This window comes from Carcharodon carcharias, chromosome 13 (assembly GCF_017639515.1).
Source record: "Carcharodon carcharias isolate sCarCar2 chromosome 13, sCarCar2.pri, whole genome shotgun sequence".
NCBI classification, from domain to species: Eukaryota; Metazoa; Chordata; class Chondrichthyes; order Lamniformes; family Lamnidae; genus Carcharodon; species Carcharodon carcharias.
Window position 1 is genome coordinate 15,107,513 of NC_054479.1, and position 135,331 is coordinate 15,242,843.

The following is a 135,331-nucleotide window of genomic DNA, read 5'->3' on the forward strand; positions in this document are numbered from 1 at the left end:
GAGATGAGAGTCACTTCATAAGCCACCTGGCTTGTTGGCGAGAAAACACTACCAGGAGCGATTTTTGGGCTCCGAGGAATTAACATTTCGTTAAACTATGTGAAAGATAGCCCTCCGTCATCCGATTCTTTTACAAATTTAGACTTCCAGCTATATTCCTCTTGCCACCGTTGCAGAGAGAGAGAAAAAAAAAGCTTAACCGTTCATTTGAAGCTTTGCAAAGGACCTTTTCATTCAACATTGACACTGGAAATGGCACAGAAATTATTACCGCAACGTTAAAGACTAAAGCGTGAATGGGATCTTTCTTAAACAAAAACAGAATTACCTGGAAAAACTCAGCAGGTCTGGCAGCATCGGCGGAGAAGAAAAGAGTTGACGTTTCGAGTCCTCATGACCCTTCAACAGTTCTGTTGAGCTGCTGAGTTTTTCCAGGTAATTCTGTTTTTGTTTTGGATTTCCAGCATCCGCAGTTTTTTTGTTTTTATTTTTGGAATCTTTCTTAACCTTATCACTCAGGTCATTTTTGTTTTTGCGGTGTAAATGACTGGAAGTGCGAATTGAGGTCAACAGGACGTCAAGAATCTCCTGAACATCCAGTCCAATTACCTCCCTAACCAAAGACACGTAAGGATTGAGATTAAAGGGCAAATGAATAGGCAAATTGCGAGAAGTGCAAAAACAATGGGACAGCAATCCGAAGGGATTTCAACTGCCCTTATATTAACAGGGATAACATCAGAGTAAAAGGATTTGAGGGTGCGGAATTCTTAAAATGCATTTAGGAGAACTTTATCTTTGCAAGCCTAAGAGAAGGGGCAGTTCTGGGGTTAGTTTTAGGAAATAAAGCTGGGCAGGTGGGATGAGTATCAGTGAGAGACCATTTTGGTGGTCCTCATAAGTTGGTTAGGTTTAGCATAGTTATAGAAAAAAAGACAAAGATAAAACAAAAGTTTTAAGTGAAAACAGAAAATGCTCAGTCAGTCAGGCAACATCTGTGAGGAGAGAATCAGAGTTAAGGTTTCAGAATTCTGATGAAAGGTTACAGACCTGAAACATTACCTCTTTGTCTCTTTCCACAGAAGCTGGGTACTTCCAGCATTTTCAGGCTTTCAGCATCTTCAGTATTTTACTTTAGTAAAAATTTTAAATTGGGAAAAGGCCAATTTTACTAGGCTAATTCTCAACTACAAATGCTGATGGCACTTAGCTCCATCTCAGCACCACCTCTCTTGATCGCCATTGCCTGTCCGACACCCAGTACTGGATGAGCAAGAATTTCCTTCAGTGAAATATTGGAAAGGCTGAAGCCATTGCCTTTGGACCCCTACCACAAACTCCACTCTGATCACCATTTCCATCCCTACCCCTGGCATTAGTTAAGCCAGACTTTTTACAGCCTTGGTGTTGTGTTTGACTTGGAAATGAACTTCTGACCACATATTTGCCCCATCACCAAGACTGCCTACTTTCACTTCCGTAACATCACTCCCTCCAACCCTGGCTCCTCATCAACACATTTTTCACCTTCAGACTTGACTATGAAATGCTCTCCAGGACGGCCTCCCACCTTCCACCTTCCATAAACTTGTGCTCATCCAAAGCTCTGCCGCCCACATCTTAAATCGTTCCAAGGCTTTCACTGATCATCATTGTGCTCTCTGCTCCCTGTTCAACAATATCTCAAATTTAAAATCCTCATCCTTGTTTGGAATACATTCCATAACTTTGCACCTTCCTATCTCTGTAATCTTCTCCAGCCCTACAACCCTCTGAGAGCTCTGCACTCCTCCAACTCTGCCATTTTGCACATCCTTGATTTTGATCATTCCCCACTAGCAGCTGTGCTTTCAGTTGCCTTGTCCATAAGCTCAGGGCTTGTCTCCCTAAACCGTTCCACCACACTACTCTCTCTCCGCCTTTAAGATGCTCTTTAAAACCTACTTCTTTTAATAAGCTGTCATCTATCCTGATATGTCCTCCTGTGGCTTGATGTCAGAGTTTTTTATTAATAGCACCCTTGCTAATACCTTGAGGTGTATTGCTATTTTAAAGGTGCTATCTAAATGCATGTTTCTTCATTGCCCGCTTTCTGGGCCGTCAAGTTTGAGTGAAATGTCAGGACCATAAATTGCGTCATTAACAGGATTGTTTGCAACATGAATTGCTAACCTTAAATAGCTGCAACAGAACTAATTGGCAATTACAGCACACATCGACCATTTTTTTGACACTCCCTGAATGTCATGAATGATGCTGAACATCCAGTTTTGTGAGGCTAATGGTGCAACTTGTGGTGACTCGCAATTCAGTGTATTTCCTCCATGCCACAAATTGCCAGGTTTTCCACATATTTACAATGGTGGGTCTCATGAACTTGCCATTATTTTTCCAACAAGTTCTGAGCCACTGTATGTTCTGAATTGAACAGCCACAGTAAATTTATTTTAATGACCAATCACTTGTTGAAAAGTCAGATGCAGAATTGCACACCACAAACTATTTATCAGGATAAGCTGGTTAGACAGCAAAACATCAGCAAGGCACAAACCTGTGAACAAACAGGTTTAAAATGTAATTTATTGTAATGTGTCCATATCCTGCAAGACCTGGAAAATATCCAGGCTTGGGCTGATAAGTGGCAACTAGTATTTGCACCACACATGTGCCAGGCAATGACCATCCCCAACAAGAGAGAATTCAACCATCTTCCCTTGACATTGAGTAACATTTCCATCACTGAATCCCCCATGATCAACATACTTGGCACTACCATTGACCAGAAACTGAACTGGACCAGCCATATAAATACTATGGCTACAAGAGCAGGTCAGAGGCTGGGAATTGTGTGACAAGTAACTCACCTCCTGACTCCCCGAAGCCTGCCCACAAAGCACAAGTCAAGAGCATGATAGAATACTTTCCAATTGCCTGGATGAATGCTGCTTCAACAACACTCAAGAAACTTGACACCATCCTGGAAAAAGCAGTCCGGTTGATTGGCACCCCATCCAACATTCAACATTCACTCCCTCCACCACCAATGCACAGTGGCAGCAGTGTGTACCATCTACAAGATATACTGCAGTAACTCACCAAGGATCCTTCAACAGCACCTTCCAAACCCGCCACCTCCACCAACTAGAAGGAGAAGGGCAGTGCATGTGTGGGAGCATCACTAACTTCAAGTTCCCCCACACACCAGCCTGACTTCAAAACATATTGCTGTTCCTTCACTATTGTTGAATCAAATTCCTGGGGCTCCCTTCCTAACAGCACTGTGTGTGTTCCATGGACTGTAGTGGTTCAAAAAGACAACTCACCACCACCTTCTCAATGACACTGGAAACAACAATGGGACAGGAAATGAAGTAGCAAACTCCAGCCCTGTCAACCCTGTAAAGTCATCCTTACTGACATCTGGGGGCTTATGCCAAAATTGGGAGAGCTGTCTCACATACTACTCACGGAATCATACCTCGCAGATAATGTCCCAGACAGAACCATCGCCACCCATCAACAGTGCTGTCAAGTGGCACTTGCTTAGCAATAACCTGCTCACTGACACTCAGCTTGGGTTCCGCCAAGGCCACTGAGCTCCTGACCTCATTACAGCCTTGGTTCAAACATGGACAAAAGAGCTGAACTCCAGAGTGACATTAGAGTGACTGCCCTTGACATCAAGGCTGCATTTGACTGAGTGTGGCATCAAGGAACCCAAGCAAAACTGGAGCCAATGGGAATCATGGGGAAAACTCTCTACTGGCTGGAGTTATACCTAGCACAAAGGAAGATGGTTGTAGTTGTTGGAGGTCCATCATCTCAGTTCCAGGACATCACTGCAGGAGGTCCTCAGGATAGTGTCCTAGACCCAACCATCTTCAGGTGCATTAGCAACAGCCTTCATTCCATTATCAGGTCAGAAGTGAGGATGTCCGCTGATGATTGCGCAATGTTCAGCACCATTTGCGACTCCTCAGATACTGAAGCAGTCCATGTCCAAATGCAGCAAGACCTGGACAATATCCAGGCTTGGGCTGACAAGTGACAAATAACATTCACATCACACAAGTCCCAGGCAATGACCATCTCCAACAAGAGAGAACTTCACTATCGCCCCATGACATTCAATGGCATTACCATCATTGATTCCCCAACTATCAACATCCTGGGGGGGGTGGGGGTTACCATTGATCAGAAACTGAACTGGACTAGCCAAATAGATACTGTGGCTACAAGAGCAGGTCAGAGGCTAGGAATACTGCGGTGAGTAACTCATCTCCTGACTCCCCAAAGCATGTCCACCATCTACAAGGCACAAGTCAGGAGTGTGATGGAATTATCTCCACTTGACTGGATGAGTGCAGCTCCAACAACTCTCAAAAAACTCAACACCATCCAGGACAAAGCAGCCCACTTGATGGGCATCCCTTCCACAAACATTCACTCCCTCCACCACCGATGCACAGTGGCAGCAGTGTGTACCATCTACAAGATGCACTGCAGGAATTCACCAAGCCTCCTTAGACAGCATCTTCTAAACCCATGACCACTATCATCTGGAAGGATAAGGGCAGCAGATGCCTGGGAACACCACCACTTGGAAGTTCTCCTCCAAGCCACTCACCATCCCGACTTGGAAATATATCACTGTTCCTTCACCGTTGCTGGGTTAAAATCCTGGAACTCCCTTCCTAACAGCAAGGTGGGTGTACCTACACCACATGGACCGCAGCAGCTCAAGAAGGCAGCTCACCACCACCTTCTCAAGGCAATTAGGGATGGGCAATAGATGCTGGCCTAACCAGCGATAGCCATACCTCACAAATGAAAAAAACAAAATAGGGGTGGGCAATAAATGCTGATCTAGCCAGCGACACCTGTGTCCCATGACGAACAAATAAAAATTTTTTAAATCCTGAATTTTAAAAAGAACGTCTAGGGCTCCAGAAACCATCAAAGCGAAAGCGTCATGTGTGCTTCATAGATATGGGGATTTTGAAAAGGCCTTTGACAAGCTCTGGCACGGAAGTTTCGTGATTGAGGTCAGAGCAGTTGGAATCAGAGGAGTAGCTGCAGAATTGATTAAAAAAAAAATTGGCTACCAAACAGAAAAGACAGAAGAGGGAAAGAAATACAAAGGTCAGGTGAAGCAAGATGGCCGTAGACTTGTGTGGAGCAAAAAACACCAGCACTGACCCATTGAACTAAATGCCCTGGTTCTGTGCTGTAAATGCGATGTAAATTCACAGCATCTGCCCACCCCTTTCAAATACACTTAATTTTCATGAGCATATAACACTTTCTTCATGAAGTTGTATATTTTGATTCCTTGGAAGTTATGGGGGCAGTGTGTTAACATGTTAATTAAGGTTTTAAGATTTCCTGACAATATCTGGGATACACCCAATGAATTACACTCAAGAACAATCATTTTTAAGTTATTCCTTCTTGGAAATTGACTTAAGTTTCTTGAGGTTAAGGACAAGTTGACAAATTCTTGTGAGTGGAAGTCGTCACTTGGAAGGTAAGGCGAATTTGGTAGTGTATCAGTATTAGTGGCATGATCACTGGGACCTTGCTCAATTGCCTGTAGCATGCTGTTAAAAAATACATTCTGAGAAATTGCTTAAATCAGCTGAGGATTTTTTTTAAAGCTTTTAGATTGTATGAATGTGGAGGTGGAGGGGCCAAGTTTGGTGTTCAGTGTGGAAAAAGGATGTGTGTGACTGGCAGAGAGATAGTTTTGATGGCACACTCATTGGACTAGCTGATCTTTTCTTTATGTATAAAGCATCAGAAAATATATTTTCCTTCTTCTGTGTGGGATAATCCCCCACTATATTCTCTCTGACCTGTGGCTCACTGGTAGCACTCCTTCCTGAGGTCAAAGTTGAGCTGAAGCCCCACTCCAGCTTGAGTGGAAAATACAGGCCAACACTTCAGTGTTAAAACTAGGGGAATGCTGCACTGTCAGAGGTGTCATCTTTCAGGTGAGACGTTGAACCATGGCATATCTCGGATGGATGTTTAAGATCCCGTGACAATAAACACAGATGAGCAGAAGATATCTCTTATGTATGATGGCCAACATTTAACTCTTAACCATGTAGTACTGAAAACACTGGTGTTTTTGCCTCACAAAAGCCTCCTGTTCTGTTGACCTTTTTAAACATATCCTTGCATTTCCTCCTTTCTCATGTACTTTCCATTTTCTGTTTGGTAGCCAGTTTGCTTTCAATTCTGCAGCTAGCCCTCTGATTCCAACTGCCTTCCCCCTAGTCACAAATCTTCCATGCAGTGCCTTGTCAAAGGTCTTTTCAAAATCCCCATATCCATGAAGTACACATAACTCTTACCTGAGGCCACTAAGCTCGTTGCTGTTTGTGGAACTTTGTGAGCAAATTCAAAGTCATTGGCTTGAAATGTTTCTGTTCCTCTCTCCACAGGTGTTGCCAGATTTGCTGACCATTTTCTGTTTTTACTTCAGAAGTACTTAATCGGCTGAGGTTGTGAAAGGAACAATATAAATGCAAGTACTTCTTCTAAGCCAGCCACTTTCTAGAAATGCACCAATTAAAATACTAAACTGGTGTGTTAGCCTTTAACTTTAAATAAAGGCACTTCAAAGTAAGTGCACTTCAATATGGTGAAGCTCAAAACGTGTCAAGGTGCTAAGTCCCTTAGTTAAGTCAGTCAGTGTCAACCACAGGTCAGATGTCCCTCTATTCTACTCTCACATAGCTCCACTCTTGGCTAACTCAAAATGGTGTTGCAAAGACATAGGCTGGGATTTTCTGTACCTGTCGGCATTGGGCATGTTTGGTGGCATGAACGGACAATATGGCTTGACTGGTTTCACGACAGCATGAAGGCTATGGATAAGGTGGATTCAAAATTGGCTTAGTTGTAGGAGGCAGATGGCGATGACAGAAGGATGATTTAGTGACTGGAAGCCAGTGTCCAGTGGCGTCCCACACGGATCTGTGCTGGGTCCCTTATTGTTTGTCATTTATATTAACGACATAGATGACTCTGTGGGGGGTAGGATTAGTAAGTTTGCAGATGACACAAAGATTGGCTGGGTGGTCAACAGTGAGGTTGAGTGTCTTGGGCTACAGGAAGATATAGACGGGATGGTCAAATGGGCAGATAAGTGGCAGATGGAATTTAACCCTGAAAAGTGTGAGGTGATACACTTTGGAAGGAGTAATTTGACAAGGAAGTATTCAATGAATGGCATGGCACTAGGAAGTTCTGAGGAACAAAGAGATCTTGGTGTGTGTGTCCATAGACCTCTGAAGGTGGAGGGGCATGTTAGTGGGGTGGTGAGAAAGGCATATGGGACATTTGCCTTTATCAATCGAGGCATACATTACAAAGTAGGGAGGTCATGTTGGAGTTGTATAGAACCTTAATGAGGCCACAGCTGGAGTACTGTGTGCAGTTCTGGTCGCCACATTATAGGAAGGATGTGATTGTACTGGAGGGGGTGCAGAGGAGATTCACCAGGATGTTGCCTGGGATGAAACATTTAAGTTATGAAGAGAGGTTGGATAGACTTGGGTTGTTTTCATTGGAGCAGAGAAGGGTGACCTGATTGAGGTATACACGATTATAAGGGGCATGGACAGGGTGGGTAAGGAGCAGCTGTTCCCCTTAGTTGAAGGGTCATTCATAAGCGGGCATAAGTTCAAGGTGAGGGGCAGGAGGTTTAGGGGGCATGTGAGGGAAAAACATTTTTATCCAGAGGGTGGTGACGGTCTGGAATGCACTGCCTGGGAGGGTCTGTCCACAAGAATGACCCAAACCTCCCTGTCACTTGCCATTTTAACACTCCACCCTGCTCTCTTGCCCACATGTCTGTCCTTGGCTTGCTGCATTGTTCCAGTGAAGCCCAACGCAAACTGGAGGAACAACACCTCATCTTCCGACTAGGCACTTTACAGCCTTCCGGACTGAATATTGAATTCAACAACTTTAGGTCTTGAGCTCCCTCCTCCATCCCCAACCCCTTTCTGTTTCTTCCCCCTTCCTTTTGTTTTTTTCCAATAAATTATATAATTTTTCTTTTCCCACTTATTTCCATTATTTAAAAATATTTTTAAATCTTTTATGCTCCCCCCACCCCTACTAGAGCTATACCTTGAGTGCCCTACCATCCATTCTTAATTAGCACATTCGTTCAGATAATATCACCAACTTTAACACCTATGTGTTCTTTTGTTCTGTTGTCTGTGACATCTTTTGATGATCTGCTTCTATCACTGCTTGTTTGTCCCTACAACCACACCACCCCCCTCCACTTCTCTCCCCCCACCCAAACCTCCCCCCCACCCCACACACCTTAAACCAGCTTATATTTCACCACTTTCTTGGATTCACTCAGTTCTGTCGAAGGGTCATGAGGACTCGAAACGTCAACTCTTTTCTTCTCCGCCGATGTTGCCAGACCTACTGAGTTTTTCCAGGTAATTCTGTTTTCATTTAAAAAGTACCTGGATGAGCACTTGGCACGTCATAACATTCAAGGCTACAGGCCAAGTGCTGTTAAATGGGATTAGGTAGGTAGGTCAGGTGTTTCTCACGTGTCGGTGCAGAATCGATGGGCCGAAGGGCCTCTTCTGCACTGTGATTCTGATTCTATGAACTGATCAGTCACATTTGCCACCTACTGCAGGACTTGGCATCAAGAGGACATGGAGGAAATCCACTGCCAGTGAAAGTGACCAAGTCGCTCAATTTCTACACCAGTGGCTCCTTTCAGGGCTCCACAAGTGACCTCTGTGGCATCTCATGTCTCCACCCACAAATGCATCCATGAGGTCACGGATATCAGCCTTGCAAGGGCACACACTTTGTGCATTTCGCCCAGGACCAAGACAGCCAGGATGCAAGAGCCTTTGGATTCACCCAGATCCATGCTTCCCACAGGTGCAGGATGCCATTGACTGCACTCACATGGCACTCAGATCTCCTTCACAACACGCAGTGAACTACTTCAACTGCAAGGGGTTCCACTCGCTGAATGTGCAAGCAGGTGTGCAACCACCAGAAACGCATCCTGAACATGTGCGCACGGTTTCCAGGGAGTGTGCACAACTCCTAAATCCTCAATTGGTCACAGATCCCTGGAGTCTTCTAGGGTCCACAGAAGCTGCAGCGTTGGCTCCTCAGGGACAAGGGCTACCAGCAGAGGCTGATGACGTCCGTACTGTGACCTCAGACTACAGCAGAGCAACGGTATAATGAGGCTCATGCAGCAACCCGCAACTTGGTGGAGCAAACTATCAGGATGTTGAAGATGAGATTCCAGTGCCTGGACCAGTTTGGTGAAGCCCTGCAATTCAGCCCACAGAAGGTGTAAAGCATTTTCGTCGTCTGCTATGCCCTTTACAACCTGGCGCCGCAACGGGGAGAGGAGCTGGCTGAGGAGGATCTGGAGGTCTCCTCCGATGAGGACATCCTTGAAGGTGGCGATGAGGAGGATGAGGCCCTCGCACTGGCTAGATGAGACAGGCAACTCTCGAAGGCCTTCAAAGCTGCTAGATTTGCGCAGGATGATAATGATGACGATGTGCAGTGAGGTGACACTATAGATCCTCACATCGCATCTGTGAATGTTTGACTCCAGTCTGGCTTATGGCAGCGCAAACACCATCTGAGAGAACGCTCCTATCGTGGATTCACAGTGGGGGCCTTAATAGTATCTCGATTGCAGGAGAATGATGACAATATGCAGTGACAACATTCCACATATCTTTACATAGCCTCTGAGAATGTCTGACCCCTGTCTGGCCAAGGGCAGCTTGCTTACGTGCGATGATCAAGGTCATATCATAGAGATGCAGCCATGAAAATTTAGAAGCACCTGATCCTTTGCCTGCCTTTAGCACCTGAGCCCTTCAGGAGCACAGCGTCGCTGGTCACAGATGCTGAAGAGATGGGGGCCAGCCCCACCTTAAAGGTATTGAGAGGACACAGAGAGAATGAGAACACTCTGTGGCACCTGCCCACTACATTCTGGCAGCAATGACAAGTACTGTCGAGGTGCAGGCATCAGTAACCTATCAAGGGAATTTGAGACCAGGCCATCACTTTAGTCTGAAGGCTGCATGAAGCACAGGGAAGAGGCCCTGGACTGAGACACCTGCCTTTATCTTGTGCAGAAAGGTTTCACATCTAAGTGACAAGAACACTGCTCATCAGAACAAGGAGCCTTAGGCAGGGAGATATGCTTGTGAGTTTATTGACAATAGTGAATAGTGTGTATATGTTATTGACACCTGTCTGCAGGCTGTGCAGCTAATTCTTCTTAACTTTCCTAACCCTGCCACTACGTCTTGGTGCTCCCCTGACATCCATAGAGGAGGTGGAGGCAGCCTGCTGAGTGCAACACCCTGTCAGTAATGACCTTGGTGGGCGTACTCTGGAGTGCCAAGACTTGTAGGGCCCCGGTTTGCTTGGGGCTGTAGTCTTTTTGCCTTTTGTGGACATCTTCCCTGCAGCAGTCGTGGGCTGGAAGCACAGATGTGTGTGTACGTGGCTGGACTCGGTGTGATGAAGTGGCGAGGTGATTTTTTTCTTTGAGTTTTCACATTTTATTTTGCAACTACTGTCCCATGAAGGCACAGTACTTCAACAGACCAATGTACCAGGTCTTCTGAACAAGATCTGAAGTACCTCTAAATTGCTGGTCTTAGAAAAAGATGCACAAACAGAAGCATCAGAGTCCATTTGCCATGTAAGATCCAACAAAGCCTGATCAGTACTGCATCTTCAGCAGTTGTTCACCTGGACCTCTGCCTCATCTTTCGTCTTTTACGCTTCAGCCTGCATATACACTTCTTCCGCCACTTAGCTCTCATGGCGACAAGGATTTCAAAATGGGCAAATGAGAGCCCGCCCACCATAGAAACGGCCTTTTCCCCAGGAACGCATAAATAACGTGGTGGGTTTGGGACAATACGGCATGAAAATCTACCGTCCCGGCTGGCGGCTTAAACATAGTTTCAGTTTTACTTGCCCCCTACCACACTTAGTGCAAATCTGGGAGGATTCCGCCCATGATAACTAATCAGTCATCTTGAATGTAACAGGTTACACCAGCAGGAATTAGAATGGAAAAAACAGAAGATTAATACATGCATGAAATTAAAATGTCTACCAAAAACAGTAGTAAATAGTAAAGTAGCAATTGGCTACTTTTGCCAATAGAAATTCCCGCCAATCAGCACCAGTGGTTGGAATTCTGTCCCTTGTCATTTTTCTTCTTCAGCAGTCCCTCAGGACAAAGGATGATTTTCTTCCACTCCGGAGTTGTGGGTCCTGAGGTGACTTAAAAAGTACAATGCCGGATCCATACACTCTGCCGCAAGTGGGGCAGGTATGTGCGATGAGGTGGGTGGGTGGGATGCTCGGATTTTGGTATGCTCCTTCCGCTGTTTGTAAAGACACTCAAATGGTTGGCACTTTTGCGGATGCTTCTTCTCCAAATTTGGGCAGTGTCGAGCAAGAGATTCCCACAGATCAGTGGGGGTGTTGCATCCTTTCAGGTGGGCTTTCAGGGTGTCTCTGAAACATTTCCTTTGCCCTCCTGCTAACCTTGTACGGTCAAGTTCAAATCCAGAATCAATGAGGATCTAATTTATCGGACCTTTTTGGCCTTTTCCCATGGCAGAGAGGCACAAGTTCTTTGGGGAACTACAAGGGTAGGTCTGATGACACCTGATCCTGGTTATCTGATGATAATACATTTAAAAATAATCCTGCAAATTAAGCATCACCCAGCAATACATGACTGTTAAAACATGAATGGCAATTCCTGAAAGCTGAGCAGATACAGATCTCCTTCTCCATCCCGAGAAATGTATGTGGATATTACAGTTCAAATATCACAGGAAGAATATCTGTGACTTGAATAGTCTTGGTTCTCAAAATAAGGCACAGTAAATTACCGCTTTAAAACCTCACATGTACCAAGTCATTTTACTCAAATACTACACAAATTTGGGGGCTTTGACTTACATTTATGGCTATTTTTCAAAAAACCATCCAAAATCAGGAAAAGCAAATTGGACACAATCATTTCCAAACATCACACAATTTGACTTAACTGCTTTGCTGCACATTCTAAATACCCAGTCATAAAAAGTACACTTACTGAACAAAGGATTAAAAACAGCCAAGTACAAGTGGAGTGTGATTTTAAATAGAATTAAAAAAATAGAAGTTTTATTCAATGATGTGAAAAACAAAAGTGGAATGTTCAACTATTGAAAATTAATTACCAGAATCATATACAGACCTAAAGCAAAGCAAATTAAAAATACACAACAATGGCATGCCAAGGTGATTTCTGAATTTAAATTGTGACGGTTAAGGAGCGTGGTAGCTCACTGAGTGGTCTTGGCGAAATAATCACAAGTCTGGCTTGCCTGCTCATGATTTTACCTCATCTCCCCTCTACATTACAAGTCATTTCCTAGATTAATAATTAACAGATAGTCATTTTACGTTAGTATTGTGACACTTTTACCCCATGTTCCAGGGATATCACAAAAGTTACTTCTAACAAAATGCTAGATTCCCATTCACAAAGACCACAGAGAGTGTAACATTAAGTTATACATTTTTAACAATGATTACACAATTTCTCAGTGAACCTACAACAATAACAAAAATAATCTGCTGGAAATGGTAATTACAACTTTCCCTTGTCAGTATATCATTCTCTTGCACTTGCTTTCCTAACCTTCAGCACAAAGATTCCCTGGTTATACAAATTGATGTGGTTTTATACATTCATTTACATGATTCCTTCTTAGTCAATATGCATAAAACAGAAAAAGAGACTGCACAAAGGATGTACTTCAGTGAGTACGATTCTCGATATCAATGTCACAGTTCTACCAATCACATTCAAAGATAAGCAATGTAACATTTCAATAAGTCCTGAAAATGTACTGTGTAAGTTGAACTTCTCCCTTTTTAAAAATCCATTTAAATCGAAAGGGCCGCAAATCAAATATCCGATCTAATTTGCAGCATTCGAACCAAACTGTAGAACAGGAACAACTGCGATCTGTTTTATGATCCATTTTTCACATTGTATGTAATGTACAATGACTTGACATCTAACACAATCCAAGTTGAAGGATACAGGAATCTCACTGTTTAACCAATCACAATATGTATATCATTTCCTGTACAAATAGCACTTGACAAGTCAGGATGGTGGAAACTAAAGGTTTGTAGTTTTGTTATTTCTAATCCAGTGGCTTCTGGAAATTTCCTAAATGAGCCTAAATGTCCTTCCACACATTCTTTGAATTAGACCCAATGACATTGCTACATCAGCAACTCCCTGATTCAGATATTTTTTGCTGCATTTTTAAGATCAGTTCCAGCAAATTCATCTGTAAAGTCAGCTCCTGTAAGATAAAGGAAATGAAACCATTTAAAACTTGGACCACTGGAAGTGAACACCCATCAAGGGCACAATTTCCTGTCAATGATAAAGCACCGCACTCAGCAGAAATTTGCCATGTTCATTAATTTGATCTTGGGGTGTGGTAAAGTTTGTGGGCAGAGCCAGCTTCAAACACAGCGTAAAAGATTGCAGAAGCTTAACTTGGACTGAATGTTAATTTCATTTGAAACCCCTCAATCTTTTGCACTGGTTTGGCTGATTTCAGGTGACTTGTGCTCAAAACAAAGCAACCTACCCCACTGCTATCTAATTTGGGATTTCTTGATGCTGCTGTGGACTGGGAAATGTTCTTCCTATCATTAGGAAGTAAAGTATCCAAAAGTAGTTGGTGAACCAGATCAAACTCAACATAAGTGTGATGTGATACAATCTGGGGTGAAGAATAAAGAGGCCACATGCTCTTTGAAAAGTAAGTAGCTAAATGGGGTAGAGAAACAGAGGGATCCGGGAGCTACAGACACAAAGCACTAAAAATAGTGACACAGGTTAATAAGGTTAATAAGAAAAGCAAACAAAGCACTGTGGTTAATTTATACAGGGGTTGGATTGAAAAGCAGAGAAGTTAAATTTGTATAGAACCTTGTTAGACCATGGGGTACTCTAAACATTTCTGGTCTCTATAAAAAAGGATGTAGTGGCCATTGGAGAAGATGCAAAAAAGATTTACTAGAAAGATACCAGTGCTGTGAAGTTACACCCATCAGAAAACATTGAACAGACTGTGGCTCTTTTTTAGAAGAGTGAGGAGGGATGATCTGATAGAGATTCTAAAGATCATAAAAGGGTTTGATACGGTAGGCGTAGAAAAGATGCTTCCACTTGTCGTCAAGACCAGAACTTTGGGCCATAAATACAAAACAGTCACTAATAAATTCAATAGGGAATTCTGGAGACCCTACTTCAAAAAGGTTACAGTGCAGATCTTGCTACAATAGGACAAGTCAAGGAGAATAGCATAGATGCATTAATGAGGAAACTGGAAAAACAAATGAGGGAGAAAGGAACAGAAAGAAAATTAGATGGGATTAAATGAAAGGGGTGGGAGGGGGCAGCTCATGTGACGCATCAACACCAACACAAATCTATTGGACTGAATGGCCTGTTTCTTTGCTGTGAATACTATGTAACAATTAGTATATTCAAGCATAAAATAATACAATAGTATAGCATAGAATAAGCTCATTCAGCCCATGCAGTTTGTGCTCATTATTTCGAAGAGCAATCCAGTTATTTCCACTCCGACTCTTTCCCCATATCCTGTAATTTTTCTCCATCAAATATTTATCCAATTCCTTTTTGAAAGGTAGTGTGAATAAAGGCCTGACTTGACCAAACTTAACTATATTGTATACTTAAAAAAACCTCTTCCTCTAACCAGTTTAAATTTAGGGTACAAGTTTATATCTTACAGGTATCCCAAATAAACCACATCACTTGTGCTAACTCCTGATACCCAATACTGAAAGCAGCCATTCACCTACTGGCCTGACTGCAGCAGGTAGTTCAACTGTAACATTAGCCTGAATGTTGGCAGGCTAACTGACCAAAGGGAAGCATCCTAAACCTAGATTCTCTCCGCATAAATATGCACTTCCAACAAAGGCTGCTCAATAGCAAGAGTGAGCGCAAACCAAGGCATATTTTCTCCCTCCCTAACTGAGGGCCAGTGGGACCAACTGCAACATTGCTATTGCCATCAACTAATTCAGCAGAACAGTACTGAACTTGGAACCTTTCAGCTCCATACAGCTCAATTTCACAGCATAGGATAAACTCACTGCCAATAGGAATGCAGAAGTAACACTGATAATTCTGCTTTAAAATACCAGACATAGCACACATATACACCGGTGGATTTCTTGAGGTATTGCTTAAAGTGAGCCAATGGATATGCAGCTTTGTAACAGAGGTCCATCAAGTCCTCTCAGCAGAATTGCTCATTCTGCCATTTGAGCGCCCTCTTCCCACCTTCAACTATTACCTGAATACACAAGCATTACTGATGCATAAGTTTGGAGCTAAGGCTTAATCAGGTTTTGGAAGTGTAATAGTGAATGTATCTGCTCCTTTTGGTTCAATGCTTGCCAATTACATTTTACACCAATTAGAAAGACTCAGTGACAAAAAGGATTATATATATTATATCTTTATGAATGGATTCACCTGTGGATTTGTAGTAATGTAAAATCCTGGAACACCAGCCTTCTCCAGTGTGTTCTGTTGGTCAATAACTTTCTGATCCAGCTCCAAGACTATCTTCTCATCCATCATCCTTTGCTCATCCTTAACTCTCTGCTCCAAAGCCTAGAAAAATGTGAGAGATTCAGACTGGTAAAGTTAAGGACAGGAGAAAAGAAAATTACTGGCTCTACCCCAAATTTATGTTGATGGTAAGGGAAGATGTCAAGCTTTTGTTTGTACAACCTAAGCAATCTTGGGTAGGGAAAAATTATATTTGCCTATTTCCCTGGTGTTTTACTGGCCAGACTCCCGGTCAGAGCTGATATAGGTTTTAAGTCCTTTGAAAACCTGGAGACAGCTCTCTGTTCACAGCCACTTGAAATCCAAGTGTCTGGTTATAAGTGGCCAAATTTGAACATTTGGAATATATTCAATACAGTGTATAATTTAGGAATAAGCATTTAAACTGTATTAAAAATGAAAACAGAAATACAAAGTGACATTTTCCAGTGTCATGACACATTTCAGGGAGTATCAATAAACTGTGATTTATACCATCATCTGAACAAATATTGGAACTACATTGGAACCCTTATTCCATAACCCTGGGTGTTTTATGTATGTTATCTTAAAATTACCACTTCACATATACAGACCATTCCACAAAGTCATGTACAGAAACTGAATATGACTCATGAATTAGAAAAGCAAAACCCCGGAAACTACATCATACTGTGCTAAAACAGTAGACAAATCAGAAAAGATTGGTGAAAGGATTAAAGCTATTTTGAAAGCAGTTTATCTTAACTCTCTTACCTCAAGTTCCCTTTGCTGTGCAGCTCTGAGCACTGCGAGGTTGTGGCTCTTGCAGTTCTGTAGTGCCTCCTTGTGTTTTCTCAGCAGCTCCTGTTTAAGGGCTTAACAGCAAAAACAGTATTGATGAAATATTTTCTTTCCAAAAAATTAATTTAAGAAATAAGTTATTGTAAAGAACTCTTTTTTTTTAGGGAAGAGTGGTTGTTCCCAGATCCACTTGTCCGAGAAGCCTTTCTTACAAATTAATTACACCCTATAGTGCACCATAACCACTGCAACAACATAAACAACGCATCCGTAGATCAGCTATTTTAATGTCAGGTTTTGATGAATAATGCTTCTGTGAGTTGCAATGGGAGATTTTACAACATAAAAGCGCAATATAAATGCAAATAGTTGTTGTTTTAAATTTTCATGAAGTAGCAGAAAATTATTTATCTGTTGAGCATCCTCTTCAGTCTCACCCTGTTATAGGGTTTCCAAGTGAGTTGGCCCCATGTCTCTGCTGTTACTGTGCTCACACTGCCATCAAGAGGGATATGACAATGGTCTAGTGAAGACTGATATGATGGAACAGACCTGAGGCACAGCAGGCTGGTAATCTGAAACACTGCTGATATTTCGTTTCCACTAAACAACTTTTAAATAATTTTTAAAATAGTAACATTAGTGGTCCCGGCACCACTAGTTGTTCTTGCCAACACGAACATACGAAATAAGAGAAGTAGGCCATTCGGTCTATCGAGCCTGCTCCGCCATTCAACAAGATCATGGATGATTGTTTTGTGTTTCGAGTTCCACATTCCCATCTACCCTCAATAACCTTAGATTCTTGTGAAGCAAGGGAATCAATCCACCTCTGCCTTAAAAGTGTTTGTGACCCTGCTTCCACTGCCTTCTGAGGCAGCGTTCCAAAGTCACACAACCCTCAGAAAAAATTTCTCCTCATCTCTGTCCTAAAAGGGCGACCCTTAATTTTAAAAACAGTGGCTCCTAGTTCTCGACTCACCAGAGGAAACATCCTTTCCACGCCCACTTTATCAAGGCCATTCAGGATCTTATATACTTCAATCAAGTCACCCCTCACTCTTATAAATTTCAGTGGAAACAAGCCCTTACCTCATAAGACAAACTGCTCAATCTAAGTATCAATCTAGAAAACCTCTTCTGAACTGCCTCCAATGCATTTACATCTTTCCTTAAATAAGGAGACCAAAACTGCACACAGTATTTGAGATGCTGTCTCACCAATGCCCTGTATAACTGAAGCATAACATACTTAATGTTCAATTCCCCTTGTAACAAAGGATAGCATTGCATTAGCTTTCTTGATTACTTGCTGTACATGCATACTAACTTTTTGTGACTCATGCACGAGAACACCTAGATCCCTCTGCACCTCAGAATTCTGTAGTCATTCTCTGTTTAAGTAATACTCTGTTTTTTATTCATCCTGCCAAAGTGAACAACTTCACATTTTCCGCCATCTGCCAGATTTTTTGCCCACTCACTCAATTTATCTATATCCATCTGCAAATTCGAGTCTTCTTCACAACACTTTCTACCTATCTTTGCGTCATCTGCAAATTTGCTACCATGTCTTCATTCCCCTCATCTAAATCATTGATGTAAATTGTAAAAAGTTGACGTCCCAGCACAGAACCTTGCAGGACTCCACTAGTCACATCCAGCCAATCAGACAAAGACCTATTTATGCAAACTCTGTTTTCTGCCAGCGAGCCAATCCTCTATCCAGGATAAGATGTTACCCCCTACACCATGAGCTTTTATTTTCCGCAATAATGCCTTCAAATGCCTTCTGGAAATCCGAGTACAGTACATTTATGGGCTCCCCTTTATCCACAGCACATGTTACTCCTTCAAGGAACTCTAATAAATTGCTTAAACGTGATTTCCATTTCACAAAACCATGCTGACTCTTCCTGGTTTACCTTGTGTTTTTCCTAAGTGCTCAACTACGACCTCTTTAAAGATCAACTTTAACACCTTCTCCACGACAGACAAGCTAACTGGCCCACAGTTTCCTGTTTTCAGCCTCCCTCCCTTCTTGAATAAGGGTTATATTTGCTACTTTCCAGTCTGATGGAATCTTTCCAGAATCTAGGGAATTTTGGAATTTTAACACCGATGCCTCTATTACTTCATTAGCTACCTCTTTTAAGACCCTAGGATGAAGTCCATCAAGACCCAGAGACTTGTCAGCCCGCAGCTCCATCAGTTTGCTCAGTACCACTTCCCTAGTGAATGTAATTTCACCAAGTTCTCTTCTCCCTTCCATCTCCTGATTTACAGCTATTACTGGAATGATTTTTAGATCCTCTATAGCGAAGACAGAGTAATCCTTATTTTATGTTTAAGTGGAAACACATTTTAGAACAAGGTTATATCCCTCCTCCCTTTTCATCTGTTAAAGTCTGTTTTTTCAGTCTGGGACAGACACAGCAGTCCTACCTCTGTGCTCACTGTGCAATTTCAGACGCTGGTTGTAGAGGTTTTTCTCTGTCAGGTGCTGAATCTCAAGCAAACCCTGAACAATCTCAAAGACAGTGCCATCGATCAAAGCCAAGGCCAGGTTACTTAGTATATCATAGGACAAACGCTGTTGGCATGAGCTAAAATTGGAAGAAAGAAAAAAGCCATTACAAGAAAGCTAACCTCTGATCAGTCAGGGTCTGTGGAAAGAACAGACACGTTAGCATCTCAGGAGTAGTTGGCAAAAAGTACAGATAAAAAAGGATTAGAAAGGGAAGGTCAAAAGCATGAGATCGGAGTGAGAGAGTAGAGGAATGACCTTTAAAATGCTCCATGTGAAAAAGGTTAAATGGCTGAACTGGCAGTAACACAAGACAATGGGAATTAAATAAAATACATTTAAGAAAATCAGAATATGTGTATTTTACATTCCTTACCATTGTTGTACCATTGTCTATTCTTTTTTCAATACCACTCATCGGTAATTCTTTTCCAATTCTGATGGAAGTTGCTGCCCTGGAAAGTTAACTTGCTTGTTTTCTCCTCCTTTAATTAAACAAGGAGACACTGGTTGTCCAGTGTCATCAAATGAAAAAAACTAACAAAAAGTGCCCTTTTTAAGAAAAAAGGGTGCAACTAATTTAAAAAACTCAAACAAAAACAAAGTAAATTTAGAACTTGAATATCATATTCCCTTTCCACCAAGCCACCTCCAGTGCCCATGAATCATGGAAGGTCTCAAGGGTGCCAACAGACACCGTGTACTCCATCTTCAGGGCCAACCAGGCAAGAGCAAAACCACAGAAAATGGGCAGGCAGCCAAAGTGACCACCCAACAGGCCGCATCCAAGTTGTGGATGGCTACTTTGGTCAGGACCTGGAGCAGCTCAACAGGAGGTTCCACAACTTGCTGAACCCCACACTAAGTGGCTGAAGATGAGGAGCTTGGGACTTGAATGCAGCCAGACGTTGAGGAACATCTTCAGTTAATGAAATAAGGCTGAAACCTTTCAAGTTCTATGTCCATGTGGAACACGGACTCATTCAGGCTTCAAAAGGTTACAGGCATGCCGTAACTTCAAATGTATTCAAAAGTAACTTCAAATCTATTTGATGGAATTGCACCATGCATCACTCTAACCAAAGGTGCAGGGGACGACTTCTGCAATTAATTATCACCCACATCTGAGTATTCGAATCAACATCCTAGAGTGGAGAATATAATTCAATTCAAGGACACCAGTTGAGGATGGGCCTGTTAAATACCTCAATCATTCAAATTATTTCCACCCAGGAAAGCTACTGGATTCCTGAGGATGCAGCATGATGAGAATGAAAACAAAAATTAGCTTCATCCACTGACTAAACTATTCTGTGTTTTGGATGGGGGGGGGGGGGGGTCGGGCTTTGTATATAGGGATGCTTTTAAGGTTTATTTACTCAACTGATCTTTTTATGCAGATTCTAAAAGGGATTCATGACATGCACTTTGAAATCAATAATCAATTATGTCTCAACTTTAAATTGAATTGTACAATGAGACCACATTTAGGAATAATTCAGTAAAGTGTATCAATCAAGATGCAAAAACGCAGAGCTGGAAAGCGCCAAATAGGTTTTTAGGTACTTTTTGAAAAAAACTTGCACTTATATAGCCCCTTCCCCAACCAGAGCATGTCCCAAAGTGCTTTACTGTCAATGAAGGGCAGACACTGTTGTGTAGGAAACATGGCAGCCAATTTGTACACAGCAAGCTCCCAGAAACAATGACCAGATAATCTGCAGTAATGCTAATTGAGGGATGAATATTGGCCAGGACACTTCTGTTCTTCTTCCAAATGGTGCCATAAAATCTTTTATGTCCACCTGAGAGGACAGACAGGGTCTTAGTTTAACATTTCAGCTGACTGATAGCACGTCCAACAATGCAGTGCTTCCTCAGTACTGCACATGGGTGTCAGCCTTGATTGTGTGCAAGTCTTGAAGCACAAAAGTACTTAAATTTATTTAAAGAAAGAAATGACCGAGTTCATGCTTCGTTGGTCGATTTTTGAAGTAAAGCAGCTGAAATTTATAAATCATTAAAAATGAGTAGCATAAGGCATTTAAGTACAGATGAAAAGGGGGATGGGTTTATCATAAAATGTGGCACATTGTTCAGAGATTTTTAGCAAGATAGCAGGAATAGCCTAAAACTGAATCTTGGAATGTCTGAATTCAACATTCTGCTACCTTGATAAGTCTTTGACCAGACTCTGCAGCTGAGAGAGAAGATGATAATGCTGTTCCTGCTGCTTAGCGATATCCGCTGGCTCTTCATACACCCCTATGTTTTTATTCATCTTCGAATGGAAGCTTTATGATAAAATCACCCCAGTAGCAAGGTAGTTGTTCCTTTCAACTAGGAGTCTCCTCTCCTAAAAGAAATTTAATAATCAGTTCTAAGATTACTAAAATGCAGAAAATGAAATATATTTTTTGCACAAACTTTTAGATAGGTATTTATCTTTTTCATTTGATGAGTGAATTTGACATTTGATATAATTACATATTTGCACTCTGTTACCATGATAGAAAGAAGGGAATTTCTTTATTCGTCCTCCCATTGGCCAGAAATTATGTAATGCACAGAGAACAAAGGAGAGGAACTTAACTTTTGATTTCAAAGCACCCAGCTTTCTACTTTTACTAACTGCAACTTAAACAGCTATTAAATTAATTATAGAATCAATAATTGCACCATCATTTAAGCCACATGCAAACTTTGCAAAGGGAATTATAGTTGTTCCCCTTTGCTTCTATCTTTTGAAAATGCACACTAAAGCACAGGATAAAAGTGAGGATTACCATACTTCACATTAAGGCAGCATTCAATCAAGTATATCACTAAGGAACTTTAGCAAAATTGTAACAACAGAGACCAAAGAGAGAAAATCTACATGTAGGGTTGCCAACTCTGGCTGGACATATACCTGGAGATTTCACTACCTGATCTCTTGTCTCTAACTGCCCCGCCCAGTAAACAGTCTTTTCCCTCTACAGATAACTTTTATAACTAGGGAGTCAAAAATGTCAAAAGAAATTGAAAAAAAAAAGCAGAAATTTGTTTTTAGGGCTCCAATGATTTTTCTCCCAAAGCTGCTTGCAGCAGTGTCCAGCAGATTAATCTTCCATTCCTGGAGACTCCAGCACAAACCTGGAGGGCTGGCAACCCCACCTGCATGAGACTGGAATCGCACCTAACCACAAAGGCAAATGATTGGGTCTGTCAGAAACCTGCCTTCGCAGTAACAGTTTGTCAGGGAATCGTTCTTGACCCAACCATTTCAGCTACTTCCCCTTGATAGAGGTGCTTTATTTGCCTTAACAATAGGTTTGGTTTCAGAGTGTGAACTCAAACCTTTAAAAGTTGGTCAGCCAGCGAGTCTCGTGTTAAATTGGTGGCCTGCGTGCGTTCTGGCCAAATTTAAAAAATTGCACATTTGAAATTTAATCAGGGCGTCAAAACTGCAAAGCCCCTGCAATGTAAAGTTTTGCTTTTATGTAAAGTTTATCTGCTCATTAGCTCAGTTGGCGGGCCCTTGCAAATTGCGTGCACAAATTGGCTGCTCAGTTTCTTACAATGGGGACGCTTCACTCATCACCTGGATCCAGGGACAGGGGTTTTGCGAATTGTTTTCATCTATAGGTGGGGAAATCCATACTCTGGTTTCATAGGGTTGCCAACTCCGGCTGCACGCAGTCCTGGACATTTGATTGCGTGACTTCCCATCTCACCCACCCGGTTGAATTCCCACCAATAGAACTTAAAGGCTATTAGCTGTAGAAAAGCGTTGAAAGAATTTCAAGGATTTCTTTTCTCTCTGCGGCGTCTGTTTATGGCAACGCCCAGTGGATTAATACTTCATTCCTAGAGAGGCTCCAGGGCAATCCGGGAGGGCTGGCAACCCTGACTCCAGCTTGAAGTTGATGCTGAGACGATGAATCTGCCCAGCGGCCTGCACATAAGATACAAAACCTCTAAATAAACTCCTAAAATATGCCTTAAAACCTTCGGATTCGCTCCTCAAATAATACAAAAGAGAGGTTTATACCGTAGAGAGAAAGCGAACGCTCCTTGCACACAAAGGGGAAATGCTAAATAGAAGCTACATCAACTGCTTTAAAGTATTAAACAAAATTACCAACAAAAAAAAAAACCCCCCCCCACAGCTAACTCAAATATACCAGGTCCATTTCAAAGCAAACCCTGCACCAGGCCGCACTCCAAACAGTTTTAACCGTCCCTCCCTCACTGCCCCCAGCCGCCGCCGCCGCCGCCGCCATCTTGAGTGTGGCGCCGCCGACGGCTTTGGGGCCGCGTCGCCCAGCCGCCGCCATCCTGAGTGAGGCGCCGACCTCGGCGCTGGGACCGCGCTCACGTGACCTGGGTGACCTCACTGCGTATCCGACGTCGCCTGACCTCCGCCCGGAAGCCTCTGCAGCTGTCTTTCCCAGTAGGAAGTTCGATGTGAATGAAGTGGGTGGGTGGCTTAAGATGGGATATGTGGTGGGGTGGGGTGGGGTGGGGTGGGGGGGATTAAACTTAAATGAGGGCAATTGATTTTCCCTATGGTGTTAGAGATGTTTGAGAGGGAGATGAGGATTGGAATGGGTTGTGTTATTTCTGCTCTGCTAATGGTGGGAAGTAATTCATTTTGGGGGAAAAACAATATAAAATAAAGGGTATATTTGTAAGTGGGTGCAGGTGTAGAAAGACCTGGGCTATATGTGCTTAAATAACTGGAGGTTGCAGGACAGGTTGAGAGACTGGCTAATAAAGCAAATGGGACACAAACAAAAATACCTGGAAAAAAAATACTCAGCAGGTCTGACAGCATCTGCGGAGAGGGATACAGTTGACATTTCGAGCATTTGGTATCCTAGGGTTTATGAACAGGGGCATTGAGTACAAAAGTGAGGATTTTACGGTAAACCTGTACACAATGCTGGTCAGTCAGGCCTCATTGGGTGCAGTTCTGAGTACCACGCCATCAAGAGAAGGAGGTGAAGGCGTTGGCGAGACTGCAGAAAAGGTTCACGAGAGCAGTCCTCTGAGGAGAGATTTCGGAGACTGGGCCTGTATTCTCTAAAGTTTAGAAGAATGAGAGGTGACTGCATTGAAGTGTACAGAATTCTTTCAGGGTATAGGCAGGAAGGATGTTCCCCTGGACTGGGGAGGTGGGGGAGATCTAGAGCCAGGGGATACAGTCTTAGAATAAGAGGTAGGCCATTTAGGACTGAAATGAGGAGGAATATCTTCAGCCAGAGGGTGGTGAACCTTTGCAATTCTCTACCTCAGAGGGCTGTGGAGATTTGGTCATTAAGGATGTTCATAGCAGAGGTTGATAGATTTCTAGATACCAGTGACATTAGGGGATAATGCGGGAAGATGGCATTGAGGTAGAAGATCAACCATGATCTAGTTGAATGCTGGAGCAGGCTTGAGAGGCCAAATGACCTATTCCTGCTCCAATGGTCCCTGGGATGAAGAAGTTCAGTTATTTAGATAGATTGGAGAAGTTGGCACTGTTTCCTTTGGAGAACGTTGAGAGGAGATTTGATAGAGGTATTCAAAAGTATGTGGCCCTGGACAGGGTAGATGGTGGGTGGGGGGGGTGGGGGGGGGGGGTATGCGGAATAGTTTCCATTGGTGGTAGGATCAAGAACAGGAGGGCACAAATTTTAGGTAATTGGCAAAAGGGGCAATGGTGACATGAGGAAAAGCCTTTTCATGCAGTGAGTGGTTAGGCCCTGGAATGTACTGCCTGCAAGTGTGGTGGCGGCAGGATCAATGGAGAGGGAAATAGATTATTATCTGAACAAGAAAAATGTGCATGGTTGTGGGAAGGGGGTGGTGGAATGGCACTATATGAATTGCTCCTTTGGAGAGCCAGCGCAGAGGTGATGGGCAGAATGGCTTCCTGTGCTGTAACCATTCTGTGATGCTGCTGGAGTAGTTGGGGGCTAGTATATAGTTTGGGGCTGAGTGGCCTGCTCATGTTGAAGGGTAGCAATGGGTGAGGGTGCTGGGTGATGCAAACTGTTCCATTGCACTTGATTTAACAATTTTTTAAGATTAATTTATTTTCTTAGGTGTCAGCTGTGGCTCAGCCCTCCTGCCTCCCAAGGTTGTGGATTCAACTCCCACTCCAGAGACATGATCATTGAATCAAGACTGGCATTCCCAGTGCGGTAATTGAGGGAGTTCTGCACTGTCGGAAGTGGTGTCTTTCAGATGAGATGTTAAACAGAGGTCCCTATCTGACTTTGTGGGTGGTTGGAAAAGATCACATGGCATTGTTTCAAAGGGCAGTGAAGTTTTCCCTAGTCAAATATTATCCCTCAACCAACATAATTGAAGTAGATTCTGTGGTTGTTATCTCTGATGTTTGTGGGAGCTTACAGTGTTCAAATTTGCTTCAGAATTTCCCTTTATTGACTGTAAAGTGCTTTGGGGTGTCCTGAGGCCATTGAAGTGCTATATAAATACAAATATGTTTAAAATTTTATTTTAGGATTTCCCCAATTCCCTTCTATCCTCTCAGTGATATTCTCACATTGTTGGGTGCTTATTCACACTTCCAGTGGCACTGTTACAAAGATTGCAAGTCTTGCATTGGTTCTTCATTTACAGTACATTCCATTTATAATCTTTGCCTTTTGTCTCCCACAGCCTAGCTTCATTCTATTGTTATAAACTCTTCATGTCCTTTGTCCCTCCCAAGTGCACTTTGATTCTTACTTTCTATTCACTATCAACCGTTTGCACCACCTTTTGTGGCAGAGCCTTTAGCTGTCTCTGTGATACTTTCCACCTCTATAATCTCTGCAAAGGCGCAATGGGGAAAGGCCGCTGTGTAAGACCTTTTTGTCATTGTGTACCGAGGGGCTGGGAATTGTATAGACCTCTTGGGCTGTACGGCTCACAATAAAGGTATGCATTGAATACTAATTGTATTATAATTGCATTGAAGTACCTCAGAGTGCAGAATGACGTGTGTTGATAACTCCAATACCGTTGCACTATCTGATTGTAATGACCATATTGGAACGATTGTAATATTCATTGATTGTATTGAAGTTCCTCGTGATCCATGTGTAAAAGTTGAATCTGATTGCACTTTTTGTGATGGCCATTTAGAAATGTTTTGTAATGTTCTTCCAGATATTTTATGAATAAAGTATATTTTTCAAAAAAAATCTCCACAAAATCCACCTCCTCCAGCCAAGCTTTCCTAGTTAATTCTCACACCATCACTTGCTGCCCATTTCCTGTGTTTATCTGTGTAACACCTTGTGGCATTCCTTTTACACAAAGCTCTGGAATGCCCTCCCTAAATCTCCAGCTCTCTCTCTCTCTCAAGGACACTACTTAAAACCTCAGTTATGATTGATAACTTGGAGTGCTTTACTATGTCAAAGGCGTCATATGAATGCAACTGAATTGAAGTCATTACCTGTTAGTTTCAGGTTGCAGCTTAGGAGAGCTTGGCATTTTAAGATCGTTCTGGTATATAGCATCATGTCATGTGGTCCTAGCTGAGGTGCTGTTTTAAAAATAGTAATAGGTGTTGAATTATATGTATGATTTTCAAGGTGAAGGAACAGGAACCAAGTAGTGGAGACTGATAGAAATATTAAATTTGAAATAAGGGAAAAGAGTGAAGGAGTGAAATAGAGCTGAAAGATCTGGGGCACAAAAAAGTGCTGCTTAACTCCAAGTGTTTGACAGCAGCAACAATAAGTTAAAAAGTGGATCCTAAGCTTAGATATGCCCAGAAAATAGATGCAAGAGAGAGATGCCTGAGAAAGCAAGGAGAGAAGCTTTAAACTTTTGGCGAGACCACATCGAGAGTACTGTGTACAGTTTTGGTTTCCTTATTTAAGAAAAGATATAAATGTGTTAGAAGCAGTTCAGAGAAGGTTCACTCGACTGATACCTAGGATTTGGAGTGGGTGGTTATATGAGGAAAGGTTGGACAGGCTAGCTCTGTATCCATTGGAGTTTAGAAGATTGAGAGGTGGTCTTATTGAAACATGAGATCCTGAGGGGACTTGACAGGGTGTGTGCTAAAAGGATGTTTCCCCTTGTGGGAGAGACTAGAACTAGGGGACCAAGTTTAAAAATAAGGGGTCTCCCAAATAAGAAGGAAATGAGAAACTTTTTCTCTCACAGGGTCATGAGTCTTTGGAACTCTCTTCCCCAGGAAGCGGTGGTGGAGGGGTCAATTAATATTTTCAAGGCAGATGTAGATAGAAGCTTGACTGACAAGGGAGTCAAAGGATTTAGGGGGAGAATTTTCTCCCCATTGGGCAGGCCGGTCAGGAGTGGGCATTGACAGGCGTGGGGCCGATCGCCGTCTGCGAGCTACCGTTTTACGTGGGCGGGCCTTATTGGCCTGCCCAGCGTGAGGCGCACCTGGAAGCGCTCGGCGTTACTTGTGCAGGAGGGGGAAGGAGGGAGAGTCGGGGTCTGCGCTCTTTCGCATGTGTACAGAAGATTCTGCCTAGGAGTAGGCAGGAATGTGGAGTTGAGGCCACAATCAGATCAGATCAGCCAGTTCTGAAGAAGTCATAAGAGATAAAAACAGAGAGAAGTCATATTGGGTTCAAAATGGGAACTCTGTTTCTCTCCACAGATGCTGCCACACCCGCTGAGTTTTTCCAGCATTTTCTGTTTTGGTATCAGATCAGCCATGATCTTATTGAATGGCAGAGCAGGCTGGAGGGGCCGAATGGCCTACTCCTGCTCCTAATTTGGATGTTCGTATGTAATTAAATCAACGTGGCAACAGCAATGAATAGCAAATTCCCTGGTTCGACTTTACTTCCAGTTTGTCGTTTTCTTTACATGCCCAGAAAATGGTGGGTAAGAAGTGTGTCTGCTTTGGAGAAGCATAGAATGATTACACAGCGCACAGTGAGTAGACGAGTCGAGGACAGCATCCTTGGAAACACCTCATTCAGTTCGCTGGTTGGGAAATCCGCCTTCCCTTTCTTCCCTCATCTTCCGACTAGGCACTATACAGCCTTCCGGACTGAATATTGAATTCAACAACTTTAGGTCTTGAGCTCCCTCCTCCATCCCCACCCCCTTCCTTTTGTTTTTTTTCCCCAATAATTTATATAGATTTTTCTTTTCCCACCTATTTCCACTATTTTTAAATCTTTTATGCTCCCCCACCCCCACCAGAGCTATACCTTGAGTGCCCTACCATCCATTCTTAATTAGCACATTCGTTTAGATAACATCACCAACTTCAATACCTCTGTGTTCTTTTGTTCTTTTGTCTGTGACATCTTTTGATGACCTGCTCTTATCACTGCTTGCTTGTCCCTACAACCACAACCCCCCTCCACTTCTCTCCCCCCCCCCACCCCCCACCCCCCACCCAACCTTAAACCAGGTTATATTTCCCTCAGAGATAAAAACAAAAAAACTGCGGATGCTGGAAATCCAAAACAAAAACAGAATTACCTGGAAAAACTCAGCAGGTCTGGCAGCATCGGCGGAGAAGAAAAGAGTTGACGTTTCGAGTCCTCATGACCCTTCGACAGAACTTGAGTTCGAATCCAGGACTCGAACTCAAGTTTTGTCGAAGGGTCATGAGGACTCGAAACGTCAACTCTTTTCTTCTCCGCCGATGCTGCCAGACCTGCTGAGTTTTTCCAGGTAATTCTGTTTTTGTTTTGGATTTCCAGCATCCGCAGTTTTTTGTTTTTATTTTTTTCCCTTTTCATCCCCACCCCCCGGCTACCAGTAGAGTTGAGTAAACCAATTCATGCTTGCTACAGAACTGCCAACCAGCAAGAGAGCCAACAATTTGGGAGGAGTGGCTAGGCATGAAGGGTGGGGAGCAGGACGACTGAACCGGTATGACTTAAGTTTAACATCGCAACGCAAAACGACAAGCGACCGGGAAGAGGAAGAGGGTTTTGACAGGGTTGAGAGGAGCGTCCGCTGTAATGCGCCTTCGGATCGATGCGAAGCCCTGGCTGTAGCTTCTTATAATGCATCCTGTAGGGAGGTGACTGCGCCGTACACTGTTTGTTGTTCTGAAATCCGATGGGGCTGCATCTCGGGTGCCAGAGCTTTTTAATACTTGGAGGAAGCCCTCGCTATTTAGTAAATGGCCACCGCGACTGACACAGAACAGAAAGCCGCAGCATGGTGAGTGACCATGCATTAGATCGAAAGTGTTTGAATTTGCAAATGTTAAGGTTATTGAGCGTGCTGTCTGCGAAGGAATCCACAGCACTCTGTTAGTTCTCCTTGTAAATGTTTGCTTCTAGCGCAATCATAAGCCCAGACCTGACTGCCTAGTTATGGTCCATGTATTATGGATTAAATTGCATTAAGCTGTTAAGGGCAAGACTTGCTTTTATTTTTGGAAATGTCAAAAACAACTTGTGTTTATGTAGTGCCTTTAACATACTAAACTGTCCAGCTGCTTCACTGGAGGGTTTTAGCAAAGAAAATTAAACGCTGAGCTACATAAGGAGATATTTTGACAAGTGACCAAAGCCTTGGTCAAAGAGGCTGGTTTTAAGGGGCATCTTAAAGGAGGAAAGAGGTAGAGGAGTGGGAAGAGCTTTAAGGAGGGAATTCTAGAGCTTAAGACCTAGCTATCTGAAGGCATAACCGCCAATGGTGGAGGAATTAAAACCGGGGTGTACAAAAGGCCAGAATGGGAGGCGTGCAAAGATCTTGGAGGCCAGAGGAGGGTACAGAGGTATGTCGTTACGACCGATCGCTGGGTGAGGTCCCCCAATTTGTTAAGATCCCGGACAAGGTACCCCAAATTGTTATGCTCCTGGGTCGGATGGATGAACTGGCTCCCCTTCTTTATCCAACCCCCTTGGTTGGTCACAACAAAGTTAATTTAAACAGGATCCTTCCCTTGTGGATACTTTTTCCCAGTCCAAGTGTATTTATGTTTTAAAAGGAACCTATTTAGCCAGGCTTTCTTGAGTCAAAGAAAGAGTGAGTTTATTAGTTACTAAACATGAGAAAAAATAATAAAAATGCAACACGCATACACACAGATTAGAAATGCAAAATTGAGTCCAAAGATAAGGTTAAAAGATATACAAATCGGACCTTCGGCTTGTCCATGAGGAGTAGGTGGCAATAGTGCATTGTTAAGTTGGGTGATTCTGGTAGAGCTGACTTTGGCAGTTGAACAGTGGGTTTGGAGATTCTTGGTTCTGCAGGTTATCTGAAAGGAATTGCCCTGTTTCCTTTTCGACTGTGGCTTTGCTGACTTGTGACTTGCTTCCAGCAATTAGAAAGAGAGAGGACTTGTTTTACCTGCAAGTGCGGGGATGCCTTTTTGATGTTCTTCAGCTGTAACCTTCACAGCACATCCTTGCACACTGGGCCTGGAACACCAAAACGAGCACACAGAACTAGGGTTGCAGTTGACTTTTTAACCCCTTTTCTTGCGTATTCCTGAAGGGAAAAGAAACAAGCGTGCCTTTCACCCAGATCAGCTTTCTTTTCAACTTGCATCATGTCCTCAGTCTAGGATATAACTCACAGGAGATGGTTTCTGCTGCGATGATAATTAGCCTTCATTATCTCTGCAACCATAGGAGATTACAGTTCAGTTTTCCTTTGAAGTGCCTCTGTCTGAAGTAGGCCTTGTCACAACTATTTAGGTGCAACATTCCATTTTCTCTGGACTAGCTAGTCAAGTAATCCACATCGGAATTTTGCAGCAAGCGGTTACTTTACAGTCTCAGTCAGCTTTTGCTTGTATGTCCTTTTTTAAAAAAAACACAGGCCTTACTTAAAAGTTCAATAAGTCTGTAAGTGATTCAGGGATATGATCCACTGTTCATGACAATGTAGAGGTGAGGCAGTGGAGTAATTTGAAAACAAAGATGGGAATTTTAAAAGGGAGGGCTTGCTGGACCAGGAACCAATTCTCTGCACAGTACTGTATTGGAAAGAATCACCACTGTTTTGTGATCCTATCAGCACTCCTTGCGAGAGATGAAAGAGCAGATATGAGGCAATTAAATATTCTACCTACTGGGTGAAAAAGAAGAGGCTGCACTACAATTGCTCTAGTTGGTTAGTTGATCAAGGAGTAACCATGGGAACAGAATTCGAAACCAGTCAGCTGCTTGCTTGCTTTCCTTTTCTGAAAAAATTATTCATTCGTGAAATGCCAACATTGCTGGCAAGGCCACCATTTATTGCCCATCCCTAAATGCCCTTGAGAAGGCAGTGGTGAGCTGCCTTCTTTAACCGCTATGGTCTCTCTGGTGAAGATACTCACACAGTCCCGTTAGAAAGGAGTTCCAGAATTTTGTACAGCAACAACAAAGGAATGGTGATGGATTTCCAAGTTCCCATTTTCTCTCTCTCTCTCTCTCTCTCTCTCTCTCTGGCTCTAAAGTATTCAAGTTCGGATCAGTCCTGTGACGGACAGAGAGAATCTGTCACTGAATCACCAAGGCACAGGAAATAATTTACCCAAGGGATTCTTTCATGAGCATTGAGGAGACTCCATTAATGCTGAGCACTGTTTTTGGTAATTGAGGAAAGTACTTCCAACCAACCTATCATGACCTTTACTGGTCAATGTTTATAGAGGCCTAATTGTGTCAATACTGATGTGCTCACTGTAAAAGTTGGGGACTGTATGTCAACAAAATTCTTGTTTAAATGGAAATGAAGAGAGAAAAGGCAATCTTGCTTTCTTTCTTTTCCCCTATCTGTATACTCTCTGTACATTGGTTTGTTTTGGCTCTTGACATTTTGCAATCCATGCCATTTACACTTCCAGATGGTATTCAGCAGCCTTTTGAGTGTCATCTGGGATGAAACTCTTGATGACACTGACATAGTTCCAAACCACAGACTGAGTTATGTATTGGACAAATATGAGCCTGTACATGCAGAGTTGATTTAAAGTTGTGATCAGGATTTTCATTTTCTGCCCATTGCAGGGTGGGAGTTCAAAGTCTGTCAGGTAGGCCCCAGTTTGCCTACTCATGGCCCTAAGAAAATGGATCCTTTCAGTATCAAGTGCTGTCAATAGTCCTGTGCCTACAGTAGCAACTTGCATTTGTATAGTGCTAATGATATTGTGAAGTATCCCAAGGCACTTCGCAGGAGCATTATCAGACAAAATTTGCCACTAAGGCCTCATAAGGAGATGTTAGGAAAGGTGACCAAAAGCCTGTAAAGTTCAAAAAGATAATTTTTAAGAAGTGCTGTAGAGGCAGAGAGGATTCCAGAGCCTTGGGCCTAGGCAGCTTGGCACAAACTAGGGATCAGGCCTGGGATACTCTTGGCTGAACAAGGCATTCCAGTTACCATCTGAACAGTCTGGGTCTTGTGAACCTATCAGCACCCCTTGCAAGAGATGAAAAGTGGATATGAGGCAATTAAATATCCCATCTATTGTGATAAATGAGATGAGTAATATACTTGTTATGGTAGGTTGTTAAATCATGGGATTTGTTGCATGTTGACGCACTATGGTCAATCTCTAGCCTTAAGCTATAATGGTCCCAAAAAAGACTTAAAAGTACAATTTGTTGAGTTCGTACAGAAGGGTGCTTACACCCAATGAACTGTAGTCATTGACGAGTCTGCAGAGGTAAATAGAAGAACATTTTGGAGCTGAGGGGTAAGGGCATATTTTAGTGCAAGTTGTAGGCCAAATGTGTGCAGAATGCTGGAGATGCAAATTCTCCTTGGGAAGCCTGATTTTTTTTCTTGCTATGACATATGCCCTTTCCAGCACTGCCCATGAGTCTGTCAGGAGTCAAAAACTTGCCTTTTTTAAAAATATCCTCCTGATTGTCCCCAGGAGCTTTCTCCCTGGTGCCCTGGCCAATATTTATCCCTCAATGAACTTCACAAAAATAAATTACCTGGTCATTATCATATGGTTGATTGTGGGAGCTTGCTGTGCACAAATTGGCTGGCAAGTTTCCTACATTACAACAATGACTAGCACTTCAGAAGCACTTGATTGGCTGTAAAGCACTTTGGGGCATGTTGAGGTAGTGAAAGGCGTGATATAAATGCATGCCTTCCTATAGCTTGTCTAGTAGGACCTCAATGTTCAGCCTGTTTGGTATGTGAAACAAATGTTTTATGATCACTCCTTCCTCACAAACATTCACTTCCTCCACCACTGACTATCAGTGGCAGCAGTGCGTAACATCTACAAGATGCAATACAGGAACTCAGCAAGGCTCCTTAGGCAGCAGAAGGCGTGGCTGCCAATGGTGGAGTGATTAAAACTGGAAATGCTCAAGAGACTAGAAGTTATCTTGATTGCAGGGTTAGAGAAGGTGGGGAGGAGAGAAGCCATAAAGGGATTTGAAAACAAGAATGAGAATTTAGAAATCAAGACAGCAAAGGAAAACGTGGTATTCTCTGCTGCTGTGGACATTTGACACTGCCTTGTTTACAATACAACAGTCATGTCAAAGCCAGGATTGCTACTGGAGGGAGCCTTACAATGTGAATGTAACATGTTACACTCTTCACACCCTTTTTCACTCCGTGCCCTTAAAATGTAATTGTCACAAGGCTTTGTGTTGTTCCTGAACTCCCCTTCTTTCACGTAAAACAATATAAAAATTCAGGTTTCCAATTGATTCTGGCTGCTTACCGGAATGTCCCAATCTTTGACCTGGAATTTCTCCTCCCCTCTTTTTCTCAACATAATTGCAAAATTTCAACAATGTATGTGAGACTAAGTTTCGTGTTTTTGCATGATTATTCTGAAATGCTGCCACTATCTTCCTGGCTAAATGTTTTCAACATTGGTGTGGAGGGTACTTTAGATGGTTCTACTGAAGAGAATTAAGTCTTAGTTTGCATATGCTATATTGGAGCACAATGATCTCACTACATTAGTCTGAAGGACTCTGTATAGACTCCAAACTGGAGCATTCAAATCACTAACCATAAGAAGAGAGGTTTTTCCATTAAATCCTAAGGATTTTCTCTCTCTCTCTCTCACACAAAGATAATAAATTATGGTTGAGCAAGGTTGCATTGGCTGCCTTTGGTAAACAGCAATTGGTAGAAAGCTATTTGAGCTTGATCCTATCTCCACGCATCAATACACATAAGAACTTGCTCAGTAGGACCACCGAGTCATGATCAAGAACTGGGACTCCCAACTAATTTTTGTTGGATCATTAGATCAGTAATGTTGAGGCCAGTTAGAGTAACCCTCCCACTATCATTGCTGAGAGTAGCTAATGGTGCTTTTTATAAAGCACTTATGACAGTACCAGGGTCTCCAGTTTTTAACATGCGGCTCTTTAACATTTAGCAACAATTCCAAAGTAAACTTTAAGGGTCAGACAAGTACATGGAATTACATAAAACGTACAGCACACAGAAACAGGCCACGTGGGCTAGTTGGTCAATTCTCATGTTTATGCGCCACATGAGCCTTCTCCCATCCCATCAACAAATCTTTTAATTTCTTTCTCCCTCATGTATTTATCTAGTTGCCTCTTAAACGCATTTGTGCTATTTTCTTTCATCTGCTCCAGTAAAAATAAATTGACTTTTCCCAGTGTCTGACCTTGGATTACTCAGTAGACTCCACATATGAGCTAGTAGTTCTAAACTGGAGCCCTCAAATCACCAACCATAAGAAGAGAGGTTTTTCCTTTAAATTCTAAGGATTTTTTTTTCTCTCTCTTTTTCTCTCGCACACACAAAGATAAATTAGGATTGAGGAAGGTTTTGTAATGTAAAAGCAATTTAACTTGGCATAAACTAGGGATCAGGTCTGGGATACTCTTGGATGAACAAGGCACTCCAGTTACCAACTGAACAGTTTGGGTCTTGTGAAGGTGTGAGTGGCGGGTTTGGGTGGTGCAGGGGGGTTTGGGGGGGTGGTGGGGGGTTGTTGGTGGCGATGGTTGCTTCCAGAGGTGCTGTTTCCCAACCTGTATTAAATATTCATGATGAATACAGCTTTATCCCTAAATAGTCAGAAAGTTGCTTTAGGATTGCCGTCCACTAGGGAGAGCCACAGTACATAAAAAAAAATTCAGAGACTTACTCATTATAGTCTTGCACGTTTCTGAATAGAGTTAAAATGCCCTTTATTTAAAAAAAATAAGACTACACAGGGAGAATTCACTGAGCCATTCACCGCAAGGGCTTTAAATGCACATTATGTAGTGCTTGGAAGAAAATGGGATATTCTCATGCAGACTGTGTTGAAACAAACACCCATTGTTTTCTCAAAAATCTTCACATTATTTGTGATCACAAGATTGGAATGCACAGGAAAGGTCATTTTGCTCTTAGCTTATCTTTCCAGAAATACCTTGCAGTCTTCCCATTGTGCCAACCAGTTATTTCTTAAACCAGAAGATTTGTTTACCAGTGTAATCAGTGCAATTGTTTATACTTCCAATAACAACTTACATTTATGTAGTGCCTTTAATGTAGTAAAAGATCCCAAGGTGTTTCAGAGGAGTGTTAGTCCGTTGCCTTATTTGGAGGCTATTCATTATGTTGACCAGTTTTTGTGTGAAAAAGTGTTCCCTGATATGACCCTTAGACTTTTTATTTGTAGTTTCAGTCAATGTCACCTACTCTCATTTTTTTTAAAAGAAATGTTTGTAAAAAGGACAAAGTACCTGTGTGCAATCATTAAAGAAAATGTCAACCATAAAAGGTTTTTTGTTTTGTGAACCTATCAGTACTCCTTGCAAGAGATGAAAGAGTGGTTATGAGGCAATTAAATGTTCCCTCTACTGTGATAAATGAGATGAGTAATATCATACTTGTTATGGTAGGTTGTTAAATCATGGGATTTGTTGCATGGTGACGCACTATGGTCAATCTCTAGCCTTAAGCTAATAATGGTCCCAAAATAGACTTAAAGTATCATTTGTTGAATTCGTACAGAAGGGTGCGTACACCCAATGAACTGTAGTCATTGACGAGTCTGCAGAGGTAAATAGAAGAACATTTTGGAGCTGAGGGGTAAGGGCATATTTTAGTGCAAGTTGTAGGCCAAATGTGTGCAGAATGCTGGAGATGCAACTTCTCCTTGGGAAGCCTTTTTTTTTTACCTTGGTATAACATAGGCCCTTTCCAGCATATTGTGTCTGTCAGGAGTTGAAAACCTGCCTGTTTTTTTTCTTAAATCCTCCTGATTGTCCCAAGGAGATTTCTCCCTAGTGCCCTGGCCAATATTTATCCCTCAATGAACTTCACAAAAATAAATTATCTGGTTATTATCATATGGTTGATTGTGGGAGCTTGCTGTGCACAAATTGGCTGGCAATTTTCCTACATTACAACAATACTTGATTGGCTGTAAAGCACTTTGGGGCATGTTGAGGTAGTGAAAGGAGTGATATAAATGCATGTCTTCCTATAACTTGTCTAGTAGGATCTCAATGTTCAGCCTGTTTGGTATGTGAAACAAATGTTTTATGATCACCCCTTCCACGCAAACATTCACTTTCTCCACTACCGACTAACAGTGCGTAACATCTACAAGATGCAATACAGGAACTCAGCAAGGCTCCTTAGGCAGCACCTTCCAAACTCACGACCTCTACCACCTAGAAGGACAAAGGTAGCAGACACATGGGAACACGACCACCTGGAAGCTCCCCTCCAAGCCACTCCCATCCTGACTTGGAAATATATCGCCATTCCTTTACTGTCACTGGGTCAAAATCCTGGAACTCTCTCCCAAACAGCACTGTGGGAGTACCAACATCACGGGGACTGCAGCGGTTCAAGAAGGCAGCTCACCACCACCTTCTCAAGGGCAATTAGGGATGGGCAATAAATGCTGGCCTAGCCAGCCACGCCCACATCCCGTTAATGAATTTTGAAAAACCCTTTCCCCAATATGATAAGAACCTATTTTTTGGAAAGGGCACAATGATTAAACCGTCGAGCACTTTTCTTGCCTTATTTCGTTATTTTGCATTCTTGTTTGTTTATTGTGTTAAAGGCGCTATATAAATACAAGTTATTGTTTCCTTTCATACTGAGGCACAAAAGGTGGATGATTTGTTTGTTGGGAAATAGAGATAGTTTAAGTAAGTTATGTTTGTATTTGTGGGTGTTAGGAATGAGTTTTAGCTTTAAAGTTTAAGTTTGATTTGTATTTCTGTATCTGTGTTAAGAAAGGTCAATTGGAGTTTTAGTTTCATTTTAAAAGGCTGCTTGCATTTCTAATGAGAAGGTTACGACCCCTATAGGTTAAAAGTAGAAAGAATAGTGCTGTTGCCTAGCAACAGGGGGACCAGATAGGCAGGTTCCTCCCACAGACATACACACGGAACTAAAGAAATAGCAGTTTTAAGTTCAGTTGAAGCTAGGACCCCAGAAACAATGGACATTGGGAGATGGGACTGCAGATTTCCCAAAAGAACAAAAAGATCCCAAGCGAAGGAAATCCCAAAAATCCAGGAGGATGGAAGAGGGGAAAGCCCAAAGGAGGCCTTGTAGTCAAGGGAAGGACAGGAACTGGGAAAAAGTCCTGTTAAGTGAGGTTAAGAGTGAAGGGCAGAGAGAAAGGCACCAAGCTTCAGGTTTAAAGTGAGAACAGCTTGCAGGGAGCAAAAAGGTTCAAAGAGTTAACTGAAGGTCTGTAATTCTTTGCTATGGGCATGTGAAGCAGTGGCTTACTGTTAAGGCTGAGTTGGTGAGAGAGAGTGCATGGAAGACAGCTTGAATGAATGTGGTAACCAGGGAAGAGGAACATCTGAAGGAGGGTTTGAAACCCTGGAGGTGAGCCCTTATGGAAGGTGTCTGAGAGAAAGCGTCACTTTGGGAGAAGATTCCAAGGTGAAGTCTTGGAGTGTGGAGATTGGAAACCCTCGTGTGAAGGACAGAATTCAGTGAGATTGGTTGGCTCAACGTGTGACAAGCATCTGGGGAGAAATCCACAGCATCTGGTTGAGGTAGCATCTGTTACTTGGTTTTAGCATGTGGTGTGTCTGACCACAGGGTGACATAGGTGTACATGGGCTGGGTACTTATTGTGTACATTAAAATATAAGATAGCTTTTGTAACTTGTGTCATCCTTACAAACCTGTATATATCTGTAAAGTTATAGTTGTGGGTGAAGAGATATTGTAATATAGTTCATCTTTTCCTGTTGAGTAAATGTTTTATTATTTTGTTTAAAGTTCATCAGCTGATTCCTGTACCTCTGTTCGGTAGCTGCTCTCCAATTATGTACACAAACAATTAAAATTTAGGATCTATCAAGCTGGGTTCCACTCTCTGATCAGGCTTGTCCAGGGGTAACCTCAGCTGGGGATCATAACGTGTTCAAGTGCCAGTTTAATTTAACCCAAACAAATATTTTCTGATTGCCAGATTAAATAAAATCTCCAGAAAGAGTGAAGAATTAATGGAATAAATATGGAAAGAGGAAGCACAAAAGAAGGAAAAGGCCAATGAAATGAAAGGAAATGGAATACAATTCCTTGGGCTCAAACCCAGCAATGAGTAACTGCTTTCAGGAGAGGAGGGTCAAATTTTTTTTTAAACCAAAATAGAACTGTCAGACAAAATACCCTGTCAATTCTGTTACTCATTATAGCATTTCTCTCTTAGTAATAGAGGACAGAATTACAGTTTGCTCTACATTTCCCAATTTTCCTCCCTAATAATGCCCGTAGAGGTACTTTGTTTCAAAACTGGCAGCCTCGGGACCAAGCCCACACCAGATTGTGGATCTTGCTGGATTTTGGAGAAAAATAAACGCAACCGTCATTAATAAGAGACACGTGAAATCAAGTGAATAATTTTTTTTATATTAAAGTTCGAAAAAAATACATAACAGCAAAGAAATAATATTTGAAAAAAAGTAAGGTAAGTAAGACCTTAGAAATCAAGGGGTCGTTCAGAGCACGGGAAATGACCAATGGGCAAGGCCAGTAACCAGCCTGGTGTGCCAGTGTGCCAATGCAGCATCTAGCTGAATTGACCTGCTAAGTTATTTAACTCATTTAGTAACAGTTAAAGTTGATGTGTGGAAGCTTATAGAAACATCTGGTTTTCAGACAGCTGGATTTGAGACTCTATCTCTATTGAAAAAATAAGGAACTTGTGCAGCCAACATCAAAGCCTGAAATCAATTCTAGGAACAAATCCACAGTAGAGGAAGTTTTATCATAGCGGGTCTTAAAGGCATGACCTGGGTTCAGCCGCCAGCAAAGCGCTCATCGCCACCAGCTCACCACCGCTGCCCAGGAGACATGGCCATCAAAGGCGAAAAGACTGCAGCCCCCCCCCCCCCACCCCGCTTTAATGATAGGTCCCTCGAGCGACTGCTGGATGCCATGGAGGCCTGACAGGATTTGCTGTACCCCTGCTCTGACCGCAGGATGCGTAGCAATATCACCAACCCAGCTTGGGAGGCGGTGGCAGCAGTGGTCACCGCGAATGCCCTGCAGAGGACGACAACCACCCAGTGCCGCAAGAGGATGAATGATCTCCTCTGTTCCACCGGGGTAAGTCACTCTTTTCATCACTTCCATCTCACACACTCACAAACCCATCACACACCCACAGGGCCCTCACTCACTGCCAGTTCAGGGGACGTCACCATTCACTGTCTCACACACACTGTCATTGTCCTCACCCCGTCCATGGGACCACTCACCACCCACACAGGCCAGGCATCCTTATCATCTGGGCTGGCAGGCGTCCTGATACATTCTCCCCATCTCTATCCATGTAGAACAAACTGGCTCACAACAGGAGGGAAAGGTCACAGACAGGTGGAGGGATGCCGGAAATCAAAGTCCTGACAGAAGTTGAAAACAGAGCCATCCAGCTGGCCGGCGATGACCAGGACCGGTCCTGTGCTAACGGTGAGGTCGATGCTGCTCTACCAAGTGAGGACCCAGCAGTGCAACATCCATCAGATAACCATGCTGTGAGTGATGTGTCCTCTTTCACAGGCCACTGCCATGCACTAATTATCTCCCCTTGCTTTCGCAGGCACATCTGGGAAACAGCTGACAGAGTCCACGATCCAGGGCTTCCAATCAAACCCTGAAGAAACCTCTGAAGAGGAATTGAAGGCCCCCTCCCTGAAGTCCCGTCACAGCGCTCACCCACACCCTCCATCAGCGCAGAGACACACAGCTTGGTGGGACCAAGCTTTAGAGTAGCCTCGGGATCACAATCTGGCGAGCACATCGCATTTTCTGACCCACAGAAGGCGGAGGCAGGGACTTCCCAGGTCCCCTGCACGCGGAGGATTGCTGGAGGCCTGAATGTTGCTGAGTCAAAGTCAGATGACGAGCCTCTGAACTCAGTCATGTCACAGTTGCTGGAGCTGCAAAGGAAAGCTCGGGAACATCAGGAAGGAAAGTCCGCTGCACTCCTCAGATTGTAAGGCACGATGGAGGAGTCTGTCCGTCTTCAGGCTGAGGTGATAGCGCCGGCATTGGAATGCACCAAGATCAACACTGGCAGGATGTTGGCCGCCATGGAGACCTTGGTCCTGGATGTCACTGCTGCATTGCTGCGCGGGCTGAACTCCATTGCTGATGCCATAGTTGTACATGAGAGGGGTGCTGGGCAGCTCAATCTCACTCCTGCTACCCTTCCGTTTATGGAGTCAGCCAGGGGCTCTCGGGCACCCATAAGGAGGAGGATCAGCAGGTGCATGGCCTAGGGCCATCCACTCAGGTGACTCTGGGAGTGACGAGCCCATCCGAATCCCCTCTTCCTGTGACCCCCGTAGATCCAGCTTCACAGGACGAGGAAGATGTTACTGCCACACAGCAGGACCCCAAAAGCAAGCCAGGGCCCTCCAATTCTCGGCCCTCCAGAGGACACCCGTCAAAGTCATTGCAGACATGGCATTGCAGTCAGCAGGCTGCCTCCACCTCTGCTGTGGATGTCCATCAAGCACCAAGACATAGCAGCAGAGTTAGGAAAGTTAGATAAAAGTAGTTGCACAGCCTGACCATGGGTGTTGATCACTCGTACATACTGTTCACTATTGTCTATAAATTCCTAAGAATGTCACCCTGCCTGTGGCTCCTTGTTCTGATGAGCAGTGTTCTTGTCACTCTGATGTGAAACCTTCCTGCACAAGATAAAGGCAGGTGTCTCTTCCCTGTGCTCAGTGCAGCCTTCAGACCACAGTGATGATCCAGCCTCACACTCCCTGGACACATTACTGATGCCTGCACCTCGGCAGTGCTGGTCATTGATGCCGGAATGTAGTGGGCAGGCGCCCAGAGTTCTCTCATTCTCTCTGTGTGCTCTCAGCACCTTTAAGGTGGGGCTGGGCCCCATCACGCTAGCATCTGTGATCAGTGATGCTGTACACCAGCTCCTGAAGGGCTGAGGTGCTGAAAGTGGACACAGCATCAGATGCGTCTAAACTTTCATGGGTGTATCTCTAAGATGGCCCTGATCATGGGACGCAAGTGAGCTGCCCTCAGCCAGACAGGAGTCAGACATTCTCAGAGGCTATGTGAAGATCTATGGAGTGTCCTCACTGCAGGTTGTCATCATCTTCCTGCAATCGAGCGACTATTCGGGCCTCCACTGCATCTTCATGAAAGGAGCATTCTCACAGAGGGTATTGGCGCTGCCATAAGCCAGACTGGAGTCAAAGGTTCACAACTGTGATGTGAGGATCTATGGGGACACCTCACTGCATGTCGTCATCAACCTCCACAAATCTGGTAGCTATGAGGGCCTCCCGAGTGCACCTGCCTCGTCTAGCCAGTGCAAGAGCCTCATCCCCATTGTTGTCAACACCGAAGACCCTCTCACCCTCATCCCCGTTGGCATCCTCCTCATCGGAGGAGATGTGCAGTTCCTCCATCTCCTGCTCAGCCAGCACCTCTCCCAGTTGCAGCACCAGGTTGTAAAGGGCACAGCAGACGACGACAATGCACGACGTTGATGGGGCCCTGCAATACAGTCCGCAGAGGGTATCAAACCGGTCCAGGCACCAGAACCGCATCTCCAGCTATCCGATGGTCTGCTCCACCAAGTTGTGAGCTGCTGCATGAGCCTCATTATAGTGTCGCTCTGCTGCAGTCTGAGGCTGCTGCACGGGTGTTATCAGGTCTTGTCCCCAAGGAGCCAACCCTGCAGCCTCTGCGGACCTGAAAGACTCCAGGGATCTGCGATCGACTCAGGATGTAGGCATCATGCACACTCCCTGGAAACCGTACACACACCTGCAGGATGTGTTTCTGGTGGTTGCAGACCAGCTGCACGTTCAGTGAGTGGAAGCCCTTGCAGTTAATGTAGTCCACCGAGTACAGCGATGGAGACCTGAGCGCCACATGAGTGCAGCCAATCACACCCTGCACCTTTGGGAATCCCGAGTTCTGGGAGAATCCAATGGCCCTTGCATCCTGGCTGTCCAGGTCCTGGGTGAAATGCACAAGGTTCTGTGCCATGGAGAAGATGCATCCATAAGGTCACGGATGCTTTTGTGGGTGTTGGATTGTGAAATCCCACAGAGATTACCGGTGGATCCCTGAAAGGAGCCACTAGCATAGAAATTGAGCACCATGGTCACTTTCACAGCCACTGGCAGTGGATGCCCTCTATGTCCCCTTGGCGCCAAGCCCTGCAGTAAGTGGCAGATGTGAGTTACCAGGTCCCTACTCATTGGTGACACAGGTTCTCAGTCATCTGCAGGAATGGCAGGCGGTGTCTATAGGCCCTGGGTGTTGCTAGGCACCGACCAGCCACAGCTCACTGTCTCTCCTGGGCAGCGTGTGCCGGAGACCCTGCTACCCCTTCTTCATGAGGTTGCTGCTCCTGCCTTTGCGCGGCCAGGAACCTCAGTCACTCTCTCCACCGTCTTCTACAGTCTCTGTAGGCCATCAGGCATACAGCTAGGTCACCAGGATCCATGATCCTGACGTGGTCCTCCTGCAGCATGAAAGAGAGAGGGAGACGTGGTTATCATGGGTGTACTTAGCACCTTTCCTGGTCCTGTGTGACCGCCCCTCAATGCTTCCCGGAGAGTGCCGGTCACCCCTCGGATGGCCAGAGATGAGTGTGCTGCATGGCTGCCCTGTCAACCTGTGACATGGGGGGTGACAGGTCCCAAACCAGGATGCTGAGATTGCAAGGGGCTGTGAGCACCCCCAGCAGTGACTGTTACATGGCCAGCGTTGGTGAGGAGATTGTGCAACGTGTTCTGTCCAACTGCTCCGCGGTCCAATAAAATGGTGGCAGACTTGAAGTCTGTGCTGGGGGGAGGGGGGTAAGGTATGGAGCGCTTGGTGGCACTTTGGTGCCTCCGTGTTGCTTGCTGGGGTGGGCAGACTAGGAGCCTGACCCCAATCACTTCACTGTGGCTGCGCCTGATCTGTCTTAGTTGCAGAGGAATGGTCAGTTTATACAGGTGTCCCTAATGTGTGGCCACTTCCCTTCACCTACCCTGCCTCCCATCTCGATTGCTTGTGTGCAGGATGCAGCACCAGGGCAGCACAACCACCCCATCCACACCCCCAGCAGTCACCTTCGAGGCTGGTCAGCACTCGCCCTTGGACACCCACTATCTCAGCAGTCACCTTTGAGGCTGGCCAGCACTTGACCCATGGACAACACCCCCCCCCCCCCCCCACCATCAACCCCCTCCCCCTCCTCCCTCCCCTCTTCAGCAGTTGCCTCTGGGGGCAGGCATCAGTTGTCCCCGCTCCCCAGCATCCCTGAGGCCTGTAAACAACAGGTTGGCTGCGGTGAACGCTGCAGCTCACTCACCTCAGCTCCCCCGAAGTGAAGGCCACCAAGCCTGTGTGCTGTTGTGAAAGACGTCGGCGTGCTTTCCCGCCGATGTGGACGGAGGATACGGCGGGGGTTCCAAGAGCCTGACAGGATGGCCTTTTAATTATATGCTAATGTATTACAATTAGCTCCCCGTTGACCAATGGCGGGAAACGCGGCCTGCGTGCTGAGTGGATGATTGTGACGTGCCTTCACGCTGTCGTGAAGCAGGTCATGCCATATTTTCCGCGTGTGCCTCCTATCACGCCTACTGCCAGCGGGCTCAGAAAATTCCGCCCTGAGAGTACGCGAGTCTCCTTTGTTGTTGGTTGTAAGCGTCCGACGTGAAGAGCATTGGTCAGTTTCAATCCAGTTCTCAGTGCGCTTAAACCCACACACTGACAGCACCCCAATTTATTGCAGTCTTCCAAGTGGTGGATGAAATGGCTTCTGCTCTCACGCCTTTATACACCAAGGATGATATCAGAGGTCATATGACTAGGGCCAGCCTATGGCCACATTGCACATAGGCACTTCTTCAAACATGCAATAAACTGGCAATCTCATTCTGACAGGTTGAAAGATGGGTGATGGATGTTTCTCTGAGTTGGAAGCTGAGGCACATTTTCAGACAGAGTAGATGCAGCTCTCTCTATCTATTAGCTATTATATATCTCACCTGGGAGTGCTTGGTGTTGACACTGTATGCTTGAAATTGGAAGTTTTTCATTCCCTCAAGCAGCAAATTAACACAACATCTGAATCAAGGGAAGAAACCAAAACTCCATGTGTGCTTTCCAAATTGAATGCCATTCTGTTGTAATATTTTGATTTTTGTTTCACAGCATGTGGGTATCACTGGCAAGGCCAACATTTGTTGCCCATCCCCAATTGCCCTTGGAAAGGTGAGATGAGTCACACCTTGAACCACTGCAGTCTACCTGATACCTCCAGTAGAGAAGAGTCATATGTGGGCCAGACCTTCCCTAATGGGCACATGTTAGTGGTTAGGTTTTTTTAATGATAACTAGCTTTCCATTCCAGATTTATTAATTAATTAATTCAATTTAAATTCCACCTGTTGCTATGGTGGGATTTGAACCCATATCCCAGAGCACTAGTCTAGTCTTCTGGCTTACTGGTCCAGTGACATTACCAGTACACCACTGTTCTTCACCACACACCACCTATCTCCCTCTGCCGACCAATGAACACAGAGGTACTATTTAACTGATATCAGTATGTACGTTTTTGTGTATCTAATCTTTCGCCTTTATTCTTCCTTTGCTTCAGGTGCAATTATTTCTTTCTTTATGATTCTTCAAAAGTTAAAGAAGAGGGTGATCCAACAAGAGCTGGAATCTATTATTTTTTCCCTTCGCAGGTGAGACCAGAATTAAAGCTGTGGTTTATTTTTCTGTTGTTTCTTGGGTTGGGGGGGCGGGGGATGGGGAGAAGAACCATCATTCTTGTGTAAAGTTAGTTGCATTAACTTAACTTCTAAGTGAGGTGCTGATTGCTTTAACACCTTCATGTTTTTGTGTCTTTCATTCTGACCAGGATGGGAGGAGTGCGCGAATTATCAAGCCCCACTACTCCGTAGGCCGCACCGTTAATTTAAATGTTTAATTTTCTCACCAAAATAGCTAATTGTGTACCTGTACCTCGAGTACCCAGAAGAAAAGAGACTCTGACCAGGCTTCTTTCAAAAACTTAGAATGATTACTTTATTTTAAAACAAAACTTTTAACAATTTGCAAGTACTGGTAAACACACCATTGTAATCAGGGAGTAAAGCTGTCTATCTCTTCCTAAAGAATTCCCCCAGCACACACACAAACAGATAGAGTCTCTCTACAGACATGGGCTTTGGAGGATGGGCATTATAAAGTAAAGGATAAAATCCGCAGAGTCTCGATAACCCGGAGTTATCTCGTGTGGTCCCGGTGGATGCCTGGATGTGCTCACCACTGGCCTCAGCTGTGCAGGTCCAAATGCAGACTGGTTACAATCAGATGAGTGTTCTCTGGCTACAGGTTGATAGCCACACACATTTTTAGGCAGGGTAGCGAGAGGGAGCCAGTCAAAGTAGCCTTCCTTTCTCAGCTTGTTCTCCAAAAAGACTACCTTTAAATCAAGCAGGTTCACAACTTAAGTTTTATTTCTCTCTCCCATGTGATTACCTTTTTGTCTCCCAGCTTTTCAACAATCAAAGTGCTTTTCAGTTGAACACAAACAACTCCTTCTAACCAACTTAGTCAGGTGGTTTCTGGGAAGATACCTTCTTGTTCACAGTTCCAAGATGAACTTATGACCTTCTTTAAAAAATAATCCCCGGTTAGCCTCCACATATACAGATCATGCCAGGTCCTTCCATTTTGTAAAATAAAACTTCAGTCCTGAGAGCTATGATCCTAACATGCCTCCACCCTTAAGAGATGAAACACCATTTCCAGATGTGTTTCATTGCAAAATATACGGAAAAAGGATATGTACAATATATAAACAGAATTCAAACATGCACCCACTCAGCCATTCGCTCCTTATACAGGATCTGTTCAGTTTTCTGACTTTCTTGCTTTCCAGACAATTACAAAAAATTTGCATTCTTGATAATACATCAGCAATTATATTATCCTTCCCAGCAATATGAACAATCTTCAAGTTATAAGGTTGCAGTAGAAAGCTGCATCGGAACAGTCTATCATTCTGAGTCTTAAATTTTTCCACAACTGCCAAAGAGTTATGGTCAGTATTTACTAATATTTCTTTACAGCCATAACGGATATATACCTCAAAATGTTTAACAGCCAGTAATAATCCTAGGGTTTCCTTTTCTACTGTAGAGTATCTCTTTTGATGCCAATTTAATTTTTTTTTAGATAAGTACCCCACTAGCCTCTTTATGCCCGATTCATCTTCTTGCATTAAGACTGCGCCCACCCCCAGGTCACTAGCAACGATTGGCAGCTAGAAGGTTTTAGCGAAATTAGGGGCAGCTAATACTGGTTCATTAGTTAGAATCACCTTCAGCTTCTCAAAGACTGTCTGGCACTCCCTTAGCCATACCTTTGCTTTCTTTTGCAATAAATCTGTTAGTGGAGCTACTATTGTGCTGAAGTTTGGCACAAATTTACGATACAATCCACATATCCCTAAAAATCTCTTGATTTCTCATTTAGTTTTAGGGGCAGGGAATTCCATTAAAGCCTGTACCTTCGTCGTTCTTAGCAAGACTTATCCCTGCCCTACGATATACCCTAAATAAGCAACTTGCACTTTCGCAAACTCACTTTTTGCAAGGTTAATTACTAGATCTGCTGACTGTAATTGTTTACATAATACTGCCAGTTGTTTTAAATGGTCTTTCCATGTGTTGCTATAAACCAATACATCATCCAAGTAAACCACGGAGTTAGGGACATTAGTGATCACCTGATTCATTAGTCTTTGGATAGTGGCTAAGACCATAAGATGTAGGAGCAAAAGTAGGCCATTCGCCATTCAATGAGACGATGGCTGATCTGATAATCCTCAATTCCACTTTCCTGCCTTTTCCTCATAACCTTTGATTCCCTTACTGATTAAAAATCTGCCCATCTCAGCCTTGAATATACTTAACGACCCAGCCTCTCCAGCCCTCTGCAGTAAAGATTTCTACAGATTCACTACCCTCTGAGAGAATAAATTCTTCCGCACCTCTGTATCTTAAATGGGCGACCCCTTACTCTGATCCTAGACTCTCCCACAAGGGGAAAAACCTCTCAGCATCTACGCACTAAGGATCCTATATGTTTCAATATGGTCGCCCCTCATTCTTCTAAACTCCAATGAGTACAGGCCCAACCTACTCATCCTCTCCTCATAAGAAAATCCCTCGATACCTGGGATCAACCTAGTGAACCTTCTCTGGACTGCCTCCAGTATATCTTTCCTTAGTTATGGGGACCAAAACTGTTCACAGTATCCTAGGTGTGGTTTAACTAGTACCTTGTATAGTTTCAGCAAGACTTCTCTATTTTTATACTCCATTCCCTTTGAAATAAAGGCCAACATTCCATTTGCCTTCCCTATTACCTGCTGAATTTGTTTGTTAGCTTTTTGTGATTCATGCACGGGGACCCCCAAACCCCTCTGTGCTGCAGCTTTCTGCAGTCTTTCTCCATTTAAATAATATTCAGCTCCTCTATTCTTCCTGCCAAAGTGCATCACCTCACATTTTCCCACATTATATTCCATCTGCCAAGTCTTTACCCATTCACTTAACCTGTCTATATCCCTCTGTAGCCTCTTTGTGTCATCCTCACCACTTGCCTTCCCACCTATTTTTGTGTCATCCACAAACTTGGTGATAGTACATTCATTTCCCTCATCCAAGTCATTAATATATATTGTAAATAATTGTGGCCCCAGCACTGATCCCTGTGGCATTCCACTAGTTACAGGTTGCCATCTTGAAAATGCTCCCCTTATCCCAACTCTCTGTCTTCTATTAGTTAGCCAATCCCCTATCTGTGCTAATATACTACCCCCAACACCATGGCTCTTATCTTATTAAGTAGCGTTATGTGTGGTACCTTACCGAACGCCTTTTGGAAATCCAAATATATGACATCTACTGGTTCTCTTTAATTTATCTTGTTTGTTACCTCCTCAAAGTATTCTAATAAATTTGTTAGGCAAAATTGCCCCTTCATGAAGCCATGCTGACTCTGCTTGATTATATTATGTATTTCTAAATGTTCTGTTGTTACATCTTTTATAATAGACTCTAACATTTTCCCAATGACAGATGTTAAGCTAGCTGGCCTATAGTTACCTATTTTTTTCTCTCCCTCCTTTTTTAAATAAAGATGTTACATTGGCAGTTTTCCAATCTTCTGGGACTTTTCCAGAATCTAAGGATTCTGGGAAGATTACTTCCAAAATTACCAGTACATCCACTATGTCTGCAGCTATTTCCTTTAATATTCTAGAATGCAACCCATCAGGTCCAGGGGGCTTATCAGCCCATTAGTTTCCCCAATACTGTTTCTCTATTTATTTTCTCCCCTGCCTTTTGCCCCTTGAATTCGTATTTTTGGAATGCTGTTAGTGTCTTCTACTGTAAAGACTGATGCAAAGTATTTATTCAACTCTTCTGCCATTTCCTGGTTCCCCATTATTATTTCCCAACCTCATTCTCTAAGGGGCCTATGTTCACTTTGGCTTTTCTCTTCCTTTTTATATATTTAAAGAAGCTCTTTCTGTCCATTTTTATATTACTTGCTAGTTTACCCTCAAAGTTTATTTTCTCCCTCATTATTTTTTTGGTCATCTTTTGTTGCTTCTTAAATATTTCCCAATCTCCTGGCTTACCACTAATCTTTGCCACATTGTATGTTTTTTCTTTCAATTTGATACTATCCTTAGATTCCTTGGTTAACCATAGTTGGTTTACCCTCTACCTAGAATCCTTCTTCCTCACTGGGATATATCTTTGTTGTGAGTCATGAACTATTTTCTTAAACGTCTGCCATTGTTCATCAACCATTCTTTCTGCTAAACTCTTTTCCCAGTCCACTCCAGCCAACTCTGCCCTCATACCTTTGTAATTACCCTTATTTAAGCTTAGCACAGATGTTTCTGTATTCCACTTTCACATCTCTCGGAGCCACCTTACCATGTCCAGTGGTATGGCCTAGATATGTAACTTACGCTTTTGCAAATTAACTTTTAGCCAAGTTCATTACCAAATTAACTCCTTGTAATCGATAAAACAATTCTTCCAGATGCTGTAAATGCTTCTCCCACATTTGACTGAGAACTGTCAAGTCGTCAATGTAAACAGCTCAATTGCTCAGTCCTGCATTCATTTTGTTTGTCAGTCTTTGAAATGTTGCACATGCATTTTTCATACCAAATGGCACAACTTTAAACTGATATAGTCCATCTGGCATCACAAAAGCGGATATCTCCTTTGCTCTTTCCAATAATGGTATTTGCCAATATCCTCTTAGCAAGTCAACCTTTGTGATAAATTTTGATAGTCCCACTTTCTGAATACAATCTTCCAACTGTGGTATAGGATATGAATCCGCTTTTGTCACTGCCTTCACCTTTAGATAGTCTACACACAGTCTTTGTATTCCATCTGGTTTTGGTACCAGCACAATAAGCAAACCCCAGTTACTGCAACTAGACTCAATGTTGCATGAATTCAAAGCCAAACTCCCCAACTAATTCGCACAAGTAGCTTTGTGTGACTGCAATAGCTTCTCCAAATCATTTTGACACTTGTCTGGGAAGTAACTCAATGTTAAATTTAAATTTTTAAGTACCCCCTCATTATCCAATTTGATTACAGGAGAATCCATTTCAAAATACTGCATTTCTACCTCTTTCTCTTTATCTACCATCACTAATACCATTTTTTGGTTCTCTTCCCTGTCAAAGTACTTTTTAAGTATATTTACATGACACACCCTCTGCTTCTTTCTTTTACCTGAAGTATTTATTAAATAATTTACTTCCCTCAGCTTCTTTTCAATCCTGAAAGGCCCACTAAACCTTGCCTTCAACGAGTCACCCAGTACTGGTAACAGAATTAGCACTTTTTCCCTTTTCTCTTTCCTTTTCTTTTTCTGCTGCCTCTAGTTCCAATTTTTTCATTTGCAGCCAAATTTGAGCCCATTCCAACAGCCTACCCTTTGGAGAACTCAGTCTCTCGGGTATTTCTTCCAATTTCAAATGTTGTGCTATACCTTCAATTATGCCCGATTTCCTTACCCCTGCAGGTAATTCTAATTGTAACTTATCTGCCAATTCCATTAACTTAGCTTTGTTTACCTTTTGTAAACCAACCAAAGTTATAACTTCAACTCCCAGAGAAGTTTTAGCAACTGCCAGAGCCATATTTGCAGTCTCACCGCTTCTTAAAAACACACCAACTCCTGAATTCAAAGTGCTTCTCATACTCATAACTTTAACATTCACCAACTCCAAACCAGCAAGGAATTTCAAATATATCCCGCAAAGAGTCCCCAACTTTGTTATAGCGCAGCAGATGGTAAATGCTGAGCTGCTCAAACCCCAGAGGGAAACTTGAAACAACTGCCACAACCATTTTGCAATTTGTCATTTATTTCGTGCCTTGAATTCAGTAGCAATGAGCCCACCAAGACTTAGGAGTTTTTTACAAAATTAAATTAAACATTTATTAATAAAAGAAAAGATTTTAAGCACATACATACGTCAACAAATTACTGCTATAATAACTCCCAAAACTCCTAATTAACCTTGCTCCCAGTTATACCTCCACTAAGGCAACAGTAAAACAAAATAGATTTCAACAGGCCCAGGCAAAGCACACAATACCCTGGACTGTGATATTCAAAATGAATTTTCTCAGCTTCGATTCCTGTAGACAGCAACTTGAGCATAGAGGCTGGAGGCTTTTCACACTTGTGTTAGATCTTAGAATGCCTTCTTCCTTACACATAACCTCATCTCCTTTATACATGTTTCTCCCTTTTTCATGTAAATTCTATTGTTCCAATATGACTTCGCAACTTTACTTTTTCCATAATATAATTTTTTCATAGTACTCATATTATCAGTAACCTTTGGGAAAAGTAAACACACTTTTTGACTTAGCTTCATATGGCTAGGTGTAACATCACATCATCTCTTTGAAATTCAAGCTACTCTGGTTTATCTAAAAATGGAAATGTTCCTCACACCTCACATTCAAAACTTCAACCATGTTTACGTATTTAGCATTTCAAACCTAGCTTCCCTTTTGATAACTCAAAACTCCAGACTAGTCTCTAATTCAATTAAATCCCGCTGCCCCCCCCCCCACCCCCCACACACACACACACACATCCATATAGAGAAACTAATCCAAACCTCACTACTAACCTACCTTTACAATAAATCACAATAATTATTATATTTTCATGACAGGGCCTATAGAGTACTCCCACCAGTGTTGTCTTACCCTGATTATTTCTTATCTCCACCCATACGGATTCTACATCTTCTGATCCAAGATCATTTCATGCTATTGTACTTATTCCATTCCGTATTAACAAAGCTACCCCACCATCCTTTCTTTCTTGCCTGTCCTTTTGAAAGTCACATACCCCGGAATATTTAGTTCCCAACTTTGATCTCCTTGTAACCATGTCTCCATAATGGCTATAAGATCATACCTCCTATTAAACTCTATTTGTACAATAATTCATTTATTTTGTTCTGAATACTACATGCATTTAAGTAAAGAAACATTGATTTTGCCTTTTTACCATTTTTCCCCCTTTGACTCTATTTGATGCTTTTTTTATGTTTGTACACTCTGTCCCTTCCTGTCACACTCTGGGTATCATTACCCAAATAGCTGCCCTGCAGCTTTGTAAGCCTATGTATCCCCTCTCCAGAACTCTCCCCCCCTCCCACCTACCCACTCTATTTAGTTTAAAGCCCTCTCTGCAGCCCTAGTCATTCGATTCACCAGGACACTGGTCCCTGCATGGTTCAGATGAAGCCCATCCCACTGGAACAGCTCCTTTCTACCCCAGTACTGGTGCCAGTGCCCCATGAACTGAAACCCATTCCTCCCACACCAATCTTTGAGCCACGCATTTAACTCCTTGAATTTATTTGCCCTATGCCAGTTTGCCGGTGGCTCAAGTAGCAATCCCTTGGATTATTACTTTGGAGGTTCTGCTTTTTAATTTAGCTCCTAACTGTTCAAATTCATTCAGCAGCACCTCCTTTCCAGTCCTATCAATGTCGTTGGTACCAGCTTGGGCGACGACAACTGGATTCCTCCCCTCCCTCTCCAAGTTCCTCTCTGGCCCTGAGGGGATGTCCTTGGCCCTGGCACCAGGCAGGCAGCACAGGCTTTGGGGCTCACACTCACGGCTACAGAGAACAGTATCTATTCCCCTAATTATACTGTCCCCTACCACTACAACATTCCTATTTCCTCCCCCCACTTGAATGACTACCTGTACCACAGTGCCGTGGTCAGTTCATTCATCCTCCCTGTAGTCCCCGCTCTTATCCACACAGCTTACAAGAACCTTGTAACTGTTGGACGGTTGCAGGGGCCAAGTGTCCTTGAATGTTACCCCCACCCCTCCCCATCTGCCTCACCTGCTGTCGCACCCTCCTGTCCCTGATCACAGACCAAATTTGATTTACCTGATCTGAGGGTTGTGACCGCCTCCTGGAGCAAAGTGTCCAGGTAACTTTCCCTCTCCCTGTCTGCAGCTCGGACTCCAGCTCCTCAACTCAGATTCGAAGTTCCTCGAACTTACTACAGATGTATTCGCTCTGGATCACCTTGGTGTCCAGCAGCTCCCACATGCTACAGCAGCAACACATCACCCATCACTATTGTATTTTTATTTAATTATTTAATTGCTCTAGTATTGCTCTTTACACTTGAAGAATCCCCCACTCTTTACAGTTTATTGTAATTAATTTTTTGTTACACCAGTATAGATCTTATACTTAACAAGTTATTTTTAAGAAGAAGAGAAAAAAAAACTAAAGAGCGAAACACAAACTAAAGACAACTTTTACTATAAAGACTAGAAATACTCACCAATCCTACTCACCAATCAGCTGCTTTCCCTGCATTCGTGTTACGTTGTGGTTTGTGATGTCACTCTGCCACTGGTCTCACTACAGGTTGGCCTCTCGATCCATGCCTTTTATCTTCTCCAACTCACCTCTCGCTCAAAATATTTGAACTCAAAAAATTACTATCTTGAGCTGTAGGAATAGAATAAACCTTAACCATTTACCAGATACTCACCAATTAACCAGCTTCTTCTCCTGTACCAGAGCAAGAATCAATCCCTGGAGGCCGAAAAAGTTTAGGCAAAAGCAACCAAACACCTCTTTCCCTTCTTCCCCTTACTCTCTGAAGCACACAACTCCGGCACTCTATGCTGGAGCATATTTTAGCCCAAAAGGCATTACTTAGCATTGGTATAGCCCATTTGGCGTGACAAAAGCTGATATCTCCTTAGCTCGTGATGTTAAAGCTACTTGCCTGTGTCCTTTCAACAAATTTATCTTAGTAAGGAACATGGCACTGCCAACCTTGGCAATACAATCTTCTAGATGAGGGATTGGGTGGGAATCCAGTTTTGTTACCACATTAACGTTTCTATTGTCTATTCAGAATCTGGCTGACCCGTCAGGCTTAGGCACTAACAATACTGGAGAACACCAACTGCTTTGTCTACTCTCAATTAGGAGATTTTCTAACATATACTGAATTTCTGCTGTCACTTCTGCTTGTTTCTCTGAATTTAACCAATAAAGATGTTGCTTTATAGGTGAAAATTCCCCTACATCCACATCATGTATGGCTAAAGTTGTAGCACCTGGTTTATCCCTACATATCCCTTTAAATTCTGTAAGTAACTTCACTAGATCCTCTCGTTGTCCTACTCTAACTATGAAAATATGGTATCTAACTGTCCTAATATTTCACTGTTAGCTAAGCGAATAGTAGGAAGTTCAACTTGTGAACTAAGTCTCCTTCTACCTCACTCTCACTGTCCCTTTTGTCCCCACTATGCTTATAACCTGACACGCCTGCTCTTTCCTAGCTTCCTTCCTACGTTGGTATTGTTTCAACATATTGATATGACACAGCCAAATTCTTTTTCCTATGATCGGGTGTATTTGTCAAATAATTTACTTTACTAACCCTCTTAATTACTTTCTATGGACTACTGAACCTGCTTTCAGGGGTTCCCCAGTAATGGCAATATTACTAACACATCATGCCCAGGTTGTAATGTTCGGGTCACAGTTTGCTTACCTGTCCATTTGGTCATTTGTTTTTGGAGAAATGCTAAGATGTTCTTGAGCCACTTTGCAGGCTCTTGTGAGCTGTTCCTGGAACACAGACACATAATCTAACATAGAGGATTTGTCCTTCTCTCCTTAAAGCTTTTCTTTGGTTAATTTCAGAGGACCTCGTATCTCACACCTGTAAACTAGTTCAAAAGGACTAAAACCAGCAGATTCATTTGGTGAATCTCACAAAGCAAGTGAAAGAAAATTCAGCCTTTTGTCCCAATCATGGGGATATTCATGACAATAAGCTTTCATCATCATTTTGAGAGTTTGATGGTACCTCTCTAAAGCTCCCTGTGCTAATATGCTGTGGACTTTAACTGTTTTAAATCCAAACTAATCATTATGTCCTGAAAAATTTTTGACATAAAATTGGAACCTTGATCCGACTGGATCTCTACTGGTAATCCCTATTGAGTAAAAATTGAGTTAACTTCTCTACCACTACTTCAGCTGTAAAGGTCCTTAAAGGGGCGGCCTCTCGAAATCAAGTTGTCATATCCATAATAGTAAGGATATACTGGTGTCTTGCTTTCATTTTCGATAACGTGCCAGTTTACCCGTGCTTGAGTTTTCCCTAAGCCTACATGTCCTTCCATAAGAATTTAATGTACTATCCATAATATCTCTTTACAATATTTGGGCGGTACCACTACCTGATGAATAAGCATCCACTCCTCATCCGCAGGTCTCTGTGAGGATGTCTCCACTTCCTCATTAGAATTCCATTTCTACTATTGTAACATTCTGGAACTGCCTTATCCTCAGCTTCAGTTTGGGCTGATTGCGCTATCTTACTTGACTCTGGATCAGCTTGTTGAGCCTCAACTAGAGAAGAAGTGTTAATCATCTCTTTTGGATTATCTAAGTCTTTAAAGAAAGTTTCAGCCAGCCAAGTAACTGTCTGTGGTATCACTTTGACCTTTGATGATGGACTTTGCTTAGCCATTGCTCGGGTCTTCACACACAAAGGAAAAATTCCTGCAACCTTTTTCTGTAACTGCTCTGTCTCTTTAATCTCACTTGGGCTTTCTGTAATTATGGGGGAAGCTACTACCTTCGCTGCAACCAAATCATTTCCCTGGAGTAAATCAGTTCCATCTTTGGGTAACTGCTGAACAACCCCGACCATCACTGTCCCAGACAATAGGTCACATTCCAAGTACAACCAGTAGAAAGGTACAGATATATACTCCCAGCCAATACCATTGACTAAAATCTTGGCTTTTAATATGCTGTCTGGTGGAAAAGTTATACCTTTCCCCCAGCAAAAGTGTTTGAGTGGCTTCTGTAATTCTAAGTATGATAATAGGTTTAGCTATCTTATTTGAGGGATAAGGGGTTACTTTTCCCCTCAACAAGAATTCTTTCTAACTCTCATGTATCTCATTCACCTCTCTTGAACTCACAGCAGTGTTCACATTCGGTTTCACAGCTGCAGTTAATCCAACAACTTAATCAGTTGTACTTTCAGTCAGGGCTCCTTTTCTTGAACCACCCTTACATACCCCAATAAGTCCCATGGATTTCCCATGCAACTTGCAGCAATCGGCACGAACATGTCCACCTTGTTACAATGGAAACACTTAGTCCTTGAACAACGTTTCCACCCTCAGCACCTTCCTTTATGGCCCGAGGGGGGGTTTCGGGGGTATTCCCAGCTGTCCCTTCTCTTCCCTGGCTACTTGCCTTCCTTTCACCCTCCCATCTTCTATCCTTCTTGGGTTTGTGGGGTTGATGGAAAATGGGTTAAATTTACAGACCAGCTCGTAATCGTCAGCCATCTCTGCTGCCTGTCCAGCTGTTTTAACCCTCTGGTCTTCAACATGGGTTCTGTCTACTGGAGGAAGTGAATTTTTAAATTCTTCCAAGAGAATATTTTCTCTAAGAACTTCATATGTTGTCTCTATCTTTAATGCCCATATCCAATGGTCAAAATCACTTTTCTTTACCCTCTCAAATTCAGTATAGGTCTGCCCAGGCTGTTCCCTTATATTCAAAATTTCTGCCTGTGTGCCTCAGGGACTAACTCATATGCACTAAGAATAGCCTTTTTTACTGCATCATAATCCACCGATTACTGTTCTGAAAGTTAAGCATAAACCTCATGAACTCTACCTGCCAACCTACTCTGTCAGAGCAATGTCTAGAGTTCATTTGGCCACTTTGTTTGCTTTTCAGATGAAATATAGAATGCCTCTACATCCCTTTCCTCAAACTTTGGAAGAGTTTGTACAAATTTAAACATCTCCCCATTAGACTTTGGGCTGGAGGTTTTTCCATCACCAGAACCTTCCTCAGCATCTGAGGCCTCATTTTTAAGGTCCGGCCTTTTAAACCGTCATTCCCTTTCTCATTCTCTCTCTCTCTCTCTCCTTTGCCTCTCTTTCTTTATCCTTCTCCTTTGCCTGAAATTCCAGCTCTAGCTTCCTGAATGCCCTTTCTCTTCTGCCTTTCTCTTTCATTTTCTGCCTTTCTCTTTCTCTTTTCTTCTCTTTCTCTTTTCTTCTCTTTCTCTTTCATTTTCTTTTTCTCTTGCCTCCAGACTTTACAATTCCAATTCTCTTTCTTTTGCCTCTAATTCACGTTTTTTCAGTTCCTTTTCCTGTTCTACTTGCTTCATTCGCAACTAGATCTTAGCTAACTCGGTTGATTCACCTCCTGGAGAACGTGGTCTCTCTGGTATCTCCTCCAGTGTCAAAATGCTGCGCGATTATCTTAACTATGGCTGCTTTCCTCGTCCTTTCAGGTAATTCTAACTCCAGCTCATCTGCCAATTCTTTTGGCTTACTCTTGGTTAATTTCTGTAAACCAGTCATGGTTACATTTCCCACTGTGAAAAAGCCTTAGCAACTTCCAACACCATTTCAGTTTACCAACGTGTAAGAAACTTGGTGTCCCTCCTTTTATCCCTGACCAATTATTATTCCTCATGCAATCACCCGCTGTCCACATTTCAAATTCCAAAAGAGCCCTCAGTTTATGTTACAACAGGAATGGGAGGAGTAGGGCTTGATGATTCATGCACTCCCATCCCAGTCGTAACAGTTTTAACCAAGTGCCCCAAACGCTTTCTCATTTTACACTGCAGGACCAATGTGACTGTCCATGAATGTCGCTCTTTCCAGAGAGGATTACTGAATAGCAGTTAGGATTTGATTGTAAAGGTTTCTATTTTAAGACTCTTCCCAGTTTCCCTGAATGTGCTGGATCATGCTGAATTATGGTTCCACATACAAAGGCACATCCAAGTTGTTGTGTACCTGTGGCCTTGACAGTGATTGTTGGCGAGGGGTGGGGGGGGCAGCAAGTATGTGAGGGACGAGGCTTTGCAGCCGAAACCAATATCATCCTCATCCAGTTTTTACATGGGCAGTAACATGCGTTGATTTATTTATTTCCTCTGTCCTCAATTCATACAGTCAGCAATAGCGCCACAACTGCTGTGCTGAGATTAACCAGACCAGCATAAGGTGACGCTTTCAGCTGTTCATCGGATAAGCTCCAGAGAACTGAAAGTTCTCTTTCATTTTAAAACATTTTTTTTGTCTGTTTTTGCCTGTAATTTGCTGCCCTATTCTCCACAAGGTGCTATTGCATTATGGAGTGTTGTTTCATGACTCTTCTGTATTTTGTGCAAGTGACCATTTTTCTTGGGTGAATTTAGATTGAGTGTTGCCAAACCTGTCAGCTGAGAGCAGGCTATAACAGCTGAGTCTGTTGTTGCCCAACATCTGCACATGGGTGCTTTTTACACCTGATTCACTGTAGAACAGTATTCCGAATGATGGTTGATTTCCACATCCCACTGCTTTGTGTTATTGGAGCCTATTCTAGCTCGCCATTGCCAGCCACTCCAGCTGAAACCAACCAAGACAATCCAAACTAGGAATTGGCCCGCTGGTCTGTGTGGTTCAGATTCACGTTGCCTTTGCTGACTTAGCCACCAGGGTTACCTTGTTTTGAAACTAAATTTAAAAAGGCGATCGGGTAATATGACTTTTTATTCTCAAATAAAAGGAAAGTTACTTTAAAAGCTTTCTTTCCACTTGGCTGCATTTTGCTCTTTTTTTTTGACTGACTCTCAAAAACTTTATCAACTTCTCTTGGACAGACCACCGTTGACCAACGGGAATTACTGTGTGGGCAGATTGCCGGCGTGGTTTGTTGCATTACTGAGATTTCTGGATCACCGCCCAGTTTAATCCGCTTGCGAAAGCTGAAGTTTGCTATCCGTGTGGATGGGGAATACCTTTGGGTATGTATAAAATAGGTACCTCCACATCAAAAAGATGAGTGCCTGGCAATTAAAACAATACAGATTTCCAACTCCTGCTGAGTGTAATCATTTTAAAAGAATGTATTTTCTCTGTTCTGTTGTAGGCTCTTGGATGTGCCATAGAAGTCCCTGATGTGAGCTGTAAGCGATTTTTGGATCAACTTATAGGTGTCTTTACATTTTACAATGGATCCAATAAGCGTATATACCAGGTAATGCTTTCCATTTGTATTGAATTATGAATGGGTGTAGCTGATGCTGTGTTTGGGATTGCGACACGAAACCCCGTTCATTCTGCACTTGCGTTGCTGAACTGCGGCCGTATTCCCTGCCAATGGCTAGCTAATTTTTTTTGGAGTGTGCGGGTGATTTGTTTTAAGTTTGTGGTTCCTTTTAAATCTTTTTTGCATGATCATGTACCTGGGCACCAACGGTAACTTAAAGGGACTGACTTATGTGCAGCGTGCATGGCAACTTTCAGGTTGTTGTGCAACCATACAGCCCAGGGGAACATTGCTAGCTACCTACTCATTTTTGCTGCTTTGATTGGGCTGAGTCCTTACTGCCTGTACTGATCGGTAAGGCACTGTTCATATTCCTGGATGACCTTCCTTCATAAGGTCAGAAGTGGGGATGTTCGCTGATGATTGTGCAACGCGCAGCACCATTCGTGACTCCTCAGATATTGAAGCAGCCCATGTCCAAATGCAGCAAGACTGGACAATATCCAGGCCTGGGCTGACAAGCGGCAATTAACGTGCGTGCCACACAAATGCCAGGCAATGACCATCTCCAACAAGATCTGGGATAGATTCAGTTGGAGCCGCACTTGACTTCCAGAACCTGCCTAAGTACAGCTTCTGGTTTTTCGAATAATTTCTATCCCTGTTTACATTTTTTGGTTTCCCTTTCTAGATACAGGAGCAAGAACAGCTAGCTCGTCAATGGGATCTGTACACAGAGCACATTCAGCAAAATAGCTGTGACCTGCACCAGACTTTCAACTCCTTGTGTAACCTAGACAGGACTGAAGTATGTATAATCTAGGGAGACTCTCCACTTTTACACCTTACATTGTGAGATTCTTTTGTTACAGTATCATTCCAATGGTTAAACCAGCATTAAATAGAAAGCCAATAATCAGCTTATTCACCAGAATGGTTGTTCTGAGACTGGAAGCTAATTTATGATGGATGGAATTGTTGAATGATAAAGCACAGGAGAAGGCCATCGTGGCTACGTTGGCACTTTGAAAGGGCTATTCAATTGGTCCCATTCCCCTTGCACTTTCCCCATAGCCCTGCAATTTTTTCCTCTTCAAGTATTTATCAAATTCCTTTCGAATGTTACCTTTGAATTTGATTCCACCATCCTTTCAGGCAGCGCATTCTAAATCCTAACAATTTGGCTGGAATCTCCCTTTTTGAACCTGGTAAACACTCTTTGGAATGTAAGACTTACATTAATTATTTACGTAGCACTTCATCATAGGAACTTGGAAATGGGAGTAGATCATTTAGTCCCTTGATCCTGTTCTGCCATACAATGTGATCATGACTGATTTACCACCTAACTCCACATACTTGCTTTTTATATAGATGATGTATACATATCCTTCAATAGCTTTTGGTTAACAAAGATCTAGCAATCTAAATTTTGAAATTAACTATAGATCTAGCATCAAATGATGTTTGCAGAAGAGAGTTCCAAACTCGCAAATCCCCCTTTGCAAAAATAAGCCTTTCCTAATTCCACTCTTAAAAAGTCTGGGTCTAATTTTTAAACTATACCTTCTAGTCCTATACTTCACAACCAGCAGAAATAGTTTTTCTGTATCTACCCTCTCTGTTCAGCTTAATGTCTTTAAAACCTCAATCAAATCACCCCTTAAATTTCTAAATTCCTGGGAAAACAATCCAAGTTTGTATAACCTTTCCTTGCAATTTAATCGTTGGAGTCCAGGTAATCATTCTGGTAAAGCTATTCTGCACGCCCTCCAAGGTTAATATATCCTTCCTAAGGTAAGAACTGCTCTCAGTACTCTAGGTGTGGCCTAACCAGGGCTTTGTATAGCTGAAGCTTGTATTCTAGTCCTCTAGATATAAAGGCCAGCATTTAATTAGCCTTTTGGATTATTTTCTGCACTGTTCATGACATTTTAATGATCTATGAACTCGGGCCTCCAAGTTTCTTTGGACCTCCGCTGTTTCTCACTTTTCATCATTTAGAAAATAACTTATTCCATCCAATTTAGGCCCAAAGTGGATGACCTCACATCTAACTACTTTGAAACCCATTTGCCACAGTTTTGCTCATTTCCTGAATATCACTTTGCAATGTTACAATGAGGCACTGCATGGTATAGTGCTGCTTTTCACCTCTGAATAAATCATTTGTATGAAGGCTTAATGATCTTACCCGAAAAAAATTCGAGCATGACAAAAATATTTGTACTGCAGATATGACACATGGGATGCAGTGTAACGTTGAGGCACCACTGATGTTTTAAGTGGTTTATAATGGGAAGCAATTTGGTTTATTGATTGTACACTGCTAAAACTTCACTTGACTAAATTCTGCTTGGCTTAGCTGTGTGTAGATCTGGAATTGACTTGTTGCTTTCTTGGGCAAGTTTTCTGATCCCATTCTGCTCTGTCTACTAACAACAGGTGGATCCCCTGTTACTACTAAAAGCTGCACTCATCTTACAGACCTGTCAGCGCTGTCCAAAGATCCTGGCTGGTTGCATTCTTTATACAAACCTGTAAGTCTGCAGTGCACTGTACTGACATCCCTTTCATTTGTAGCAGCCAACATCATATTCAATAGTCTTTGTCTTATGCTGCTTATTTTTTTTGAGGTACGTCTTTTAAATTACAATTTTCTTGTACTTATAATACTTATACGTGGTTCACCTCCCACTCTCCAGTTGTCTGGAAAATAACTCCAACTCCTTCCTGAGGTCTAATGGGTAAATGCAACATTCAGTAAGGCCAAGGCTTACCCGCTCTGTGCTTAGCTGACTGATCTGAATAAGGACAGAGTGGGAAGGAGGACAGACGTGGGGATATGACAGTCAGCTTCAGACCCTTGGGCTAGAGATGAGGAAGAAACAGCCATGCATGTGTGTCTTCAGCCAGGTGAGGATGTGATGCCCTTGCTGCCAAATAGCCAGTTGACAATCCCTATCCAGACCTGTGCAATAAAGAAGGCCGCTTTGGGTCATGAACCAGAAAGCTATTGATGCTCATGAACCTCCAGCATGTGTCACTGCTTTCAGATTGAAAATGAAGAATAATGGGAGGTAGGAACTGGACACAATGGGTCTAATTCAACTTTTAGGTAGTCTTAGAATTATATGCTGTCTGGTCTAATACTGCAATGCTGATGTACACAGACTATGTATAAATGTTTTGCTTTACAGAATTGTCAGCACTCAGCTTCCGCCTGAAATAACAGCCAAAATACTGGCATATCAACCTGGTGTGAACAGTCAGGTAAGTCAGCAGATCATCACTTACACAGGAGTGCTCAGTGAATACTATACATGAAAAATATATTCAATGCAATGCTGCAATTTACTTGTTCAAAATTTCCAGATCTGTGCAGCAGCTTCCTGCTTCGAAAGGTACAAAATATTCTCCTAATGCTGAAAGTTTTAAGTCATCCACTGCACTCTACCTGTTGGCATGCTGTGGAAGGTTGATTTTTTGACTGGGAACACCTTTTCTGAGCACTTGGATATACAATCTTCAGCCAGTCTGTGGCAAACCAAATTTCAGTATAAAAGGGATTTATGGTGTCGGACTTCATCACAAGATCATATAGTTTTATTTGCTGGGTTCTCTATATAACTAATATCCCACTGAAATGTTCATGTGAGACTGGTGCTGCTCTCAAATTTTCAACAAGCTGACCTCAGACGTAAGACCTAGTGTCCTTATCAATGACTAGCGTTAGTGGCCTAAACAAAACCTGTAAATAGTGGCCTCCTCCACCTGTAGCTATTATTTCCGCATTGTTCATGTGGACCACAGATTATTGTCATTCCATACCATAAATCCTTCGATTACTATTGTAGATTAGATGTAATCCCTAGAAGTATGACAGGAAGTTCACACAGTTGTGGACAGGGCATTGAAAAGAGCCTTATAATTTATGCTCTATCTCCTCTAACCTTCGATCATCTCTCCTCTCTTCTTTCTTCCACCCTCTAGCTCTGCTCCTCCTTTCATGCTCATTCTCACCATCTCTCACTGTGCTCTCTCTGCGTGCTTTCTCCCTCTGAGGTCTGTCTTTGTGTGCTTTGTCCCCCTCTGGACATGCTCACTCTTTCTCTCTGTCTGAGCGCTCTCTCCGTGTGCGCTCCCTCTCTCTGCGCACTCTCTCCCTCTGGCTCTCTCACCATCTGCACACTGTCCTTCTCTACGCTCTCTGTCCATGCCCTCTCCCTCCACGCACTTTCTCTCCCTCTGCACTTTCTCTGTCTCCATGCTTTCTCTCCATGCTCTTATCTCTCCACCCCATCTCTCTCTCTCGGCCCCCTCTGTCTCCATCCTCTCTCTGCACTCCGTCTCTCTGCTCTCTCACTCTCTCCGTGCTCTTTCTCCACTCTCTCTCCTTCCCTGCCCCCTCTCTCCATCAAGTCTACCCCCTCTATTTCTGCTCTCTCTCTCTTTCCGCTCTTTTTTAATGGTTGTGCCATGCCCAATACCCCTGTCAACTTGTGTCTTCTTACAGCTCCAAACATGCAGCCTTATACACTATTCTTTTCCTCTGCGATCCCAACTGTTTTGATATTAAGACTTAGGGCATGGTCTCTGACTTTAATTCATGCTTTCGCAAGACCTTAAGCTTGGCTTCTGTTAACCACTTTTTACAGATTTCTCTCTTTCTCTCTTTTTAAACCTTGGTGGTGATATGCACTTTGGGATTTGGCCCTTCACTTGGCTTTCTCAATAAGGTAAAGTAAACTGTTGATGTAGCGTGGTGACTACTGCATGTGAAATGCATGTCTGTTATTTTCAGACTCTTCCTGCTAAAAAATGCAGGTTAGTGAAATATTACATTCAATATTGTAGAAATGTTCCCATTTTTGTCTGACTACGCTGTATAAAATTCACCAGAACATAAGCTATCTCTCTTAGTAGATGTAGAATGGTTGTACGCTGACGAAGAGGTTTAATTCTGTCACTGCCTTTTCTTTCAGAATCTGACTGAGAGGCCAGGTAAAATTTATTTTATTTCTTGCCCTGTCATTTCCTGCCCCAGTTTCCTTCTCTCCTAAATGTGTTATTGTGTTGGGTCACTGTTACACAGGAATTGTCTGCCTTCCAAATTCTCACCCAAGGGTTTATTCTTTACATGTGAGCTTAGAAAGTGAGTGTCCGAAGGCTAAACAACCAGCAGTGAGATGTTTATACGAAGACATGAAATAGGAGCAGAAGTAGGCCATTCGGCCCCTTCGAGCATGCTCCACCATTCAATAAGATCATGGCTGATCTGTTTATGTTTCGAATTCCACATCCATTCCGATAACCTTTGATTCCTTTGCCTAACAAGAACCTATCCACCTCTGTGTTAAAAATATTCAGTGATTCCGCCTCCACCCTTTTTTGAGTAGAGAGTTCTGAAGTTGCACAACCCTCTGAGAGAAAACTTCCCCCTCTTCTCTCCTCTTCTGTCCTATAAGGGTAATCCCTAATTTTAAAACAGTGCTCCCTAGTTCTGGACTCACCCACAAGAGGAAACATCCTTTCCACGTCTACCTTGTCAAGACCGTTCAGGATCTTCAATCAAGTCACCCCTCGCTCTTCTAAACTCCAGTGGAAACAAGCCTATCCTCATAAGGCAACCCACTCATTCCAGGTATCAATCTAGTAAACCTCTTCTGAACTGCCTCTAATACATTTACATCATCCCATAAATAAGGAGATCAAAACTGCACACGATATTCAAGATGCGACCTCACCAATGTCCTCTATAACTGAAGCGTAATATCCTTTTTTTATGTTCAATTCCTCTCGTAATAAAGGATAGCATTCTATTAGCCTTCTTGATTACATGTTGTAACTACATACTAACTTTTTGTGGCTCACGCACGAGAATGCCTAGATCCCTCTACACCTCGGAATTCTAATTCTTATACAATTGAGTTGTGCAATGTTACCATAATGTCTACTAGATTAAAAATAACTAAGTGCAGAAACAACTAATTTCCATTGTACAAGCATTTCATTCACCACATTTAACATTACTCTTTGATTTTCTTTAAGGCTCTATCACCAAGCTGCCATTTTATCCAGTGTCTCCTTATTGCCAATATACTTGCAGTTCTGTAACACTTCCTTGGTCTCCAGTCGAGCCAGACCACAGGTTCATTTGAAGCTTGGTGGGGAGGAGAGAACTGGATAATTCATAGTGAGTTCACGATCTGCCCTTTCATCTCTAGGATCTGAAGTCAGACCCTACTCAGACTCTCAGACTGATAACACCTCCCTTTTCTCTAGCTTTAGGAATCTTAGGCAGACCGCATACTTCTGTACAAATGGCAGTTTGGTCAGTGGCTACAAAGAACTTTTAAAACATATAGACAGTACAAAAACTTTTTTTTTGCCTCCTTTGTTCCTGTCCTCCAGCCATTGACTCTACTATGTCGCCTGAGTACCCATGCTTCTTTGGTGAACTTCAATAGCAAATGCCATGTGAAACTTGATTTTCCCCTTGTCCTGTGTCCAAAGACTTCCAACATGGAAACTCTAGCCGATTTCCAGTAGCTGATTCTGATTCCACACACCCTCACTTAAGTTCTTTGGATAGCATTTGGGACTGACAACACATGCTGACCTTTCTTTTCCCTGACCAGGAACTCCATCGGTTTTGCGGTCAATTTAAATGCCACTGGCTAAAATCAGCCAATGCAGCAAGGACCAGGAATTAAACTTAGGACCTTTACTTAATTACTTTAATTAGCAATGTAAAGATTGCTATACGTACATTATGTAAGAGTCTTTCTTTTACCTTTCTTGTTTTCCTTTTAGTCAAATAGCAACAACAAAAAAAATTCTTTAGAAAGTTATTTAGCATTCTGAATGTATACATGCAGAATAAATGTGTATGAAGGGCAAAAGGGCAAGGAGGTACAAACTACATAATTCTGTTTCTACGTTCAGAAGACAGTATGAAGTGAAATAAGTAAAACAAGTTCTACAAAGGGTCATGAAGAGAGGCAAGGCAGAGAAACCACGGAGAGTAAGTCAGCAACTTCCGAAAAGAAGTTAAAAGCGGCAGTGGGAGAGATAAAAAGGGAACTAGAATTGAGCACAGGTTTGGAGGCCAAGTGCAACAATGAGAAAGTCTTTCAACATTAAAACAGCAAGAGAATTATTAAAGGTTGCAAGTGAGGTTGAAACTGAAGATGAACTGAAAATGCTTAGTTGAGCATCAGCCGAATTCGCACGTGTCAAGATCCCATAAACCGAGAATGAATGACCAGTTAATCTGGAACAATGAACGAGTTGAACCAAATGGCTTCTCTGTACCCTGCAAATTTGTCTTCACCTTTTACTCTGCTTTCAATTGAACAGTTTCAATGGGTGGAATTTTCCATAAATGAGACTAAGTGCGATGGTGGGTGGTTTCTGCAGCACCCACCCCGCCGTCCGCAATGGGGGGAATTCCCGCCCGATTTTGCGCTTGGAAGGTCATTAATTATGAAAAGGTGTATATCGGTCCAAATCCAAGTTTTTGGTATTCATTCACGGGATGTGGGCTTGGCTGGCTTAGCCAGCATTTATTGCCCATCCCTAGTTGCCCTTGAGAAGGTGGTGGTGAGCTGCCTTCTTGAACCGCTGCAGTCCGTGTGGTGTAGGTACATCCACAGTGCTGTTAGGAAGGATATTCTAGGATTTTTCCCCAGTGACAGTGAAGGAACGGCGATATATTTCCAAATCAGGATGGTGAGTGACTTGGAAGGGAACTTCCAGGCGATGGTGTTCCCATGTATTTGCTGCCCTTGTCTTTCTAGATGATAGTGATCGAGGATTTGGAAGGTGCTGTCTAAAGAGCCTTGGTGAGCTCTTGCAGTGCATCTTGTAGATGGCACACATTGCTGCTACTGTGCATCGGTGGTAGACGGAGTGAATGTTTGTGGATGGGGTGCCAATCAAATGGACTGCTTTGTCCTGGATGGTGTCAAGCTTCTTGAGTGTTGTGGGAGCTGCACTCATCCAGGTAAGTTCCATCACATTGCTGGCTTGTGCCTTGTAGATGGTGGACAGGCTTTGGAGAGTCAGGAGATAAGTTACTCATCACAGGAATCCTAGCCTCTGATCTGCTCTTGTAGCCACAATGTTTATATGGCTAGTCCAGTTCAGTTACTGATCAATGGTAACCCCCTCAGGATGTTGATAGTGGGGGATTCAGTAAAGGTAATGTCACTGAATGTCAAGGGGCGATGGTTAGATTCTCTTTTGTTGGAGATGGTCATTGCCTGGCACTTGTGTGGCACGAATGTTACTTGCCACTTATCAGTTCAACCAGCTGGGTTGGGAGCTGTTTCGTCCGGCCGCCATAAGCTGGAGGGCTCGAAGGTCCTAGCCCCATATTTAAAGGCCAATCCAACACATGGCCTCAGTCTCTACAGCCACTAGAGATGCCTGGCATCCAGAAGAGGAAGGCTGAGAGCCTGAAGAGGAAGGGAGCACCCCGCTTCACACACCAGGCCCTCCCAGCCTTGATCAGAGGGGTGCGGGCGCAAAGGCACACGCTCTATCCAAGGATGCCTGCAGGAAGCACAGCCTCACTTCTCCGGCCTAGGAGGCTATCATGGAGCAGGTCAGCCCTGCTGGCAATCGTGTCCAAAATATTACCCAGTGCAGGAAGAGGATGAATGATCTCATCTGCTCTGCCAGGGTAAGTCATCCTTCAACTCCTCCCAATATCAAACTCGCATCACAGCATCATGAACTCAAACGGCTACTCTCTTCAGGTATCTCACGCAACCATTAGCGGGGGGTACATATCAACACTCATTCTCTCACCGAGACTTTCACATCACCACCATCCCATCTGTCATGTTGCTCACACTCTATTCTCTGGCCCTTCTGTGGAGGGCTCACCACACACAGAGGTCATGCATTTCCCCCCACCTCTACTCCATCCCTTATCATCACATGCCTTTCATTTTTCTTCATATAGGCCAAGCTGGTGCACAACAGGCACGAGAGATTTCAGACCTGGGGGGGGGTGGGGGGGGTGGGGGTGTGGGTGGACAGCCGACATCATCGCCCTCACTGAATTAGAGGAGGCTGTAGACACGCGGGTTGGAGAGGACAAGGATCACTGTTATGACGTGGTAGATGATGTGTGCCAGACAGACCAAATCTACAAGGGAAACTTGGACACGTTATCACAACAGTTTGCAATTTGTTACGAGCTGTGTGCACTGAATTCAGAAGTAATAAGTCCACCAAGATCTTTAGAGATTTTAAAAATTAAATTAAAATATTTATTAACAAAACATAAAAGCTTTCAAGTACATACAGAAGACTACAATTACTTACTACTATTATAACTCCTAAAACTCCTAATTAACCCGACCTCCATTTACACACGCTTTAAGGCAATGGTCCAAAATAGATTTTATATTTAAAACAGAAGCAGCAGATTAACACAATACCCACTTGACAGTGGAATTCCAAATGGGCTTTTCCCCAATTTCAGTTTCATTATATAGTAGACTTCTGCACAAATGCTGGAGGCTTCATTAAGGCTATTTCACATGCTCCTATTAGATCTTACAAGGCCTGCTGACACATAACCTTTCATTCTCTTTTATATATGTTTCTCTTTACTAAGTAAATTCTATTGTTCCTTATGTCTTTGAAACTGTAACTTCCTCATAATATAAAAACTTTCATTTTGCCACAATATATTGTCAGTAACCTTTGGGAAAAATAAACACATGCCTTAGCCTTGCTTATCTGGCTAGTTGTAAACAGGCTAAGATCCCTTTGAAATCAAAATATCCTTTTATTTCTCTAAAAATGCAAATTCCCTTCATATCTTACACGCTAATCCAGCATCTATGTTTACTCATTAGCATGTCAAGCACCTAGCTTCTTTTGATGATATAGTCTACTTGACGACAAAATGTAATTAAATCACACAAAGACCCAACAATACTTACCCCCATAAATCTACTTTACGATATTAAAATAATTGTGAAAATTATTATACATCCATCATATTGCTCCTGTGGGGAAGGGGAGATTGGCCTCTCCCACCAACCTAGTGCAGATCACAGCTCCATCACTCCGTTAAATCCTGACGTTCGCAGTGAATCACATGCAGTCTTACATGGCTCATGCTCATTAACTGAAACTTTATTTTCTAGGCACCAGCAGATCAAGGCCCCCAAGCCAGCTCAGCACCAATGCGAGCTTACAGACTTCATCTGAAGAGAGAGCTCCGGTAGAACATTCACAGCACCTGCACGCACCCTCCACCAGCTCAGAGACACACATGTCAGTGGGGTACAGCTGTAGATTAGGCTCAGGCTCACTTTCTAGGGAACACCTCACTGACATATCCCCACAGCAGTCGGAGGCAGGGACAGCCCAGTTGTCCAGCACTCGGAGGGCTGCTGAAGACCAGCCTCCCGCTCAGTCCTTCTCTGGAAGCAGCTGCCAAATCAATGCTGGAGATGCAACGACAGGTGGCAGAACATCAGGCAGAGATGCGACAGTTACTCAGCAGACTAGAGCGAACAATGGAGGAGTCCGTCCGCATTCTGCCTGATGTCGTAGCTCCGACATGCGAGCACCTCGAGATCCCTATGGGAATGCTGGTGACCACCATGGAGACCTTGGTCCAGCAGCTCTTGACGGATTTGCGCTCAGCCCTGCACTCCACGCCCACACACCTTGGTGGGCACCATCAACATGTAGGCGACATGAAACGAGGCACCTTGAACTCCCTCTAGGTGCAGCATCTCCTGCAGGAGTCAGGCTAGGGCCCTGAGGTACCAACAGGGAGGATGAGCGTCAGCTTGACACCCCGGGGACCTACCCTTGGGACACTCCCAAGAGAGTGCAGTTGCTCACAGCCCCCTCTTCCTGCGACCCCATCCACTCCAGGCCAACGAGGGCGCTTCTGCCCCTGAGTAAGTGACCGTTATCAGGCCACGGCTTTCCAGGCCTCGGGCCACCAGAGGACGTCCATCAAGGCCACCACAGACATCAGGACGTAACAGTCAGCAGGCTGGCTCCACCTCTGCTGTGGATGTCAGGGCTGCACCCAGGCAGATAGGTAGAGTTAGGAAAGTTAAGAAAAATTGATGTTACTTTTGGGTCACAAGTGTGCTTGACATTTAAATAAATTGCACTTTTGTGAATACATTTGATGGTTATGTGAATGTTCCGGTCAACTAAAGGCGTTGTGATTTTGTCCTTTAAAATCCTCTTATTTGGAGGTTTGGCCTTGCTCCCAGGATGATGATAGTGTACGACTGTGAGATTCATATTCCTGTGATGCCAACCTCAGTTGAACTAGTCTCTGCGTCCTTGTGTGATGTCAGCGAGATGTGTTTAAATCTTTATTGGAAATGTGTGATGTAAGCATTTCAAACCCTTCTTTCTCAAGGAACACAGCTGAGTGAGGGCAGCTCATCAGCGTTGATATTCTAGTGGCATTTGTGCCTCCTCAGTGGTAGTGGCAGTAGAAAAGACATGCAGGGGAGGGGGAGATCCCCAAACATGTGCACATCTCAGTCGCAGCAGTGTTTGCATCATTAGATGATGGCGAAGGCTTCAGGTCTTCTCTCGTATCTTTCTTGTCCCTAAGTGGACACTCAGTTCTCAGAGTGAGCTCACTCACAGGGCACCATGGACCAAAGCAAAGATCATGGCCTGGCCATTCATGAGGTCAGAACGCGCAAGTGTGAATGCAGGACTCATTCTCGCTGCAAGTGGGTGGTCGTCCCCTGAGTTGAAAGAAAATGGCACTGAGGACCAGGAGAGATGTGGCCATATTCCCTCACTTAATTTTACTCTTCCTGGAACCTGTCAGCAATTAACATATCACGGGTACGTCTCCCACATCTTTCTCCCTTCATGGTGTGTTCACGCTCATACTGACCCTCAGTAACTTCCTGAGGTTCCTGAGGCTCTGGATCTTCATCCTCCAATGAGCTCTCATCCTCCTACAGTTCATCCTCTGGCAGGGTTTCACCTCTTTGCATTGCCAGATTGTGAAGTGCACAACACACTGCGGTGATGTGGGAAACCCTGGCCGGAGTATATTGGAGTGAGCCACCTGAGTGGTGCAAGCATCTGAAGCACAACTTCAGAAACTCTGTGGTCTGCTCTATAAGGGAGCGTGTGGAGCGGTGAGCAGCGTTGTACCTCTCCTCAGAACGACTCTGAGGGCAACGCACTGGTGTCAACAGCAAGTGTTTCAGTGGGAACCCCTTATCCCCAAGCAGCCAACCCTGCAAACGTAACAGCCCCTCGAAAATCTCAGGCCGTTGCGAGTGATTCAGGATGTAGGAGTCATGGCAACTCCCATGGTACCGTGCACGAACATGCAGTATGTGCTTTCGGTGATCGCACACCCAGGGCCATCCCTGGGGGGTGGGGTGGGGCCTGGGGCAATTCACATTGTGCGGGGACCCCCAGTAACCTTTTTATACAGGTGAAATCTGGTTACAATGAACGTCAAGGGCAGCTGCAACCTGCAGGTTAAATACTGATAGCATCCGGCTGTATAATTGCGACGTAGTTATATTATATTGCCCTTCTTATGTATAATTATAATGAAGTTCATATAATAAAAAAAAACTCACCAATCACGATCAGTGTTGAGCAGCCTACATTCTGAAAACCGCCTTCCCAGACTTCCTTGCAGCAAGCTCTGCTCTCAGAACGTGGGAATCCAGGTTAGATGCGACTTCCTTCTCGATGGACAGAATTACCAGTCCACGCAGCCTCTCTTGAGACATAGTTGTCCTCAAGTAGTTCTTTTTCATTTTTGATCTGAAAAAACTTCGCTGAGCTCCCTGAAGCCACTGTGACTGGCAAACTCAGCAAAACCCTGCACTCTATTGCTGTGTTCGGGAAGGAACCGTCGAGTGTTTTAACAAAATTGAAGGGCTTGAAGTGCAGTACTTGCTCCTTCAGGGATGAATTCTTGTAGCAACCAAAGCTCCGAGAAAAGGTTCGCACTGTTGAGATCGTGAGATTCTTGGTCAGACAATGCAATGCCCAATTCCATGCACCGCTTTCTCTTGTCACCTTCTGTCATTTCTGAGTTTCTTTGCATCAGGTAGAAAATTGAAATTTTAGCTGTATATTTGTATTTGTTCGAAGCAGGTGGTCATGACACGAGAGCCTGATCCACAATGACCAGAAAGTAATTGGTTTCAAATACCTTCTTGGGCGAATTCTCTAGCTCCTCTTCACCTTTCTTTTGTTTCGCACATTCTCTGAGTTTAGCTTCAACGTCCATTTCAGCTGCTATTTCTGTTGCTGTGTTCTTGCTGAGGTAAATCCAGTATTTCTGTATTTCCACATAAAGTCAGTAAGTCCTTTGATGTGTGCAATGGCTACATTAAGCTGCATTTCGCTGGATTGAAGTGTCTGCTCACAGTGTTTACAGTGAACTTGATGTCATACCACATAACCGTTGCAAACAAATTCTAAATTTTCGAGTTTGTAGTTGACCAAGGACTCAGCCTCACTTAACTTTTGAGTTGTCACGTTCTTTAGCAACTTTAAGCAAGGTGTTCCTGATATCACTTGTCTGGTAACAGATTGCTTTTACACTCTGTACTCGACTCTCCCACCTAGTGTCTGACAACAGCTTTGGAGTTAGAGAGGGTGCATTCACTCTCTGTATTTGCCATCTATTAGTTGAGGCTGCAAATATATTGTAAATTCATTGTACAACTCCAAAAACTGTCATGGTTTACAACTACACTTTGCCATATCTCCCAATACCAGATTTAAGTTGTGGCAGCCAAGTGGAGTGAAAAGGGCTTGGCGGTTGAGTTTGAAGGATGCACGATTGTACACCTCATTTCTGGCCCTTCATATTTGCCTATTGTATTGTCATAACCCCTGCCCCAACAATCAGTAATATGGAAGCCAAGTCCATCCAACGCAGCCATGAGAGAATCTGACACTCCTTGTCCACTTCTGCCTTGAACCGGAAGAAAGTCAATAAAATTCTCCCTTACCTTCTCTTCTTCAGAAGCCATGTCAACACAATGAAGCACAAGGGACACCTGCTCTTGGTGACTCAGATCAGCTGTACAGTCAAGAATAACTGCAAAGTATTTTGCAGTCTTCACCTTTTCAATAATGTTCTTCTTCAGCTGCAATGCCATCATTGAGATTAGCTCATTTTGAATATGAGGTCCAAGATAAAGGTCATACATCAGACATGCTCTTGCATCGTAGGATTGAATTTAGCTATCATCTCAATTGACCCCAGAAAGTTGCCATTGTTATGTATGTAAAGCCTTGCATTTGCTCCGTGAAATGCTGAGTTATGCTCAGCTAGGTGCTACTCAACCGCTATAATACGTGTCAACAGTGGCTGCTTGTTTATTTCTCTCTGTGCATATTCATCTATTGTTTTCATTGCAGAGAATCTTTGTTTTATTTCAACCCATTTTGTTGCATTTTTAATATGCTCTTTAGATGATACATCAGATTGCAATCTGCCATTGAGATGCTTCCAGTCATCGCAGCCTTCCTTTACTAATTTGCATGCCGCTTTTGAACCAGAAAATTTGCAGCAGAGGCAAAAAAAGCTGCACCAGCTTTCTTCGAACACACCAGCCAATTTCTTTCAACCCTTTCTCCATTTGGCATTCTCCATGTGTATATGTCATCTGAAAAAGTTTCAATACTCATCGTTCTTTGGAAAGACATAGTCACTATTATTTCCACACGCCCGCTCTCCACTAAAATGTCTACCGTCTTGTTGTCAAATAAATATGGCCAATTTGCTGGCTTATACATTTCTTCTTCAGTGGAAATAGTGTCGGAAGTATTGGCTATTTCATCAACCTGTGTATATTTTGCACTAATGCCCTCTTCCTCAGCCGTGATGGTAAATTTGCTGGAGCGCATTAATTCACCATTTTCCTGGCGAGCCGAAACACTTCTGAAAACCTTGAAACTTTCCAGCGAGCTTTTCAGGGTCTTGTCCATTTCTTCTCTTCTTTTTCTGTCTTTTCTCCGCACCTGAGCTTTATTTTCTCCATTTGCCTCTATCTCTGCCAATGCTAGCCATTAAATTCTCAGTAACAAATAGGGTCTGTAATGAAACCGATGTCTTCAAACTAAACCGGAAACAAAAGGTCAGACACATTCAAAGGTCATCCCCAAAGCGCGGGGCCCAGGGCAATTGCCCCAATTCGCCACACCCAAGGGACGGCTCTGCACACACCAGTTGTACATTGATAGAATGATAGCCCATGCGATTTATAAGCGTTAGGACCTGCTGCCATGGAGCCCCTATAGCCACATGGGTGCAGTCTGTTGCACCCTGCGCTCTTGGGAAGCCTGAGATGGTGGCAGAGCTGGTGAATCTTGCAGCCTGGCTATCTTCATCCAGAGCAAACCTGACATAATGATGGGCCTTCCTGTAAAAGGTATCTGTGACCTGCTTTTTGCATCGATGTGTTGCAGACTGAGAAGTGCCGCACAGGACCCCTGTTGATCCTTGGAAAGAACCGGAGGCCCAGAAATTGAGGGCTGCGGTCACCTTCAAAGCCACTGGCAGGGGATACCCTCCAACTCCACATGGCATCAGGTCTTTACGAAGAATGTGGAATATGTAATGTATTAGAGCTCGGGAAAAGCGTGTACTGCTATGTCTCTCACTCACTTGTAAATAGGAGACTCTTGTACGTTATACCCTAGGTCTGGTGAGTTGCCCCAGTTGCTTGAGTCTCTCCTCCTGACCCTCCTGTTCATGCTCTGGCTCCACTTGACCATGTCCCTCCTGCTGGAGCTGCGCGTGGGGTTGCCTCTCCCTCCTTCACCTCCTCCATTGCATTAGGACCCTGACAAAGGCAGCATTGAGACCTGGATCTATGTCTGCTTTTGTCTTCTCTCTGAAAGGAAATATTGAAGACATTAATGATTCAAGGGGCAAGAAAGTGAAGCTCAGAAGATAACACATGCTGACTGATGCCACTTTGTCCCTGAGACACTAGCACACACATCGAGATGACCGAGGTGGCATTGCAGATATGTAACATCTTGAGTCCTGCATGGGATGCTAAAGCTAGCTCTGTGCTCCAGACTCTGATGTGGCATATTAATGACCGATCAGTTGCTCATGGTCAATGAATGGATGCCCTTTGGCCAGTTAGGAATGTCAATTCAGATGGGTTTTTACAACAATCAGCAATGGTTTCATAGTCATCATTAGACTTTTAATTCCAAATTTTTATTGAATCTGCTGTGGTGGGATTTGAACCCAGGTGCCCAGAGTATTACGCTGGGTCTCTGGTCTAGTGACAATACCACTATGCCACTGCCTCCACCACAGAAATGTCAATTCAGGTGAACACGTGACAGGCCTTCACTGATGGAATGCCATATATGATACAGCTGTGTCTCCTTCACTATTGCCTGCATTCCCAAATCCTACATTCCAAGCGTTACTCTTGAGATGCAGTGACTATGATGTGAAGCTACTGAGTTCTGAGTAGCCCTTTAACAGTGATAATGAAGCGATTGGCTTTCAGTGGCTTTCATCACAAGGAGGTCTTCCTCCTTTCTTTTTAAGCAGACTCCTGTACACTCCTGTGGCAACAAAAGGTTAGAGGGCAACCCCAGAAAGGCCCCCCACGTGTTCACCCTTCCCCCTCACTGCCATTCCACAGTCTTCCCTCTCTGTCGCCCTCCTCGCCTTCATCAACCCCACCCTCGTCTCACAGCCCATCCCCGGTTGAAATGCTAGTTTCTGAAAGTGGAGGCCTGCATGAGTACCACGGCACAGTGGTGTTGCTCAGCACAATGTAAGCAAAGAGCAGGAGCAGACAAACCCTACAGCCCTAGCAGAGTGGCGTTCATCACAACAAGACCGGCGCAGTGCTGTGGCAGGTAGGCTGTGTATGTTCTGCTCACCTCGAAGTTACCGGCGAACTGAGGTCCGACTTGTGCACGCCAGCCCCTTTTCAAACTGATTTGAGGCCGACCTAATTCCCGCGGGCGTGGTGCAAGATTGGAAGGCCTGACAAGACCCCAGCCAGCAGCTGTTTTAATGAGTATTCGTGACATATTAATAAATGCAAATAGCGTTCACTAGTCTGTGGAATAACCGGCCCGCCATAAACACACCGTGGGGAAAATGACTTGTGACTTTTTGCCTGCCGCTGGATTCTGCTGCCCGCCACAAAACCCGCCGCAGGCGGGATGGGAAATTCTGCCCAATATATCTTGCGTTGTCTGTTTGACCCATGATGTCGGTTAGTTGCTTTTGCGTCTCCCCACCCTTCCCTTGGAGAAGAAGGTACTTTGGGTTGATTAACAATCTGACAAGCCATAGCCATCATTATACTAGTCGATATAGTACCTTGTATAAAACAAGAGGATTTTATGGACCCTCACAACACACATGATTGGAATGTGGGGCCACCCAGATCCACTGAGCACAAGTACCTCATTGCATTTCAGCCAGAATTCAGAATCAGAGCTCTGGTCTCCAATTACTGGGATTATCTGGAGTGGGGTTTGAGCTTTGCACGTTCTGAATCAGCCAGGAACGCTATCATTAAACTGAGGGTTTGTTCCATGAGAAGAGGAAAGCAAGACAATTATTCCACTTTAATCCAGAGATTTAGCCTTGCAATTTAAACTTCCATGTCTGACTTTGATGTAAAGACGATGAAACATTCCTCAGCACACCAAATAATTAAAAGCAAATTTAGTAGTGATTTTAAAGGTGTTTTTTTTATGTCAGTGTAACATTGTTGACCATTCATACTCTCCAGAATAAATTGCCCAACCTTTCTTGTTCTGGCACCAGTGGGAATCCAATTACACAGATTTCCCATTCCATTGCAATTAACTCTCCCATAGATCCAATGACTCTAGAGGGAACTAGTCCCAGACTTCAAATTTAAGGAAAGGGACATTGAAGCAAGAGTACTGGTTTCAGTATCTTTGGCCCAGAACCAAGATACACCCTAAAGCATTTTATGTCTATTGAGTGCATCCTGCTCTGCACCAGATAACAGTATGAACAACCCCATCCACCACTACTCTCCTCCGTCTGGCTGAACTTGTTCTCACATTGAACAATTTCTCCTTCAACTTGTCTCACTTCCTCCACATAAAAGGTACCCGCATGGGCCCTAGCTATGCCTGTCTCTTTATGGGGTATGTGGAACATTCCTTGTTCCAGTCCTACTCAGGCCCCCTCCCACAACTTTCTCCGATACATCGATGACTGCTTCAGTGCTGCTTCATGCTCTCGTCTGGACCTGGAAAAATTTATTAATTTTGCTTCCAATTTCCACGCCTCCATCATTTTCACATGGTCATCTCTGACATTTCCCTTCCCTTCCTTGACCTCACTGTCTCAATTTCTGGTGATAGACTGTCCACCAATATCCATTATAAGCCTACCGACTCCCACAGCTACCTCGACTACAGCTCCTCACACCCCGCTTCCTGTAAGGACTCCATCCCATTCTCTCGGTTCCTTCGCCTCCGTCACATCTGTTCTGAAGATGCAACTTTCAAAAACAGTTCCTCTGACATGTCTTCCTTCTTCTGTAACCGAGGTTTTCCACCCACGGTGGTTGACAGGGCCCTCAACCGTGTCCGGCCCATCTCCCGCGCATCCGCCCTCACACCTTCCTCTCCCTCCCAGAACCATGATAGTGTCCCCCTTGTCCTCATATCACCCTACAAGCCTCCGCATTCAAAGGATCATCCTCTGCCATTTCCGCCTACTCCAGCATGATGCCACCACCAAACACATCTTCCCTTCAACCCCCCGGTGGCATTCCGCAGGGATCGTTCCCTCTGGGACACCCTGGTTCACTCCTCCATCACCCCCTACACTTCAACCCCCTCCCATGGCACCTTCCCATGCAACTGCAGAAGTTGCAACACCTGCCCCTTTACATCCCCCCTCCTCACCGTCCAAGGGCCCAAACACTCCTTTCAAGTAAAGCAACATTTCACTTGCACTTCCCTCAATTTAGTCTACTGCATTCGCTGCTCCCAATGCGGTTTCCTCTACATTGGAGAGACCAAACACAGACTGGGTGATTGCTTTGCAGAACACCTTCGGTCTGTCTGCAAGCTTGACTCAGACTTCCCTGTCACTTGCCATTTCAACACTCCACCCTGCTCTCTTGCCCACATGTCCGTCCTTGGCCTGCTGCAGTGTTCCAGTGAAGCTCAACGCAAACTGGAGGAACAGCACCTTATCTTCCAACTAGGCACTTTACAGCCTTCCAGACTGAATATTGAGTTTAACAATTTTAGATCATGAACTCTCTCCTCCATCCCCACCCCCTTTCCGATCCCCCTTTTTCCAATAATTTACAATATTTATTTATATTTATTCATTTTATTTTTTATATATTTTTTTTTCTTTTCCCACCTATTTCCATTATTTTTAAATGTATTTCCATCCATTATTTTATCTCTACCTTTTAGCCTATTTCGATCCCTTCCCTCCACCCCACGCCCACTAGGGCTGTCTTGCTTGTCCTGCTTTCTACCCTTCATGTCACCATTAGCACATCCTTTAGCTAATATCACCACCGTCAATACCCCTTTGTCCTTTTGTCTATGACATCTTTGGCAATCTCTTCTTTGCCTCCACCTATCACTGGCCCTCTACCCAGCTCTACCTGTCCCACCTGCCCCCCCCTTAAACCAGCTTATATTTCATCTCATTTCTACATTTCTTCGTTCTGATGAAGAATCATTCGGACTCGAAACGTTAACTGTGTTCCTCTCCCTGCAGATGCTGTCAGACCTGCTGAGTTTTTCCAGGTACTTTTGTTTGTGTAACAGTATGCTTCATGTGACTGAACTTTTCTGGTGCAGTTATTCTTAAAGCAACCACTTTGGGGTTGTCTTAGTACACTGAGTAATGTTTCACTGAACATAATATACTGCTGTCTCGGTTTTATTTGCAGAAGACACGCCATTACCTAAGGATGTAACGATTTTGACTGTATTTGTCACTGAAGAAGAGTCTGCAGCTCTGCGGCAGTTCCCAGTTGGATGGATGCACGGGTAAGAGGGGCTTTTCAGGAGGCGGGTAAAGTACTGACTAGTGCTGGAATACAGTTTCACAATCCTACCTTGCCCACGGGAGCATTCTTGCTATGCAAGCCCAGATGAGCAATGTCAGTAGATTCTTTGACCAGAGAGTCAGCATCGTATAGCCAACTGCAGCACTGCCCTCATCAATGTCCAAACAACCAATAGCTGGGTTATAATTGTGAGCTGTTTTCTCTTTTTAACTCTCCCACCCCATACAAGGAAACTAAGGTCTAAGGTGGAGACCCATGAGGGAAGTGTGTGTGAACAGTAAATGAGGACATTCTTGGCCTTGTTAATAGCCTCAGTGATAGAATAACCTGGTACTTTGTCAGTGTCCAAATGTAAAAGGTCAGTTAGGCATTGCTGGAGGATGAAACACACACAAGGAACCATACTTCAATGAAGGGTTAACAGAGATGGGGGGATCCTTATGTTGTTTGTTTATTGAAAAGTAGTCGACTCACTGTGGCATCAATTTGAGATTATAAAATAAAATGAAATTTGGAACAAAGCTGATTTTGTATCACTTTGTCATTTTGTAGATTACCCGAGTCTCCAAAGCCAGATTTGATTGAGATGAAGATTCAGAAACGGTCCCTCTCCAGAACACTGTCAGACAGTCCAGATCCTGAGGAAATGAACGGTGAGTACCGGCACTCTGAGACAGAGTGTGAAAACTGCACTGAGTTTGAGAACCCACATCCAAATTCCAAAGAGATTGATAGACCAGCAGACTCCATGGATCTTGCTCAGAACTACCAAGAAGAACATTCCATGCAACCTCATCAAATAAAGGTTGATTACAAGTCTTCAGGGAATGCAAACTCTCATCCTAAGAATGAATTCCCATTGCCTTCCATTCCTAAAACCTCTTCCCCTCCTGAAAACTCTTGCTTTTCACTAAAGTTGGACGAAGAAGAGACGGACCCAGTTCCCAAGGGGGTTAGTGGTCTCTGTGTGGAATTGACAGAAGATAGAAATGACGAGAACATTGAAAGAGTGACAAAATGTTCTGAAAGTCTCAGTGATCCGGTTTTAAATTCCGTAAGTAGGTATACTATCTCTGATTCTCTGAAAGTGCATCTTCCTTCAGAATCTGAAAGTGATGCTGGTCACGACCAGAAAGAGGCCAGTATTCCGTCTCCTTTAACCTCTTCTGTTGATGTCCAAACTGTGTCCTCACAACAACATAGAAATTCGCCACATAGTGATACTCTGCTGTCTCGTGGTGCCTTGGGTAGAGTCTCGCCTAGCTCTTCACTACCAACAGAATATAGAGAAGAGGGTATGGAAAGTGAGCAGACTGTGGCGCTAAAGTATGGAAGCCTGGATGAACCCAAAGACTGTGGAAATTTGGTGAAATTGAATCTATATGTTCATACAGTGAAAAAGCTGGTAATGTTTCTTCTGGCTGAAGATGGACTTGGAGCCATTCACAGTGCCATTGAAGATGTTGTAAGTAATTTTAAACTCTGTCTGATGTTAAACAATGAGGCTAGTCTATGAATGATGTTAGATAGTCATTTGGTAGTACAGAACTTGAGCATTGCTGAAGAAAGAGACATGCTTATACTTTCTAGGGATGTGGGTGTCACTGACAAGGCCAGCATTTATTGCTCATCCTTAATTGCCCTTGAACTGACTTTGCTAGGTCATTTCAGAGGGCAGTTAAGAGTCAACCACATTGCTGTCACATGGCCTGGAGTCACAACTAGGCCAGACCTGGTAAGAATGGTAGATTTCCTTCCCCAAGGGGGCATTAGTGAACCAGATGGGTTTTTACAAATATCGATGATAGTTTCATGGTCACTATCACTGAGACTAGCTTTATATTCTAGGTTTATTAACTGAATTCAAATTCCAGCACGGTGGGATTTGAACCTATGTCCCCAGAGCATTAAAAACAAAAATAAAAATACCTGGAAAAACTCAGCAGGTCTGGCAACATCTCCGGAGAGGAACACAGTTAACGTTTCGAGTCCGTATGATTCTTCAACAGAACTAAGTAAAAACAGAAAAGAGGTGAAATGTAAGCTGGTTTGTGGGGGGGGGGGGGGGGGGGGGGGGGGGGGGGGGTTGGTGGGACAGGTAGAGCTGGATAGAGGGCCAGAGAAGGGTGGAGATAACCAAAAGATGTCACAGACAAAAGGCCAAAGAGGTGTTGAAGGTGGTGATATTATCTAAGGAATGTGCTAATTAAGGGTAGAAAGCAGGACAAGCAAGGTACAGATAGCCCTAGTGGGGGTGGGGTGGGGTGAAGGGAAGGGATCAAAATAGGCTAAAAGGTAGAGATAAAACAATGGATGGAAATACATTTTTAAAAAATGGAAATGGATGGGAAAAGAAAAATCAGTATAAATTATTGGAAAAAAAGGGGGGGATCGGAAAGGGGGTGGGGATGGAGGAGAGAGATCATGACCTAAAATTGTCAAACTCAGTATTCAGTCTGGAAGGCTGTAAAGTGCCTAGTCGGAAGATGAGGTGCTGTTCCTCCAGTTTGCATTGAACTTCACTGGAACAATGCAGCAGGCCAAGGACAGACATGTGAGCATGAGAGCAGGGTGGAGTGTTGAAATGGCAAGTGACAGGGAGGTCTGGGTAATGCTTGCAGACAGACCGAAGGTGTTCTGCAAAGCGGTCACCCAGTCTGCGTTTGGCCTCCCCAATGTAGAGGAAACTGCATTGGGAGCAACGAATGCAGTAGACTAAATTGAGGGGCGTGCAAGTGAAATGTTGCTTCACTTGAAAGGAGTGTTTGGGCCCTTGGATGGTGAGGAGAGGGGAAGTAAAGGGGCAGGTGTTGCACCTTCTGCGGTGGCATGAGAAGGTGCCATGGGAGGGGGTTACCCACAACTCTTTCTTCAGTACATCGATGACTGCTTCAGTGCTGCTTCATGCTCTTGTCTGGACCTGGAAAAATGTATTAATTTTGCTTCCAATTTCCACCCCTCCATCATTTTCACATGGTCCATCTCTGACACTTCCGTTCCCTTCCTTGACCTCTCTGTCTCAATTTCCGGTGATAGACTGTCCACCAATATCCATTACAAGCCTACCGACTCCCACAGCTACCTCGACTACAGCTCCTCACACCCTGCTTCCTGTAAGGACTCCATCCCATTCTCTCAGTTCCTTTGCCTCCACCGCATCTGTTCTGATGATGCCATTTTCAAAAACAGTTCCTCTGACATGTCCTCCTTCTTCCTTAAACGAGGTTTTACACCCACGGTGGTTTACAGGGCTCTCAACCATGTCCGGCCCATCTCCCGCGCATCCGCCCTCACACCTTCCTGTCTCTCCCAGAACCATGATAGTGTCCCCCTTGTCCTCATATCACCCCACCAGCCTCCGCATTCAAAGGATCATCCTCCGCCATTTCCGCCAACTCCAGCATGATGCCACCACCAAACACATCTTCCCTTCACCACCCCTGGCAGCATTCCGCAGGGATCGTTCCCTCCAGGACACCCTGGTCCACTCCTCCATCACCCCCTACACCTCAACCCTCTCCCTCAGTACCTTCCCATGCAACTGCAGAAGTTGCAACACCTGCCCCTTTACTTTCCCCCTCCTCACCATCCAAGGGCCCAAACACTCCTTTCAAGTGAAGCAGCATTTCACTTGCACTTTCCTCAATTTAATCTACTGCATTCGTTGCTCCCAATGCGGTTTCCTCTACATTGGAGAGACCAAACGCAGACTGGGTGACCACTCTGCAGAACACCTTCGGTCTGTCCGCAAGCATTACCCAGACCTCCCTGTCGCTTGCCATTTCAACACACCACCCTGCTCTCATGCTCACATGTCTGTCCTTGGCTTGCTGCATTGTTCCAGTGAAGCTCAATGCAAACTGGAGGAACAGCACCTCATCTTCCAACTAGGCACTTTACAGCCTTCCAGACTGAATATTGAGTTTAACAATTTTAGATCCTGAACTCTCTCCTCCATCCCCACCCCCTTTCTGATCCCCCCCCCTTTTTTCCAATAATTTATATAGATTTTTCTTTTCCCACCTATTTCCATTATTTTTAAATGTATTTCTATCCACTGTTTTATCTCTACCTTTTAGCCTATTTCGATCCCTTCCCTTCACCCCACCCCCACTAGGGCTATCTGTATCTTGCTCGTCCTGCTTTCTACCCTTAATTAGCACATTCCTTAGATAATACCACCACCTTCAACACCTCTTTGTCCTTTTGTCTATGACATCTTTTGGCAATCTCCACCCATCACTGGCCCTCAATCCATGTCTACCTGTCCCCCCGCCCCCCCCTCCCCCCCCCCCCCCCCGCCTCCCCTTAAACCAGCTTATATTTCACCTCTTTTCTATTTTTACTTAGTTCTGTTGAAGGGTCATAGCGTTAACTGTGTTCCTCTCCACAGATGCTGCCAGACCTGCTGAGTTTTTCCAGGTATTTTTATTTTTGTTCTGGATTTCTAGCATCCGCAATTTTTTGCTTTTACTCCAGAGCACTAGCCTGGGTTTTTGGATTGTCTCTCCTGCAACATTACCACGACACCACCGTCTCCCTCTCCCACTCGTCAAGGCAGAATTTGCAAGAATACCAATAGTAAGGTGAACAACAATTTATATAAATTTATATTAATATAAATTTATTCAATTTATATCTGTTCTAATGAGTGCAAGATGAAAAGCTTTGACAGCATGTCTCCTTTTCTCAGCAATGATGTTAGAATAGGATAATAATAGAATGTGGCTGTAGGAAAGTTACATGTAGACAGGAGAAGTAGCTTTTTTCCAGTAAAATCCTGTAACTAATTTTGTTCAGCAAATTACTCCTGGATTAGTCCCTGGCATGAGAACTGCCAAAAATGTTAGCCTAGTGTTGAGATATTTTTTAACATCCTTAATGAGGGCATCGTTATCAATACAGCTCTTCACGTTCTAGTTTTCTCCTGAATTGACTTGTACATGAGTGTGCTTCCAGCAGTCATCTGGTGCTGTGTCCATTCTTCATGAATGAATCAAGGCAGTGAATTTACTGACCTTAGACAGCATCCTATAAACTCACTAAATGTAGAGATGTTGCTGAAAAAAGAGACATGTTGAAGCTTTTCATCTTGCACTCATCAAGACACTCCGCAAGAATACTAATATAAGGGGAAGACAGCGATTTATTCTGTATGTGAAGAGAGTGCTGATTGGTTGGCAAGTGGACTCTGATGTATTCACTGGTGCATTCTCCATGGCAACGCCTCTACCAATCTGAGTCCACTTCCACATGCAGAATAAATTGTTGTTTTCCCCTTATATTAGTATTCTTACAAAGTATCCTGATGAGTGCAGGATGAAAAGCTTCGACGTGTCTCTTTTTTTTTCAGCAATACTCAAGTTCTGTACAACCTACAACAAGTGTAGGGATGGTAGAAATCTACAACAGAAATGGTTTGATGGTAATGAGGAAACTTGACTGATTTTACTCAGAGTGCTGAGGTCAAATGTTCTGCCCACACTGCCACCCTAACAGAGATCAAATAATTCACCATAGATTGAACTGAGCACTTACTGTATGGTTCAGTACCTAGGTGCTACATTTGCCCACCCTATCATCAGACAGTATTTTTCATACAGATGCTTGAGAGTGAGGCATTATCCTGGAATTCCAGCAAAGGAATTTGTTAGTGTTCACTATAATATCCACCAACATATAACATCAAAAATTAATGAAATGTCACGACAAACATCAGCTTTATGTAACTTAACTTGAAAATATCTCGATTATGCTTTATACTTCCTAGTCAAGACACTAATGTGTTTACTGTTATTTTAGGAAACCTACAACGTGCTGATTTGATATCAGCTGTTGTACGCTATTTTCAGCACACAGTGGTTAACATGTTTATTTTAAATTGCTATTCACATAATTTTAATGCATTTCTCACCTACCAAACCCCATGACCTCCGTTATCTAGAAGGACAAGGGCAGCAAGTTCCTTTCCAAGCCACTCACCATCCTGGCTTGGAACTATATCACCATTCCTTCACTGTCACTGGGTGAAACTCCCTTCCTAACAGCATTGTGGGCAATAAATGCCGGCCTACCCTGCGACACCCACATCCCACAAAATAATTTTTAAAAAGTCCTGAGTTTGATGCTCTGGGGATATAGGTTCAAATCCTACCATGGCAGCTGGTAGAATTGACACTAAATTGAAAGCTAGTCTCAGTGATGCTGACCATGAAACTATCATGGATTGTTATAAAAACCCATCTCGTTTACTAATCTCCTTTTAGGGAAGGAAATCTGCCATCCTTACCCGGTCTGGCATACATGTGAGCCCAGACCCGCAGCAATGTGGTTGCCTCTTAACTGCCCTGTGAAATGATCTAGCGAGCCACTCAGTTCAAGGGCAATTAGGGATGAGCAACAAATGCTGGCCTTGGCTGCAATTCCCACGTCCCACGAAAGAATAAGGGAAAAGATTCCATTTAATAACAAAATGTTAAACAGTGCATTTAAAAATAAAAGCACTGAGAGAACACAATCCTTATACTGATACTTTGAATTTTGAATAAATTTTGTAAAAGTTTGGAGTGTGATGCATCGGACTCGGTGTTCACTGCAGTTATGCACCACTTGGCAATTATCCCTTTATGTTATTTGGTCAAGAGAATCCAACCATTTCTGTCTCCTCCACAGTATCACAGCACCCTGGCATCTTTAAATGGCTTAGAAGTTCACCTCAGTGAGAATTTACTCAACAGAAATTACTGTAACATAATTGGCTTCAACTTTGCACATTATGATTGCATTCAGCATACACTCACAGGTCAGTATTTGTGTGTGTGTCTATGTGAATGTGTGTCTCTGTATGCGTGTGTATGTGTCTGTGAGTTTGTGTGTGTGTGTATCTCTCTCTCTCCCTTTCTCTGCTGAAGGAGCTGACCACCCTCAAAGGTCTCACCCAAGTGGACATTCCTATTGTGTGAGCCTCAAGAGTGAGTGTCGCCATGTAATGTGACTGTTTTGGGGCTGGTTGAGAAGGTTATCACAAATGTACCCACTCCTGTTCTCGCCTTGGTATTCACGCACTCTCTTTCCAGCAGGGGTCACTGGACTGTGATCAGGAGTAGGGGACGAAGGCAGAATGTTTTTTTTCATCCCTCCTTATTCTAAGGCACTGGAACCAATTATTGTTGCATAGTTAATTTGTAACCTGTGACAGGGATATTGGGTGAAATTTCAGCATAAACATTTTCAGGTTTAATTGGCTTCCCATATATAGAATCATAGGACAGTACTGCACAGAAGGAGGCCATTTGACTCATTGTGTTTGTCTCCGATCTTTCGAAGAACAATCCAGTTAGCCCCACTCTTCCCCATGTCCCTGAAATTTTTTCTCCTTCAAGTCTGTCTTTTAGAAACTACTAATGGATCTGAATCGGTCAATGCCCAGTCATTACACACACATTTTTAAATTCTGCCCTTCTGATAAATAAACAAGATGGACTAACAAACCTCAGTACATTAGGGACAGCTTAGATGACGTGTAATAAAATCAGATTTCATTCAACTTGCAAAGGCCAGTAAAGGCAAAAACAGGGGAGAAGAAAGTGCTGTCTGGAAAGGGACCAGCAGATGTCCTCAGTGGTCTCCAATCCAGTCTCTTCAGGTAGAACAGCATGCTTCTAAGGTGTTTCACAAAGGGATAGATGGGACATTGAGGGGGATTGAGAAGATTAGGGGAGCTAAGCAAAGGGTGATCCGAGCTATAGGTTTTGAGAAAGCTGTTGAAGGTTGGGAGAGATGTTGCACAGCGCAGGTTGTTTAGTGCAGGGTGATGGAGGATTAGGCTGACCAACAGTCCCTTGTTCCATGGAATCGTGCCGTATCTGAGTCCACTGTCCTGGGCACCCATTCTCCTCCTGCCTGCGCCCCCAGCACAGCTCCCACAGCTCTGGCCGCATCCCCACCCATTCATAGAGACCCCATGGCAGGCCTGAACCTTAATTTTCTCCATGAGAACTGCTCACCTTGCACAGGATGGGCAGTAAGCAGCCCAGACTCAGAGGAGCAGACAGTGTGTGATGGGAAGTGAGGCTCCAGAGGCTGGATAAGGCTCTCGAAGGATTTATAAATGAAAACTTGGGTTTTGAAATAAACGCCCTGGAAATGGGGAGCCAGTGAAGGTCAGATGAGGACAGGGGTCGATGGATAAGTGGAATTTAGTTCAGTTGGGGGGGGAGCACTGAATGAGTTGGGATTTTTTTGCACGATGAAGGTTGAAGTCCAGCGACGAGAGTTTCAGAGAAGTTGTGCCTGAAGGTGACCAAATGAGTTATACTTTCCCCATCCAGCAACACCTTGAAAATGGCTGCCACGAAGATGTGCTGGAACTCGTCCTGTAAGTAGCTACAGGATCACTTCCAATCTCTAAAGAGCCCGGATCTCTTGGAAAAATTGAACATATGTAAAGGAAGAAAGAGTGAACGAGGAAAGAATGATTGTATCAACTGCAGGCACTGAACCACACAAATCCGTTAATGTAAATTCAAGGGAAGACAAAATCACAAAATAGGATGACAATATTCAAGTAAATAATCATGGGTCTTAAGAGCCCAGAATTTTCCAGAAGGGAGAACGGAAAGGAGCTTGCTAAAGCTTTCGGGAGTAGCTAAGCCACAATGAACTGGCAGCATCAGGTTCAATCCCCTATGTGTGTTGAGTTAGCTGAAGTCAGGAGATAGAAAAATTGCTGCAATTGTTGTTCGAGCTCCAGGAATAGGGCACAGTAAATTAACCAAGGTTACGGCTTCCAATTGCTATCCAGAGACCCCTGACAAGTATGTGACCAGTCTGATGTTTGCTGTCAAAGTTGCCGTTTGAATCATTGTCCATGGGTGATGTGCTGGAGGATGATCGACATCTGTGCAACTATACCCAAAAACGTCATTAGCAAAGGAGGGAAAAAGATTGGGGAGGGGAAGCAAAATCTGCAAACGCTAAACTATAATGTAGCTTTTGATGTGGTTCAGTAGACCAAGACCTATAATGGTAAAATCTCTGGCAGCAAAACCTCTCTTTGTGATTGAATAACCGCTAACAAACTATTCCATTTTATTTTTAAAGCTCAGCTTTCTCCTGATGCACAGAAGGGTCACTTCATCAGAGCAACAGCTTTAATGCACACAGACTTGAACAGTACCACTCAAGAGATGATTGTCCGGTATGTTGTGTTCCTGATGCAGTAAGAGTTGGGAAGGTTGGAGAGAATACACTTTTTGTCTAGAGTTTATAATGCCCGTCAGACTGCAGGCAAAAAGTAACTGCAGCAAGACATTGCAGATCCTCACAGTGAAATGATATTTTTATCGTGCCGTATCTCTTCTACACTGAAATTGATGGACTTTTTTGCGTTTTGATTTAAGGCAAGCGCCATTAATGCAACTTCTATGTTTCCAATAATTTCTGGCCCAGTGACTGTTGGGTGGGCAGGTTGGGGGAGGGGTGCAGTCCGAATCCAGGTTGACCCCAGCCTCCTGCTGGCCCAGCTGTGGCATCCATATTACTTTCCTGGCTGAGATGCACTAACCCAGGAGAGACCCAGTTTGAGACTGGAACTGTTACTGGCTGGATAAAGGTGCAGGGAAGAGGAGCATGTGCTGCATGTGTGATAGATTCATGCCTTGCAGTATGTCAGAACTCCCAACACTGAAGATTTGTATCCAAGGAGGATTGGAAAAGCATGGCCAGTCACCCCAAAATTTCCACCCTTGTTTGCCTCCCAAGTGTCAACTAAATGGTGGAATGGGCTTTCATGCCCTTCACCTGCCTCTTCATTTTCTCAATGGTGAGCAGTGACCAATAGGGAAGAATTATTTGGGAGAGCCTATCCCAGGGACTTAGGACGATTTGTAGAGTGGATCAAGTCATCCGCCTGTCTCATTATCCTGGGACTAAATACAGATTGGGAAGGTATGAGTGAGCTGATTCTAAATATTCTCAACGAAATAAAAAGAATGGAGCCGCATTTATGTAGCACCTTTCAAAACCTGAGGAGGTTCAGAAGTGCTTTTCAGCCAATGAGTTGTTGTGGAAGTGTTGTGTCAGGAAAGGCTGCCATCTTGCCCACAGTAAGTGATGTTGATTGAGGGATTAATATTGTCCAGGACACCAGAGAGAACTCTTCTGCCTTTCTTTGAAATTGTGCCTTGGGACCCTTTCCAGCCACTTGAGAGGGGCCTCAGTTTAATGCCTTATCTGAAAGACAGTGCCCAACAGTGCAGCACTCCCCTGGCACTGACATTGGGAGTATCAGCTTAGATTTCTAAGACAAAAAGAGACAGAAAAAAACATGAAGTGATTTGCCCTCCCCCAGTTGCATTAACCAATACCACTTTCTCCAACAGGAACACTGCCACCGCTGTCTACAGCTGCCGTAACCCAGCCCAGGAAACTCACTTCCAAAACCTTGCGACTCCCGCCCGGAACTCTGGTGTCCCAAACCCCCGTGACAGTGCATTCGCTCTACCAGGAAGGGCCAAGCAGAAGCTGCTAAAATATGGAGTAAACCTGCTCTGAGTCACACCAGCCTCTGAGATTTGCCAGCAGTATTAAATGGACAATTGCTAGCACTATTTTTTGTAATATGGAGAAAAACGTAACTTCTTAAGTCACACACGCTCGATTTACAATCATTAGACGGTACACTCAGGTACCACGGGCTGCCTCTTACTCCAGTGTATTTGCTTAAATTGACTAACAAATAGAGATCCCTCACTTATCTTTTCGTTTTGCAATGGGAATTGGTAGGGGAAGACCCATCACACAGCTTGCCTTACTTGATTCAGGGTTTCTCATATTATGCATAAGAATTAACGGACCAACAGAAATCATGATGGAAAATATATTGTGGATTTTGAGAATTGGAAAGCTCCCAAACGGACTTGAGGCTCATTTTAATATCCTGTCCACATACCTTGGTTTTGATTAGATGTGGTACAATTTGTAGTTTCAGGCTTAAGAAGGAAGTTCATTTTGGCAATCAAATTTGTAGCAGAAGTGTTCATTTCTGATCAACTCCCGCCACAGTCTGACAACTTGCCTTTGTGTAACGTTTTTAATATCGTAAAATGTCCCAAGGTGCTTCACAGGAGTGTCATCAAATAAAATTTGATATATTGGTACAAACGACCAAAAGCTTGTTCAAAGAGATAGGTTTTAAGGAGCGTCCTAAAGGGGGTTTGAGGGGTGGAGAGATGTTGGTGGTGTTGGGAGGGGGTTGGAATTTCAGAGTTTAAGGTCTGCTGTATTATCCCAATTTTCAACACTCCTATTCATGTGCTCATTACAACACTAGTAAAATAATTTTAATATTTTTATTTTCACTGTTTTCTTGTGAAATTCTACAGGTATTAACAGACTTCTTATGCTTAGTCCATGTGTTCCCTCATCTTGTTGACTTTTCAGTCCTGAATGACATTACAACCAACTCTGACTGAACACTCACTTATCTGCATTTTTCAGGGGTGAGAACCCTAACTGATTCCCCCCTCCCCCATCAGCCCAGAGGCACTGAGGCTAATTGTAACAGCACGCAGATGCCTAGGCTGAGATATATTGATATTTTTCATCTGTTAAGCTTTGCACTTTACACAAATGCTGTAGCTGAGATCAGAGAAATTAGGAATTTTGATAGTTAGCAACGATAACTGATTTTCTAAACATTTATAAGTAACTTACGTTTTACCATAAATTGACTAGTGGAATAAAAGAGAGAGGCTAGTGCATAGCATTTGTACTAAATTGAAAGCAATGACATACATATTTATCAGATATAAAATGTTAATTTACTTTGGGAGAAAATGCAGGAAAACTAAGGAACCATATTTTGCTGCTGAAGGGTCCTATCGAAATGCCTTTCACTTTTAGACGTTTATCAACCAGCTGTGTCTTACCAGCAATTTTGTTTGTTTTTATTTCACAATTCCTGAATCTTGGAGCTATGAGATAAAAGTTTGTTTTTCTCACATCTGGAAGGTCATGAGTTACGAGTTTGCCCCGTGTGATGCAGAGGGGGAAGGAGAGACTTGGGCAGATTGTCTCAAATCCTGGTTCCGGTGACCAATTGACAGTAATAGGGAAAAGGTGTTTACTGTGGGCTGACCGGACTGGTGAGTTGAGCTGTTTATCCTGTAATGAAATCATTCAAATATAAACTGAATTCATACAGCGAATGAAGTCTTGCATCTAGGACACACTAAAGAAAGGTCTCTTAGACTTCATTTTACGGCTGGTTTTGTGTCCTAGTATTAAACAAAGAGTGATACATTGATGAAACAAATTACTGGGGAGGTCATTGAAGCAGACAGTATAAATGGGTTTTATATATATTTGGAAGCCAGTGGTGATTGCCGGACTTGGAGATAAGGCAGGTAGCTGAAGTTGAAATCCATTGTAAAAGTGTGAGCTTGTTAGGCCTTTTCTTCTTCCTAAAAGCTTTTGAGCTAGATTTTTCTACCATTACATCTAAGTGGAAAATTAAGCCCATTATGCCTTCATTTTCGCTTTTGCGTAGATGGCATTAATTGATTTTGTAAATTTTAGTGTGCCACCTTAACTCTATACTATGGATGTGCACCAATATTTGGCTATCACTTTACTTTCTCTTTTCCACTGAACAACAACAGCAACTTGGCACAGTTGCCATTGTCGTCATATTATTGCCCACAGTACTGCGGTAACCACAGGAGCATCAGTGTTCCCTTTGTCATGAAAACTTGTTCCTCCTCATCTGTTCATTCCACTGTATCCACCCTCAGCACTTCAGCCTCACTAACCAAGGGAATAGAACAGTGTGATCTGCATCACATGACCCTAACTCCACCTAATCTGCATAAATTAATCTGTATAAACCAATTTATACTGTGTGGCTATAGTAGCCATGCAGTCCTAATATACTTTATACAACTTCAGTATTGATAGTATGACCTTACACCCAGTGCTGCAATTTGGCTGATCAATTATTGTTCTACAACTAGTTATACTACTGCTTATACTACTAGTTGTTAACTACATTTTCTAACTGTCAGATTGCCTCAGCGTTGCAGGATATTTGTTCTAATGGTACTTTGTAGAATTTTTTTTGGAAAATCTGCTGTATGTAGGCTTGAGGGTGCCTTCTGGGTTTCAGATCAGGCTGCTGTGTTCTCACATCGTGCAATAAATTGAATATACTTTGTTCAGTGTGCCTTTCTTTGACTAAAGTGTTCAACTGAGAGGGAGGAAGTGGGCTTTTCTGTAGAATTAATTGCTAAATGCTTCGGTTCACAGTGCATCCTCTGTCCACCCAAGGCTTCCACCAAACTCGTGATTAACATCAATTTGTCTTCCATGGCTTGGATTTATCTTATGCCTTTAGCTTGATATGACATCATCTGGTGCTTCACAGGATCGTTACCAAGCAAGTGTTAACACTAAGCCATCTAACATAATAGTAGGATGGATGATCAAAAGCACATTCAAAGAGGTAGGTTTAAGTAGTGTCATAAGAGGAGACAGTGGCCCAGTAGGGAATTCCAGAGTTTAGGAACTAGGCAGCTGAAGCCATCCACCAATGGCAGAGCAGCTTACCCCCTGGTACCTCTTCAATCATTCATTGTTAATTTGTGAATCTAGGCAATGACTTACTGGTAGACCATTCAACTGGTCACTGCCAAATTAAATCATATTCATTATCCAGTAGCTTCTTCTGGGCATGTACTTGTCGATGACTGGAGATCGGCAATGAAAAAAATCAGAAAATTGTTCCAGTGCAGAAGGAGGCCATTCAGCCCATCCTGTCTGCACCGGCTCTCCGATAGCAATTCACTTAGTGCCATTCTCCCACCCTCTCCCCGAAACCCTGCACATTCTTCCTTTTCAGATAACAGCCTAATTCACTTTTGAAGGCTTCAGTTGAACCTGCCTCCCCCACACTCTCATGCAATGTATTCCAGAGCTTAACCACTCTCTGTAAGAAAAAGATTTTCCTGATATCGTTTTTGCTTCTTTCACCAATTACATTAAATCTGTGCCCTCTCATTCTTGATCCTTTTACAAGTGAGAACAGTTTCTCCCTATCTACTCTGTCCAGACCCCTCCTGATTTTGGGTAGCTCTATCAATTCTCTTCTCAGCCTTCTCCAAGAAAAACAATCCCAAGTTCTCCCATATATCCTCATAACTGAAGTTCCTCATCCCTGAATCCATTCTTGTGAATCTTTCCTGCACTGTCTCCAGTGCCTTCACATCTTCCCTAAAGCGCGGCACTCAGAATTGGACTCAATACTCCAGCTGAGGCCGAACTCGTGTCTCATACAAATTCCACATAAGCTCAGTATCTGTGGAGAGAGAAACAGTTAACATAACAGAGCTCTGAAGAGTCATACAGGCTCGAAACATTAACTCTGTTTCTCTCTCCATAGATGCTGTCAGACCTGAGTTTTTCCAGCATTTTCTGTTTTTATTTCAGATTTCCAGCATTTTGCTTTTATTTCAACATAACCTTGCTTTTGTACTCTATGCTCCTATTAATACAGCCTAGGGCACTGTATGCTTTATTAACCACTCTCTTAACCTAATGACTTATTTTAGTTACCATCCCCTCAAGAACTTTACTGGCATCAGCTAACTCAGTGCAGAATTGTGATTCAACCCAGGACTCTCTTAGTTTAGTTTGGATCTGCTATTTATTGGATAAACTTGCAAAGTCATCTGGGCCCTCAGTATTGTCCTTACACTAAATATGATTTTGAAGATAAATGCAAAATACTGCAGATGCTGGAAATCTGAAATAAAGGCAGAAAATGCCAGCAAACCTCAGCAGATCTGGCAGCATCTGTGGAGAGTGCGGTATGACTTTGGATTTCAAAAGTCTCTTTAAGTAGTAGAAAAGACATTTCAGGTGTTCCCAGCTTTTACATAATGTAGAATTCTAACCTCACGGGTGACAATGTTGCAATGGCCTAATGTTTTCACATTTAACACTAATCCTGCAATTTGCCTTCAGCTAGACGCTCAATGCAGTTTCTACATGAGAATAAAGCTTTGCTAAATTTAAATTAAAGAGCAGTAGGAGAGCAAAGGATCTTTTTTCTTAAAACTGTTATCGCCTCATTTACTCTCATGCACTGTGGCTGGGTTAAATTTCTGCATAAGAATGTGGACTGATCAGTGCTGGTTTTTATACTGAAAATTTTGGACACTTCTTACAAGCTACTGAGCCAATGTGATTCTGTTTTTAAAAAAGTTATAGCTTAGAAATGACTGAAATTATTGTTAATTATTGTTTGACCCTGCACTGTTATCTATTTAGCAGAGATGTTAACACATTTAAAATGAACTGCACTGCAGAAAAATGTTGAACATGTTAAAAGATTTACCCACTCTCATCAGCAATGACTTATAGGTTCATATTTATATATAAAGAAAAGAAATAACTTTCATTTCTTATTACCTCTTTTATTCTTTCTAAGGATGTGGATGTTGCTGGCTGGGCCAGCATTTAATGCCCATCTCTGATTGCCCTTGAGAAAGTGGTGGTGAGCTGCCTTCTTGAACCACTGCAGTCCATGTGGTGTAGGTACACCCACAGGAGGGAGTGCCAGGATTTTGACCCAGTGACTGTGAAGGAACAGCGATATGTTTCCACGTCAGGATGGTGTGCACCCTTTTTATTTATTCTTTTAAGGGGCTTAGGCAATGCTGGCTAGGTCAGCGTGTATTGCCCATCCCTCATTGCCCTTGAGAAGGTGGTGGTGAGCCGCTTTCTAGAACCGCTGCCGTCTATGTCATGTAGGTACACCCAGAGTGCTGTTAGGGAGAGTGTTCCAAGATTTTGAACTAGTGATATCAGGATATCCCAGAGCACTTTACCCAGCCTATGAAATGCTCTTGTAGTCACTGTTGAAATGTGGAAAATCAGCTAGACCGTAAAGATTTTTAAATGGGAGGTTGAAAATTTTAACTTTGAGGTTTTGGTGAAGCATAGGCATGATGGCTGGGTAAGAGAGTTGTGGTAGTTTTATGGACAGCAGAGTTTTGGGTGAGCTGAAGTTTAAGGAAAATGGAGGATGAACGGTTGGCCAAGACATCATTAGAATAATTAGGTTTGGAGGTGACAAAGGCATGAATGGAGATTTCAGTGGGAGTGGGCTGGTGTGGAGGTGACCAATGTCCTGGAGAGTTAAGTGGTTTTTGTGAGGGATAAGCTATGAGGTCAGAAGCTCAGCTTGGGGTCAGATAGATTCTGAGCTTGCAAACAGTCTGATTTAACTGCAGACAATTGTCAAAGAAGGGAATGGAAGGGGGGGAAATTATCGGATACTGGCTGTCAAACACATAACTGACAACGCAGAAGCAGTAGAGGAGTTAAAAAAAGATAGAGGAGAGGATGCGTTTGATGTCATCAGGGTACATATAGAAACTGATCATATACTTTTGGATGTGTCAATGGCTGCAGACAGGTGAAGAAGGATGCGGAGAAATAGTATATCATAGTCCTAGCCTCAGGATGTCATTAGTGAATTAGATTAGGATCGTTTCAATGCTGTATGGGGAGGGATAGAAAACTGATTGGAGACATTCAGAAATAGCATTTTGGGGAAGTTAAACACAGATTTGAGCGGGCACAGGAGCCTGAAGATGAGAGGGCGGGTTAGACACGAGATGGGAATTTACAAGGAAAGAGGTTGATGGAGCTTTTATGAAGGATGGGTAGAGAGTGAAGGTGGCAGTTTTGAACAGGAGAGCAACAGCAGCTGAAGAGAGGAAATCATTTTACAACTCGCAGTGGTCAGGAAGGGAGTTTGTGTTCAGCAATTTGGTAGCAGTGGGGTTGAGGGAGCAGGAAGTCGATCTCATGGGCGAGGTAAGATCATTTTGGGCGTGAGGGGACACATGCAAAAAAAAATTTCGTTCATGGGATGTGGGTATCACTGGCTGGGCCAGCATTTATTGCCTATACCTAATTGCCCTTGTTCAGAGGGCATTTGCGAGTCAACCACATTGCTCAATGAGCCAAATGGCCTACTCCAGCTCCTATGTCTTATGGATCTGGAATCTTCTGTAGACCAGACCACGTAAGGACGGCAGATTTCCTGCCCTAAAGGACATTAGTAAACCAGATTTGTTTTTACAACAATCGACAATGGTTTCATGGTCATCATTAGACTTTTAATTCCAGATTTTTATTCCACCATCTGCCATGGCAGGATTCGAACCCGGGTCCCCATAGCATCACCCTGGGTCTCTGGATTACCAGTCCAGTGACAATAGTACTATGCCACCACCTCTCCTTGAATAGAGAAAGAGGCGGGTCCAAGGCTTGGGCAGTAGGTGTGGCTGAGAGAGGGGGTGGGGATGGTTTAATTGGTGGAAAAATGGACTGGATGGCCTCTATCTTAGTGATAAAGAAACCCATGATTTTGTCACATCTTTATTGGAGGAGATGCATGGTAATGGAGGAAAAAAACAAAGGAAATCTTTGCTTCCAGCATAATCTTGGAGCAGTGAGTGGTTTTGGCAGAGTAGAGCTACGTCTGATGGTTTTTGTGTGGCCCAACCAGGTATTGTGATGAATGATTAATAATTAAACCAGTTGTATCTTGTAACCAGTTTAAGTCTGCATCTCTCAGAGTTTAGGGTGCAAGATGCAAGTCATACCAATGGGGATGAACAGGATGTTAATGCATAAGGGTTGTACTGGGGCCATGGGATTCGAAAGTGGACTTGAGGGAGTAATTCAACAGATTAACTGCTGCAGAAATATTTTGGCAAATGGAAAGCCAAAGGTAAGAGAGCTGTGAATGTGAAACTGTTGCTTTAAGTAACTTGGGAGTGAAGATACAGGTGTGGATTGGAGTTCAGGGATATAGGTGGTCAATGATACAAGTAAGTGCTCAGTGATGGTCTTGTCTATGATCATGGCGATGGAAACATAAGAGACTACATGAAATAGCAAAGTCAAGGGCATTTGATGAATGTGGAGCGGAGTTTAAATGGAGGGAGAGAGAGAGATAGGGCAAGTTGGGTTCAGCTGGCAATTGAAAACAGGACCATTAAAGCAAAAGCTGAGGGAAGAAATGAAGAATATTTCAATGACTACCCCCTTATATTTTATGCAGCATTTCATAGGTGTATGCTGTGTTTCACTATTTCTCCATTACAATTGTACACTTCGGAAGTACTTCATTGGCTGTGGTGCTTTGCTATGTCTTGAGGTCATGAAAGGCACAATTATAAATACAAATACCTCCTCTCTATGGCACTCAGAAACCATTCTGTGCACTTAGCTTACTGGAACAAGAGGCTTTGATCCAATAGCAGGTTCATTGGCCCATTTTTGTGGGTTATTTTGTGGTTCCCTGAAGGTCTGGATCATGTATACTTAGGAATGCAGCCAACAGTGAGAAAACTGCATGTCAGCTTTTGCTTGCATTCCCATAATGTAAGAGCACTTTAACTGAGGTCATTGAAAGTGTTCAGGTCTCTCAAGAGATTACTGGTTCCACACCATCATCACCTACTTAAGCAAAGATTTGACTCCTGACTTTCCTCCACCACACCCTCTCACAAAGAACTGCATCACAATGAAGGGAATTGTCCTAGCAGTTAACTAAATTATAAGGATCAGGGGTCTTGTGTTAAACTTAAAGGCAAAAATAATCTTCCATTGCAGGCTTACCACAGAACTTCAGTCTTGATTAAAGTCACCTTAAAAATAGTAAATTATAATGAAAAGAAATGCTTGTCTGTTTAACTAATAGTGGCAAGAATTTGATGCAATGACATAGTTTATAAATGCACACTAGGTTGTAACCTATTTTACTGTTTTAAATATGTTAATATATTTTTATGCTAAAATTCACCCGCAGAGATTAAATGAATACTTGAGAATGAGGTGTGCTGTATCAGAACACTGAAGACCAGCAGTTTGGTCTGAAGCTTGAAGTGTGAGTTGACCTCCTTCAGTCAGTCTCTCATTAGCACAGTACACCTCTTGTAATATCAGCTGGTTACTCTTTCAGACACAGACCAGTGGCCATCCAGCACTGGAAAGGGACAACTGACTTATGGGCTATCACAGGTTAGTGTGTCTCACGAGAACTTCCACTGCCTGGTCTGACCATCTTTGATCAACTTGCCAGCATCAGTTATTCAACTGATCAAAATGTGTTACCTGTGTTATCCTCAGAACGAGGAATAAACTATCCAATCGCTGGAGCCATCTAAACATTTTGCTTCCAACAAAGATGTATCAATCTCAGTTTTAAGAGTAGGGTGTTGCCGATCTATGAGGGTTTTTTGATATGCATTGAGATGTTACGATCAAGAATACACTACCTGAAAGGATGGTAGAAGCAGATTCAAGACACTTTCAAAAAAGGGATTGAATAAAAATTTGAAAGGAAATAATTATTAGGGCAATGGGGAGAAGAGCAGGGGAGAATTAACTGGATAGCTCTATTAAAGAGCCAACACAGGTATGATGGGCCCAATGGCCTCCTGTGCCATATTATTCTACCTTTACTACATGCTGCATGGCCAGATAAGGATGGAACGGATGGCCTTTATCTGCACATTAAATGGATGAATTACATTTAGAAGCATTGTTAGTGTAGGCAAATGCAATGAGAATGACCAAATTCCCTGAACTTTTTTCACAAAAGGTCATCGCATCTTATGCATCCACCTGTCTGAAGGAGATAAAAGAGATATAGCCCACCAGCATTCACTGTCTCAGCTCACAGAGAATGCGTGAGATACCAAAGTACAACTAGTGCCCATGAATGGTATTCTAGTAAAGAAATCGGAGAGGAGGGAGAAGAAAACTGAGGAATAAAGTGGTCTTGCAAAGATTCACCAGTTTTTAATACTAAACTTTTCTGAATATCAATGTCTTTTTATAGCACGTGGTAACATCACACTAAAGCTGTCCTAATTGAACCAATTCTCAGATTTTTAGAAAAAAGTCTTAAAATATACATAAATAGATTCAATCTGTATTTACAGGTTCTGTATGGATAAAAATTCTGTACAGATTTTCTAAAGTGCGTGTGACTAGTGAGATATTATGCATGACATTACCTTTGGACCCTACCTGGAAACGGCACTGCAATATTAATATCTAAAGTGTTCATGAAATTGTAAATTGTCAGCAACTGAATATAAAAAAATCTATCCTAACATTTAAATATTTGTACACTAATATCACAGTGTAATCTCTAGGCCAATATTGCTGTAAGTAGGTGGCATTAGTGGTTGATAAGGCCTGAATAACTGATTATTCTTGGCTCTCGAGCCTCACGGTGCCACTTGGGTCAAATTGTTGACTCCCATGGGTTAGTGAGGCTTAATAGTCGAAAACGATCACTTGCCGGCACATTCTTCCATTTGCACTTCTCCAGTAATTTAACGCACGGAGCTGGTGGTGGTGGGGGGGAGAAGAGCGAGAATGTTGGCCATTCGCTCCATGTGCAGTACTGTCAACTCACACACACCCTGTGTCATCTTCTGTACATTTACCCTGTCAACTGGGTAAGTCCCATTGTGATGCAGCAACGTCTCAGTATCTCTCAACTGTTTCAAGGAGGTAATTCGTCTGGTCAATGACTTGTACACCCACAGATCTGCTCATGTGGTGTTATTGCAACTGTTTTTGAACAGCATGCATTCCGCCCACCTCATTCCAGTCAGTGAGACCAGATGCTCACACCGAAGAAGCATGGCATTGAGTGTTCTATACTGACTAAACATTTTTGGTTTTAAAACAGTTTAAAAATTTTAGCAGCCTCCACTCTGCCGGAAGCGATTTGCACAAAGTCCCCAACATGATCGTCTGGCAGTGGTGGGATTTGAACCCACGTCCCATTAGAGACTGGAAGTCCAGCACCTTAGACCGCTCGGCTACACTACCACTTAAAACACTTTATGATGGAGCCCCGCCATCAGGGTTCCCTCCCACCCCCCGTTAACAAGCAAGCCCCGCCATCAGGCCCCCCCCCGTTAACGAGCGAGCCCCGCCATCAAGCCCCCCCCATTAACGAGCGAGCCCCATCAGACGCCCATTAACGAGCGGGCCCCATCAGACGCCCATTAACGAGCGGGCCCCACCACCAGGGGCCCCCCCCGTTAACGAGTGAGCCCCGCCATCAGGGTCCCCCCCCCCCCCCGGTTAACGAGCGAGCCCCACCATCAGGCCCCACCCCCACCGTTAACGAGCGAGCCCCACCATCAGCCCCCCCCCCCCCCTCCCCCACCCCCACGTTAACGAAGCTGCTGCAAACCAGTTAAACTGCTGATTGCAACATAGCAGGATCTGAATATCAAGTGATGTCCCCATTACTCCAGCACACCTCAGCTGCCCTGCACATTCATTCAGTTAGTCGGCTGGTGAGGGGGCCCTGACGGTGTATGTCCCTCCCTAAAAATGTGGTGTGTTCTAAATGTAACCAATGGCCATGAAAGGTGCACGCAATACACTGACCCCGTGCTCACTGCACGACAGTGGGTTACTGCCCTGAAAGCATTTCAGTATCAGGGATAACTCCGTGGTCCCACCACCCTCCTTAAAATGCGCCTCCTTCATCATCTTGAACAGGAACAACGTGTCGAAGGCCAGCTCGGATTCACCATATTTGTGCCAAGTGATGTTTCTGAAACACAAAAGATGGAAGATAAGATGTAGGTAACATCTGGACAATGGCTGCAGCTTTCCTGGATTCACCCTCTAGTTCCCCAAATGAACAGAGATACCCAGTGGACATTGTATATTTTCAGACTTGGACAGAGGTCAAAAAAAAACCTGAGCGAGAACCTCTCCCACCCCCATACCACGCCCTGTTGTGACCCTATTCAGCAAATGATCATCAAGTAGGCTGTATATTTTCCACAGGCTGCACTTTGTAGAGTCCATGAAGTCAGGGAGCCCAATGATCAGTAAATCTGATGATGCTTTACATTGATTTTTAAGGAGCACTACTGAATTTTCATGCTCTACCCAAACGTGAGGAACTTCACTCCATATGAAACAAATGCTCAATGTCCAGCCTAGGCTGTACAACTGTATTAGTGAGGACAGGCAGCAGATTTCCCACTTCTCTGCTCTGGTGGATTGACTATTAGAACAATCAAAGATGGGAGGCAAATTTCAATCAGTGACCACTTAGTGCCTGTTCACATCATTTGGTGATGTAAATTGGGTCTCATGGAGTAGAAAGATTTCCAGCTGAAGGAAGTGGCAATGATTTGACCAGCCAGCATGGAGATCTGCCCCTGGGGGATGTTTCTTCCCACTGGTCGCCACACTATAGGATGGATACGATTGCACTGGAGAGGGTGCAGAGGAGATTCACCAGGATGTTGCCTGGGCTGGAGCATTTCAGCTATGAAGTGAGACTGGATAGACTAGGGTTGTTTTCCTTAGAGCAGAGAAGGCTGAGAATGGACTTGTTAAGAATTATACAAAATTATGAGGGGCATAGATAGGAAGAAACTTTTCCCCCTTAGCAGAGATGTCAATAACCAGGAGGCATAGATTTAAGGTAAGGGGCAGGAGGTTTAGAGAGGATTTGAGGAAAACATTTTTCACCCAGAGGGTGGTTGAAACCTGGAACACACTGCCTGAGGGGCTGGTAAAGGCAGGAACCCTCATAACATTTAAGAAGTATTTAGATGAGCACTTGAAATGCCATAGCATACAGGGCTATGGGCCAAGTGTTGGAAAATGGGATTAGAATAGATAGGTGCTTGATGGCCAGGATGGACAAGATGGGCTGAAGGGCCTGTTTCTGTGCTGTATAACTGACTATGACACTAAGCTCCATATAACCTCTCCTAATTGGTTAGTCCTTGATAGACAAACAGTGGGAAGCCTACCAGTGTTCTACATGGCCCAGTTTTAACTCTGGCAGTGCTTCCGTATATATTTGGGAGAAGGTGGGCTGGGATGGGGAGTCAGGCTCTCACAAAGCCTACTGCCAATCAGCTCTCTAAATTTGGGATTGTCACTCCAGATGAATGTGCAGTAAACCTCAGGTAAACAGAAAACAGCAACTGCACGCTCCCCTGCAATTCAGGCACCATCCTGATTTGGAATTATATCACCATTCCTTCACTGTTGCTTGGTCAAAATCCTACAACTCTCCCTAACAGCACTGTGGGTGTACCTACAACACAGGGACTGCAGCAGTTCAAGGCGGCAGCTCACCACTACCTTCTCAAGGGCAATTAGGGATAGGCAATAAATGCTGACCTTGCCAACAATGCCTTCATGAACTGAATGAGTAGCTTGGGTTAGTGACTCTCAAAGACATGAATGATGGTCACCTGAGGCCAGGGATTTCACACTTGCAGTGAGCAGCCAGAAAAAGCAGACTACACCCCCAACAATGTGACCCGATCAATTTAAAAACAGAATTCATTTGCTGCCAGTTTATCATCTCAGAATTTTCGCCCCTCTCTCCTCGAGACATATTTCCATGGGCTCCCTCTGGTACCCTGTCCAAACATCATTATCCATGCATAACTATTGACAAGGAATGTTGTCAGACTATTCAAACAGGTAAGGCATCACAGCCTAGCCCAATCATCACCTGACAAAGACAAACATTTGCACCAGTGATTTCTGGACATGAATGGAAACCTTCCCTGAGCTTTCTCTACCCCAGGGGATGAACATTCATTGTAGTGTCCGCTATCCCAGTCCATGATGAATTTGCCACTACAGCATCTGCCCTGGGGTCCTCCTCACCTGTATGGCTCTGTAATCCACCAAATAAATAAATCTGGTGACAATGGTGGTTAGTTATGTTACTGGGTTAAGATCAATATGCTTTGACCTCTCCTTACCGTGTGGTTTTGGCAACAGTGGTGCTTTGCATTTTCACCCTGATCTCTGCCTCCAGCACCAGTCTATCTGGGTTGGCAATGTGCAAGTTTAGCTGTGATCTCAGGACATTCAGATTCAAATACTCCGGTCTCAGGAAAAACTCCATCTTCCTTTCATTATCTGGGAAACAAGAAATACGTTTGTGAGCGTTTGCTCTTGACCATTTCAGGTTGTTTCTATATAAGAAAGGTCTAAATACAATCTATTTGAAGTTAAGCAGAACCCATGGCATCCAATTAGCAGTTGATGAGGATGGAGTCCAAAAAATGTTTTATAAAAGAATGAAATCTTTTTGTTTTCACATTGTACATAAATCAAACCAAAGCTGGCCCATCATTCCAAGATCAGAACGTGTGTGTGTGGTCAAGAGGAAAGTGTTGTGGTTGTTTCTAATGTTTAAGAACTAATATTCATTGATTGAATCAGCCATTGTGCACAACCCAAATTCACCACAGCTCCTGAATCTCACACCTGGTGGTAGTTCCCAGGATATATATGTTACAATAAATATTGTGCAGTGGTAGAGTAACATGTTTTAAAAGGAAATTCCTTTCCAAATCTTACTAAAAAGTCAGTGATGGGAATTTAAACCCCTCTTGCTTTGAATCTCCCCATCTTCTTCCTGCATAACCTCTACTTTCAACATCCTCTTCGGCCATTTACCCCTTGATTCTCAATTCCCGTTCCATGTGTGAATCCCACCCCATCCCTCAGAAATACGCTGGGATACTTTTCTATGTTATAAGCGCAAGTTATTGTCTTTTTAAGTCTGCTTACCCCTGGCGTACCCAATCCGCCATCACCGCCCACATCTCGCATTGTGGGAGAATGGCAATTCATAAGTCAACTATCACTGAGGAGTTATTAATAGCCGAGTAGCTCTGCCTCCTCTCTCTGATTCTAGCTGTGTGGCTCCCTGTCAATGTTTCCACTAAAGGCCCTACAGCCTTTTTGATGGCCCCTCTCTCCTCGTTTCTCAGGAGTTGAAAATAGTCAATTTGGATCAAATTTAAAAATAAAGCGGAGGCATATAAATTCATATCTTGTAACAGTTAAAAGCCACTTCTCTCAGTCTTCCTTCTACATTCTGCAGGTTTTTTAAAGAAAAAAAAAACATGGGGTTAAGCCATCTCTTATTTCCAACCTTCCCGTGTGTCAAAGTAATGACTACCCAGCAGAAGAACAAAAAAAGTAACTTTACTCTGATATTGTTGCTAATACTTACGCCCAATTAAACGCCCTTGGTAGCCTTTTATTCTTTTGCATGTGTATCCCAGTTTGCAACAGCTGTAGAAACGCTTCATGAACATCATAAGATGCCAAAGTGGGAAGACTTTCCAGGGCGGTTCGGCAGAGGCGGTGGTGATAGTCACTCGGTACAAGACACTCTGGGCCAACAAGGCAGAACCGCCGGAGACTGTTGACCAGCTCTCGCTCGGCCTGGAACAATGTGCGTGCCTCACTCCCATGATGGTCTCACTCCTGCCCGTTCGCTTGCTGCTGCTGCCGCCGCCGCCCTCCAAGGGGTCTTCGCTCAACTCCATCTCAAGGCTCCCGCTCAGAAATTTGTAGAGCAGCTCCTCATCCTCGGGCGAGAAGGGGAGCCTTTCGGAACGGACAGGCAGAGCCCAGGGGACTTGCAGGAGCTTCAGCAACACGTAGCAAGTGAGGACTGTTCGAAGCATGGTCCTTCCTCTCCCAACAGAGCGGCTGTCCAGCACTGGGAATGTGTAAAAAAAAAACCCCTCGACCACCAGCTTATAAACTCCTTGCCATGCACCAGAAAGATTCCGGAGATCATTAGGGCGTAAAAAGGAGACTTGACGTCTGTAATCTTCAGACAGCTCATTTATGCTGGTGCCACGGAGGTATCCCTTTTACACCACGGTTTAAGCACTCCCCGAGGGTGTGTCCAGCCTTCTGGCATCCACCAATGTTAACAGAGATTTGCGTATGAATGGGATTTTTTTTTTAAAAAAAACTGCAAAAAGATTTCTCCTTAATGGCCCTTCATTGTCACTCACAAGTGGGGAGTTGCCACCACTTAAAGTCGGAAAATGTGCCAGCCGATTTAGGTTAAGAAAATATATTAAAATAAAGATAACAACTCAAGATTTTCCGCTGAACTCTTAAGTTAGCTCTGTTTTTCCCCTCCACAGATGCTGTCAGGCCTGCTGGGATTTTCCAGCACTTTGTTTCAGATTTCCAGCTTCGGCGGCATTTTGCTTTTAACTCAACGATTTGAGCAGACTAGAAATTCACCTATTGGAAAGCGCAACTTTGGCTTAAAGGTGGTTACAGAATTATTCACCCGGATCTCGTTTCCCTCCTGGACTTCTGAAGCAGAAGGTGCTGGGAACCCTCAGCAGTTCAGGCAGCTTTGGGCTGGCTGTTTCTCACATGTGCTATTTTTATTTCAGATTTCCAGAATGCTCAGGATTTTGCTTCCTGTTTTGTTCATAAGCTTGTGTTATTAAAATTGAACATTTATGGCATAATACAAGCAGAACACTGGATGCTGGAAATCTGAAATAAAAACAGGAAATGCTGGGGGGAAACCTCAGTGGGTCTGGCAGCACCTGTGGACCTTCCTATTCTCCTATCATCCTTGACTCCCTCTTGGATAAACACAGCTTCCCTCTGTACCTCTTTCTTGGCATTCCATGAAGGGCCCATCCAGGCAATTGTCGCTGTCTCCCAATAACCCTTCTTCATTTACAGGCTGCTTGTCCGAGTTGTTATGGTCTGGAATACACTGCCTGACCGGTTGGCGAAATCAGATTCAATAATAACTTCAGAAGGGAATTGGATAAATACATAAAGGCTATATTTGCAGGATGATGGGGAAAGGGCAGGTGAGTGCAAGTAATTGGATAACTCTTTCAAAGGATTGGCACAGGCTGGATGGAACAAATGGCCTCTTTCTGTGCTAAATCATTTTAGGGCCAACTAATGCTCTTCCTTCTTGAAGGGTGGGATAAAATGAGTGGTCTTTGATTTGGGTCCAAGTTTACTCCAAGATGACAGACTTTGCAATGGGAGATTGCGGGTCCTCAGTTGATGATTGAGTACCCAGGTTGGGTTTATCAATAGGACTGTATCATTTTACTGGGCATTTACCTACTTGGTTCCTGATTTTCTCACAAACCTTAAAGATTAAAATGCTGGAACTAAAAATCAGGAAATGCTGGAGGTGTGCTGCAGGTCCATCAGTATTTAACTTAGAGCTTGGGATGGTTCCAGATGGACAAGCAGTCTGGAATTTTACTTGTACTCCTTGAAGAAATCCTCTATAGACTTAATTGTTTACACTTCAGGGTCTCTAAATGTTGGACTTGGCCAACATATGGCCAAGTCCTCGACCTCGGACCTTCCTATTCTCCTATCATCATTGACTCCCTCTTGGATAAACACAGCTTCCCTCTGTACCCCTTTCTTGGCATTCCATGAAGGGCCCATCGAGGCAATTGTCGCTGTCTCCCAATGAGATGCAATCCCAGCTGTCCTGTCCCATTCTCTTACCGACTTCCCCACCCAACAAGCTGACTGAGGGAAAATCTTACCAAACTCCTACCCCTTCCACTCACCCTCACACCACTGACCCTGTGGACTCTACCAGAGAGAGAACAATCACTGTCCCTCTCTGCACCTCACTCCAGAATGTCCATTCACTTGGTAACAAAGAACTTACTATCCATAAAGTTATAGTGAATGGTTGCATTGTTATCATGACCTGGACAGAAACTTGACTCAAAGGAGTTGACAACTTCCTATTTACTGAAGCCTCCACACCTGATATCCTGACCTGACTATATCTTCTGTCACCTGTCCTGCCCAAACTGCCTTTTTACCCCCTTACTCCTCATCTCCTTGGAGTGTCTCATGTTGTTCCACCCTCCTCCTGCTTCTCCCTCAAAAACCAGGTTCTTTATCACATGCTAGAAAAACATGGGCTGCTCATCACCTGTCCGAAAGGTTGGAGGGGGCTGCACTCAGTCAGGCCAATGCCACCAAGTTTGTTTTGCCTTGTGCTGCCTTTACATTGCAGATGTCCAGCGGACACTGTCTTTCTCTCAAATTGGAGATATCACTGTCGGTGTTTTTTGAGTTACTGCACTTATCCATTGTTGATCTGAAATCTGCCTCGCCAAGGTAGTTGGAACAGGTTCCAGAGGGCTTGGAACTGGGACGTACTGTAGATGCCTCTGGGTTCTTCAAAAGGTGACATAAACTAATTTTTGGATGGGGACAAAGGTACATTAGTGTGAATAAAGAGGAAATTAGTGGAACAGTTTCAAATTACATGAGGTTAAAGCCATAGGTGAGTTGCTGATCATTAAGGTGCTCCTTACTTCATTATTATGTAAAAAAAACTCAACTGAACACACAACTGAATGTAAATTGCAGGGTTACAGTTTAATGAAGAAAGATTAGGATAATGTGATGTTGTTGCCTACTTATACCCAATTGAATTAGAAGGTTGTCTCTGACAGCAAGTAAACCATTGGAGACAAGTCCTGTAATTACGCCTGGAGACATCAAAATCCTTCTCAACTTGGTGGGGCGGGGCTGGGGTGGATTGGGGATGGAGGGGGTGTGGAGGCATTGGATGTTTTCCTTCAGAGGTTGGTCAAGCTGCTCCACAATGTGAACGTGGCTAAGTCAGGAACAGGAGGAGGCCATTCAGCCCTTCGGGTCTGTTCCACCATTCCAATTAGATAATGGCTAATCTATATATTGACTGCATCTACCCACCTTAGTTCCATATCCTTTGCAGAACATAAATCTTATCAATCTTGGTTTTGATATTTTCAATTGACCCCCAGCCTCAACAGTTTTTCTTAGTGAGGGAGAGAGTTCCACAGTTTCACTACCCATTGTGTGAAGAATTGCTTCCTGACATCACCTCTGGATCACCTCACTCTACGTTTTAGATAATGCTCCTGTGTTCTGGATTCCAGCACCAGGTGTGAATGTTATTCCATCATATCAATGGGAGATGAGCTGAATTATCTAATTGTGACTATGGGTCCCAATGCCCCTGGGCTACGGAGGGGATGGTGTTGGTGGTAATACTGATCAGAGGTTACAATACTGATTGTTACCCTGAACTAACTCTTTGGAAATTAGTGTATGTGAATATAAAGTGAGAACATGATCCGTGTGATGGTGTCCGTGGTTGAATTGCCTGCTGGCGCTAGTTATTCCAGGCTCACATAAGAAGGCTGGCCAGTTGGCTGAGTATCCACTTCTGTTCATGCTCATAGTGGTTCTCGAACTTCATTTGTCAGATGTCAGCATCTGTGAAGAAATATGATAGGTTAATGCTTTTGATGTAGAATTAGTGTCTTTGCAGCATTTGCTATTTTTGTTTCAGATTTAAAGTGTTTGCTGTTTTTTTTTTACTTTGTATCTCTAAAATCTCACTGGAATTTTAGAATGATTAAACAATTCTGTGCTCGAGTTGAAAAATGGATTTGGCTTATAACCATACATTCTTAATCAGTAAGGGAATCAAAGGTTATGGGGAAAAGACAGGAAAGTGGAGTTGAGGATTACCAGGTCAGCCATAATCTCATTGAATGGTGGAGCAGACTCGATGGGCCGAATGGCCTACTTCTGCTCCTACGTCTTATGGTCTTTGATTGTACTACCACAGTCCCAGTCCAGAGCCATGAGCACGAAATCTAGGCTGACACTCCAGTGCGGTACTGGAGGAGCTCTGCACTGGCGGAGATGCCACCATTTGGATGAGATGTTAAGCTTCTCAGCTGGGTCTAAAATATCCCGTAGCACTATTTCGAAGAAGAGCAGGGGAGTTATCTCTGGTGTCCCGGCCAATATTTAACCCTCAATCAACATTAGAGAGAAAACAATATCTGGTCATTATCGTATTGTTGTTTATGGAAGCTCACTGTGGGCTAACTGGCTCCATTACACCGATTCCAATACCGCACTGGCTGTAAAACACTTTGGAACTGCCTGTGATCATGAAAGGCGCTATATAAATGCAAGTTTTTCTCCCTTCTAATCACTTTACTATGACTTCATTGTTCAGTCCCTCACTTGGGCTCAAGCTATTTGATTATGAATGGGATTACCACGGCCAACAACAGCTAGTATTTATATAGCCAAGCCTGATCCTGGCTTTACCCTTTTTATTAATTTACAGGATGTTTGCATCACAACAAGGCCTCCATTCATCGCACACCCCTCATTGCCCTAGTGAGAAAACACTGGTGAGAAATATTTCTGCTCCTGTAAAGTGCTTTGGAGATGTCCGGTGGTCGTGAATAGAGCTATATAAATGAAAGTCTTTTTTCCTTTGTTTTTTTTTCATAAGTTGTGGATATGCGTAGCTGCGCATTAACTTGGAGAGTACCGTGCAGGCCTCATTCCAAGTAAATACCACGTGTGCATGGCTGCAGGAAAAAACTTTAACGGGACCACTCACAACACAAAATTTTTAATGGAACATTGGCAGTGAGCCACCTTCTTCAATACAACTGAGTAGCTTCCTAGGCCATTTCAGTGGGCAATTCAGAGTCAACCACTTTCCTCTAAGCTGCATGCTTGCGTGGCAAAGATGACTAAAGGAGTGGTGTGGGAAAGAGGGGTTCCATTTCGTGGGGCACTGGCATCAGTATTGGAACAGGACAGATCCGTACCATTGGTACAGTCTCCACCTGAACCGATCTGAGACCAATGTTCTAGCGAAAAGGGTAAATAGAGTGGTCAACAGGACTTTAAACTAGAAAGTGGGGGGGGGGAGGGAAGGATAAACTCCAAGAAGTATGACTAACGGGAAACAAAGCAGCAGGTTAGCATGTGGGGGGGTGGATTCAACTTCATGGAAAATTATGAAAAAACTGAAAAGAAAGGAGATAAAAACAAAAAACTGCAGATACTGGAAATCCAAAACAAAAACAAAAACAGAATTACCTGGAAAAACTCAGCAGGTCTGGCAGCATCGGCGGAGAAGAAAAGAGTAGACTTTTCGAGTCCTCATGACCCTTCCACAGAACAGCCCAGGAGAGGCTATTTAAGTCTCCAGAACACAAAATAGGACAAAGTGTTTGGAAAGGGCTAGTAATCTAACTTCAAGCACATCAGATAAAGGGACGACAATGAGAAAGGGGACGGGAAATACAGGACTGAAGGTGTTGTATCTGAATGCACGCAGTATACGAAATAAGGTAAATGAGCTTATGGGCGCAGATTGAAATTGGCAGGTATGATGTGGTGGGCATCAAGGAGACATGGCTGCAAGGGGATCAGGACTGGGATCTAAATATCTAAGGATATACATCCTATTGAAAATATAGGCAGGTTGGCAGAGGGGGTGGGGCTGCTTTGTTAGTAAGAAATTAAATTAAATCAATAGCAAGAAATGAAGTAGGGTCAGATGATGTAGAATCTGTGTGGGTAGAGTTGAGGAACCGCAAATGAATCTCAAAAAACTAGCATACACGTTCAGCAGGTAATAGGGAAGGCAAATGGAATGTTGGCCTTTATTTCAAAGGGAATGGAGTATAAATATAGCGAAGTTTTGTTAAAACTATACAAGGCACTAGTTAGACCACATCTAGAATACTGCGAACAGTTTTGGTCCCCTTATCTAAGGAAAGATATTGGAGGCAGTCCAGGGAAGGTTCACTAGGTTGATCCCGGGTATGGGGGGACTTTCTTATGAGGAGAAGTTGAGTAGGTTGGGCCTGTTCTCATTGGAGTTTAGAAGAATGAGAGGCGACCTTATTGAAACAAACAAGATTCTTAGGGGGCTTGACAGGGTAGATGCTGGGAGGTTGTTTATCCTTGTGGGAGAATCTAGGATCAGAGGGCATATTTCATTAGACCCCTTACAAAAATAGTTGTGAAGCCAAGTGGTGAGGATGACACAAGGAGTCTACAGAGAGGATATAGTGAATATAGTTCAGTGAATGGGCAAAAAGGGGTCGCCCATTTAAGACAGAGATAAGGAGGAATTTCTTCTCTCAGAGGGTTGTTAAGCTGTGGAATTCTTTACCACAGCGGCTGTGGAGGTTGGGCTGTTAAGTATATTCAAGGCTGAGATAGACAGATTTTTAATCAGTAAGGGAATCAAGGGTTGTGGGGAAAAAGCAAGAAAGTGGAGTTGAGGATTATCAGATCAGCCATGATCTCATTGAATGGCAGAGCAGACTCGATGGGCCGAATGGCCTACTTCTGCTCCTATGTCTTATGGTCTTTTCAGTCCATCAAGTGCCGCGCACCTGATTACTAACGCTGCTTACGTGACATGTGCAGAGCATTCTGCAGCTTCGCTAGTCGATGCTTCATGAAGCTGTGATGCCATGCATGGCCGGATTTCCATTGGTGCCTGATCCAACTCAATGTGGCCAGCCGAGCCACATGGCAACAGCTGGAAGCTTGCCAATGGCAATACAGAAAGAGACAGAGAGAGCTCTGGAAGCAGGAGATGTTGGAGTATAGGAGCTGCCAGTTAAGGAGTTTGTCTCACTCACTGAGAATCGTCGAGTAGTTTCCGAGCAACCATGAGCTCTGTGGGCACAAATATTTGTTCCTGAGGCACAATTTGACACAATTTGACTGATGTTATCCCAGCAGAGATAGAAAGGATTTACAAAATCCTGTAAAACTGTGCTTAGGGAGAGGCAGCATGTGGGAGGGTTTGGGAGGGAAGTAGCGAGTCAGGTGAGGTGATGAGTGAGAGAGAAGTAGCTGGTGGGAGAGGCAGCGAGTCGGGATAGGCAACAAGTTGGGAGAGGTGGGAAGAGGTGAGCAGGAAGTATGTTATTAAGAGTCCCTAAGTGTTAGTAGTTTAGTAGGGGTCGATAAGAGGATTTTTGGGCCAGTTAAGTTCAAAGTAGCCAATCGTTTTTTTTTATAAAAGTTACAGGTCAGGAAGCCCCACCCTTGCTCCCTTATGGGGAAAGTGATTTTTGTTTAGCATGTTTTCATTTTGCATGCTGTTTTTCGGGAACACATCAAGATTCATGAGAGATGGCTGTACTTCACTGGCTGTAAAGCACCTTGGCATGCCCTGGTGGTGAGTGGTGCTGTATAAATGTGAACTCTTTTTATAAATTTTGAGTTTCTGAAAGTGCTCACATCATCAAAATGCTGCAGTAGATTGTCAATTGGTGAGCTAATTAGTACATTTGAATTCAGTTACGTTCCAGTATGCCTCAGCTGGGTGCAGTGAGATTTAGTTGGGTTTAAGTGGGTCTGTGAAGATTACTTGCATCGTATCCTTTTAACAGCCCTGTCAGGAGTCACATACAGGCCACACAAGATAAGAACAGCAGATATCCTTCACTAAAGGGCATTAGTAAACCATTAAGGGCATTGGACAATCTACTTATTTCATGGTCACCATTCCTGATACTAGCTTTTTGTTCCTGATTTATTTAATGCATTAACTTTAAATTTTACAACTGGGATTTAAAACCTGTTGCGTTGCTAACATTTTCTAGTTCATACGAAAGGTCATCTGTTAACCCTGTTTTTTTTTTGTTTTACAGGTTCATTGGGCATGAGCCCTTTTTTATTTATTCTTCGGATGTGAGTGTCACTGGCAAGGCCAGCACTTATTGCCCATCCTTGTACTCAAGGACAAAAACACAAAACTGCAGCTGCCGGAAAACTGAAATAGAAACAGAAAGTGCTGGAAACGCTCAGTATGGCTGCAGCTGTGAAAAGAGGAGGTTCTGCCGGTGACATGAGGAAAACCCCTTAGCGCAGTGGCTGGTTGGGAGCGGGAATGCACTGCCTGAGAATGTGACGGAGGCAGATTCAGTTTTCAGAAACAGAACTGGATCATTATCTGAAGAGGAACAATTTGCAGGGCCATGGGGAAAAGGTAAGGGAGTGGTACCTGGTGAATTGCTCCTGCAGGGATCCAGCACCGACATGCGGGGCTGAATGGTCTCCTCCTGTGTTGGAACCATTCTATGATTCTATGAAAGGTTACCTCTATTTCTCTCTCCACTAATGCTGGCGGACTTGCTGAGCATTTCCAGCATTTTTGTTTAATTTTAGGTTAAAGGGTGTGTGCGGGTGTGGGTTGAGGTAGGGGTACAGTGGAGGGTAATTCCACAGGTTCCCTTTACAGATCCCTCAGCAGTTTTCCACTGAGGCTTCATCAAACCTGCCCATTCGATGGCGGATTCAAGTTGTTGTAAAGTAACTCCCATGTGCAAGAAAAAGTATTAAAACTTGCGTGCAGATTAGATGGGTCCAAGTTTGTTCTATTGCTACCTAATTTGCCATTTAAATGGTCATTCACACATTATTTTGGTGGCTGATGGTCAATTGAGAGCAATCGGCTTGTGTTTGATTAGCTTGGTATTATGTTGCCAATTCGTTATAAACCATAACGAAGGTGACTGATCTGCAATTGTGGAATGTGATCCCACAAAAATCACAGTAAAAATCCTGTAATTCTATGCAATGAAAACAGAATTTGGATGATTAAATCATCGTAAATTAACAGGCCTAATTATAAAAAGGAGCAGAATCACCATGTGCCATCCCAAAAATACCAGAAAGGTCCCATATAATCAAAATGGAATTTGACTTCTTCAGTTACTGTAAACTATGGCTGCTGCCAAGGATCATAATGGTGAGACAAGTATAGTGTTTTTATTAAATAATTTGCTTCATTTGTTGTGATGAAGGAACAGATTTCACAGAGAGATAAAGAAAAAATCAAAATTGAAGAGAAAGTAAGAACTTAATTTATACGTAAGAAAGAAATAGGAGCAGGGGTCAGCTATTTGACCCTTGGAGCCTGGTCCACCATTCAACATGATCATGGCTGATCTTCTACTTTATCTCCAGCTTCCCACACTATTCCCATATCCCTTAATTCCCAAAAATCCATTGACCTCAGTCTTGAATATACTCAATAACTGAGCATTCACAGGTCTCTACATAGAAAATTTCACAAGATTCACTGCCCTTTAGAAATTTCTCCTCATCTCATCTGAAGACTGACCCCGTGTTCTAGATTCCTCAGCCAAGGGAAACATGTTCTTCAGCATCAAACCTGCCAAGGCCCTTAGAGTTTTATATGTTTCGAATGGATCACCTCTCACTCTTCTAAATGCTAGGGAATACAGGCCTGGTCTACTCAGTCTCTCACCATGTGATAATCCTCTCATCCCAAGAACCAGTCTAATGGTCCATTCTAGGACAAGTATATCTTTCCATAGGTAAGGAGACCAAAATTGCACATAGCACTTGAGGAGTGGCCTCACCAATGCCTTGTATAATTGTAGCAAGACCTCTTTACTCTTATACTGCAATCCATTTGTAACAAAAGCTAACATACCATTTGATTTACTAAGCGCTAGCAGTATCTGTATGTTAACTTCCTGTGTCAAGGAGACCCAGGTTCCTCTGAATGCAAACATTTCCCAGTCTTACCATTGAAAAAATATTCTGCTTTACAACGCTCTTCAAACTGCTGGACATCCCAAAGTGATTTGCAGCCAATAGTGTGTGGTGGGGTGGGTTACAACTGATGCCTTAGGCTGATTGTCTGCCATCTAGAGATGTTTTCATGAGGGACTTTAAAGTGCCTACCTTTTGAACTAAAAATGCGAAGTGTTGTTGAAGAACTGTGACTAGAGCATGGGAGTGGAGAGCAAACCATTAACACAAATGTCAATGCCTGAATGCAGAGTGAAATGAAGGGTCTAAACCGATTAGTCACAAAGTGTCAGCTTGGTTCAGTGGTACCATTCTACTTCTATATCCAATGACCATGGATTCAAGTCTTGCTCCAAGGACTTGAGCGTGCAACCCAGGCTGACACTTTGCTTCAGCGCAGTACTGAGAATATAAGAATATAAGAACCAGGAGCAGGAGTAGGCAATTCAGCCCCTCGAGCCTGCCCCACCATTCAATACGATCATGGCTGATCTCATTTCGGCCTCAACTCCAATTTCCCACCCTCTCCCCATAACCTTTCAACCTGTTACTAATTAAAAATCTGTCTATCTCCTCCTTAAATTTATTCAGCGTCCCGGCATCCACTGCACTCTGAGGTAGTGAATTCCACAGATTCATGCCCTTTGAGAAAAGTAATTCTTCCTCATCTCTGATTTAAATCTACCTCCCCTTAGCCTAAAACTATGGCCACTCATTCTAGAATGCCCTACAAGGGGAAACATCCACTCTATGTCTACTTTGTCTATTCACTTTAGTATCTTATATACCTCAATTAGATCTCCTCTCATCCTTCTAAACTCGAGTGACCATAGGCCTAAACTGCTCAATCTCTCCTCATAAGACAAGCCCAGCTCCTCTGGAACCAATCTCGTGAACCTCCTCTGAACCTCCTCCAATGCAACTACGTCGTCCCTCAAGGAAGGGGACCAGAACTGTGCACAGTACGCCAGGTGTGGTCTCACCAATGCCTCGTACAGTTGCAACAACACTTCCCTATTTTTATACTCTATTCCTTTAGCAATAAATGCCAAAATTCCATTTCCTACCTTATTACCTGCTGTACCTGCATACTAACTTTCAGTGATTCATGCACGAGAACACCCAGATCCCTCTGCACTGAAGCATTCTGAAGTTTCTCTCCATTTAAATAATAAGTCGCCTTTTTATTCTTCCAACTAAAATAGATAACCTCACATTTATCCACGTTAAACTCCATCTGCCACATTTTGGCCCATTCACCTAACCTGTCCATATCCATTTGTAAATTTCTTATTTCTTCATTGCAACTTACTTTCCCACCTATTTTGGTGTCCTCTGCAAGTTTAGCAACAGTACCTTCTATCCCTGAATCCAAGTCATTAATATAGATTGTAAATAGTTAGGGCCCGAGGACTGAACCCTGTGGCACCCCACTAGTTACAGTTTGCCATCCAAAAAAAGACCCATTTATCCTGACTCTCTGCTTTCTGTTGGTTAGCCAATCCTCTATCCAAGCTAATATGTTAACCTTAACTCTGTGTGATCTTATCTTGTGTGTTAATCTTTTGTGCAGCACCTTATCAAAGGCCTTCTGGAATTCCAGATATACAGGATCCCCATTATCCACTTTGCTTGTCACATCTTCAAAGAACTCTAGCAAATTAGTCAAACATGATTTACTCTTCATAAAACCATGCTGACTCTGAAGGATTGCAATTTGACTTTCCAAATGCCCCATTACTACTTCCTTAATAATGGATTCCAACAATTTCCCAATGACAGACGTTAAACTAACTGGTCTATAGTTTCCTACTTTCTGCTTCCCCCCTTTTTGAATAAGGGCGTTATATTAGTATTTTTCCAATCCACTGGAATCTTTCCAGAATTCCAGGGAATTTTGGAATATTATAGCCAATGCATCTACTATCTCCACTGACACTTCCTTTAAGACCCTGGGATTTATGGTATCAGGTCCTGGGGACTTGTCACCCTTTAATCCCAATAGTTTGCTCAGTACTTTTTCTCTAGTGATGCGATTGTTCTAAGTTCCTCCTTCTCTATACCCTCTGCACTACCTGTTACTATTGGGGTGGTGCTGATGTCCTCCACTGTGAACACTGAGGCAAAATATTGATGAAGCATCTCTGTCATTTCTGTGTTCCCCACTATTAACTCCCCAGTCTCATCCTCCAAGGGACCAACATTCACTTTAGCTACACTCTTTCCTTTTATATACTTGTAGAAGCTTTTGTTATCAGTTTTTGCATTTTGCGCTAGTTTTCTTTCATAAGTTACCTTTGCTCTTTTAATTATTTTTTTAGTAACCCTTTGTTGATCCTTAAAAGCTTCCCAATCTTCCAGCTTGCCACTGACCTTTGCAATTTGGTATACCTTATTTTTTGCCTTTAAGTTATCTTTAACTTCCTTGCTTAGCCATGGATACTTTTTGCCCCTCTTACTATCTTTCCTCCTCTTTGGAATATATTTTACTTGGGAGGAATTGAAATCTCCTTAACTATCTGCCACTGTTCATCAACTGTCCTACCTTGTAGTCTTCCTGCCCAATCCACTAGGGGCAAATCTGCCCTCATGCCTATGTAGTTACCTTTGTTTAACTCCAGAACACTAGTGTGGGACTCAAGTTTCTCACTCTCAAACTGAACTTGAAATTCTAGCATGCTATGATCACTCTTCCCTAGAGTATCCTTTACTATGAGATCATTAATTAATCCCATCTCATTACACAAAACCAAATCCAGAATAGCCTGCTCCTTGGTTGGTTCCACAACATATTGCCCCAAGAAACAATCTCTAACACACTCTATGAACACTCCCTCGAGGCTGCCCTTGCCAATTTGATTAGTCCAGTCTATATGCATATTAAAATCACCCATGTTTATTGCCATGCCTTTCTTACATGCTCCCAATATTTCCTGGTTTATATTGTGCCCTACTGCTAAACTACTGTTTGGGGACCTATAGTTTACTCCCACCAGGGACTTCTTTCCCTTGCTATTTATTATTTCTACCCAGACTGACTCTACGTCTTGCTCTCCAGTGCCTATATCATTCCTCACTATAGCAGTGATCTCTTCCTTTACTAAGAAAGCTACACCACCTCCTTTTCCTTCCTGCCAATACTTCCAAAACACTGCGTACCCTTGGATATTCAACTCCCAAACCTGTTCTCCCTGTAATTGCCACCAAATCATACCTATTTATCTATATTTGCATTGTTAACTCATTAGTTTTATTCTGAATGCAACACGCATTCAGCTACAAAGCCTTTAAGTTTGCCCTATTGTCAATTTTCCCTACTCTTATATGGTTCTTTAGTACAATATGGCGTTCACACACTCTGTCCCTTCTTTTCACTTTTTGATAGCAGCCTCGTCACTAACCTGCACTCTTACCCTCTCCTTAAACTTTGATTTTTTATATTTCCATGCAACTGAATCACCTGTCCCCCACCCCACCTAACTATTTAGTTTAAGCCTACAACCCTAGTTATGTGATTCGCCAGGACACTGGTCCCAGCCTGATTCAAGTGGAGCCCATCCGAACGGAATAGCTCCCCCTTTCCCCAGTACTGGTGCCAATATCCCATGAATTCAAACCCACTTCTCCCGCACCATTCTTTGAGCCACGCATTTACCTCTTTAATCTTATTGACTCTGTGCCAATTAGCTCATGGCTCAGGTAATAATCTGGAGATTATTCCCTTTTTGCTTCAGCTTTTTAATTTAGCCCCTAGCTGCTCTTATTCCCTCAGCAGAAGCTCTTTCCTCATTCTACCTATATCGTTGGTACCTACGTGGACCACGACAATGGATCTTTCCCCTCCCATTCCAAGTTCCTCTGCAGCCCTGATGAGATATCCTTAACCCCCTGGCACCAGGTAGGCAACACAGCCTTCGGGACTCTCAATCCTGGCTACAGAGAACAGTATCTATTCCCCTAACTATACTATCCCCGATTACAACTACAGTTCTCTTGTTGAGGGATTGCTGCATTGCCGAGGATTCTGACAGAAATCCACTCTCCTTCATTATGGATGTTAAAGATCCGATGGCACTATGCAAAGAACAGCAATGGAGTTCCTACAGTGTCTTTGCCAATAGTTAAGCCTCAGCCAACACTAAATAAACAGATTAATTGATGCTGCCTCATAACAGAAATCCTTGGTAACATTTTGGTAATGCACTTAATATATTTTATGTTAAATTGTGCTCATCACCGTGCTGCCTCTGAGGAATTGCTGGAACATGGTCTCACCTGGCCAGGGTCCAAGCCAATGCTTGCCAGTTATCCATTGACCAAACTGGAGGGGCAGGAAGGTAAATCAGGTCTCTTCCTACTGAGTGTTCCAAATGACATACCTGGGAATCAAAGGCTAGAAATCAGTTTGATCCTCCTGGAACCAGACAGATCAGTAATGCTGCGGGCCATTGCTGATGAATGGCCAGGCAGTATGGCTCATCAAAGGAGGCAGAGAACAATCAGTGCAGCTCGAGCTCTTCCTACTCAGCTCCAGATGCCCAGGCAAGTTACTGCCCTAAGATTGTTGGTAGCTAAACAATCAACTGCAAGCTTACTCGTGGTCTGAAGGTTTTTCTACTTTAACAAGCCAGTAGTTATTAGCCTATAAGACTATAAGACATAGGAGCAGAAATTAGGCCATTCGGCCCATCAAGTCTGCTCCACCATTCAATCATGGCTGATAAGTTTCTCAACCCCATTCTCCCACCTTCTCCCCATAACCTTTCATCCCCTTATCAATCAAGAACCTATCTATCATGGTTTTAAATACACTCAATGACCTGGCCTCCACAGCCTTCTGTGGCAATGAATTCCATAGATTCGCCACTCTCTGGCTAAAGAAGCTTCTCCTCATCTCTGTTCTAAAAGGTCTTCCCTTTACTCTGAGACTGTGCCCTCGGGTCCTAGTCTCTCCTACTAATGGAAACATCTTCCCCACGTCCATTCTATCCAGGCCTTTCAGTATTCTGTAAGTTTCAATCAGATCCCCCCTCATCCTTCTAAACTCCATCGAGTATAGACCCAGAGTCCTCAAACGTTCCTCATATGTTAAGCCTTACATTCCTGGGATCATTCTTGTGAACCTCCTCTGGACCCTCTCCAGGGCCAGCACATCCTTCCTGAGATACGGAGACCAAAATTGCTCACAATATTCCAAATGATGTCTGACCAGAGCCTTATAAAGCCTCAGCAACACATCCCTGCTTTTATATTCTAGCCCTCTCGAAATAAATGCCAACATTGCATTTGCCTTCCTAACTACCAACTCAACCTGCAAGCTAACCTTAAGAGAATCCTGGACTAGGACTCCCAAGTTCCTTTGCACTCCAGATTTCTGAATTCTGTCCCCATTTAGAAAATAGTCTATGCCTCTATTCTTCCTACGAAAGTGCATGACCTCACACTTGCCCACGTTGTATTCCATCTGCCCCTTCTTTGCCCATTCTCCAAACCTGTCCAAATCCTTCTGCAGCCTCCCCGCCTCCTCAATACTACCTGTCTCTCCACCTATCTTTGTATCATCTTGCAAACTTAGCCAGGATGCCCTCAGTTTCTTCATCTAGATCATTAATGTATATAGTGAAAAGTTGTGGTCCCAACACTGACCCCTGCGGAACTCCATCGCCACCATCCTGAGAAGGACCCCCTTATCCCCACTCTCTGCCTCCTGCCAGACAGCCAATCTTCTATCCATGCTAGTACCTTGCCTCTAACACCATGGGCTCTTATCTTATTGAGCAACCTCCTGTGCGGCACCTTGTCAAAGGTCTTCTGGAAGTCCAAGTAGATAACATCCATTGGCTCTCCTTTGTCTAACCTACTCATTACCTCCTCAAAGAATTCTAACAGATTTGTCAGGCATGACCTCCCCTTGATGAAACCATGCTGACTTTGCCTTATTTTACCATGCACTTCCAAGTATTCTGAAATCTCATCCTTAATAATGGACTCTAAAACCTTACCAATGACTGAGGTCAGGCTAATCGGCCTGTAATTTTCCGTCTTTTAAGCAGGGGGGTTACATTAACGATTTTCTAGTTCTCTGGAACCCTCCCTGACTCGAGTGATTCCTGAAAGATCACCACTAACGCCTCCACTATATCTTCAGCTATCTCCTTCAGAACTCTGGGGTGTAATCCATCTGGTCCAGGTGATTTGTCCACCTTCAGACCTTTCAGTTTTCCTAGCACCTTCTCTTTGATAATGGCCACCATACTCACCTCTGGCCCCCGACTCTCTTGAACTTTGGGGATGTTACTCATGTCTTCCACCGTGAAGACTGACACAAAATACCTATTCATTTCTTTGTTCCCCACTACTACTTCTCCAGTGTCATTTTCCAATGGCCCAATGTCCACTTTTGCCTCTCTCTTACCCTTTATATATCTAAAAAAAACTTTTGCAATCTTCTTTTATATTTCTGGCTAGTTTACCCTCAAATTTAATCTTCTTCCTCCTTATTTCTTTTTAGTTGTCCTCTGTTGGTCTTTGAAGGCTTCCCAATCCCCTGCTCTTTGCCGCATTGTATGCTTTCTCTTTAGCTTTTATGCTGTCCCTGACTTCCCTTGTCAGTCATGGTTGCTTTGTCCTCCCTTAAGTATGCTTCTTCTTCCTAGGGATGAATTTTTGCTGTGTCTCCCAAATTACTCCCAGAAGCTTCTGCCATTGCTGTTCCACTGTCTTTCCTGCTAGGCTCATCTCCCAGTCAATTCTGGCCAACTCCTCCCTCATGCCTCTGTAGTTGCCTTTATTCAACTGTAATACCGTTACATCTGATTCCAGCTTTTTCATCTCAAATTGCAGGGTAAATTCTATCATATTATGGTCACTTCCTCCTAAGGGTTCCTTCATCTTAAGCTCCCTTATCAAATCTGCCTCATTATACATCACTAAATCTAGAATTGCCTGTTCCCTAGTGGGCTCCACCACAAGCTGCTCCAAAAAGCCATCTCATTACATTCCACAAATTCCTTTTCTTGGGATCCACGATCAACTTGATTTTCCCAGTCTACCTGCGTATTGAAATCCCCCATGATCACTGTAACCTTGCCTTTCTTACACACCTTTTCTATCTCCTGGTGTATCTTGTGCCCCACATCCTGACAACTGTTCGGATGTCTGTACATAACTCCCATTATGGTTTTTTCACTTTTGCGGTTCCTCAACTCTACCCAGACAGATTCTACATCATCTGACCCTACGTCATTTCTTGCTATCGATTTAACTTCATTTCTTACTAAGACAACAACCCCACTGCCTCTGCCAACCTGCCTATCTTTTCAATAGGATGTATATCCTTGGATATTTAGCTCCCAGTCCTGATCCCCTTGCAGCCATGTCTCCATGATGCCCACCACATCATACCTGCCAATTTCAATCTGCGCCACGAGCTCATTTACCTTATTTCGTATACTGCGTGCATTCAGATACAACACCTTCAGTCCTGTATTTCCTGTTCCCTTTCTCATTGTCGTCCCTTTATCTGATGTGCTTGAAGTTAGATTACTAGCCCTGTCCTGTTTTGTGTTCTGGAGACTTTAATAGCCTCTCCTGGGCTCTCCTTTCTTTTCAGTTTTTTCATAATTTTCCATGAAGTTGAATCTACCCCCCCTCCACACACACACGCTAACCTGCTGCTTTGTTTCCCATTAGTCATACTTCTTGGAGTTTTACCCTTCCCTTCACCCCCACTTTCTAGTTTAAAGTCCTGTTGACCACCCTATTTACCCTTTTCGCTAGAACATTGGTCCCAGATCGGTTCTGGTGGAGACCGTCCCAATGGTACAGATCCCTCCTGTTCCAATACTGATACCAGTGCCCCACGAAATGGAACCCTCTTTCCCGCACCACTCCTTTAGCCACGTGTTTACTTCCCTTATTCTCCCGTCCCTATGCCAATTTGCACGTGGCTCAGGTAGTAATCCGGAGATTATAACCCTTGAGGACCTGTTCTTTAATTTAGTTCTTAGTTCCTGATAATCCCCAAACAGGTCCTCTTTCCTAGTCTTACCTATGTTATTTGTCCCGACGTGGACCACAACAACTGGATCCTCCCCCTCCCTCTCCAATATCCTTTCAAGCCGGTCAGAGATGTCCCTCACCCTGGCACCGGGCAGGCAACATACCATGCAGGTCTCTCGATCCTGCTTACAAAGGATGCTATCAATTTCCCTAATTATAGAATCCCCTACAACTGCCACTTGTCTTTTTGCTCCCCCCTCTTGAATGGCCTCCTGTGCCACGGTGCCGTGGTCAGCTGGCTCATCCTCCCTACAGCCCTCTTCCTCATCCACACAGGGAGCAAGTACCTCGTACCTGTTGGACAAGGTCAAGAGATGAGGCTCCTCTGTTCCTGAACACAGGATCCCTCTACCTGCCTCACTTGCAGTCAAACCTTGCTGACCCTGACCACTGACCGGACTTGAGGTACTTAATCTACTGGGTGTGACCGCCTCCTGAAACAAAGCGTCCAGGTAACTCTCCCGCTCCCAGATATGCCACAGCATCTGCAGTATTCAAGGCTTTCTAAGTCTGGACTGTTGCAGATAGCAACTAAGGTTAGGCCTGTGGCTGTGTCCCTGCAGGGAGAGAGTGTACACACAATATCGGGCAAGCAGGAAGTCTGACTTATGGAAATATCTCAATAACTTGTTTCGGGGCCTTCTAACCATGAGAATAATTCTCATTGATGTCAGGAATCAGTCTGGCCAAAAGAAGCAACCCAATCACTGAAACAGCCTGCAATAAAGTACAAATGTCTCAACCATACATGCGTGCTCCCTCCTCCAGAGGTCCCCAGCATCACAGATGCCAGTCTTCAGCCAATTTGATTCACTCCATGTGATATCAAGAAACGGCTGAAGGCACTGGATACTGCAAAGGCTATGGGCCCTGACAATATTCCAGCAATAGTACTGAAGACTTGTGCTCCAGAATTTGCCGCGCTCCTAGCCAAGCTGTTCTAGTACAGATACAACACTGGCATCTACCTGGCTATGTGGAAAATTGCCTGGGTATGTCTTGTACATGAAAAACAGGACCAATCCAATCCAGCTAATTACCGCCCCATCAGTCTGCTCTTGATCATCAGTTAAGTAATGGAAGGGGTCATCAACAGTGCTATAAAGCAGCACTTGCTTAGCAATAACCTTCTCACTGATATCCAGTTTGGGTTCCACCAGGGCCACACAGCCCCTGACTTCATTACAGCCTTGGTTCAAACATGGACAAAGGAGCTGAACTCCTGAGGTGAGGTGAGAGTGACCGTCCTTGACATCAAGGCAGCATTTGACCGATTGTGGCATCAAGGAGCCCTAACAAAACTGGAGTCAATGGGAATCAGGGGGAAAACTTTCTGCTGGTTGGAGTCAAACCTAGCACAACAGAAATGGTTGTGGTTGTTGGAGGTCAGTCATCTTAGCTCGAGGACATCACTGCAGGAGTTCCTCAGGGTAGTGTCCTCGGCCCAACCATCTTCAGCTGCTTCATCAATGACCTTCCTTCCATCATAAGGTCAGAAGTGGGAATGTTCGCTGATGATTGCACAATGTTCAGCACCATTCGCGACTCTTCAGACACTGAAGCAGCCTATATCCAAATGCAGCAAGATCTGGACAATATCCAGGCTTGGGCTGACAAGTGGCAAGTAACATTCGCACCACACAAGCATCAGGCAATGAACATCTCCAACAATCTAACCAATGCCCCTTGATGTTCAATGGCATTACCATCACTGAATCCCCAACTATCAACATACTGGGGGTTGTCATTGACCAGAAACTGAACTGGACGAACCATATAAATACTGTGGCTACAAGAGCAGGACAAAGGCTAGGAATCATGTGACGAGTAACTCACCTCTTGAATCCCAAAAGCCTGTCCACCATCTACAAGGCACTTGTCAGGAGTGCAGGAATTGACCAAGGCTCCTTAGACAGCATCTTCCAAACCCACGACCACTACCATTTAGGAGGACAAGGGCAGCATATAGATGAGAACACCACCACTGTCATGAAGTCACTAATCTATATAATGTTATCGAAATTTTTTTTTTAATGTAGGGGTTTAGTTTGTGGATGTGTCATAATTGGATTAAAACCATCTAGTCTGGGTGCTTTGATATATACTAGTTTTGGGATATAAGAGAGGTAGAGTGCATTTGCATTTTGGTGAATAGACCATTCGAGAAGGGGAATGAATTCTGGCACTTAGCTAGCAGAGACCAAGCCATATGTTTATATTACTAATAAAATTGGTACTATGAAAGGGATTTTATTGTTAGGAGAGGTGAAGTTCAAAGGGGCTAGTGATATAGTGAGAATTTACATTCAATGAACTGTGCTAGGTATAACTTCAGCAGTTTTGTGGGTGTGGGACAGAGGCAATGTAAGATCAAAGCAGCTGTAAGCCTACAACTATCTCCACAGGAACCAAAGCAAAAGGAACCTCATTTTGAATTTGTAAGGTGAAAATGCTTTGCCTGGTGTTTGGTTAAGTATATGGTTTGCTGTTGCCTTAATGAAGATTAATTTGGGAATTTGTTAAAAGTTATGATAGTAGTAATTTGTAGCCATGTGTATGTGTTTAATGCGCCGTAACTTAATGTTTCATTTAGTTTGATATAAAAACCTCTCGAGAACTGGTGGTCTTATTCCTGAATTTAGAGTTGCATCTCAAATGCACCACTTAAAATATAGGTTATGGCAGTTGTTTAAAGTTTCGCTCTGGGATTTTTAAATAACTCAGCTTTACCAACTACTGTGTCACAAAAACAACCTGCAAGTTCAACTCCAAGTCACTCACCATCCTGATTTGGAAATATATCGCTGTTCCTTCACTGTCACTAGGTCAAAATCCTGGAACTCCCTTCCTAACAGCACTGTGGGTGTACCTACACCACATGGATTGCAGCGGTTCAAGCAAGCAGCTCACCACCACCTTCTCAAGAGCAATTAGGGATGGGCAATAAATGCTGGCCCAGCCAGCGACACCCACATCCCATGATTGAATCAAAAAAAATTAAGCGTTCAATCTGCATCCATACATTTCGGCTCAGTCAGGCTAGCTAGTAAAACTCAGCCACTGATTGATGAGCAACCCCTTACCCTAAAAAAGGAGTCAATAGTAAAGATGATCCATTTAAGCTAAGACTTGTATAGCAGTTTTCTCCTGCATCTCTCAGACAGGCCCCAAAAGCACTTGGGAGGGGGCAGCATTCTCACTGCTGCTGAAGCTCACAAGGTCAGGAGGCAGGGCCAGGAGAAGTCGCTCTTCTGTGATGTGGAGATGTATCGGTGGTACTCTATTGAGGACCTTGGAAAATGCCAGTGTGTCTCCTCTCACAGATCTTTATAAGTGGACACTTCAATCATTTCCAGTGCCTACTTATGAAGCAGATTCTAGGCTAGGGTTATTTTGGCAAAATTATCAACTCATATAGGGATCATAGGGAGTGATATGCATGAACAAAAGCAGTGAGGCCTCAAGAGTCCCCTTCAGCACAAAAAGAAAGGCAAAATAAGACCAGTTGATGTATTGTCACCCACACACATTTATTTAAGCGCTGAGAATGTAACACTGAATAACATTGTGTTTTCTTAAAATTACAGCACATTGAACAAAGCATCTTACACACAGTGAGAACTATCGAACACACCAGTGGGTCAACCTCGCCAAGCCACGAGGCTGTTGCGGGCAGGCTCATAGAACTTGATTCAAATAAATCAGTCCCCCTTCTCTTCAGACAAGCAACTGACTCAAAAGTAGCTCATTTACTGCAGATGAGGCACAGTGGCCAAGTTAGGCCAACAGAAATAATGACAGATCGCACATATACTGAAAACACGGAAAATGGGGGCCGGGAAATCGTGTTTTCTTTTTCAAGTGAGGTGCAGAGAATAATGTGCTTACGTCAATAAAATATAGTGTAGCCCACTGAAAAATGAACAAGCTTTGTAAAATCGAGCAATGGTAGTGTGGATAGCCAAAACACACCAACTCTAAGATACATTGGGACATATCTTTCCATCGGCAGGAATGCTTAATGAGCTCATAATGCATTTCCCTGTACAATATTTTAAAAAGAACTTGAATTTATATAATAAATTTCACAATCATAGGATGACTCATGGTGTTTTACAGCTAATGATTTACCTTTACAGTATAGCCCCTGTCGTAATACAGAAAAAGGAGCAGGCAAATTTTTCACACAAGGTCCCACAAACAGTAATGACATAACAACAAGATGCTTTAGTGAGGTTGGTTGAGGGATAAGTATTGGTCAGGACACTGGCGAGAACTCCCCTGCTCTTCTTCGAAGTAGTTTCTTGAGATCTTTTATATTTCAGCTAAAGATGGGTGTTAGTCTGAAAACAGTTCACAGAGAAATGCAGAACAAGTGCATTGTGTTCTTCCATGTGAATTTCACAGGTTGGAAAATGTGCAGCATTCACTTTGACACAATTCTGTTTCCCCAACTCCACAAAGAAAAGCAAACTTGAACTGCTACTTAAAATGAACAATTTGGCTAATTGATCTTTGATAATACCGTAGCTTTTTAATATCAAACCATATCACATTGGAATCAAATAAGGAGAAAATCTGTACTCGATCAACACCACTGGCCTTCATCAGAAATAACAACCTTAAAACGTGGTAATCTTAATGTCAATATTGGACATTATATCATCACTTAACCAGATTTTAAACAGGCACCACTTAAGAGAGAAAAAAGTCACAGATGAAGGAGACTCACTAAACTGATATTGACACACATACTACACCCCTCCATCACCCACCACTGGGACAGATACAATCTCAGTAATATTGCATATTTCTTTGCAGAATTTCAGAGTTCTCACTCCATGTAGCCTTTTCAAAGTGTATTTCAAGTGTACATAAGTAAGTTTCCTTTGGTGAATGTTTACACACATCCGAGCGAGGATATGGAAATTGCTTTCAACAACAGAGCTTCAATGTCCTGCTTTGCAGCTCAAAGACAGCACAGCTCTGATGTTTCCTTTACTCTGCCTCAACAATGAATCTTGAACTCAACCTAGGAACTGCTTGGTGAAAAAAAAACAAGGTCCATCGAATCTGCCTTTTACTGTGCTGGTAATTGCTGGAGTTGATTAATCATTTCATTTACAATTAACTAACCTACAACAGGCCCCCAACAAGAAAGTGGAAAACCCCCACTGGATTTTAGGAACGATTGGTCCATTGTCACCTGCTCCTCACAAACATTACACTCGCCACCTGCCATGCCTCATACTACTCTCATACCGCACCTTCAAAAAGCTGTTCTGTTCCCTTCTGCACCCATTTATTGCTTCAAATCCCCACAGTTGCCACATTTTGTTCTCTCAGTGACAGGCATTCTAGACACACAGCAATTAGGAACTGGGCTGAGACTGGCTATAAAACCTTCCACATGGGACCCTGATCACAGCAAGAATGCAACCTAATAAATAACAGCATTTTGAACATGGGATCTCTGCACAAAATAAAATCTGTGTTTATTAGCAGCTTAAAGCTATCATCCTAAATAAAGAAACCAAACCATGAAAGTGTCGTTGCATTTTCTGGGCAAGGAGAGGTACTACAGATTGCACCAAATAACTGAGCATACAGTTGCCTCAGGTAGCTGAGGCATTTTATTAAATTTAACGGTTGCAGGGAATGGGTTGAATACCTTACTGAAATACTTGCTCTCCACATTCAACATATTTCCATTAATTGTTAGGCAGTATGAAAAACACAAGTTATCTAGTGACCTCACCCTCTTCACACACCCGATCACAGAGGTTACATTGCTTGAATCATAATCAGAAATATTTCTTTTTTAAAATGCCACACCAATTTTCACTCCCATTCCCTGAAGGCACTGCCTCCTTGTCAGAATATGGTTCCACGGGCACCTGTCACTCTCCAAAACCTCACATAAGTGGTCATTCATCAGCTCAGATAACATCCATTTAATTGCAGAGGGTGTAAAATCCTATTTTGTGCTCACTTGGTATCCACACACACACTTTCCAGCAAAGGTGACTGGATACCAGGAAACCTGGCTGATTTTCCCATCCCTAACCCAGGAGCAATGAAGTCAATGTTAGTTCCCCAGGTAAGATCAATGCAAGACAGGACATAGAACCAAGGACATTTTGCTCTTATATTTCAGTTAACAACCTCAGCAAATCAACTTTCTTTCCATCAGATTAGGTTGGATTCATACCTAGCTACTAGACCTGAATGGTCAGTAATTTAATGGTGGGAGCCTGTTGTGTATCAATTGATTGTTGCATTTCCTATAGTATAAGAGCAACCACACTTCTGAAGTTATTAATTGGCTGAGGATGTTCCAATGTGCTTTACAGTCAATGCAGTAGTTTTGCAGTGTAGTTGCTGTTATAATGTAGGAAACACAGCAGCCAATTTGTGCATGGTAAGCTCCCACAAACAGCAATGTGATAATGACCAGAAAATCTCTTTTTGTGATGTTAAGGGTTGAATATTGGACAGTACACCGGGGATAACTCCCCTGCTCTTCTTCGAAAGGGCAGGCGTGGCCTCAGTTTAACAGTCTCATCCGAAAGGCAGCACATCCAACAGAGCAGCACTCCCTCAGTACTGCACAGGGGTACCAGCCTCAATTTTTGTGCTTACATTCTGGAGGGGGACTGGAACTCACAACCTTCTGACTTAGAGGCAAGAGTGCTGCTATCAACTGATCCACAGCTAACAGCTTTGTTATGTGTTTATTGAAGTAACTGCACGTTACACAAAGTAATATTCGGAATTTCTACTTTTTATTTTAAACATCTTTATTGCATAAATTGAGGCAAGTTACAATTCTGAGCAGTCCAAACACAGCAGACTAATAGCACAATTCGGAGTCTGTGGAGCACCTTAAACTTGAAATCAGCAAGATGACATAGGGAGGAAGAGTTACTTGAATTTTTTTTCAGTAAAGCAGCAACCTCCAGGCTCATGAGTTTGGTCGAAATGACAGCAGTTTCACCCTCCCAAAAAGAAACAGAAGTTTCATTAATAGTCAGTGTCTTTACTGTGGAATGTTAAACCACAAATAGAGATGTTATCCTGTATAGCTTCGTGTTTCCTTTATACCGTATCCTAAAGAGCCTAGAAATCCAGATTCAGGTGAGTTAAGTGAGACTGCCTGTTCCAGAACTTGATTGTGCCTTCGTGTTTAGCACTGATTCTGCAGTTGTAGTTGTCTGGGAATCAATTGGGCAAAAAACACTCAAAGTTATATTTACTCCTTGGGCCAACAAAATGCACTGATCTATAACTAAATGCGAGGTAGGAGTGAGAATAGAACAAACTTGGATTATTTTCATTTCAGGATGTGCCAGAAAAAACCCAGCTAAAGTACTTGTCTCAAATACCGGCTCCTGTATTTAACACTTTCCTGCTAACCTTGAAAAGGTGCGAATTTCCTGAATGGCCTTGTGATTACCACAACATCTCCCATTAACAGCTCATTAATTCCACAGCTTTACCAACTGAACTGCAGGGACTGAGCACACCAATTACAACCCATTATACTGTACCTCCACTTACCACTCCCCACCTCCGCACCCCCACCCCCCACCCACTGAGCCCCTTGACATGCTGTCAACTCTGTCTTTCTCTCCACAGATGCTGTCAGACCTGAGTTTTTCCAGCATTTTTTGTTTCTGCTCCTGTTTAATATCTTAATCCAAAAGACAATTTTACCAATGATCTACTGTCAGAACTACTGAGTTTTTCCAGCATTTTTTGTTTCTGTTTCAGATTTCCAGCATCTGCAGTATTTTGCCTTTATATTAAACTGGAGCTTCACTAGCACCTCCTTCAATTTAGTCTACTGCATCCGTTGCTCCCAGTGCAGTCTCCTTTACATTGGGGAGGCCAAACGCAGACTGGGTGACCGCTTTACAGAACACCTTTGGTCTGTCCGCAAGCATGACCCAGACCTTCCTGTCGCTTGCCATGTCAACACACCACCCTGCTCTCAAGCCCACATGTCCGTCCTTGGCCTGCTGCAATGTTCCAGTGAAGCTCAATGCAAACTGGAGGAACAGCACCTCATCTTCCAACTAGGCACTTTACAGCCTTCCGGACTTAACATTGAGTTCAACAGCTTCAGACCGTGAACACTCTCCTCTATCTCCACCCCTTTTTAAAAATCAATTTTTATTTTTTAATCTTATTTTTATTCATTGTTTTATCCCTTTTTAAAATCAATTTTTCTATCCTTTTCCCCAACCACCACCCCCTCCCCCATCCTACCCCCAAAAGGGCCATGTTATTTGTGCCATGTTGTTCTTTCACAGAGTGCTTACCCTTGTCCTATTATCACATTCTGCTTTCTTACCTTTATGCCACTATCAGCAGCTTCTTTAGCCCTTACCTCTACCATTAACACTCCCTTTGTCCTTTTGTCCATGGCATCCAAGTCAATCTCTTCTTAGTCCCCAACCATCGCTGGCCTTCTATCCAGCTTCACCTGCTCCATCCCCTTTAAACAGTATATATTTCATCACATTTCTACTTCCCTTTAGCTCTGAAGAAGTCATACGGACTCAAAACATTAACTCTGTTTCTCTCTCTACAGATGCTGTCAGATCTGCTGAGTTTTTCCAGCATTTTCTGTTTTTATTTCTGATTTCCAGCATCTGCAGTATTTTGCTTTTATATTAAGCAGGAGGTCCTGTATACCCTCTTTTAGCTGGCCAAGAAAGGTCCCATGGCAATATTTGAAGAGGTGGGCAATATTTATCCCTCACCCATCAGCACAAAACCAGATGGTCTGGTCATTGATAATTAAAAACAAAGTGCTGGAAAAACTCAGCAGGTTCTGGCAGTCAGGCTGACCAACCGTGCAGGAACTGTCCCCCCCTGTCCGTCACCATTCGTCCTGGATTTCTCTCCTCTTATCGGGGCCTGATCATGGTTGGTGTCTGCGTGTGTGCAACCCAGAGGCGGCACAGTGTACGCGGGTAGACATAAGCATGAGGAAGCAATGCTGCACAACTGGCTGGCACCACTCTCTTCCTGACAGGTATGTGGGTGGGGTTGGCAGAGTCTGGTGGAGGGTCTGGACAGGTAGCACCACTCAGCCCGGTGAGTTTGGTGGTGGGGGGAGGGGCGGTGGTGGTGGGTAGCTCTGAAGTCAGGTCCAGAGATGACCCTCTTAGGTTCAAGTCCGGATGGGGGTGGGGAGGTGGGGTTAAGTCCGGCAAAGGCTCAGGTATGTTTTTGGCAGACCTGAGGGGCACAAGAGGGTAAGGTTCCAGCTGGTATGAGGTATGGGGGGGGTCTGGGCAGGGAAAAGGGGAGGGATGTCAGAGAATAATTGGAAGGGGGGTGGTGGTTACAGGATGAACCAAGCAGATTGATCTGCAGGTCTTGTTAGCACCCCCACCCCTGTTCCTCTGGTGGTGTCCCTCTCCTTTCTCCCCAAAGGAGGTCACCCTGCTAGCTGCATCTGTGGAGTGAGAAACAAAGTTAATGTTTTCGAGCCCAGTACGACTCTTCTTCAGAACACTGCACTGATCAATGCCCCATTGCTGCTTGTGGGACTTTGTTGTGTGCAAACTGACTGCTGTGTTTCCCTACATTAGGTACTGAACCATACAGTAAGTGCTCAGTTCAATCTATGGTGAATTATTTGATCTCTGTTAGGGTGGCAGTGTGGGCAGAACATTTGACCTCAGCACTCTGAGTAAAATCACTCAAGTTTCCTCATTACCATCAAACCATTTCTGTTGTAGATTTCTACCATCCCTACATTTGTTGTAGGTTGTACAGAACTTGAGTATTGCTGAAAAAAAAGAGACACGTCGAAGCTTTTCATCCTGAACTCATCAGGATACTTTGTAAGAATACTAATATAAGGGGAAAACAACAATTTATTCTGCATGTGGAAATGTACTCAGATTGGTAGAGATGTTGCCATGGAGAATGCACCAGTGAATACATCAGAGTCCACTTGCCAACCAATCAGCACTCTCTTCACATACAGAATAAATTGTCATCTTCCCCTTATATTAGTATTCTTGCGAAGTGTCTTGATGAGTGCAAGATGACAAGCTTCAACATGTCTCTTTTTTCAGCAACATCTCTACATTTAGCGAGTTTATAGGATACTGTCTAAAGTCAGTAAATTCACTGCCTTGACTCATTCGTGAAGAATGGACACAGCACCAGATGACTGCTGGAATCACACTCATGTACAAGTCAATTCAGGAGAAAAACAGAATGTGAAGAGCTGTATTGATAACGGTTTTTGTTTTGGATTTCCAGCATCTGCAGTTTTTTGCTCTTATCTTAATAATGACCACGGTATTGTACAAGATTCTCTGTGAAGGACGTATCTTCAAAGCAATTCAAAAATACAATGCAAACATGCTGTCCCCTCACCCTGAAATGTCATTCATTTTAACTAAGTGCATTTCCAACTTGCAAGTCAGAAATTCACTGGCCACAAGCCCTTTCGCTACATCAGAAAAATAGATTATATTTATATACTGCCTAAGCTAGCTTTTCCAAGGTATGTGAAAAACATTTATTGTCCACATCTTGAGGTTTGGGCATAAACAATGAAAAAGGAATGCATAAGACCAGGCACAGCATTTCTCCAGTAACTGTACAACTACAAAACGTAGAGCATACCATTGACTCTAGTGCTTCCAAACAATTCTTCCTGTATTTCATACATTTATTTTAATCCAGGCAAGTATTCAGGCACCTCATATGCTATATTGAGATGTCCATGTGTGTCTTAGACTTTGCAGCTACCACAATAACACCACATATAGCAATGACTTACAAGTTTCCTAATATGAAACATACCAAAGCTGGTGCTATCTCAAAGTTCTGATTGAAATATATTCACTAATGAATTCCTGCTTACATTTAAACAAAAAACTGATGCCAAGTTTCCCCTCCACTTCCTTTCTTGAATGCTGGGCAGCTAATTGCACACTGAATTGTTACAGCATCGTGTCTGTACTGGCCCTCTAAATAAGCAATTTACTTAGTGTCACACAGCAAACTCCACAAACAGCAATGGGATAATATGATCATCTGTTTTAGTGATGTTTGCTACTGACTTTTGCCATTCCCCCTATCATCCTACAGGATCAAAATCACTCCGATTACTGCCCTGGTTGGGATCACTTAACTCAGCACAGATCCTGGATCAAGTCTAAGACTTATGCCTGGTTTTGATGTATCCCGAAACATTAAAATATTTTGTTACAATCATCCCTTTCTTTCCCTAATGCTTGAGGAGGTTACAATAATACTCCACAAGAGCCATTGTCTGATCTCCCAGCAGAAAGGTTTTAATTCTTGGAGATAAAAATCGCAAACAAAGACAAAAGTTACTGCAGGTTCCTCAATGTCTGAAAGTGAACAAAAGGCTCAGCCTTAAGCACAGTGCACATCTCAAAAAAGGATTCACCATTCATTCTTTTTTTAATGCTGATCAACGCGGTCCCTTTCCAGCATTGTTTACACTTCAGGCAGTAAATCAGTCACAGTACAGGGCTGGGTCACAGATCTAAGAATTGAATGGTCAATTATCATAAAAGGTTGCAGAGAAGTCAAGGGAGCTGAGCGATAAGATGAAAATAAGATATATTTTGTGACTACGACCAGGATAGTCTTGGTATTTGACTAGAATATAGGCCAGTTAAAGAAAGACGAGACTGATCATCCTTTTTAGGATCTTAAAGATGCTCAACAGAAATTCCTTTTTGCAGAAAATGCAGATTCTTTTTCAAATTTATTAGTGTCTGAGATTTTGTTTCTTCTTTGAAAAGTAATCCTGTAACAGTCTGCAATATAATCATTTTATGCTTTTTATATATGACAGGGTATCACTCTTGAACCACACAGTTCTAGACAAAGGTTGAAAGTATTGTGATTCTGCAGATAATTGGAAAAGAACAGTACCCATGGTTTCAGAAGATCCTCTGCTAAATTTATTTGCAAATATTTTGACATTTAGCCCTTATTCAGACCTCAAAATTGATTGAACAAAGTCTACAATAAAACAACCAGGTTGGCATCAACAGAGAATGTACACTACAGAAATAAGCCATTAAAAAAGGGGAGCTTTCCTGCTCCATTGAAGTGAATGGGGGATGAAGGAGATTGGCAAGCACAGGAGAGGGAAATCACAAGCAGTGTCAACACCACTTGGGTTTTTCTACATGTGAGTCACACACCTCAAACCCAAAATCCCTGGAGGTTGTTCTCATTTCCCTTTGCACCACTAGGAAATTTTTCAATTTAATATGCATTTAACAGGTTCCCTGGTGGCCTGACAGTTAAAAGTGCCATCTCATGTTGCACTAGGCCATACAAGGTTTGATTCCTGTCTGTACTTGAGTTAACAGATCAGAGTTAGGGAAATGGTTGGGCTGGGAGGGTAGAAACTATGATTTCCTCTAGATTGCTACACAGTTGTACTTATTGCAGTGACCCATTTACTGTTGACAAGGACATCTAGCAATTTGGCTTGATGCCTTTGATGATTGAATATCCTGCAGATACTTGCTGTGTACGCATACAGGTGAAGAGCAGTAACAGGTGAAGCACTGGAGGTGTTAAGCCAGTACCCATCCGAGCGAGAATTGGTGCTTTCAGAAGAAGAGGGCAACGGCTTGGGACTAAACATATTTTACTTTCCAATGAAATGCACTTCCATCCCTGAGGGGTAAGAA

At 43.3% G+C, this 135,331-nt stretch overlaps 3 protein-coding genes across 8 annotated transcripts; 1 reads left to right on the forward strand and 2 right to left on the reverse strand.

Annotated features, from left to right (window-relative positions):
* Positions 1-12,212: 12,212 nt before the first annotated feature.
* On the reverse strand, positions 12,213-23,257 carry dgcr6 (DiGeorge syndrome critical region gene 6). Of its 5 annotated transcripts, XM_041203581.1 has the most exons (8): positions 23,077-23,254; positions 22,627-22,980; positions 21,215-21,399; positions 19,420-19,528; positions 18,962-19,122; positions 16,490-16,590; positions 15,656-15,796; positions 12,213-13,433 (listed from the first exon to the last, which is right to left on the reverse strand). In XM_041203581.1, exons 4-8 carry the CDS (start codon positions 19,431-19,433, stop codon positions 13,356-13,358), a joined length of 495 nt encoding a protein of 164 aa, XP_041059515.1. In that variant the 5' UTR covers positions 19,434-19,528; positions 21,215-21,399; positions 22,627-22,980; positions 23,077-23,254; the 3' UTR covers positions 12,213-13,355. The 5 variants fall into 5 exon arrangements, with proteins under 5 accessions (XP_041059515.1, XP_041059513.1, XP_041059512.1 ...); XM_041203579.1 differs by lacking the exon at positions 19,420-19,528 and having other exon boundaries at positions 23,077-23,257; XM_041203578.1 differs by lacking the exon at positions 19,420-19,528 and having other exon boundaries at positions 22,604-22,980; positions 23,077-23,257.
* Positions 23,258-28,896: 5,639 nt separating this feature from the next.
* hps4 (HPS4 biogenesis of lysosomal organelles complex 3 subunit 2) lies at positions 28,897-92,430 on the forward strand. Of its 2 annotated transcripts, none has more exons than XR_005944810.1 (13): positions 28,897-29,195; positions 45,064-45,154; positions 58,751-58,894; positions 59,020-59,127; positions 59,831-59,947; positions 61,585-61,679; positions 62,340-62,412; positions 64,125-64,143; positions 79,098-79,197; positions 79,770-80,682; positions 85,890-86,019; positions 88,325-88,416; positions 89,600-89,657. XR_005944810.1 is itself a non-coding variant. In XM_041202734.1 (13 exons), the coding sequence occupies exons 1-13, from the start codon at positions 29,155-29,157 to the stop codon at positions 89,769-89,771; spliced, it is 2,100 nt and encodes a 699-aa protein (XP_041058668.1). In that variant the 5' UTR covers positions 28,900-29,154; the 3' UTR covers positions 89,772-92,430. The 2 variants fall into 2 exon arrangements, 1 of the variants encoding a protein (XP_041058668.1); XM_041202734.1 differs by having other exon boundaries at positions 28,900-29,195; positions 88,320-88,416; positions 89,600-92,430.
* An 8,141-nt stretch (positions 92,431-100,571) lies between these two features.
* Positions 100,572-104,926, reverse strand: si:ch211-170d8.2 (uncharacterized protein LOC571755 homolog). Its single transcript, XM_041203587.1, has 3 exons — positions 104,344-104,926; positions 103,079-103,238; positions 100,572-100,884 (listed from the first exon to the last, which is right to left on the reverse strand). Exons 1-3 carry the CDS (start codon positions 104,801-104,803, stop codon positions 100,671-100,673), a joined length of 834 nt encoding a protein of 277 aa, XP_041059521.1. The 5' UTR covers positions 104,804-104,926; the 3' UTR covers positions 100,572-100,670.
* Between the last annotated feature and the right edge of the window lie 30,405 nt (positions 104,927-135,331).

What these genes read in the sequence shown, in the direction of transcription:
- hps4 (XM_041202734.1), top strand. Translation starts at nt 29,155, where the DNA reads ATGGCCACCGCGACTGACACAGAACAGAAAGCCGCAGCATG. An exon ending in CCAATAAGCGTATATACCAG is followed by an intron (nt 59,128 to 59,830) that starts GTAATGCTTTCC and finishes TTCCCTTTCTAG; the next exon opens with ATACAGGAGCAAGAACAGCT. An exon ending in ACAGTGCCATTGAAGATGTT is followed by an intron (nt 80,683 to 85,889) that starts GTAAGTAATTTT and finishes TCTCCTCCACAG; the next exon opens with TATCACAGCACCCTGGCATC.
- dgcr6 (XM_041203579.1), bottom strand. Translation starts at nt 21,324, where the DNA reads ATGAATAAAAACATAGGGGTGTATGAAGAGCCAGCGGATATCGCTAAG. An exon ending in CTGGTCAAAGACTTATCAAG is followed by an intron (nt 19,123 to 21,214) that starts GTAGCAGAATGT and finishes TTCCAATTTTAG; the next exon opens with CTCATGCCAACAGCGTTTGT. An exon ending in ACATTACTACAAATCCACAG is followed by an intron (nt 13,434 to 15,655) that starts GTGAATCCATTC and finishes TTTATCTTACAG; the next exon opens with GAGCTGACTTTACAGATGAA.
- si:ch211-170d8.2 (XM_041203587.1), bottom strand. Translation starts at nt 104,803, where the DNA reads ATGCTTCGAACAGTCCTCACTTGCTACGTGTTGCTGAAGCTCCTGCAA. An exon ending in CCAAGGGCGTTTAATTGGGC is followed by an intron (nt 103,239 to 104,343) that starts GTAAGTATTAGC and finishes CTTGTTTCCCAG; the next exon opens with ATAATGAAAGGAAGATGGAG. An exon ending in ACTGTTGCCAAAACCACACG is followed by an intron (nt 100,885 to 103,078) that starts GTAAGGAGAGGT and finishes TTTGTGTTTCAG; the next exon opens with AAACATCACTTGGCACAAAT.